The following is a 116,182-nucleotide window of genomic DNA, read 5'->3' as shown; positions in this document are numbered from 1 at the left end:
CACAGCTGGGCACTGGGGGGAAGTGGCCGGTGCCACAAGGGAAACACTACCCTTTCCTCTTGCAGTGTTGCTCCAGCGCCCTCTTCTGACAGCTTCAGAGCCAGGCACAAAGGGCGAATTGAGCTTGTTTAGTTGCCAAGTCGTGTCCAACTCTTGCAACCCCATGGACTGTAGCCCACCAGGCGCCTCTGTCCATGGGATCTCCCAGGCAAGAATGCTGGAATGGGTTGCCATTTCCTTCTCCGGGGGATCTTCCCAACTCAGGGATGGATCCCAGGTCTCTTGTCTCTCCTGCATTGGCAGGCAGATTCTTTTCCACTAGTGCCACTTGGGAAGCCCAATGACCTCATCACCTTCCTCCAAACACTTAGTCCATCACTTATATCCTCAGAATCAGTTAGTGACATTGTCACCATGTAACAAGTTTTGGTCATCAGTCCCTGAGATTCTCCCTCAGGAATAAGTCTACCTCCAATCTGCCTTCCCTTAACACATTTACACTGATCTCTTTGCCACCAGTCTATTCCCTCTCTAGCCCAGATCAGTGGCTCAGATGGTAGAGTCTGCCTGCAATGTGGGAGACCTGGGTTCGATCCCTGGGTCAGGAATATCCCCCTTGAGAATGTAATGGCAACCTCCTCCAGTATTCTTGTCTGGAAAATCCCATGGATGGAGGAGCCTGACAGGCCCCAATCCATGAGGTCACAAAGAGTCGGACACGACTGAGTGACTAACAGACACACACACACACACTTTGCCACCAATCTATTCCCTCTCTAGCCCAAATCCTACATTGCTCCCAGAACGATTTGCTTAAAGTTGATCACAGCATTTTTCTACCCCTTCTTCCTCCAGTCTGGCCCTGCACTGGGCGCTCCTTCCCCTTTTGGCTGCCCAGCATCCCATCCCCTCTTCCATTTGGGGAGAATTCTCCTGTGTATGGTATTGGTGGGAGCCAATTCTTTACCTCCCTCTGCAGAAGTTTAAGAGCAGTGATGTTCCCTCTGCCCTGAGGAGGGCATAGGCATCCCTACCTAGGACTTGAAATCTTGTGACAAAAAGGGAGAACAGTTGAGAAAACTCTGATGGGCAGTGGTGGGGTGAGACCGATGGCAGACACAGGAGTGGTCCCTGGATGGCATCCAGCCCTCTAGCTACGGTCACCCTGCCTGGCCTCCCTTGGTTCTTCCTTTGTCTCCATTCCACAACTTTACCACTTGCCTAGATGTAATTTTACTTAATACCAAGCTCTCTTCATTCTCAGTCTTTCCTGTGTATTATTCCCAGAACAACACAAACAGTCAAAATCTATTTTATTTCCCATTGTACTCCAGTGTATCCAACTTTACTATATGCAAAATTTTTCTTTCCATTCCTCAAATGTTTCTGTTCCCAAGTTCTTTTATACTTTCCTTGGGCTTGACCATATCTTTTCTTTCTTCTTTTTTAAATTGAGGTGTAGCTGATGTACAATGTTACCTAAGTTTCAGGTGTACCACAGTGATTCACAATTTTTAAAGGTTATATTCTTACGTTGTTTCTTACATCTGCAGTATCCTCTACTTAGTCAAGGCCCAGCTTAAGATCCCCTTTCATGACGGCTTTCTTAAAACTTTAGCCTCAGCTCTTTATTTCAACACAAAGGGGGTTAGGATATGCTACCTCCAAATATGCCACTTTGGCGTAAGGGTTCTTTTTGCCAAAGGCAAATGACAATCAACAGATGCAGAAAGAATTCTTCACCCACTTCTTATCTGCCTGAAATCAGGGCATAAATTTCCCATTGTGAAGGTGCTTCGCCTTGAATCATCCTTTGAACCAGAGATGGAGAGTTGACACTGAGATGAGTTTGCATAACCAGACCCTACTACAGTAGTCCTATCCTCCATTAGTTCTTCCATAGATTTCCTGGTTACTTCCTGAAAATGTATCATCTCTGCAAGGACAGATCCTCTCTCCTTTGTTAAAAGAATATATAAGACCTTGAGGATATATATATATACAACCGATTCTTTGATACTCGCTTTTCTGTGAACTGCTGTGCATGTATATATTAATAAAAATTGTGCCTTTTCCCTCATTAATCTGTCTATTGTTCAGTTCAGTTCAGTTCAGTTCAGTCGCTCAGTCGTGTCTGACTCTCTGCGACCCCATGAATTGCAGCACGCCAGGCCTCTCTGTCCATCACCAACTCCCGGAGTCTACCCAAACCCATGTTCATCGAGTCGGTGATGCCATCCAACCATCTCATCCTCTGTCATCCCCTTCTCCTCCCGCCCCCAATCATACCCAGCATTAGGGTCTTTTCCAATGAGTCAACCCTTCGCATGAGGTGGCCAAAGTATTGGAGCTTCAGCTTCAACATCAGACCTTCCAATGAACACCCAGGATTGATCTCTTTTAGGATGGATTGATTGGATCTCCTTGCAGTCCAAGAAACTCTCAAGAGTCTTCTCCAACACCACAGTTCAAAAGCATCAATTCTGCGGCACTCAGCTTTCTTCACCGTCCAACTCTCACATCCATACATGACCACTGGAAAAACCATAGTCTTGACTAGACGGACTTTTGTTGGCAAAGTAATGTCTCTGCTTTTAAACATGCTATCTAGGTTGGCCATAACCTTCCTTCCAAGGAGTAAGCGTCTTTTAATTTCATGGCTGCAGTCACCATCAGCAGTGATTCTGGAGCCCAAAAAAGTAAAGTCTGACACTGTTTCCACTGTTTCCCCATCTATTTCCCATGGAGTGATGGGACCAGATGCCATGATCTTAGTTTTCTGAACGTTGAGCTTTAAGCCAACTTTTTCACTCTCCTCCTTCACCTTCATCAAGAGGCTCTTTAGTTCTTCTTCACTTTCTGCCATAAGGGTGGTGTCATCCGCATATCTGAGGTTATTGATATTTCTCCCGGCAATCTTGATTCCAGCTTGTGTTTCTTCCAGCCCAGCGTTTCTCATGATGTACTCTGCATATAAGTTAAATAAGCAGGGTGACAATATACAGCCTTGACGTACTCCTTTTCCTATTTGGAACCAGTCTGTTGTTCCATGTCCAGTTCTGACTGTTGCTTCCTGACCTGCATACAGGTTTCTCAAGAGACAGGTCAGATGGTCTGGTATTCCCATCTCTTTCAGAATTTTCCACAGTTTATTGTGATCCACACAGTCAAAGGCTTTGGCATAGTCAATAAAGCAGAAATAGATGTTTTTCTGGAACTCTCTTGCTTTTTCGATGATCCAGCGGATATTGGCAATTTGATCTCTGGTTCCTCTGCCTTTTCTAAAACCAGCTTGAACATCTGGAAGTTCACGGTTCACGTATTGCTGAAGCCTGGCTTGGAGAATTTTGAGCATTACTTTACTAGCATGTGAGATGAGTGCAATTGTGCGGTAGTTTGAGCATTCTTTGGCATTGCCTTTCTTTGGGATTGGAACGAAGACTGACCTCTTCCAGTCCTCTGGCCACTGCTGAGTTTTCCAAATTTGCTGGCATATCGAGTGCAGCACTTTCACAGCATCACCTTTGAGGATTTGAAATAGCTCAACTGGAATTCCATCACCTCCACTAGCTTTGTTCGTAGTGATGCTTTCTAAGGCCCACTTGACTTCACATTCCAGGATGTCTGGCTCTAGGTGAGTGACCACACCATCGTGATTATCTGTGTCGTGAAGATCTTTTTTGTACAGTTCTTCTGTGTATTCTTGCCACCTCTTCTTAATATCTTCTGCTTCTGTTAGGTCCATACCATTTCTGTCCTTTATCGAGCCTATCTTTGCGTGAAATGTTCCCTTGGTATCTCTAATTTTCTTGAAGAGGTCTCTAGTCTTTCCCAATCTGTTGTTTTCCTCTATTTGTTTGCACTGATCGCTGAGGAAGGCTTTCTTATCTCTCCTTGCTATTCTTTGGAACTCTGCATTCAGATGAGAATATCTTTCCTTTTCTCCTTTGCTTTTCGCTTCTCTTCTCTTCCCAGCTATCTGTAAGGCCTCCTCAGACAGCCATTTTGCTTTTTTGCATTTCTTTTCCATGGGGATTTTCTTGATCCCTGTCTGCTGTACAATGTCACGAACCTCTGTCCATAGTTCATCAGGCATTCTGTCTATCAGGTCTGGTCCCTTAAATCTATTTTTCACTTCCACTGTATACTCATAAGGGATTTGATCTAGGTCATACCTGAATGGTCTAGTGGTTTTCCCTACTTTCTTCAATTTAAGTCTGAATTTGGCAATAAGCAGTTCATGATCTGAGCCACACTCTGCTCCCGGTCTTGTTTTTGCTGACTGTATAGAGCTTCTCCATCTTTGGCTGCAAAGAATATAATCAATCTGATATCGGTGTTGACCATCTGGTGATGTCCACGTGTAGAGTCTTCTCTTGTGTTGTTGGAATAGGGTGTTTGCTATTACCAGTGCGTTCTCGTGGCAAAACTCTATTAGCCTTTGCCCTGCTTCATTCTGTACTCCAAGGCCAAACCTGCCTGTTACGCCAGGTGTTTCTTGACTTCCTACTTTTGCATTCCAGTCCCCTATAATGAAAAGGACATCTTTTTTGGGTGTTAGTTCTAGAAGGTCTTGTAGGTCTTCATAGAATCGTTCAACTTCAGCTTCTTCGGCGTTACTGGTCGGGGCATAGACTTGGATTACCGTGATATTGTACGGTTTGCCTTGGAAGCGAACAGAGATCATTCTGTCGTTTTTGAGATTGCATCCAAGTACTGCATTTCGGACTCTTCTGTTGACCATGATGGCTACTCCATTTCTTCTAAGGGATTCTTGCCCACAGTAGTAGATATAATGGTCATCTGAGTTAAATTCACCCATTCCAGTCCATCTTAGTTCGCTGATTCCTAGAATGTCAACGTTCACTCTTGCCATCTCCTGTTTGACCACTTCCAGTTTGCCTTGATTCATGGACGTAACATTCCAGGTTCCTATGCAATATTGCTCTTTACAGCATTGGACTTTGCGTCTATCACCAATCACATCCACAGTTGGGTATCGTTTTTGCTTTGGCTCCATCCCATCATTCTTTCTGGAGTTATTTCTCCACTGATCTCCATTAGCATATTGGGCACCTACTGACCTGGGGAGTTCATCTTTCAGTGTCCTATCCTTTTGCCTTTTCATACTGTTCATGGGGTTCTCAAGGCAAGAATACTGAAGTGGTTTGCCATGCCCTTCTCCAGTGGACCACAATCTGTCAGACCTCTCCACCATGACCCATCCGTCTTGGGTGGCCCCACACGGCATGGCTTAGTTTCATTGAGATAGACAAGGCTGTGGTCCGTGTGATCAGATTAGCTAGTTTTCTGTTGTTTTAGTTTTAGTGTGTCTGCCCTCTGATGCCCTCTCGCAACAGTTACCGTCTTACTTGGGTTTCTCTTACCTTGGGCCTTGGGTAATTCCTCTTGTCACCGCCACCGCTGCCGCCGGCCCCAGCCCCCGGCCTGGCCTAGCCCCTCTCTACTGCCGCCCCCGGCCCTCGGCCCCCAGCCCCCGGCCCGGCCTAGGCCCTGTCAGCCGCTGCCCCCGGCCCCCGGCCCTGGCTAGCCCCTGTCGGCCGCCGCCCCCGGCCCCCGGCCCGGCCTAGCCCCTGTCGGCCGCCGCCCCCGGCCCCCGGCCCGGCCTATCCCCTCTCGACCGCCGCCCCCAGCCCCCGGGCCCTGGCCCGGCCTAGCCCCTGTCAGCCGCCGCCCCCGGCCCCCGGCCCGGCCTAGCCCCTGTCGGCCGCCGCCCCCGGCCCCCGGCCCGGCCTAGCCCCTCTCGGTTGCCGCCCCCGGCTCCCGGCCCCCGGCCCGGCCTAGCCTCTGTCGGCCGCCGCCCCCGGCCCCCGGCCCCCGGCCCAGCCTAGCCCCTCTCGGCCGCCGCCCCGGCCCCCGGCCCGGCCTAGCCCCTCTCGGTTGCCGCCCCCGGCCCCCGGCCCCCGGCCCCCGGCCCGGCCTAGCTCCTCTCGGCCACGCTTCTGCGCCGAGCCGTCGCTGTCTATTGTTAGTTTAACTCAAACTCACATACTCCCAGTCACTGAACTTAAGAGAGTAAAGAGAAAGTTTTCCCTCCTCAATAAACACAACACATTCTGTAGATACAACATAATTTCAGTTATTTCTGATCATCCTAAAACATGCCCCCGCCTGCTAACAATTCCCACTGACCCTGCCTCCCTAACAAGCTGCCATTCATATCTCTTTTCCTTTTTTAATCAAGCTTCTTAAATAGAACTAGTACATTGTGTTTTCAAACCACAGAGTCTCTGTTGCCTACATCAACCGACCAAAGAGCTTTCTGAAAAATAGACTTCTTCAGATTCTTTGCCTACTTTTACATTGGGTTATTTATCTTTCTATTATTGACATGTAAGATTTCTCTATATATTCTGGATACAAATCCTTTGTCATATATATAATTTCCAAATATTTTCTCAGAAGAAGATACAGAGCACATGAAAAGATGCTCAAAATCATTAGTCATTAAGGAAATGAAAATCAAATCCACAATATGATACCATTCATACCCACTAAGATGGCTAGAATCAAAAAGACAGACAGGAACAAGTGTGGGTGAGGATGTGGTAAAGTTGAACCCTTATACATTGCTGACGAAAATGTAAAATGTTTCAGGCATTTTGGAAAACAGTTTTGCAATTCCTCAAAATGTTAAACATAGCAGGTTAAACATACAGGTTATAGTTTCCCATGAGGACTACAATTAAACATACATTAAAAAATGTGATCCAGTAATCCCACTTCTAGATATATATCCAAGAGAAATAAAAATGGACATATGTCCACATAAGAACTTGTAAATGAACATTCATAGCAGCATTATTTGTGATGGCCAAAATGTGAAAACAATCTAAATGTCCACTGACTGATGAATAAATAGAAAAAATGTGGTATAGTCATACAATGATATATTATTTGGTAATAAAAAGGAGTGACATATATGATGTGAATGAACGCCAGTCACTAAACATCCTGTCTTGTATGATTCCATTTACATGCAATGCCCAGAAAAGGCAAAATTATAGAGACAGAAAGTTGATCTGTGGTTGCCAGGAGCTAGGAAGGGCAATAGGGAGTGACTGCTAATTGGTATGGAGTTCCTTTTTGGAGGGACAAAATATTCCAAAATTAGATTGTAATTATGGTTATGCCTGCCTGTGTGCTAAGTTGCTTCAGTTGTGTCCGACTCTTTGTGACCCTATGGACTATAGCCCACCAGGCTCCTCTGTCTATGGAGTTCTCCAGACAAGAATCCTGGAGTAGGTTGCCATGCCTTCCTCCAGGGGATCTTCCCTACCCAGGGATTGAACCGACATCTCCTGTGTCTCCTGCATTGGCAAGCAGGTTCTTTACCACTAGCACCACCTGGGAAGTCCAGGTATGGTTATACAACCCTGTTAGTATACCCCAAATCACTGAGCCACCAGGGCAGAGTTTCCCCGGTGGCTCAGATGGTAAAGAATCTGCCTGCAATGCAGGAGACCCCGGTTTGATCCCTGGGTCAGGATGATCCCCTGGAGAAGGGAATGACAATCCACTCTAGTATTCTTGCCTCGAGAATTCCATGGACAGAGGAGCCTCAAGGGCTACAGTCCATGGAGTTGCAAAGAGTCGAACGCAACTGAGTGACTAATACTTTCATTGAGTTATATACTCTAAATGGATGAATTGTGCAGTATGTAAATTATGTTTTCATAAAGCTGTTTAAAAAAGAAAATGATGTCTTAATACTCAGCTCCAAGGGCCTTTTTTAATCCTCTTTTCTCTGAAACTGCAGCGATATGGTTGACAGCACTTCACTTACTGTCTCTTTTTAATAATAGAATAATACAACCAAATTACAAAAATTTTAGAAACTAGAGTGGTGGCAAAATTGGTGTTGAATTTCTCATGGGCATATTATTATAGAAAACTGAACTGAGAATAATTTACTTTTAAGATTAAGTTAAACACTTCAAAATTTACTAAACATTTCCCTATCTTTGGTTGTTTAATAAAAATCTTACTACTTCTTTGAAGAGCCTCTTTGTTAGGTGTATGTGCTTTTTTGCCCAACACTTATTCTGATTATAAATAAGTAATAGTCATTATGAATTTGATAAATATGAGAAAAGTAAAAACCATTTGGTGGTAATGGTTTTATTGTGTATGTTAGTTGCTCAGTTGTGTCCAACACTTTCTGACCCCATGGACTGTAGCCTGCTGGCTCCTCTATCCATGGAATTTTCCAGGCAAAAATACCGGAGTGGGTTGCCATTTCCTTCTCCAGGGGATCTTCCCGACCCTGGGATCAAATCCAGGTCTTCTGCATTACAGGCAGATTCTTTACCCTCTGAGCCACCAGTACTGCACCCTATCAAGCATATGATGTCTTCCAGTTATATTTTTGCAAAATCCCTCATCTGTTATTTTCAGAAACTCATAGTTTCCCAAGTGGGGCTAAAAAATCTATAAAATTTCTGTAAGATACACTATTTCACATAACTTTCAAAATTATCAGCTTCCCTCATAGCTCAGTTGGTAAAGAATCCACCTGCAATGCAGGAGACCCTGGTTCAATTCCTGGGTCAGGAAGATTCCCTGGAGAAGGGATAGGCTACCCACTCCAGTATCCTTGGGCTTCCCTGTGGCTCAGCTGGTAAAGAATCTGCCCGCAATGTGGGAGACCTGGGTTTGATCCCTGGTTTGGGAAGATCCCCTGGAGAAGGGAAAATACTAACCATTCCAGTATTCTGGTCTGGAGAATTCCATGGACTGTATAATCCATGGGTTCCCAAAGAGTCGGACATGACTGAGCCACTTTCACTTTTCAAAATTATCATACATATTTAATCTGTGCACATGGCTTTAAAGAAAAGATACTGTTAAAACAACCTCTTAGAGAGTTTACTGGTGGCCTAATGGTTAGAATTCTGGGCTTTCACTGCCATGGCCTGGGGTTTAGTACCTAGGGAACTGAGATCCTGCAAGCCACATGGCATGGCCATAAAAAACAAACCAAAAAACCCCAACAAACCAAAACAACAACAAAAAACTTATTAGGCAAATTGATTACAAACACATTTCAAAGTTCTACTTCAAGCTTGTCTCTAGGCAGGGTAATTTAAAGGTCCCTCTTCTTGCAGACATTTTGGAGGGAAAAAAGTCCTGTGGATCATTGTTATTAGTCTGGATACAAAGAGTCTCTGAAATCATTAGCTATCTTTAAAGTCTGGTGAAAGGTTATCATCCTCTGCTAAGTCTGATAGCCTTGTAGATGAATTTCTAGGCTTTATGCCCATTAAAGTCAATCAGAAATGGTTATAACTTCCCCAGAGGAGCAGTTAATGACATCAGACTACAAGGCTCAGGTCTGAGACACATTTTTTTTTTTTTTTTCTTCCACAGAACAAAAGGATATACAGAAAAAGCTCCCATTTGGGCTGCTGGCCCTTAGTCCCCCTGCCCAGGAGCAGCCATATGATGTTCCTTGAACTAGGCTTACACTCTGGAGATCTATCTGTATCAGCAGAGCTATGTATCTAAACTGTACAAATATTCTTAAGGGGGGTGTTTGTTGAGCTCATAATCTAGAGTGTATTTTTAAAAAGTCCAGTTCATCTTTAAAGACTAGAGAAAAATCCACTGCCCTTGTCTAGATGAAACCAAATCCCTACCCATCAGTAAACTCTACCTCCCACCTGTAAACTGTCTTTCTTAAATTGCCTGAGAAGCTTATGTTTTGATATTCCATTACCTTGAATTGCATTCTAGTACACATCCAGGTCCTAACTCTCCAGACAGACCAGGGCAAGTCTGGGTAGTCTCTTTACTTTTAGAATTAACAGACTCAATTAATAAGTAAGTAAGTAAGTGTTAGTCGCTCAGTCGTGCCCAACTCTTTGCGACCCCGTGGACTGCAGCCCACCAGGCTCCTCTGTCCATGAGATTTTCCAGGCAAGGATACTGGAATAGGTTGCCATTTCCTTCTCCAGGAGATCTTCCCAACCCAGGGATCGAACCCCAGTCTCCTGCACTGCAGGCAGATTCTTTACCAACTGAGCTGCAAGGGAAGCCCTCAATTGATAAACAAATACACAATGCAATGAATAAGTGAAAGACATAGTCTGGGGGGGGAAAATGTGATGATAAACAGTATAAAGGCTTTTTTAAAAAACATAAAATATTTTCAAAGCTATTATCTCATTTAATACTGACATCACCCTTGGAGGTTGTTATTATCATGTTGCCTTCCTCTGCACTCACTATAATGTGTATGGGGAAAGGGGAGAGATGGATGGCACTTAGGCTAAGGTTATCAAAAAGGAGTGGTTATTGTGATACACAGTTCATTCGTTTACAAACATTTCCTGTGTTCCTCATATGTGCCAGGCTCTCTGGCACACAGATAGTTAAACTTACAGAATCTAGAGACTGAACTCTAGCTCAATCATTTACTATTAGTTCTAGATTTTGGGGTAAGCTACTTCACATTTCCTAGTTTCAGTTTCCTCATTGTAAAATAAGAATAACAATAGTTCTTAACGCTTAGAGTTGCAAAAATTAAAACGTAAAAATAAAGAAAAGTTAATAAATGCTGATAACATTGGCCATTATCATTAACTATAAATGATTAACTACGGACATGGAACAACAGACTGGTTTCAAATAGGAAAAGGAGTACGTCAAGGCTGTATATTGTCACCCTGCTTATTTAACTTCCATGCAGAGTACATCATGAGAAACGCTGGGCTGGAAGAAGCACAAGCTGGAATCAAGATTGACGGGAGAAATATCAATAACCTAAGATATGCAGATGACACCACCCTTATGGCAGAAAATGAAGAGGAACTAAGAAGCCTCCTGATGAAAGTGAAAGAGAAGTGAAAAAGTTGGCTTAAAGCTCAACGTTCAGAAAACTAAGATCATGGCATCTGGTCCCATCACTTCATGGGAAATGGATGGGGAAACAGTGGAAACAGTGTCAGACTTTATTTTTTTGGGCTCCAAAATCACTGCAGATGGTGACTGTAGCCATGAAATTAAAAGATGTTTACTCCTTGGAAGGAAAGTTATGACCAACCTAGACAGCAGATTAAAAAGCAGAGATATTACTTTGCCAACAAAGGTCCCTCTAGTCAAGGCTATGGTTTTTTCAGTAGTCATGTATGGATGTGAGAGTTGGACTGTGAAGAAAGCTGAGCACCGAAGAATTGATGCTTTTGAACTATGGTGTTGGAGAAGACTCTTGAGAGTCCCTTGGACTGCAAGGAGATCCAACCAGTCCATCCTAAAGGAGATCAATCCTGAGTGTTCATTGGAAGGACTGATGTTGAAGCTGAAACTCCAATACTTTGGCCACCTGATATGAAGAGCTGACTCACTGGAAAAGACCCTGATGCTGGGAAGGACTGGGGGCAGGAGGAGAAGGGGATGACAGAGGATAAGATGGCTGGATGGCATCACCGACTCGATGGACATGAGTTTGGGTAAACTCCGGGAGTTGGGGATGGACAGGGAGGCCTGGCGTGCTGCAATTCATGGGGTCGCAAAGAGTCGGACATGACTGAGCGACTGAACTGAACTGAACTGATACATTAACTATAAATCAGTAACTATAAATAATACTCATCTGTGTTCTTTCCAGGTGTTTGGTAAGAGAGACAGGTAAACAGATATTTCTAAAACAATGCAGCAAATATAATATGAGTATGAATATGAATAAGGGAAAGATTGAAGGCAGGAGGAGAAGGGGACGACAGATGAGATGGTTGGATGGCATCACCAACTGGATGGCCATGAGTATGAGCAAGCTCCAGGAGTTGGTGATGGACAGGGAAGCCTGGTGTACTGCAGTCTATGGGGCCACGAAGAGGCGGACAAGACTGAGGGACTGAACTGAACTGATGAATAAGATGGTACTTCAGAAGATAACTCAACAAATTACACCTGGAGGGAATGGGCTTCTTTCAGGTCTGGGCACTGAAGAACGATCAGTACTTTGCTACACAAAGGGCAGGGAAGGAACATTCCAGAGCAGAGGGACAAGTTTGTGTTAGGTATTGAAAGGTAAGGGGAAGTGTATTACTGCAGCTGGAAGAGCTGGTGTGAAAGGAGGGAACACTACCCCAAGCAGGAGATGTAGTCAGCAGTCTGATAGCTCAAACTTTCTCTACTTCTGAAACTACTTGAATTTTAACCTGCAGGTCAGTGGTTTCTAAACCGAGCTGATTGTCAGGAATTTCCAGGGAGCTTTCTTAAAAGATTCCAATAACCCACCTTCAGAAATTCCAACCCATTAGGTGGGGGTGGGGCCCAGGAACACCTTTGAAAAGCCCCCGGGGGTAATTCTGCAGCTTTGAAACAGGGTTTGGGGCAGCTTTCGTGGGGGAAGGGTGATCAAACGGGAGAGTGCAATACCTTTTGTTAGGCAGGCAACTGTGCAGGATATATCTTGACCTCCTTCCTTCAAGTCTTTGCTGAATATTTAAAAAGAAAAAAAAAAATTCAACCCTCCCCACCCTGTCCTTTATACCTAAACACTTACTTCTAACAGTTTACTTACTATAAGTTTGCTGCTGTTTTAGTTGCTAAGTCGTGTGCAACTCTTTTACGACCCCATGGACCCTCTGTCATTGGATTTCCTAAGCAAGAATACTGGAGTGGGTTGCCATTTCCTTCTCCAAGGGATCTTCCCCACCCACGGATCGAACCAACGTCTTCTACATCACTAGGGGGATTCTTTTTTTTTTTTTTTTTTAGTTCTACCAGTTTATTGCTACCAACCCATTTCCCTCCACCCTCATGCACGCGTGCTCAGTCATGTAACCCCATGGACTGCAGCCCACCAGGCTCCTCTGTCCATGGACTTTTCCAGGCAAGAATACTGGAGTGGGTTATTAGGGGGATTCTTTTACCACTGAACCGCCAGGGAAGCCCTACTGGTAGTTTACTTAGTATATTATCTGAATCCATTCATTAGAATGTAAGCTCTACAAAGGCTGTGATTTTTCTCTTATCTTTACTAATCCTCAGATTCTATGGCTGGCGCATAGCAAGTTTTCTGTTTTTGAATGAATGAATCAATCAAGGAGTGGAGTCTTGGCTAGGATGGAGTTTGCTTAAAAAAGAAAACGGAGGCAGCTGGAAGGAGAGGGGCATAGGTTAAAAAAAATACTGTGCTAGGAAGGCTAGTTTTTCCTTGCTTTCAAGTTTCTTTTTGATTTCACTCTCTTGCTTACGGGTACATAATAAACTCAAAATCAGCCGGAACCTCCCACCTGATCTCTTAATCTAGCTATTCCTCCACCAGGTGCCCACGCCTGTGCAGCCCAGAAAACCCGAAGAGCTAACTTCTTCAAGGATGGGCGTCTGCCAGGGTCTGCGCGCGACCTAGGCTCACGCATGCGCATTAGACAGAGTCACCAGCGTGCGCGGGAAGCTGGGCCGCGTCCGATTATGATTGGCTGTCGGGGCGCACTCCCACCCACAGAGTCGCAGTGCTGGATGCTGATTGGGTGTCTCCGCAGAGGCCGGACGCGCTTGGGGGGCGAGGGAGGGGAGGCGGGAAACATCTTAGTGGGTGCGGGGTCTTGCAGTTCTCTCGGGCGGCTGGCGGAGAGGTTTCGAAATGGCGGTGCAGCCGAAGGACACGCTGCAGCTGGAGAGCGCGGCCGAGGTCGGCTTTGTGCGCTTCTTCCAAGGCATGCCGGAGAAGCCGACCACCACAGTGCGCCTTTTTGACCGGGGTGACTTCTACACGGCGCACCGGGAGGACGCGCTGCTGGCCGCCCGCGAAGTGTTCAAGACGCAGGGGGTGGTCAAGTATATGGGGCCGGCAGGTGAGGGCGGGGACGGCGCGGGCTCGGGGCGGAGGGGACCCCGCAGAGTGGGCTCCTCTCAGGAAGTGGAAGGGTGTCGGGCCTGGAGGCCCGGGGGTGGGGACCCTGGTGTCTCATGGGGGCACTGCGCGTGCTCCGGTCCCTGCCCAGGCCGAGAGGGGCGCCACCCGCCCCCTGCGCTGCCTCCACCCTAAGTCCGTCCCTCGGCAGTTGCCCCGGATCAGAACTAATAGCGATCGCTATGTGCCTGGCTTCATGCGAGGCGTTTTCTTTTTTTTTGCAGTACGCGTGGGTGTCTGCTTCTCAGCCCCCGCTTTGGCGCTGTGGATCTCATCACAAACGCTGCCAATCCTCGTTATCACAAATGCCAGTCCAGGATTGAAATTTAGAATGGAAGGGATTTAGGGAGACCGTTTTATGTCACCAACGTGTTTTTACCTGTTGCCCGAGCGTGATTTATATCGCTGTTCAGCGTAGGGACTTATTGTGTCTACAGTTAATAGGCAGTGTTGGTGGTCGGGACCTTGAACTCTGGACCGGATTGCCTCGATTCAAGTCTTACCTCTTAGCAGCTGTATGGCCTTGAGTTAGTCATGGATGTCGGTGACTCTGCTCGGCATTCAGTGCCCTCGGTAACCCATCCCCATTTCTTTAGCATTATCTCTCCCTGGAAAGCTACTACGAACTTCTCACCCTCTTGTGAGTTAGGTGTTCTAAACATCTTGTTTTTTTTTTAATCTTTTATCCCTGGCTCATTTGTGAATGAGCATGCTAGGAGGAGTGAGGAGTTGCAGGTTTTAGACCTGCCTTTGCCATATGCAGATGGGATGTTACTGACGAAAGATGTTTAATTCAGCAGATAGACGTTTATTGAGTGCTACCTTGTCCTGCAGGGTTCTGGACACTGGGAATACATAGATCAAAAGGCAGTATCCCCCACCTGCACAGAGCTCCCTCTAGTGGATGTTTGTGTGCTTAGTCTCTGGATGTGCTAGGCTTTGTCGCTCAGTCGTGTTGGGGACTCTTTGCGACCCCATGGACTGAAGCCCGCCAGTCTCCTCTGTCCATGGGGATTGTCCAGGCAAGAATACTGGAGTGGGTTGCCATGCCCTCCCAGGGATCTTCCCAATCCAGGGATCGAACCCAGGTCTCTCTCATTGCAGGCGGATTCTTTATCCTCTGAGCTACCAGGGAAGCCCCCTTTAGTGGAGAGCAAGGCAGAAATCTAATTCCAGTTGAGGGTATGTGGAGGATGCTGCAGAACAAGTTGCAGAAGAGGCAGAGACAGGATTGCCAAAGACTGTAGCCTACAGAAGAGGCATTACAAGAGAGGCTAAATTTCACTTGAGTCTTGAGAAACCCTGTACCCGTCAGCAGGAACTTTCCCTTTCCTCTCAGTCCTCCCAAACACAGGCAGCCACAAATCTGCTTTCTCTCTCTCTAGAAACATTGGTGTTGAGTGACTTCTTTCACTTAACATTTTCAAGTTTCATCTGTGTTATCAATCCTTCATTACTTTTTATTGCCAAATATTCCAGTTGTATGGATGTACCATACTTCATTTAATCCATTTGTTAGTTGATCCATATTTGTATTATTTTTTGAACCTATATTTTTAATGTCATCTGTATCCATTCTCTCCTTCCCTAGTGTGCCAGTGAAGAGATGAGCCTTTTGCTGTGGTCTGGATCCCATCTCCTCTTCTCACAGATGGCTTTCTGTTGATCATTTCTTCTCTGTCTGGTTCATTCGATTGGCATTTAGTCTTCTTCATATCCTTTTGGCTGCTTTTCTCTGACTCTAAAACATCTAGTGATACATTATTATAATAAAGCCCTGCTAGTTGGGTTAGTACCTAGCTTCAATTTATTGATGAGAAATCCGAGTCCTTAGAAAACAAAGTTCCTTATCCTTTGTCTCTTTTGCTGTCAGAACTCAGCTTAGAAGGCATCTCCTCTTGGAAACCTTTCTTGACTCCCATCTTAAGGCTGCCTGGTTAGCTGCCTCTCTTCTGTGTTCCCTGCCCTAGGACCTTCTCCTTACCAGTCTCTGCCTCTGAATGGTACAGTGCCCACATGTGAGTGAAAGTTGCTCAGTCATGTCCGACTCTTTGCGACCCCATGGACTGTACAGTCCATGGAATTCTCCAAGCCAGAATACTGGATTGGGTAGATCTTCCCAACCCAGGGATTGAACCCAGGTCTCCCGCATTGCAGGTGGTAGCAGACACATCATCAGCTGAAAGAAGATGGGGGTTCCAAGTTATTCTTGAGGCGGAGAATCTTGTACCAACCTGAGGTTTTTCTTCTGTGCCAGATGGCGGCTGGGTAGCTTTCTCTTCCAGCTCCCCTTCAGTTTTTCTTCCTGACTTTCAGACTTAAAGCATACAGCCAAACTCTTCAACAGAAACATAGAGTAACTATACATCTGGTGCTTATCTGTAAACAAGAGTTAAAATGCATTGCCACATCAGTGTGTCACTTGTTTGAGAGAAATAGTGTCTTTGGAGGATAACTGTATCTTTGGAGATGGTTTGACAACCTATCTGGAGATTAGTAATGGAGGAAGTGTGAGAGGCCTTGGGGGGAGGGGAATCACCTCATTTGCCTCTTCATCCACCACTTTTAAGAAATCTGCACTGGGGACTTTTCCTGGTGGTCCAGTGGTTAGAACTCTGTGCTACCACTGCAGAGGACACAGGTTTGATCCCTGGTCAGGCAACTAAGATCCATCATGCTGCTTGATAACAGCCAAAATAAGTCAGTGCTGTTGTGAATGTGTTTTCCTGTTGAGTGTGTCTATAGAAAGACTGAGGATTGCTCTGGATCCCTCCGCCCTTGGCCAGGCAGATAACTTTGATGTGCAAATAGATGTAATAGAGAGTGTTGGGGCTTGTGGATCTGAGAGTGCTTGTTGATGTGTGCGAAGGATTCCAATTCCAAATCAGTGCTGGCCAGACAAGTATGCTGGCACATCCTACTAGGCTGATTTAAGAATTGTTTCTGAATTATGTGCCAGATCAGTGTTTTTTTCCCCCTCCCCAGAATTGTTTTTGCTGAGTTGGACTTTATGTTTTGCCTTCTAAATTAAAGGATGATACAACAGTGTTTGAAACTCATTGCTCTGTTTATTGGAAGTTGTTGACCGATAATTACGGTGGCATTTATAAACATCTCTGGGAGAAATTCCTCTCTAATTTTGTATTGACTGTGGTTCAGTGCTTTCCACGAGCAAACTTTTTTATGATAATATTTCATCATATGAATCATATTCAGTGTAGTGTTAATTGCTCAGTCATGTCCCACTCTTTGCCACCCCATGGACTGTAACCCACCAGGCTCCTCTGTCCATGGAATTCTTCAGGCAGGAATACTGGACTGGTTACCCATTCCCTTCTCCAGGGGAATCTTCCTGACCCAGGCATCAAACCCAGGTCTCCTGCTTTGCAGGCAGATTCTTTACCGTCTGAGCCACCAGGGAAGTCCATAAATAATGTTTCTTATGTATTCAACTGGATGAGCTAATAGGTTGTCCAGTAGTTCTGGTTTGCACGGGACTAAGAGGGCTCCTGGGGTGCTGGACTTTCAGTGCTAAAAGTTGGAGAGCCTTGGGCAAAGTGAGATTAGGTAGTCACCCTATGTGCTAGGCAAAAACAAGAAATAGTTTAAATGGGGCCTACCATTCCACTGAGGTTCTGGTCCTGAGTGAGTCTTAATTGGGAGAAGTGAGACTAGTGCAGCCTGAATAGACCTTAGATCTCATATGCCTCTTGAGAATGTGAGTACAGGCTTTGATGAAGGAATAACATTCAGAGTAGACGTAATTTTCATGCAGCTTGCTTTCTAAATGCAAGGTAAAGAAAGGTAGTCTATTCAAGTCTGTAAAAATGTGGCTGTGTTTTACTTGCTGAGTTGAAAACTGGCAACCTAAATAATGTTTTCTTAAAAGTTTGAATTAATTGCCTATATTTTAAAGATTGGGTGGTTTCTTGAAAACATTCATATTTTGAGCTTCTTTTGAAAATTCTGCATAGTTGAAAACTCTGGGCAAATTAGCCGTGGCTTGAGTCCAGTGGCTGCTCCCTCTGACCTAGTGAGGCTAGCTTTTTCTTTTACCTTGTACTTTCCTCATTTTGTCACAGTTCGCACATTTAAAGTCGTTTGTCATCTGTCATTTGTGTTCTTCCTTTGGCTTTCTCTGCTCATTTGATACCCGCCTGGTCCCTGTACCTGGTCCTGAATTAGATCATAAGAAATGTTCTAGGGAATGACTTTAGAGAGGCAAGATTTGAGCCCGTTTTCAGGGTGTCTGTGACAGCAGGGGTGCTTGTCCACTACTTACGTAACTAGTGAAATGATATTCAAAGTATCAGCTGTGTCTTGCTGTACAGAATAATTGTATTATGTCATTTAATTAATTTTTATTTGTATTTAATATTTGTGTTTGATACAATCTATTGTTAAATTTAGGTTAAGTCTCATAAGATCCTGACTTGTTAGAATAATCTGCACGTATATTCTGTAGTTTTATTTTTGAAATTTATTTGACTGTGCTGGGTCTTAATGGTGAGTTTTATTGCAGTATGAATAGTGTGGAGTTATAGAAAAGAAAAAAAAGCAATGCTTTATATTAGCCTGCGTGTGCGTGCATAGAATGTGTTTGGAAATATATTCTATGAACTGGTAACACTTGGGTGGTAAATTGAATGTGTAGGGGACAGTGGTGAAAAGGAAAGTCTCCTTTTTGATGTACCTTTTGAAACTTCAATTTTTGAACTATGTTACCTAGAACATTTTATTGTAATTAGTAATTTACTTTATGGACCTTCTGAAAAAATTATATAAATACTATTGTATTATTATTATATATATAACTGTTGCAATAGTTATTCAGTTCAGTTCAGTCGGTCAGTTGTGTCCGACTCTTTGCGACCCCATGAACTGCAGCACACCAGGCCTCCCTGTCCATCACCAACTCCCTGAGTCCACCCAAACCCATGTCCATCGAGTCGGTGGTGCCATCCAGCCATCTCATCCTCTGTCGTCCCCTTCTCCTGCCCTCAATCCTTCCCAGCATCAGGGTCTTTTCAAATGAGTCAGCTCTTCGCATGAGGTGGCCAAAGTATTGGAGTTTCAGCTTCAACATCAGTCCTTCCAATGAACACCCAGGACTGATCTCCTTTAGGATGGACTGGTTGGATCTCCTTGCAGTCCAAGGGACTCTCAAGAGTCTTCTCCAACACAACAGTTCAAAAGCATCAATTCTTTGGCGCTCAGCTTTCTTGATAGTCCAACTCTCACATCCATACATGACTACTGGAAAAACCATAGCCTTGACTAGAGGGACCTTTGTTGGCAAATGTCTCTGCTTTTTGATATGCTGTCTAGGTTGGTTATAACTTTCCTTCCATGGAGTAAGTGTCTTTTAATTTCATGGCTGCAGTCACTATCTGCAGTGATTTTAGAGCCCAGTAAAATAAAGTCAGCCACTGTTTCCACTGTTTCCCCATATATAATAAACAATAGTTATTATATAAGACTTTTATCCAAACTTGTTAAAAACAGATGATGAAAAAGGATAAGTAGCATCAGCTGTATATACATTTATTCATTTTTTTAATCTTAATTTCTTATTTTGATATGTAGGTGGCTATATTTATCCACCATTTTATACCCTTCATCTACTAGAATCCCTGGGACATGAAATAGGTGCTTGATAATTTATTGAGTGAATGAATTACTGGGAAAACAACATAGCTTGGGGGGAGGCATTGTGTTAGGTCTTGAACACTTAAGACTTTAAATTCTGAAATCTGTAACCTGTATTTTTAATATTTTTCTTTAGGAGCAAAGACTCTGGAGAGTGTTGTGCTTAGTAAAATGAATTTTGAGTCTTTTGTAAAAGATCTTCTTCTAGTTCGTCAGTACAGAGTTGAAGTTTATAAGAACAGAGCTGGAAATAAGGCCTCCAAGGAGAATGATTGGTATTTGGCATTTAAGGTAATTATCTTCCTTTTAAATTTAGTTGTGTTTTTAAGAATAGAAAAAATAAAAATGCAAGAGAATTCTGTGTTGCTTTAATATTTTAGCCAGGCTGTGATAGTAAAATCCTTTGAGAGACTTTAATATTCTTTAGCATGTGGTTTTTAAAATCACAGTTTAATAACAATTCAGAAATTCAATAAATCCTTATGAGTGTGAGTACTTTGAGCTTTGTCACTGTCACTGAAACCCAAGTAATTAATAGCTTTTATGTAAAGTTGAATGCCAGCATTAAAGAAGATTTGATTTTTTACTGTTGTTGAAGTAATATCACAGAAATTAACATGTTCTGGGAAACTCATTTATACACACTTGTAATGTATTTGGCTCTTTGTGTATTCCTTTCTCTTTCATTAGACTGTAATTTTTTAAAAGTCTGGAACTTTGTTTAATGCTGATCATATTCCTAGGTGTGTCTAGAAGGGCTTGTTGATATGCTTCTACTGCCCTCATGGAGATGATTGTGCTAGCTTGTTTTATTTAAGGACTATATTTTTAGTCTGTAATGTCATGTTTTTGTTCACACAATACATTCTCTCGTAGCTCAGTCAGTAAAGAATCTGCCTGCAATGCTGGAGACCCTGGATCAATTCCTGGGTCAGGAAGATCCCCTGGAGAAGGAAATGGCAACCCACTCCAGTATTCTTGCCTGGAGAAGTCCATGGACAGAGGAGGCTTGCAGGCTACAGTCCATGAGGTTGCAAGAGTAGGACACAACTTAGTGACTAAACCAATAAATGCACATAAATATTGGATAAAGGTTAAAATGTTGGGGAATTGAGATTTATCCTTGCAAGGGAATAAATGTGGTTAGCGGGGGACAATGCTCTGGGCTTGTAGTTGGTGCATCTCATTTCTTTTCTCCTCTGTCCCTCTGGGTGATCTTGGCAAATTTCCCAGCCTTCTCCTGTATCTGTTTCTTTATAAACGTAACATTAGAAGGTTTTCAAGATGTCTTCTGACCTGGAAGGCCTATGAAAGTTTTTGTGTGCATTATTTAAACATGCGATGTTGGTACTGCCCCAAGGATAATATTCTTCAATGTCCCCTCCATGTTGCCTCCCACCACTGCCCCCTGCCTTTGAAAATGTACACATTTCCTGAAGATTACATCTGAGAGAATTTAGCATTCTGTGTTACAGAGTTTCCTCAGAATTTTCAGTGATACTTGATTGAGAAAAGTGGGACTGAGAGTATTATTCCCAGTTGCTCAGGAGTAATGCATCTGCCTGCCAATGCGGGAGAATCGAGTTTGATCCCTGGGTCAGGAAGATCCCCTGGAGGAGGCAATTGCAATCTACTCCAGTACTCTTGCCTGGAAAATCCCATGGACGAGGAGCCTGCTGGACTGTAGTCCATAGTGTCACCAAGAGTTGAACGTGACTAAGCATGAGTGCGCTCACACGCACACACACACATTACGATGGAGTTTCCTCAGAATTTTCATTGCTACTTTACTGAGAAAAGTGGGACTTAAAGTATTATCCTACATCTTGAAAGATTTTAATAAAAAATTGAGGGTACCAAAACATGATGTTTTTCTATCTCACTCTTCACAGAGCTCAATTAGTAACAACACCAAAATGTGGAATCATGAATTTAGGTGATTAACTGTTTTATGAGCTCATCACACCTCACTCCTTGTGTCATCAGAATCCTTTAGATGAATTGTTTTTAACTCCTAGCTTTTAGATCAGGGAAAAAAACATTAACTGTGTATCTTGATCAGGTTAAAACATAGTATCTTCATTCTGACATTTTAAGAAGTTCAGATTTAGGAGCTGCTAAAGTTGATGTATCTTAATTTTTAGCTTATTGATTCTGTGTAAAGTAGTAGTGATATTTAGGGTAGTTGACTTCTATGACTTTTTTTTTTAACTTTCGGCCACACCAAGTGGCATGTGTGATCTTATTTCCCTGACTAGGGGTCAGACTGGTGTCACCCTCAGTGGAAGCTGGGACCACTTGGTCCACTTAACCACTGGACCATCAGGGAAGTCCCTGTGAATGACTTTTTCCTCCTGTGTTCTCAGTAGTATGTTCAGAGCAAGAAGGGACCTTAGTACCATCTAGTTCAGGGATTACCAGTCTTACCATTTTCAAGGACCGTCAAAGACTCAATTTTATTAGCTACTGGTTCACTTTTGAAGGTTTTTTTAAAGATATGCTTCATAACCTGTGTGTAAATCTGAAGCATGTATGTGAAAATATGATGTTTACGTTTGTGAGTGAATCAGTGCTTTTTACATTTGAGTATCAGATAACAGTTTTCCATAACATTTTCTTTTTTGGGGCTGAACTGTGAGGCATTCAGGATCCCTGGCTAGGGGTTGAACTCAAGCCCCCTCTGGTGGAAGCTCAGTCTTAACCACTGGACTACTGGAGAAGTTCCTCCATTTCATTTTTGATCCAGATTTTAAACAATTCATACAGAGTTACAGTATGTTCAGAACCATATTGTGAAAAGATGCTGTTATGATGCTAAAGACATCCAAGAACTGTTGATGGCTACTGGTTGCCTAAGTTTGGCTGTCACTGCTCATTTGTACTATTTCTGACTGTCAGTTTTCATACCATGGTCCATCAGTTGCCCTAGAAATGCCTCATGTTAACACGCAGCTGTCAGCTTCTGATCATGTTGAACTGCTGTAACCCACCAACTTGACACAAGCAGAGCCAAAAGTAAAGAAACTTAACCCTTTAGTTACTGTGTATATTCTTAAAGAGATTTCTAATCTTTTTGAAATATTGAGAATAGGTCAAAGACCCTTTATTTGGAAATCATTGATCTAGAACAATCTGTGTTTTACAAATATATTGATACAGAGTGATGACTATCCAAGGTTAATATTTAAGCTAATAATGCGATATGTGATATAACTATGTGATATAACTACTCAGTGAAAATTCTAATACATGTAACCAATAGGTAGTTTGGCAGAGTGTAGAAATGTAAGCATACCATTGAGAGAGTTATCCCTTTGGGTTCCTCAATGAATGAGTGAGTGTAAACCTCGCTGCCACATTTCAAACTGAAAATCACTTTTGATACTGCTGTTCTTAGATGTGCCCAAGTGTTCTTATGGAAAATTAGGGAGGATACTTTATAGAAGATATGGTAATATTAATTGGAATACATGGTTATAAGTAATTTTTTGTTTGGTAAGAAAATGTTCTGTTAATAAAATTCATCTAGGTTGGGTAATTTTTGTTTGCTAGTGAAATATTAAAGTACACTGAAGAGTTTCTTAAAATTTCTCTTTATTTTTGCTTAGGCCTCTCCAGGTAATCTTTCTCAGTTTGAAGATATTCTCTTTGGTAACAACGATATGTCCACTGCCATTGGTGTTGTGGGTGTTAAAATGTCAACAGTCGATGGTCAAAGACAGGTTGGAGTTGGGTATGTTGACTCCACACAGAGGAAGCTAGGACTGTGTGAGTTCCCCGATAATGATCAGTTCTCCAATCTGGAGGCTCTCCTGATTCAGATTGGACCAAAGGAGTGTGTTATACCAGGAGGGGAGACCGCTGGAGACATGGGAAAACTGAGGCAGGTAAGGGAATGGAGTCTATGATAGAGAATCTAAGGCTAGGAATGCCTCAAGTAACATACTGTTTTATTTAAGACAAAAATTTAAAAGTTGGAACCATTTCAATCTATTTTGACAAAATTTTGTATCTTTATTAGGACTTGCCAGCTCTTCCTTGTTTAAAACTTGTTTTCCTTCAGATCATTTCCCCCTCCCCGCTTCCTCTCTTTCCTTCTGAACTGAATGTCATCTTAAAGGGATCACAGTTAATAAAAGAAGTACTTTCACAGTTGAGGGATGCAGGGTGGGGAAGAGGTGATGTAGGACCTTTAAAAATAAAAAACTATGCCCGTATTTAGCATGGATGTGTCAAATAAGATCCAGTTCCTTAGGATTATTTTTTTTTTTAATAGTTTGAGTGGAACTTTAGCCTGTTTTATTTTTCTGATTCTTTTAACAAATTTCTGATTTTGTTGTTTGTATGGGTGTCTGGTTTATTATTTTAGATTTTTAAGGATTCTTTTCTTCTTATGAGCCTCAAATAGAATAAGAACTACTTGAGAGTTAGCAAATCTGTGATGGGCATTTTTAGCAAAAATAGTATCTAGGCAACTTTCCCCAAGTATCATTCTGTTATTTTTTACTACTGAGACTATTTTTTGAAAGCTTCATGTAAGCCTAATTTTAAACTTCCACAAAAATTTTATTAATAGATTTTTAAAATACATGTTAATACATGTTACCAACGTTTTCTTGCGTGTATTGTTGTGTAACAATATAATGTGGGTTAATAAGCTGTTTGTTAAAATGTTATTACTTTATATTTGTCAGTGGCACAACTTTCTGTATTGCTTTTCTTTTAGTAATTTAAAATATTTCCTGTAAAATAGGTTATTCAGAGAGGAGGAATTTTGATCACAGAAAGAAAAAGAGCTGACTTTTCCACAAAAGATATTTATCAGGACCTCAACCGGTTGTTGAAAGGCAAAAAGGGAGAACAGGTGAACAGTGCTGTGTTGCCAGAAATGGAGAACCAGGTATGTGAATTACAAATATGAATTTATCCCTAAATAGTGACGTTTTAGAAGGCTGCTTCGGTTATCTCTATCTCAAAGCCTAAAATGGATCACTGATTTTTAAGCTTATTTTAATCTGTGATGAAGTTTGTGAAAATGACTAGAAAATGAATGACTAGAAAAATTCAAACATAATCTTAGATATAACTTCATTATATTTACACAACATATATCCTTGGGGTGAGGAAGAGATTATTGTTTTACTGGTTTCACCAGAAAGAGCCTGATTACTGTCAGCTAAGTAAGTGAGGTAGCATAGTTGGTACTATTAAAGTTTTATAATATAGGAGCTGTGAGGTTTTCAGTAAATTACTTCAGCTTCATTATGTCTTAAAGGATTGTTGTGGAGATTAGAAAGTAATAAGGATGGACATAATACACAGTGCATAATAATTGAAAAATAAATGTTACATTTAAACAGTTTGGCTCAAAAATTGGCACTGATTATGTTCAGCGTTAGATATGAATATGCAAACAATGGTTGAAGTTTATCTTCAATTTTTCGAATCTTTGAAGAAAGTATGGTTTGGAGTTATATTTTTATGTAAAATATTAGTAACCTCTTTGAGTGGTTATTTGTAGATCACTGACAAGTAAAATAAAAATTTGTATATTTAAATAAGAGTAAGTTATAGCTACTTATAATTTTCAAAATTGACTTCAAACTAGAATAAACTGAGACTATTATTACTATGATGATTTTGCAGTGATTACTTATCACATAATAGTTTGATCCTTATAAACTAAGTTTATCTGGTTTACTTTATTTATGTGACAAAATGAAAAGCCATTGTGTATGAGTAATAATCCCAGTACAGACATTCCCTGACTTATGGTTCAACTAACAATTTTTTTTTTTTAACTTTACAATAGTGCAGAAGTGATATTTATTCAGTAGAAACTATACTTTGAATTTTGACCTTTTCCTGGACTAGCAATATTTGGTGCAGTTTTCTTGTGATGCTGGGCAGCGAGCAGCAGCTCTCAGTCAGCCGTGGGATCACAAGGGTTTAATAGCCGGTACACTTACAACCATGCTGTACCCGTAGAACCATTCTGTTTTTTGCTTTCAGTACAGTGTTCAATAAATTTTGAGTTACTAAACTATATTGTAAAGTAGGCTTTGTGTTAGATGATTTTGCCCACCTATAGGCTAATGTGTTCTGAGCACATTTAAGGCAGATGAGGCTAAGCTATGATGTTCAGTAGGTTAACTGTATTAAATGCATTTTCCATTTACGATAGGCTTATTGGCATGTAACCTCGTAAGTCAAGGAAAAGCTGTATTAGAGAAAATTACTTTAGTGTTGAAAATTGGAAGACGCTTCCAGGGCTAGTGAGGGCTTCCCAGGTGGCTCAGTGGTAAAGAATCCATTTGCCAATGCAGGAGACTCAGGTTTGATCCCTCGGTTGGGAAGAGCCCCTGGAGGAGGAAAGGGCAACCCACTCCAGTATTCTTGCCAGGATAATCCCATGGCCAGAGGAGCCTGGTGGGCTACAGTCCGTGGGGTTGCAAAGAGTCAGACATGACTAAGCAACTGAGCATGCACACAAGCCTCTTAGGGCTACTAAAAATTGTTACCATCTGTCTCTCACGGTGACATAACAGGAGATTCTTTTATATTTGGCAGAGGCAGATAGATGACTGTGTTATCAATTAGGAAATATATGCACATTCACAATAAATTTGGTACCAAGTATAAGTAGAATTTTCATCGGGCTATCAGTTTAATGTCCTTAGCTTCTTTATGTTATGTTATAGTAGTAATATAGGCAGTTATTTCTTATTTAAATATGCATACAAGGAAGTATATATAAGTATATAACTAAATTTTTATGAATTGTAAGTACCCGCATAACCAGCACCCATGAAACAGAATAGTACCGGGATCATAAGACCCTTTTTATGTTTTCTTCCAGTTGTTAACCTCCTTTAGTACCTCTGACAGTATGAATTAGTTTGATCTATTTTTGTAGTTTATATAAATGGACTCATAAAGATTGTGCTCTTGTGATTTCCTTTATGCAGTATTATGTTTGTGAGATAATCTGTATTGTTGTGTGTTGTGGTGGATTGTTTGTGCTTATATCGAATTGTTGTATGTAGTATTCCACAGTGTGAACGTGCCAGGCTTTACCCTTTTTACTCTTGGTGGACAATAGCATAATTTCTCCTTTTGGCTATTATAAATAGTGTTGCTAGTACAGTAAGTTTTCACTTCCTAAAAATCATTTTCTAGTCTTAAAAAAGGTTTATTTAAACTTTGTCTGATTTTCTTGGTTTGAATTGGGAAAAAATACCAGGAAAAATGATAGTGTTTGAAATTTATTTTCATTACCATTTGTTTTTTTTTTTTTAATCTCTAGAATTCTAGTGATAGCCATCTTTTGTTTTAAAATCTTAATCTTAGGTTGCAGTTTCTTCCTTGTCTGCAGTAATCAAATTTTTAGAACTCTTATCAGATGACTCAAACTTTGGACAGTTTGAACTGACTACTTTTGACTTCAGCCAGTACATGAAATTGGATGTTGCAGCAGTGAGAGCCCTTAACCTTTTCCAGGTAAAAAAAAAAAAATGCATCCGTTAAAAATATTTCTTTTTATATATAGAATATAAGACTTTTAATAAGGAGCTTAAATATTTTGAAATATTATTATACTTAAATAGTTTTGAATTACTGTATTTTCCTAATTGCAAACTATATAAATATAATTTGTCCTGACTTTATGAATAAATTGTGTATTAACAGCAGTTTTAAAAAATTATATTTTAAGAAGTTTTATGTTTAAAACTGCAGTAATTATAAAGTGGTGCTGTTTTGGGGAAAAATATACAGCAGAAAATCAGATTTAATACATTAAAAGTCTGATTTTCAGATAAGGAGCTTTTGTGTACATTTCAATTTAATATTTGAAGAATGTTAAGTTTTGTGTTGTTGTCACAAGTTTGGGGAGTGAAGGGGTTGGTTTTTTTTTTTTTTTCCCCATGAAGCTTGTGGGATTTTAATTCTCCAAGCAAGGATCGAACCCAGGCCTTTGGCAGTGAAAGCTTAGACTCCTGAGCACTGGACTACCAGGGAGTGCCCAATGTTAAGTGTTCTTGTTCCCCAAATTAAGTAGTCCTTTTTCATGGCATAGTGAGGTCACTAATGAGCCTGCCACTTTCCTATTTTATTTTTGTTTACTAGGGTTCTGTTGAAGATACTTCTGGCTCTCAGTCTCTGGCTGCATTGCTGAATAAATGCAAAACCCCTCAAGGACAAAGACTGGTTAACCAGTGGATTAAGCAGCCTCTTATGGACAAGAACAGAATAGAAGAGAGGTATATTAAAAAAAGTGTACACTTTTGTAAACTCTAAGTAACTTCCAGTCACTCCATATGTGCTTATACCACTTATTACAACATGCAATTTTGCACCTTTATTTTCGCATCTAACTGCACAGAAAGTTAATAAAGTAGTAGGATAGTGGTGATTTAGATTGATTAACTTATTTTCTTAATTATGATTTTTTACCTTCGCTATAAAAAGGTAAACTTTTATTAGAGAGGTGGTGTTGGTATAATGTCTCAGAGCATTTGTGCTTTGGAGCTAGTTTACCTTGGTTCATATTGAGCTCTTCCACTTAGGTGCTGTGTTGTATTGGGTATTATTGAACCTCTGCGTGGCAGTGTCTTCCCTTTCAAAATGACAGTAATAACACACCTCCTTCTTAGGGTTGCTATGAGGATTAGATGATTTAATGTATTTAAAGTACTTTAAACAAAGTCTGGCACAAAGGAAGCACTTACTCTTTATTATTCTAGAAAAAATTTAAGGCAGCCTAAACATTTCAGAAAATCTTTAAAACTGAGGAAATAAAAGAAAAAGCGATATAATGCTGCTGCATATAATGTGAGTAGCATTGGAGTATGTTTTATTTTTATCTTTGTTTTAGATATAAGTTTTAAAACTTAAATGAAGTGTAATACACATAAAAGCACAAATCCTGAAGGTGCAGTTTGATGGATTTTCACAAAGTGAATACCTTGCTAACAACACATAAGTCAGGAAACAACATAACTAGCATCCCCAAAACTCTTCCCAGTTATCCTTATAGTTACTGCCTCTCCTCACTTCAAGGGTAATAACTGTCCTTCTAGCCTCATAGATTAATTAGTTTTACCTGTTTTTGAACTGCATATAAGTAAAATAATTTTCTATAGTTCACTCTTAATGTTTGATAGTTTTTTAAAAACACAGTTGTAATCCTAATATAGTTTTGTGTCCTAGTGTTTTCCCACTTGTGCTTATATTATCATAAGCATTTTTTAGTGTTACTGTTTTATGTTCATATTCAGCATTTTTAATAAATTCATAATATTTTATTGACTGGATATACTTTACCTTTTTCAGTAATTAGGTTATTTCAGTGGCCTTATTGTATACCTAACATTTTCGGTTTGGTAAATTAAGATATATTGCCAGAATAGGTAAAAGAGAGTCAATATTTTTATGGATTTGATGTTGTCAAATTGTTCAAGAATTTGTTTAATGCCTACTGAATTCTGATGGTATACAAAAAGCATGATGATCCTTTGACTATATGGGGCTATATATATGCCAGGCAAACATAAAATAGTTGATCAGTATCATAAGACACACCCTGCAGATAATTTACCAAGCTAACATTGATCCGGTGGATTCTAAAGGGTCTTACAATAAAAATAACTCAAGAAGTCAGCAAATTGTGGGTATGTTGATATATCATTGAAAATATGGGAGTTGAAATGCTAAGGTAACTTCCTGAAGCCAGGTTTGTTGGAGAAGAAGAGTGGGATTTAGTAACAAAATAAGAAATAGGAAGGATTGGATATTTGCAAGTAATTAAGGCAGTTTACAGGTTTTTAATTATTTGTGACTAACTACGTTTACATAAGTCAAATGTCAAACGGAACAGAAGGATATACAGTGCTGAGTTTCTTGCTCTTATCTCCTGATTTCCCAGGGCTCCCTTCCTCAGGGCCTCTGCACTGCAGCAGGGACACATTTCTTATAGTACTCTGTGTGAATTGCCAACACTTGCCCTGGGAGCAACGGGTCTTAATCAAATTCTTGAGTATCCTTCCATGGAAAGTCTGTGCCTGAACAAGTAGAAGTTTATATCCATCCTCCCTTATCTTTTTGTTGTTTCTTAAAAGAAATGATAGGTAATTTAATTCCTATGCTCTAGGTCATTGGTTGTGTTTTTAGCTTTGGGCTTGTAGGAACAGAGCCCATGTCAGTGGTCCTCTTCTGGTTTAACAGCTAGAGCGTGCATATATTTGGACCCTTCAAAAACCTGAGACATCACTTACTGTTACCAGAATAACAAGTTATTTAGAAGGCAAGATACCAAAATTAATTTTTTGGCTATAATTAAAGGTTATTTTCATAGGACATAGCAATAATTTCCAAAATCTGATACCCTTACAAGACTGACTAATTAGGAATATGATTTGCCAGAATGGCTTTCTGAGTCAGATCATGATTTGCTTTTCTGCACTTGTAGGATGAGGAAACATTTCTCCTTTCTATCTTGGGGAGAATTTTTTTTTCTGATCAGCAATTAGGAAGGTCTGTGGTTTTCAAGGCCCAATGCTGAAATTCCACAGAGCAGGAAGACAAAGTTATACTCCTTAAGGCAGACTTCTGTTGGGACAGTCTCCTTTTTTTAAATACCCTTTCTCAGTTCCACCTGCTCTGATACATCATGCTTCTAGTTTATGCCTTGCTGGGGTTCTCATTGTCTCCCTCTGTAAGCATTTAAGATTAAGATGGATTATTCTTCAGAGCTGCATATCGAATCAAGCTTTTGTTCTTACTGTCACTGTTTTGTGGTAATTTTCTAGCCGAGAGGTGGTGGAAATCTCTACTCCACCCTTTTAAAACTAAGTGAGGAGTTAAAGTGTGTGGCTGTACAGGGAATTCTGTTAAGGAAAGTAGAGATTTCTCTGTTTTCTATTTTTGCTAGAGCAGACAGAGGAACAGTTGTGACTAGATCTTTGAGTTTGATGGATACACCTATTCCAGAGCTATAGCCCAGTGATAGGTTCAGGAATAACAATGAAAATAGGATTGCTTTTAAGTCATTGTCAGGCTCTTAGGAGGAAGAGAAGACTGGTTGCCTGGGACTTTGCTAAGTATCTCACGTTCATTAGCTGAGAGGTGGTGGAGACTGGCTCCTGTCTGGCCTGACTCCAGAGCCCATGCCTTTTATCGCTGTACTGTATTTCTTGCTGCTATCAATTGTGTTTAATTTGATCCACGTTGAATTTTAACATCAGAAATGAAATGTACTATTTTGGCTTTTAAGTTATACCTGTGGAATCGCTTTATGTGTGATAATGCTCATTTTTCCATTCATTAAAACCTATTTGCACTGGCAATACTTTATAGCTAGCTAATGGCTTAAGTACTTTAATCTCCGGTGAGAATTGATACTACCTTTAAGAAGTGAGTTTCTGGGTATTTCTTCCTTTTGTGCTTTACCTAACAGTCAAATTAGGAATTACAACAAGAATACCGTCTATATTACTATTAAGAATTCTCAGATTTGCACATGGCCCTAGGGCTGTTACCATTAGTTTTAATTTTTTAGGACTTTTTTTGCTGTTTGTCTTTCCATAGATTTATGTGAAGCCTTAATGAATTATCCTTTTGTTGTTGTTGTTAGACTTCTTTAAAGAACATTGAATATATGTTAGCGTATGACATAGTTCACTCATGAAGTTACTGATGATACCATTTGCACATGTTGAATTTGGTATTCTTATTGCCTTCTAGTTTAAAATTATTTTTATATGACATTTAATAGCAGTTTTATTTGAAATATGTCTCCAAGTAAAAGTAGCTCCTATAAATGTAGAAATAGTGGTGGTGCTTATGTGATAGTATATCATGCTTCTTGAGGCAGTGTACTTCCGGGGTTATATTCAGACTTAGACCTACGTTTCTTTCCAGATTATGTTAAGTATCCTTTTGTGCAAGGATGTCTTTAGTTAGTAGTGAGTGTGCTGCGGAAATAGAGGTCTGGAGGTCATACAGTGAGTGCAGTTTCTTTAAAACAGCAAAGCTTTGCTCTGGTCTCAGAGGACAAACAGGAGGACTGTTACTCCACTGCTCTCCCACCACTGTTTTCTCTGCCTCCAAATCAAGTTTAGTGAAACCCCTTATTCTGGTTTCTGGACTGATCTGCTAGTCCCTTTGAATTTTATTTGCCTTCCTATCCAGTCTGTACCACAAAGGCAACCCTTTTCCCAGTGCTTTCATGGGGGACATAGAATTTCTTGTCCCATTGGCCCTTTGTCAAACTGGCCCCTCTTTCTCTATTAAAAGTTGCTGGAGAGGTCACACAGTGCAGATTGGACCCACTGTACCTTTCAAGCTATCTAGCGTTCACTGCTACCTGGTGTTACTTTTGTCACGTGACTTATTACTGTGACCAGTGCAGCATTTTGTATTTTCCATTCAGCTTCTCCTACACTTAAACAGATGATCTCCTCCTTGATTCTTACAGTCTCAAAATGTATCTATATTTTCAGTTTTCTATTCCCTGGTTCTGTCTCACAAGAGGAAATAATACTCTTTCCTTTCCAAAGGCAACATTTCCATTTTGCTTCTGGTTAGTTTTTTTCCTATCCTCTCCTTCAGGTTTCTTCTATTGCGTCCTGTATTCTTCTCCTGTCAAGTCTCTGCTGTTGCTGCTCCACCATTCCTTCCTAAGTATTTTCCTCAAAATCCTATCTCTTTAAATCCCAACTGTTCAGAATATTGGAAAAGACCCTGATGCTGGGAAAGATTTAAGGCAAAAGGAGAAGGGGGCAGCGGAGGATGAGATAAGATAGCTTCAGTGCCTCAATGGACGTGAGTTTGAGCAAACTCTGGGAGATAGTGGAGGTCAAAATGTGGTTCCCCAGCTCCCATGGGAGTTCTCTGCTTTCTTGTATCACATTTTGTTGCATTTTATATCTCATTTGTATTCAGCACTAACTGTAAGAACAGACATGTCCTTCTTCACTAGATTGAATGTTCTTTGAAAGCATGTTCCTCTCTTACACGTTTGGCCTTTTTTTTTTCTTTTTTAATTTTCTCAACCCTACCTTGCAGATTATCTATCTAATGTATCAGATGAGTGATGGTGTCTGCATTAAACCATGTGAAGAACAGATAAAGAAGAGACTCAAAAACTTGTAGTTCTTTAGGTACCAAATTTATTCTCAGTCATATAAATATACTGTTGTGAAATTTCAGCCAATTATTCTTACAGTAAGATCAGAAATTTCGAAATTTTAGAGATGAACTGACCCCCAGAATGATCTTATATTCTAGTCAGTTTGAAAATTAATGTATCCAATTGTGACAGCTGAGTAATTTTGAGTAGGATTGACAGGTATACCTTGTTTTGCCAACAGTAACTTTGGCACTTCTGAAATTGTGATTTGAAAATGGCATTGTCATGGAAACAGTAGAGCAGTCTTTTTAAAAAAAAACCTCTGTTAGCCAGAACATAAACTAATACTATAATTATTTCTAAATGGCTTATTGAATAGACTTGTGAAACTAGCAATTTATTAGACTTTTAATGATACCAGACCAAAGACTGAGGGGACTGTGTATCTTGCCTGTGCTATATGTCTTAGAAGCTTTTTCATTCCCTTGCTGTTTTACTTCTTAATACTCTTACTGGAACTTTATGCTCCTTTTTTTTTTTTTTTTATTGCAGTACAGTTGATTTATGATGTGTTCATTTCTACTGTACAGCAAGGTGATTCAGTTTTATATATCTTTATATTCTTTACCATTATGGTTTATTATCAGATAGTGAATACAGTTCCCTTTGCTATACAGCAAGACCTTGTTTTATATATAATAGCTTACATTTGCTAACACCTCTTCCCCTTGGCCATCACAAGTCAGTTCGCTATATCCATGAGTCTATGTTTGGTAGATAGGTTCATTTGTGTCATACAAGTGATATTATATGGTATTTGTCTTTCTCTTTCTGACTGACTTAGTATGATAATTTCTTAGTTGCATACATGTTGCTGCAAATGGCATTATTTTGTTTTTTTTTATGCCTAAGTAGTAGTCCATTGTGTGTGTGTGTGTGTGTGTACACGTATGTACACACCACATCTTTATCCATTCATCTGTTTGTGGACGTTTAGGTTGCTTCCATGTCCTGGCTATTGTGAATAGTGCTGCTGTGAACATAAGGGTGCATGGGTCTTTTTGAATTATTTAGTTCTGTCTGGGTATATGCCCAGGAATGGGATTGCTGAGTCATGGTAATTCTACTTTTTGTTTTCTGGGGAACCTCCATACTGTTTTCCAAGTGGCTGCACCAACTTGTATCCCCACCAACGGTGTAGAAGGGTTCCCTTTTCTCTCCAGCATTTATTTGTAGACTTTTTAGTGATGGACGTTCTGACCAGTGTGTGAGGTAGTACCTCACTGTAGTTTTGATTTGCATTTCTCTCATAATTAGTGATGTTGAGCATCTTTTCATGTCTCTATTGGCTGGCTGTCTATATGTCTTCTTTGGAGAAATTTCTACTTAGGTCTTCTGCTCATTTTTCGATTGGGTTGTTTGGTTTTTTGTTATTTAGTTGTATGAGGTGTTTGTTAATTTCCAAGCTGTAAATCTTGGAAATTAAGCACTTGTTGGTCACATTGTTTGAAAAGTTTTCACCCAGAGTCTGTGGTTGTCTTTTCATTTTGTTTATGGTTTCCTTTGCCACGCAAAAGTTTGTAAGATTGATTAGGTCCCATTTGTTTATTTTTATTTTTGCTGCCTTGGGAGACTGACCTAAGAAAACATTGGTGGGATTTATGTCAGATAATGTTATTACTTACAGTCTCCTGTAGAAGTTTAATGGTTCATGTCATATATTTGACTCTTTAAGCTATTTTGAGTTTATTTTTGTGTATGGTGCGACAGTGTGTTCTAATTTCATTGATTTACATGCAGCTGTTCAACTTTCCCAGCACCACTTGGTTAGGAGATTTTCTTTTTCCCATTGTATATTCTTGCCTCCTTTGTTGAAGATTTAATTGACCGCAGGTATGTGGGTTTATTTCTAGGCTCTCTATTCTCTGAGGTTTTATGCTCTTGAGCAGTGTTGGTTATTGAAGATTCTGTGATCAGGTTTAGAGGAAACAGTGATATTTCATGGAACAGGAAAGAATCATAGGGAGAGTCTTGATCAGAAATATCTTCTCTATATAGTACTTCCCTGGTTGTTTTGGGGGTTAAAACTCCATGCTTCCACTTCAGGGGGTGCTGACTGGGGATCCCTGGTTGGGGAATTAAGATCCCACAAGTTGTGTGGTGTGGCCAAAAAAATTGAAAAGAAAAAAAAAAAAAGGAAATATCTTCTCCAAGAGTATTCTTATCATTTATGGAGAGTAGCCTAAGGATACGCAAGTTTTAGAAAGAGAAGAGAAAAAGAAACATGAGATAGGTCAGCCAGCCTCAGGTTACTTTCATCCTTTTACTGGTCCCCTTAAACTTCTCTTGCTGTTTTATCAGGAGAACTCAGAAATTTCTTGTGACTTTTGGGACTCACACTTTTTTTTCAAACAGTTCCTGCAGAAGAATCACCTGAGAAACTCATTCATTGCAGTGTCACAGGTGGGCCCCACCTTGGGCCCACCGCCAAGTGATTTTAATGTGTGTGATCTTGGACCAGACTCGGAGAAGCCCGGCTGCTGCTGCTGCTGCGAAGGCGCTTCAGTCGTGTCCGACTCGGTGCGACCCCATAGACGGCAGCCCACCAGGCTCCGCTGTCCCTGGGATTTTCCAGGCAAGAGTACTGGAGTGGGGCGCCATTGCCTTCTCCGGAAGCCCGGCTAGAGCCAGAGAACTAGCTGGGAAGACCTAAGTATGCCTTATTGGACTGTGTGATCCTGTTGCATCCCTTACTCAGTTTTGTTTGTTCTATTTGTTAAAATCTAGAGTACAAACAAGCCAGAGAACTCTTTTCTGGAGCAGTAAGTGCCCGAATTATTCTGTTTGTACATATAGGCTGTGACTGGGTCACAATACAAGTTTGGTAGCAGATCATGTTCCCACTAATTTGGCATTTGCTACAGCGAATATATCTACTACCAATTCCCTCGCCACTGTCTTGACATTCAATCGAGTTTGTTGTTTTTCTCTTTATTTTCATCTTTTAAAAGCTGATTTTTTTTTTTTTTTTTTACCTCAAGATCTTTTAATCCTATGACTCTTAACTGGGGGCTATCCCCCTCCCCCGCCCCGCTGCCTCTGGGACATTTGACAGTGTCTGGAGACTTTTTTGAATTGCTAGTCTGGGAAGAGGGTAGTGGGTAAAATTCAGGGATGCTGTAAAAAAACTGCACAGAATAACAACCCCTCACAACAGAGGGGTTTATCCAGCCTAACTGTCAACATCACCAAGGTTGTGAAGTCTTGCTTTAACATCTGTAGTCATTATATGGCTACTCTAGGAGCAGTGTATTTTTTCCTTTATATGATATGCTAGATGAACATGATGATGATGCGGGAATTGTAAATGTTGATGGAGAGATCAGAAAAAAGAATTAGAAAACTTTTCTTGTTTCTGTGTAATTTGAGGATTAAAGGAAAATGGTTGTTCATCTGATAGTATTCTAAACGTAGGATCATTGGCTGTGCCCATGGCCTACCTTTTGAAGTTTACCTTTCAGCTGTTATTAATACTTCAATACTAGCTACAATATAGTTTTCAAACTGCATATTGTGACCCACTGGTAGGTTGTGAGATTAGTGTAGCAGGTGATAACTAGCATTTTTGAAAAGTTAAATACAAAATAAAAGAGTGCACCACATTTAGTAAGAGTAGGTTTTATCTTGTGACACCTATTTTAATTATATGTTGTCAAGGAGGAAAATTCCTTTTTCCTACTACTCTCCTCTAATTCGTTGGCTGTGACCCCATGAATTAGACTGACAAAAGACAGATTAATAAGAAAACAAACAAGTTTATGCTTACATGTGGGAGCACTCAGGGATGAGTAACTCTAGGGTTAGCTGGAACTTGGGCTTATATAGCATCTTAGCAAAGGAACAATAAATTTTCAAAGAAGTGACAAGACAAAGGAAAAGGACTTTGAGTTTCTAGGGCTACAAACTAGGAAGGTAAATGTATGGGAAGCTAATGGTCAATAAAAGATAGTTGGTAGGGTTACATAGGTTCCTCTGGTGCCATCTCCAGGGTGATAAGGGTCTAAATTTGAGTTTAATTGTTGTCCTTCCTGGTAAAGAAGTGTGGGGGAGGGGCACCTTTGTAAATTCATGTCCTGCTTTTGAGCATATAGGACAGGCAAAGAACTTTCTTTTTGCTTCTTCTCAGTTGTTCTTAACTTAAAATAGTCCTTAAGGACCAAAATAGTCCTTACAGACAGTAGCATGGCATGTTTTGAGGTAGCGTATTTTGCCCACTACAGCATCTGTGCATAGGTGTGCTGGGTCATGATGTAAAAATATATTTCTTGCTGTGGCTTACAGGGAAAAAAATGGAAAGCCACTAACTCCAATAAATTATAAAAGCAATATTAGCTGCATGTTTTATAGTTCTGGAAACTAAGATTTAATTTATTGACTTTGGGAAGCAGTAAACTTAGTTCAGTTTTTAATTAGAAAATTTTGGCTTTGTACTATCATATGGTAATTTTAGAGTGCATTTTGAATTTATAAGACTTTCTGATAAAATATTGGGTTTGGCAGCATTCTTGAATTGTAATTTTGTTTCATTAAAGATCATTGTTTACATGTGCAGTAATGTGTCAATATCAATGGAGTCCCAATAATGAGATTTGGATATTAACTGATTAGAAAGTGCTTATATCAGAGTGTTATGGAACTTTCCATCATCTACAAAAAGCTAACATTTCAGAATAAATTCAGACTTCTTACATAGAGTTTTTGTGTTGAGACACACATCTAGTTGACAAATTTTAATTTCATATTAAAGATTAATTCTGAAGATTAAAATATTAAAGATTAATTCTAATGTAATTTATTAGAATTAAAGAAAATATTAGAGATTAAGTAATATAAAATGAAACCAAAATATTAAAAGATTAATTCTAATATTTATTTTAGGTTAAATTTAGTAGAAGCTTTTGTAGAAGATGCAGAATTGAGACAGAGTTTACAAGAAGATTTACTTCGTCGATTTCCAGATCTTAACCGACTTGCCAAGAAATTTCAAAGACAAGCAGCAAATTTACAAGATTGTTACCGACTCTATCAGGGTATAAATCAACTCCCTAATGTTATTCAGGCTTTGGAAAAATATGAAGGTAAAAAATTATTTTGTTTTTGTTTTCCTTCACTCCAGATATACTTAGCAAATGTGCTGTCCTTTTTAAAGTTGGTTCTGGTAACTCATCTTTAAGTTTTTCTAATGACAGGTTTGTATTGCCCTCTGGCTACATCGCAGAAGCCAGAAGTTGTGAGACAGTTTAGAATTTTTGTTGTTTAGAACTGAATATTAGGATTATGAGGTTTATTAATAGGTCTCTTGCACTAACAGGGGTGGCTAAACAGGATTTGATTGATGAAGAAGATTAACAAGACCCAAAATGACAGTGCTTATGAATGTTTGGTTTGTTACAGGGAAGGGATGCAGTCTGGCAGCCACACTAGAGTAAGGATAATGTGTCAGAGCCAAAAGCTGTCAGAGCAATGGGGCCAGGGAGCTTAGGTTCTGGTACCTATGGAAAGGTCCTTAATGAGGTGCACCTTCTCAGATCAGGGACCACTAATGTAAGGAGAACACCCTGGAACCAGGGAGCTTGAAACAGTTTTGTTGGACTTTTTAATATTTTGCTGGTCTTGTGGATAGTTCCTGTTCTGTAACTAACTTCTACAGCAGAGCCCTCTTGGGGCTTCACTGAGACCAGGTACAAATCATCAATCACAGTGCCACTAAGCTGAATGAACCACCTTGAATCTCCTTGGACTGGTGATTACAAAACAACACAATTAGTATGTTTCATGCCTTGACCAGGGGGCTGCCATGTAGGAACTTTAAGAAAACACCACAGGCTAATTCTAGGCCTGCTGGAATTAACCTTTCCAGTACACCTATGAAAGAAAGTTAAGACAGAAGGTCTTGGTGGTAGTAGTTGAAGTCAGAGGGAAGTTACTAGAATAAAGTAAGCAGAATTGTATAATACTTAATCAGTATAATATTAGTGGATAAAATCAGATTGCTCTTATGAGCATAGTTTTTAATTTGAAGTGAACATAAGTTTCTTTTTTTTTTTTGAAGTGAACATAAGTTTCTACAATGAATGGTAAGTACAAAGGTATATGTCTAATATATAAAGCATTTTAAGTTTCAGAGTTAAAAATCAATATCTCTTAGAACTATTGAAACTTTCAATATTATGTGAAAACTTGTTGAACTTTTCTGGAGGTAGACTTAGAACAAGATGACTGGTACAAAATAAATATAGATTTAACTTAAATTTTGTGATAACTTTTCCTCTTATTTATCAGAATGTTGAAGAATAGCTAACTGCTTGTCTTTTCAGAGTACCATTGTATATAAAGTAATTCTGTTCTAGTCAGGGCTTCTCCTTAGACCAGTGAGGCTTAAATGCTCTTGTATTTAGTGCCACCAAAGTGAAATTAGAGGAGATGGGTCTTTTTTGTTTCACATTTCTTACTGTGGCTTAGTTTCCCTTCTTTTTTTAAAAATTTTAAATTAGTTTATTTATCTATTTTTTAACTTCACAATATTGTATTTGTTTTGCCATACATTGACATGAATCCACCATGGGTGTACATGTGTTCCCCTTCCAGAACCCCCCTCCCCCTCCCTCCCCATCCCATCCCTCCGGGTCATCCTGGTGCACTAGCCCTGTATCATGCATGAACCTGGACAGATACATATGGTATTTAGTTAATCGGTAAAGATAGAGACACAGATAAATAGAACAGTATTAATTTCCCTTCTTGTGCCTCTATTTCCTCACCCTACAAATGAATATCTTCTACTGTTTTGATTTCCTGATTGCGTCCTCTCTGGCTTCATTTCTGCAGGATCAGCTGGAAGTGCCAGGGGATTGACCAGTGTTAGGGGTGTAATCAGGGTGTGATCATGGAGATAGGCTGTCTAAACAATTCACTCTTACCACTTAATATCAGCTGTTTTAAACATTCCTCTCATCTCTTCCTTCATAAGGTAAAAAAGGCGTCCTTGTCCCTGAGTCCTCTTCTTATGCCTGTACTCAGTGAAGTTTCTGAAAGCCTACATTTTCTTCTTCCATTGACTTCACTGGCTTCAGCCCTCCACATAGTACTGAAATGGCATTTGCTGAAACTTCTTGTTGCTCTCGGAGAAGGCAATGGCACCCCACTCCAGTACTCTTGCCTGGAAAATCCCATGGACGGAGGAGCCTGGTAGGGTGCAGTCCATGGGGTTGCTAAGAGTCGGACACGACGGAGCGACTTCACTTTCACTTTTCCCTTTCATGCACTGGAGAAGGAAATGGCAACCCACTCCAATATTCTTGCCTGGAGAATCCCAGGGACGGCGGAACCTGGTGGGCTGCCGTCTGTGGGGTCGCGTAGAATTGGACATGACTGAAGCGACTTAGCAGCAGCAGCAGCAGCTTGTTGCTAAATTCAGTGAACATGGTCTAGTCTTACCTAACCAGGTTTCACTGGTGTGTGTGGTGGTCTTTTTTTCCTCCCAGTTTTATTTAGATATAATTGACACATACCATTGTATAAGTTTAGATCTATAACACAATGATTTGATATGTATATATACTGTGTAAATCACCATAGTAAGTTTAGTTAACATATCACCTCACCTCACATAGTTATTTTTTTTCTTGTGATGAGAACTTTTAAGATGTAATCTCTTAGCAACTTTCATAAATACAATACAGTTTTGCTTTGTTTTTTTAACTCCAGTCACCATGCTGTACATTACATTGCCAGGACTTTTAAATCTTACAACTTGAAATTTGTACCTTTTGACTACCTTCACCCATTTCCTCCCCCAGCTTGTTGGGAGCTGCGTTAGGCATTACTGACAAAATGGAGGCACAGCCCCAACCCCCTCTTCTCTTCATCCCGCAGGCATGGTCCTTGTGATTCTGACTTGTCCTTTCCTTCCTTCGGTTGAGTTGGCTGGAAAGTATGTTAAGGTGCTTATTCTTGCATGAGAAAGCACAAGTGAGTGAAGTCACTCAGTCGCTCAGTCGTGTCCGACTCTTGACCCTATGGACTGTAGCCTACCAGGCTTCTCCATCCATGGGATTTTCCATGCCAGAGTACTGGAGTGGGTTGCCATTTCCTTCTCCAGGGGATCTTCCTGACCCAGGGATCGAACCCAGGTCTCCCACATTGCAAGCAGATGCTTTACCCTCTGAGCCACCAGGGAAGCTCCAGAAAGCACAAAGCCTTCTGCAGTTGCCCAGGAAATAATCCATAAAGTTACATTTGTTCAAGGACCTTTACAAAGAATGTTCCTCCATGAGCACTTAGGCCGCAGCTTGAGGCCATGGGAAACATTGTTATCTGAAACCTGCTTGTAAAGAAAATGTTTATGGCAAAAGTAGTTTGCTGAGTTTAGGATTTAGGAATAATTAAGAATAGTTAGAAGCTAAAAGTTTAAGGAATGTTGTAGTGTTGGCATATTTTACTATAGCTTATAGAAACTAGGAATTTTAGAGTACTAATAGCTAAAAGCCTTTTTAGGAGATAATGAGCTTAAGTTACTAGGGGATAGCAAGATTTAGAAAGATAAGAAATAAACTGAGGAATGTGGTATGCAGCCCAGAGACAAACTTGAGTTACAATGTAATCACAAAGACACTTAAGAGGGAACTCTGAAGGACAACAATGATTTATGGAGACAGTAAATCTGGGTGAGGGGAAACTGAAGATGTCATACCTCTGACCTAATGCTTTTGTAAAAGTATAAAGGAAAACCTGATGCTTAAAATAAACATGCAGCCCAGTGCTTTGAGTGAGAGGCTGCATCCTTCATTCGCCCCTTCATCCCTTCAAGGCGTTTCCCTGGCTGCCGTAGTCCACCAGCTGCCTCTGGCAACCATGAAGTCTGTTCTGTTTTTATGAGTTTGGTCTTATTAGATTTCACATATAAGTGAGATCATACAGCATTTAACTTTCCTGTTTTTTTTTACTTGACATATGCTCTCAAGTTCCATCCATATTGTTGCAGATGACAGGGTATCTTTCTTTACGGTTGAATGATACTCCATTGTATGTATGTATCACATTTTCTTTATCCATTCCTTCGTTGGTAGACACTTAGGTTGTTTCCATGTCTTTGCTATTGTAAATAATGATGCAGTGAATGCGGGAGTGCAGATATTTCTTAAAGATAATGATTTTGTTTTCTTTAAATATATACCTGGAACTGGAATTGCTGAATCCTTCTTTTTTTTTTTGCCTTCCCCTTAAGTGTAGCCACCCCCCAACCCAGTTCTATTTTTGACCCTCTTTTCACTCAGTACCTGAAACTTTAAAGCTGGGATTCTTGAATGCATTCTTGAAAGTATCTTGATATTTCATGCAAAATTTTGTTTTTTTGTTTTTTTAATTAATTTATTTATCTATTTTGTAACTTTACAATATTGTATTGGTTTTGCCCAAAATTTTGTGTATATGTATTTTGAGGGGGAGGGAGGATCTGTAATTTTCATCAGATATTCAAAAGCACATGTAACACCCCCCCCTAGAAAAATGTAAGAAATACTGATTTGCACATTATTTGGGGACTCATGACTCATTCCTTGGCATATGCACAGAAGTTAGAAATTGGACTTGAAAGTGGCTCTCTTTATCAACCTTCCTGCATATGTGTGGCTTAATGTCATTGAGCGACTGAACAACAACAATAAAATGTACTTGAGGGATTTCAACAAGTCAGTTATGAGATCATAACATTATGAAAATTTAATGCTTCATATTGTCAGTTTGTTAACTGATGTCCAGTTAAAATATTTGAAATCACCCAGCATAGAAAGTATTAGAGGAGGAAGATGGTTTCAAGTTTTGTGATGCTAAGAGCTATGCTTTTCTCTTTCTATAATATGGAATGTTGGAGAATTGAGGCATATCCTAGTCACTGAGAGACTAACTGACCTGTCTAGAGTTTATTTTAATTGAAGTATAGTTGATTTACAATATTGTGTTAGTTTCAGATGTACAACATAGTGATTCAATATTTTTATAGATTATACTCCATTTAAATTTATTATGAAATATTGGCTATATTCCTATGCTGTATAAATTATCCTTACAGCTTACTTATTTTACCCATTGTAGTTTGTGCCTCTTAATTTCCTATCCTTCAATTGCCTCTCCCCCTTCTTTCTCCCTGCTGGTTGAGCGGCTGAACAACAGCATATAGAGAACAATGTTCTCTGTATCTGTGAGTCTGTTTCTGTTTTGTTATATTCGTTCTATTTTTTAGATTCTTCCTGTGAGTAATAACGTACAGTAGTTGGCTTTCTCTAACTTCTTTCTTTTTTTGTTGTTAAATATTTGTTTATTTGGCTGCATCAGGTCTTGGTTGCAGTGTACGGGATCTTCGCTGTGTCGAGAGGGCTCTTTTGATGCGGTGCATGGACTCTAGTTGTGGCATGGGGGCTCCAAAGTGCATGGGCTCAGTAGTTGCATCACACGGGCTAGGTTGCTCTGTGGCATGTGGGTTCTTAGTTCTCTGATCATGCTATTTGTCACAGTGGCTACACCAGCTTACATTCCCACAAAACACGTGTTCCCTTTACAGCCTCGCCAACAATTTCTTATTTGTGGTCTTTTTGATGATAGCCATTCTGACAGGTGTGAGGTGATGTCTCATTGTGGTTTTGATTTGCATTTTTCTGGTGATTAGCAGTGTTGAGCATCTTTTCATGTGCCTCTCTTGAGTTTTTTAAAAAACACAGTAGAATGGCATTTTGCAGAGTTCAGTATAGCTTGTTAGCCTTCTGATTTCATGGAGAAAGCCAAAACAGGCTAATTTATGAAGAAAAATCAAATGCGCTGTCTTTAAAAGTAAAATCATTAAAAGTTTTAAAAAGATATATTTGTATATTACTAGAAATTGAGTATGTTCTGCCATCGTGTGATGTTTTAGTTTTGACTAACTCTAGGTTTAATGTTATTTTAATGTTATTCCTGGAAAAAATGAAAATAAACTCAGAGACAGCAGAGGGCAGCAACAGTTTAGAAAGTAGATTTGCACTGAGTGATGAAAGCTCTACTCTAAATTATCTTTCTCCTCTTTAAAAAAGAAAAGGCTATTTTGAAAGTATACTGGGCCTCCGTTATTCCTCGTATCTTTTAAAATTAAAAAGTTGAGGCACACATTTACAACATGGGTGGATCCAGAGATCATCATACTAAATAAAGTCAGAAGAGAAAGTCAAATGCCTTATAATATGATTTATATATGGAATGTGAAGTACGACACAAATGATCGTAGCTATGAAACAGAAACAGACTCATAGACAACAGACTTGTGGTTGCCAGGAGGGAATAGAGGGAGCAAGGGTGAGGGAAAGATCTGGCGTTTGGCGTTAGCAGATGCAAAGTATTATATATTGAATAGATAAAAAACAAGATCCTACTGTACAGTACAGGGAAGTATATTCAGTATCTGTGGTAAACCATAATTCACAGGAATGTGAATAAATATGTGTAACTGAGTCATTTTGTTGTACAACAGAAATTAGCACAACACTGTAAATCAACAATACTTGAATAAAGTTTTTTTTAAAAAGCTGAGGCACAACCTAAAACAGTGGTTTTCTGCATTTGGAGCAAATGTCTGACAGTGCTTAAAACAACTGTAAGTATCAGGATTACTTTGCTGAAGAATTTTATTGTAACAGCTGTCATACTGAGGTATGTAACCCTTCCCCCTGTCCACGTCCAAATTGAAAACCTTACATGTGCTATTTTCCTTCCCCTGGTCTGTACATCCTCCTCAGTGAACCCATAGTAATCTTTTTTTTAGCATGTCTAATCGTGTCATTTCTTTCCTCTTGGTCCTGAACACAGTAATTTGCTTCCTGTAGCCTTCCAGAAGCAGCCCCTATTTCTATGTCTCGCCTGGCTGCTATTGCTCAGTCAGGCTCCCTCATGCTCCCTTACCTCACCACTCTGCTCACCAAATGGTTTCTCCAGGCTCCTCTGCTTACATATTCTTTTCTGCACGTTTTTACTTTGTCTTTTTTGCACTTTACTACCTTGTCTATGTGATGGACCCCACTAATATTAACATTGAGCTCAAACCTCACTCTTTCTATGAAGCCTCCTCTGCCCTCCTCATTTTTCTGGTTTCCATAGCACCTTCTGCTTATCTCCATTGCTTTTTAACCCTAAATGTCATAGTCAGTTCAGTTCAGTTGCTCACTCGTGGTCTGACTCTTGGCGACCCCATGACTGCAATATGCCAGGCCTCCCTGTCCATCACCAACTCCCAGAGTTTACTCGAACTCGTGTCCATTGAGTCAGTGATGCCACCCAACCATCTCATCCTCTGTCATCCCCTTCTCCCACCTTCAATCTTTCCCAGCATCAGGGTCTTTTGCAATGAGTCAGTTCTTCACATCAAGTGGCCAAAGTATTAGAGTTTCAGCTTCAGCATGAGTCCTTCCAATGAATATTCAGGACTGATCTCTTTGCTGTCCACGGGACTCTCAAGAATCTTCTCCAGCTCCACAGTTCAAAAGCAACAATTCTTCAGTGCTCAGCTTTCTTTATAGTCCAACTCTCATATCCATACATGACTACTGGACAAACCATAGCTTTGACTAGATGGACCTTTGTTGGCAAAGTAACATCTCTGTTTTTTAATATGCTCTCTAGGTTGGTCATAGCTTTTCTTCCAAGGAGCAAGCATCTTTAATTTCATGGCTGTAGTCACCATCTGCAGTGATTTTGGAGCCCAAGAAAAATCTCACTGTTTCCATTTTTTCCCCGTCTATTTGCAATGAACTGATGGGACCAGATTCCATGATCTTAGTTTTCTGAATGTTGAGTTTTAAGCCAACTTTTTCACTCCTCTTTCACCTTCATCAAGAGGCTCTTTAGTTCCTCTTCACTTTCTGGCACAAGGGTGGTGTCATCTGTGTATCTGAGGTTATTGATATTTCTCCCGGCAATCTTGATTCCAGCTGGTGCTTCATCCAGCCCAGCATTCCTCATGATGTACTCTACATATAAGTTAAATAAGCAGGGTGACGATACACAGCCTTGACATAATCCTTTCCCAATTTGGAACCAGTCTGTTGTTCCATGTCCAGTTCTAACTGTTGTTTCTTGACCTGCATACAAATTTCTCAGGAGGCATAGTAAGTTAGTTTAATAATAATCCCTCCTTTTAACCTGATTGCTTAGCTTCCTTCTAAATGGGAGATAAGAATATGAAAGTAATTTATTTGGCATTTCTGAAAAGGAATCTGGTTTACTAATGTAGCATTTTTTAAACCTTAGCTTTATATAAAACTATAGTATTAAGATCTGGTTGGTTTTTGTGTTTTGGAGATATTTTCTTTAAATTTGATTTTTATCAATTTTTAAAAGCAAGGTAAACTCTTTGTAGTAATCATTCTACCATCCAGAGGTAATCATTATTAATATTTTGGTAGATGTTGTTTCGTTCTTTAAACAAAATTATAGAAGGTTAGTTCTGTTTAACACTTGCTTTGACAGTGAAGACCTGTTCTAATGTAATTCATGTATTAGGAAATAATTGAGCATAATGTGAATTTTATGTTGCTTATATACATTTTTGTCAATGGGAAACACTGCTACTGCTGCTGCTGCTGAGTCACTTCAGTCGTGTCCGACTTTGTGCGACCCCACAGACGGCAGCCCACCAGGCTCCCCCATCCCTGGGATTCTCCAGGCAAGAACACTGGAGTGGGTTGCCATTTCCTTCTCCAATGCATGAAAGTGAAAAGTGAAAGTGAAGTCGCTCAGTCGTGTCCGACCCTTCGCGAACCCATCGACTGCAGCCTACCAGGCTCCTCTGTCCATAGGATTTTCCAGGCAAGAGTACTGGAGTGGGTTGCCATTTCCTTCTCCACTAGGTGAATGCAAAAAATTGCACCCAGCTGAACTGAGCAGTGTAGGAATACACAAAACGTACACTCATACACACTCCCACCCCTCAGACATCTGTGATCTCATTTATTCGTGTCTGGTGCAGCCTTTTGGAAGTCCATCTCAACAAGCAAACTTTGTCTTTTGTGAGGTAAAATGCATTATTTATTGTAGTATTTATATGGTTCCTATCCATTTAATTTAACATTGTGTAAAACTGTATGATTGTTCCTACCATTAAGAAAAAAATTTTTTAATGAATTTTTTGTTTATTTCTTTAGGAAGTATAGTTGACTTACCCAGTTAGTGTCACAGAAAATCACTTGGTGTGGGGGGAACCTCCACACAGTTGGTGACCAGAAATGAACCAGTGTGTGCAAAGGAGAGGAGGAAGACTCACAGATGGGAAGGAAAACAGGGGGAAAACTGAGTTTTCCTTTACAGTGTAACCTCTTAAAGATTATTTTTTCCTTCCTCTCACACATCAATTCCTATAGCAATTTTCTCATCTTATCTTTTATTAGAGTATAATTTAAATGTCTTCTTTCTTGTCTTCCCATTGCTACTTAGATCACTACCTTGACTATCTTCAGTCTTATCTTCAATGATAAAAGCTTTCACATTCCTGAGTCAATATTCATATTATCTCTGCATTTCTATTCTTTCAATCACCAAAATACACTAACTGATTACCATAATAAAAAGCAAACAATGTTGGTGAGGATGCAGAGAAATTTTCTTGTAGACCTTGTGACTGAAACTATAAATCAGTAAAGCCTTCCTGGAAAAATAACTTACCAATGTATAATATTTGCCATTCAAATGCAGACAAGAAGGCAAAAGTCTAGAGGAATAAAAAAAATTAGCAGAGGTTTTTCTTCTAGATTGGAAGTTGACGTTTTTACATTATTACTTTTATTATTAAAAGAAAAAAAATGCAGAGCCTAGTGCAGAAGTAGTTTCAGGAATTTACTAATAGAAAAACAAAATACCAGAGGTGGGGTGGGGGGAATACCAGAGAGGTACTCAAACCTTTAAGTTTATGCATAATAATTTCCTAGAACTTTAAAATAATAATAGAGGTTAGCTAAATATAATTTATACATTATATAGATTTTAAAATAATAAAAATTAACTTTTAATATTTAAAATATAATATCAAACAGTAGAGGTTAACTTATAGCAACTGACAATTGGTACTATTTTTACTATTGTAAAATTGGTACTATTTTTTTAATTAAGTGTACAATTAGTACATTTTTATCCCACTAATATATTGTTTTGTTTTGTTTTTTTTTATAAATTTATTTATTTTAGTTGGGGGCTAATTACTTTACAATATTGTAATAGTTTTTGCCATACATTGACATGAATCAGCCATGGGTTTACATGTGTTCCCCTTCCTGGACCCCCCACCACCTCCCTCCCCATTAATATATTGTTACACTTTTTCATACAGCCAGTTTTGTTATAATGTGACATATGCATCCCTATGCAAAACTTTAATAAAAACCAGTTTACAGGATAAAAGAGGTCAAGATGCAACACTCAGAAACTTCATCAGTGACACTGTGGTCACCAAATGTGTGGAGGTCCCCCACACACACACTAAGCGACTTCTGTGATACTAACTACAATTAATTACAGTTTAACTCAATCCTGACACTATCCCCTAAAGATAGCATCAGAGCCCACAGGTTAAGGGCTCAATCCCACAAGACGAGTGCCTCCAACCTCTCCATTCAGTCTAAAACCCAGGTATCACATGTGCTTCTGACCAACTGGTCCCAATGACCACCCTTCCCTTGGGGGTTAATTTGCTTGAGCAGCTCACAGAACTCAGGGAAACACTTGGTTATACTTACTGATAAAGGATGGAGATGAACAGCCAAATGAAGAGATATGACAAGTCTGGGAGGGTCCTAAACATAGGCGCTTGTCCTTTGAGGTGGGAGCATGTCATTCTGGTAAAGATATGTTTGCCCACCTGAAAGCCCTTCCCCCCACTTTTGGGATTTGGGAGGTCTCCTCATGTAGCCATGATCAATTATTAACTCCATTTCCAGCAGCTTTCCCCTCCTTGGATGACAGGAGTGGGGGTAGAGCTAAACTTTGCAAACTTCTAATCATAGCTTGGTCTTTCTGGTGAGCAGCCCACCTCAGGTCACCTTATTAGAGTATGAGATGCTCCTATTGTTCTTCTCACTAGGAAATTACAAGGGTTTTAGGAACTCTACCAGGAACCAGGGGCAGAGACCAACATACATTTTCTGTTATCTCACAGAGACTAGCACAATGTAAAGTGATACTCATAACTAATCAGTGAAATCAAAAGAGAAAGTCGGCTTAGGAAAGAAAATGACTGTTTTGTCAAAATGACAGTAGTAATAAAGGGAAACAAGGTATGTTGTCAGAGAAAGTATTACTTGCAAATAAAGGAATGGGGACAGGTAGCTGTGATAGCAAAGGGGATAACATGACCAGAGAATCTGAAAAGTAAGAGAGGGCAAGGGTGATGAGGGAGGGTAAGAGGTCAAAAATGTCTTGTGATAAACCATAATGGAAAAGAATGTGAAAAAAAAGTATATATATGTATAACTGAATCACTTTGCTGTTCAGCAGAAATTAACACAGCATTGTAAATCAATTATACTTCATAAAATAAATTTTAAAAAAACTAATAGAGTGACTGTTGGCAGTGAAGGAATAACAGAGATGCCCTTGTGTTGAAGGCTGTTACTCAGAGTGATTGAATTATTTTGTTTACTATGATTCACTGTGCTTCAATTCTTGGTTTCTTTACTAATTTGGTAATATTTTGACTCCAACCTCATATTTGTGTGAATACTGTAAACTTTAATTAGCAGCATCTTGCCAACCTTTTTTCCACTTACATGAATTTTTAAATCCATTTCATAAATATATTTAAAGGGTGAGATAAAGTAATTGTACTTAATAAAACTTCTAGACTGGAATTAAAAACACAAGAAAATTATGTTAAGTTAGTCATGGGAAGGTGGGCATAGAATAAATTTTTAAATCTTTGTTAGTTGAAACTCATGTCTTTTTATTACCATATACCAAAATATTTACTGGAACAAGAATGCTAATACTAACTTTATTATTATTTTTCTTAATTTATTTAATTTTGGTTTTTTGGCTAATCTTTGTTTCTGTTACACAGGCTTTCTCTAGTTGCTGCGAGTAGGGGCTACTCTTCATTGCCGTGCAATGGGCTTCTCATGCAGTGGCTTCTCTTGTTGCTGAGCACAGGCTCTAGGTATGGAGGCTTCAGTAGTTGTAGCACGTGGGCTCAGTAGTTATGGCACACGGACCTAGTTGCTCCACAGCATGTGGGATCTTCCAGGAACAGAGATTGAACCCATACTCCCTGTGTTGGCAGGTAGGTTCGTATCCACTGGACCACCAGGGAAATCCCTAATACTAACTTTATAATTAATTTAGACTTTAGGTTGGTTTTTCTGGTCTTAAACTATTTTGGAAAGGCTGACTGAGCAGATAACTAACTTAGACCTGAGTTAGTGTCAGGAGGACACGTGTAAAGAAGCACCTCATATGTTATCCAGAACTTCCCTATAGTTCATTTTGATTTTAATGTTACTTACTCATTTAACTTGATTAGAACATCTTAGTGTCTTTTTCTTAATCATTTTGCCAGCCATTTCCAGTTATTTCTTAGTTACATAAAATAAGATGTAAATGATTTGAGAAAGATGTTTACCAGTAATTTTGGTGCAGTTGCAGCCAATTTACCTAGCAGCCTCAACTTCTTGTGGTGGGAAGTTGGGGGCCTGTGGTGTGGTTGGCATCTGCCAGTGGTGGATAAGCCCAGGCAATGCAAGCATAGGTGCTTAAAGGGGCCTGGCAGGTTACAGATAAATGGTGCAGAATGGTGGGCTGATCAGCTGATGAGCTGGGGGAGTCATGGTCTGACTAGAGTGGACCACTGCTAGTCAGACCACTGATTATCACTGAATGGAAATTCTGACTGAGGATTTCCCATAAGGGCCCGTGATTCAGTGTCCACTGTGAATTCTTCTCTCTAAACTCTTCTTTGGTGTTCTCTCTGTAAAATGGCCCCAATCATCTGCCCAGAAGCCTAAGCCTTGGGAATCAGCCTTGACTCCTGGCCCTCTCTCGTAGGCATTCACTCAGTTACCAAGTCCTGTTGGTATCGCATCGTATGTATTCTTCACCTCAGACACCTTTCCATCCCACTGCCAGCTCCCTAGTCCAGGCTATAATCCTTTCTTACCTGAACCACTGTCAGCCTCCTAATGCTTTTGCTGTCTTTTGTCTTAGCGCTCTCTAATCCATTATCTGCTTCAGCCAGCTGTCTTTCTTGATATGTAAATATATTTATATGTAAAAATATAAATGTCGTTAGCCCTTCAGGGGTTTTTCACTGCCTTTAGGATTAGAGTATGAGCTGATTTGAAAGGCCCCTCATAGTTTGTTGCCTCTGCCTATCTCTGTCTTTCCTTTCTCTGCTAGTACTCATTGCCAACGCTTCTTACACTTTTTGACTATGATTCAAAGTAAGATTGGAGAAAAAAATGGCAGCCCACTCCAGTATTCTTGCTTGGGAAATCCCATGGACAGAGGAGCCTGGTGGGCTACAGTCCATGGGGTTGCAAAGAGTTGGACACGACTGAGCAACTAACACTTGCACTTTTCACAGTAAGATATACATTTTAATTTGACTCAACGCACTCCTGTGGGTGTGTCTGTGCACTGTTAAGAAACAAAATTCAACTGAGTAAATTTTAAAGATCTTACTGACTTGACTCAACAATTCAGAAACTGGGCAGGAGATAGAAAAGACCTCTATCTGTGCAAAATGAGAGACTTTCATAGGCAGAAGGGAGCAGAAACAAGAAAGTTAATCTTGGCAAAACAGCTAGCTGGTTATGGTAAGGTTTCTTTCCTTTAGGGGGTTTGTAGGGGCCTATCAAGCACATTATCTAACAGGTGCTGATCAGGTGATTCCCGATTGACTGGCTTAAGATTCCATTTCTGGGAGAGATGAAACTATAATTAAGGTAAGCCTTGATTTGATGATCTGGCACTTAGTATAAGCAACTCCATTTGGGGCTGTTGTCTTGTTTTTAACAACACATAGACACTGTATGCAGTGTCTATAAAAACTGAAATTATTATGTAATAAATAGTATTAACTGAAATAATATGTAAAACTTGAAACAAATACAATGTACTTTGACTTTTTTTTCCTTCGAAAAATACTAAGATTTTTAAATTTTATCTTGGAGAAAGGTCTGCAGTTTGAAAACACAAATTACATTTGTTTTTTGTCTATTCATGTGAACTTGAACATCCTCTGGACCTCACATATATACTGCACAATCATCAGCCTTTTTATGTGCTATTCCTTTAGATTCAGACATTTTCCCCTTCCTGTCTCACTTGGCTTTGTTCTCTTCATCTTTTTGTTTTAATGTACTTTAAACCTTTTTTTAAAAAATAATTTTTTTGCTTTTGGCTGTGCTATGTCTTCGTTGCTGTGGTGGCTTCTTTTCTCTAGTTGTGGCCATGGGGGCTACTCTTCGTTTTGGTGCATGGCTTCTCGACGTGGAGAACGGACTCTAGAATGAGAGGGCTTCAGTAGTGTCGGCTCCCTGGCCTCTAGAGCACAGGCTTGGTAGTTGTGGCACACAGGCTTAGCTGCTCCCTGTCATGTGGGATCCTCCCAGATCAGGGATCAAACCCGTGTATCTCCTGCATTGGCAGGTGGATTCTTGTATCATGAACTGCCAGGGAAGCCCTGTTCTCTTCATCTTAGATTTTCACCTTCACAGTCATTTCTTTGGGTAAGCCGACCTTGTTCCTACCTTTGGATACATGCCTGTCCTGGTTTTGTTTCCAAAACCTTCCTGTATTTCCCTGTTTGTTGTTATGCTTGTCATCCTTTGTAATGAGTTTATCAGGAAAGCACCAACATTTTATTTTGGGGCAATGCGCATGTCAAAGTAGTTTTCATTAGTGTTTTTGCCAATAGAAAATTAACTTTTATCCCACTCACTGGCCATGCCATCTGACTTATGAGATCCTTGTTCCTGGACCAGGGATTGACCCAGGCCCTGGATTCAGTGAAAGCCCTGAGTCCTAACCACTGAAGCACCAGGGAAGTCCCCTGATAATTAACTTCTCTAAATTCACTAAGGATTGTCTCCTTAGTATTTCTCTCAATTAGTGGCGTGAACATAGGCGAGATGGAGAAAAGTCCCAGAACTGGTGTTAATACACCAGTTAAGGTTGATTTAGAAGCTGGCTTGGGTATGATTCCCGAGTACATCTTAACCACTTTCTCTTGATAGAGTCGGAGAAGGCAACGGCACTCCACTCCAGTACTCTTGCCTGGAAAATCCCATGGACAAAGGAGCCTGGTAGGCTACAGTCCATGGGGTCGCTAAGAGTCGGACACGACTGAGCAACTTCACTTTCACTTTTCCCTTTCATGCACTGGAGAAGGAAATGGCAACCTATTCTAGTATTCCTGCCTGGAGAATCCCAGGGATGGCGGAGCCTGGGGAACTGCCATCTATGGGGTCGCACAGAGTCGGACACGACTGAGGCGACTTAGCAGCAGCAGCAGCAGCAGCTTGATAGAGTTAGGAGCTTTCAGTCTGTCCTGAAATTTGTTGTAATTTTTATCATAGTAAATGGTGATGAAATGTTTGATAGAGATTAAATTATGCTTTGTTTGAGTTGTTACAGAAATTGTAAGTACTTAGGCTTATTGACCTAAACATTGCAGCAGTTTCTAAGGCATACAACCACACTCTTCTAAAATTTTTCCTTGTGATGAGAACTCTTAGGATTTACCTACTCCTTAACAGTTTTCATATACATCATATAGCAGTGTTAACTGTAGTCATCAAGCTATACATTATATCCATGCTGTTTAATTATCTTATAACTAGAAGTTTGTGCCTTTGGACCTCCTTCCTCCAGTCCTCCTCTCCTCCCAGCCACAAATCTGATCCCTTTATCTATGCATTATTTTTGTTGTTGTTCTTGTTGTTTTAAGATTTCACAGATAAGTGAGATCATAGAGTATTTGTCTTTTTCTGACTCATTTCACTTAGCATAATGCCCTCAAGGTCCATTCATGTCACAAATGGCAGTATTTCCTTGTTTTGTTTTGTTTTTTTAATGGTAGAATAATAGTTCTATGTGTGTATCTGTATGTGTGTGTATGTATAATCACATTTTCTTTAACCCTTTATCCATTGGCTGATACTTAGGTTGTTTCTATATTTTGGCTATTGTGAATAATGCTGCTACAAACATGGAGGTGCACATATCTTTTCGAATCAGTGTTTTTGTTTTCTTTGGTTATATTCCCAGGAGTGAAATTGCTAGATCATATGGTAGTTCTATTTTTTTTTTATTTTATTTGGCTGCACTGTGTCTTATTTGAGACATGCGGGATCTCATTCCCTGACCAAGGATCGAACCCGGGCCCCACTGCATTAGGAGCTCAGAGTCTTAGCCACTGGACCATGAGGGAAGTCCCATGGTAGTTCTGTTTTTAATTTTTGAGGCTCCTCCATACTGTTTTACATAGTGGCTTCACCAATTTACAATCTCACCAAGAGTGCTAAGAGTGTTCCCTTTTCTATCATCCTTACCAGCATTTGTTATCTCTTGTCTTTTTGATGATGGCCATTCTAATGAACCTGAAGTGTTATCTCATTGTGGTTTTAATTTTCATTTCCCTAATTTTGAGCTTCTCTTCATGTACCTGTTGGCCATTCATATATCTACTTTAGTGAAATGTCTGTTCATGACTTTTGCCCATTTTTAAATTGGATTAATTGGGTTTTCTTTTTGCTATTGAGTTGTGTTAGTTCTTTATCTATTTTGGATATTAACGCCTTATCAGATAAATGGTTTGCAGATATTTTCTGTCCTTCCATAGGTTGCCTTTTCATTTGTTGATGTTTCTTTTATTATGCAGAAGCTTTTTGGTTTGATGTAGTCCCTCTTGTTTATTTTTAATTTTATTACTTGTGCTTTGGGTGTTATTTCCAAAAAGTCATTGCTAAGACCCATGTCAAGGAGTTTCCCCCCATGTTTTCTTTTAGAAGTTTCGTGTTTTCAGGTCTTATCCTGTTTAAGTATTTAATCCATTTTGAGTTAATTTTTGTGAGTGGTGCACTCAAGGGTCTAGTTTCATTCTTTTACGTGTGAATATCCAGTCTCCCCAGGACTGTTTGTTGAAGGCTGTCTTTTCTCCATTGAATATGTAGCTGCATTCTTGAAAATGAAATCTTCAGGGAGTCATAAATGAATCTTTAGGGGCTGACAATGAATCTGGAGTTCTTAGAAACATTATTGAATTTGATTACTTAAGACATTACACATTTTGATACATTTAAGAAGCTAACAATTATTTCCCTGTGTGATCTTTGTTATCCTTGCTAGATGAGTATTGCATGTATCAGAACTAATGACCAGTAACTGATTGCTTCATCAGTCCTTTGCTCCCTTCATAAAGTCATTCATTGAGCAGATGGTTGTCAGTTGCCTGCTTTGTGCTGGGCATTGTTCTGGGAAATACAATGGCAGATATGACAGATAAAGTCTCTCTTTATGGAGGTTCTGTAATTGTGGAAAGAGTAAAGACAGACAAATAAATGAGCAAGAACTTCAAATAGTCATAAGTGCAACAAAGAAAGCATAATATTTTCATATAATAGAATAACTTGGCTAGACCAGGAAGATGCTGGATATAGTGGTTGAAGATGGCCTCTCCATGGAATTGCTGTCTCAGGTAAATCTCAAATGATGACAGAGAGCCGACTGTTAAGATATAGGGAGGTTAGTAGGGGTAGCTAGTATAAGTGCCTACAGCTTGACTTGTTGAAGGAGTGAAGAGAAGCTAGGGTTGTCAACCACAGAGATGGAGAATAAGGGCACTGTTAGGAGGGGAAGCCTTTCTGAGGTTCTTAACATTTTTTATGTGTGGACCCTTTTGACTTCCAATAAAGCCTGTGAACCACTTCTCAGAATACTGTTTTTAAATGCGTAAAATACAACACATAGAGTTAACTAGGAAGCCACTTATATTGAAACACACTTATCAAAATATAAAATATTCTTGAGAAATATGTGCTTTTTATTAATGCATTAAAAAACGTGGTTTGGGTGAAGTTCTACTTCTTTAACTTTGAACTAATGAGTTTAAATGTTACTTAAAGTTATCTAGTTATCTCCAAAAACTAGGATATGAAAATATTTGGAATTTTAGTTGATTACAAAGACAATAATACTATGTGATTTATTACTTATATTAACATTGGAAGGTACTGATAATACTACTGTGATTTATTATTTACATTAACATTGGAAGAAAATGCTTGATTCCAGTTAGAGGTTATAGAAAATGAAGATGAGATTAATTTCTCTTTGTTTATGTACTACCTTGAATTCAAGGATCTGTGGACCTTTGTTTAAGACCCTAGGATAGATCATGTAGAGTTTTTCAGATTGTCGTAGCTAGTTGAAAATGGAGTATATTGAAAAACTCAATGGTGCCCATCAGTTGATGAATGAATAAATAAAATGTGGCATATCCATACAATGGAATATTGTTCCTCAGTCAAAAGGAATGCGGAGAAGGCAGTGGCAACCCACTGCAGTACTCTTGCCTGGAAAATCCCATGGACGGAGGAGCCTGATAGGCTAAAGTCCATGGGGTCACGAAGGGTCGGACACGACCGAGCAACTTCACTTTCAATTTTCACTTTCATGCATTGGAGAAGGAAATGGCAACCCACTCCAGTGTTCTTGCCTGGAGGATCCCAGGGACGGGGGAGCCGTCCATGGGGTGGGCTGCCATCTATGGGGTCGCACAGAGTCGGACACAACTGAAGCGACTTAGCAGCAGCAGCAGCAGCAAAAGGAATGAAGTACTGATGCATGATACAACATGGATGAACCTTGAAAGCATTATGCTAAGTGAAAAAAGGCAGTCACAGTGTAATATCCATTTATATGAAAAGACCAGAAGAAGCAAATCCATAGAGTGGAGTAGTGGTTGCCTAGGCTTGAAGGCGTGGCAGGGGGTTGGAAGAAAATTGTAAGTTATTGCTAATGGATACAGGATTCCTTGTTTCTTTTGAGAGCAGTGACAGTTTGAAAATTGATTGTGGTGGTGATTGCAGAGATCTGAGAATATACTGAAAACCATTGAATTGTATACTTTAAAATGAAGAATTGTTTGGTATAGAATCATATCTCAATAGAGCTGTTATTTTTTAATTAAAACCATAACCAGTTGTAGAGGGGAAACCAGCTGAAATTGCCAACTGGGGCTCAGTACAAATTACAAGTAGGGAAAGGAATTCAAGATGCTAGGGAATTCCTTGGCAGTCCAGTGGTTAGGACTCTGAGCTTTTTACTCTGAGGGCCCAGGTTTGATCCCTGGTCAGGGAACTAATATCTCCCTAGCCACGTGGTGCAGCCAATAGATAGAAAAACCGATAGAGAAGAAGATGTGGTACTTAGACATGGTGGAGTATTACTCAGCCATGAAAAGGAATAAAATAATTCCATTTGCAGTGATATAGATGGACCTAGAGATTGTCATACAGAGTGAAGGAAGTCAGAAAGAGAAAGAAATATTGTATAATATCACTTATATGTTAAAGCTAGAAAAGTGGTACTGGTGAACTTACTTGCAGAGCAGAAGTAGAGTCACAGATGCAGAAAACCAACTTATGGTTATCAAGGAGGAACAGGACAGGGTGGGATGAGTTGGTAGGTTGGGACTGACATATATACACAACTATATTTAGGGTAGATAACTAATGAGAATCTATTATGGCACAGGGAACTCGACTCAGTGCTCTGGGATGCGCTAAATGAGGAGGAAATCCAAAAAAGAGGGGATATATACGTGTGTGTAACTGATTTGTTTTGCTGTACAACAGAAACTAATTTAACATTGTAAAGCAATTATACTCTGATATCTATTAATTAAAAAAGATGCTAGTTAAGGCTTGCAGTATAGGGAGCAAGTGAGCAGAGAGGGGACATTAACTCTGAGAAGAGCTACAGCAAGTGGGCCTGTGTGTGAGGGACTAGAGGACATATTCTGAAGTTTGTACAGGGGTTGCTACAGTGATACTACTTGTGTTTTCTCAGGAAACCTTAACCTTCTTCAAAGTCATGTGGTAGAAAAGAACTTAACAGAAAAAATAGTGATAAGGTAGACCTCAAAATATATGAAAAATTTTAAATGATTGCTAACAAAAGCATTAACAAACTTTAATAAAAACAGAAGCCTATTGTAAAACAACTATACTCCAATAAAAATTAATTAAAACAAAAATAGTAGCCTCCATAAATCTCCATTTCATTTGTACCCAATACCAGCATCAAGTGACTTGAAGCTTTTAAAGTCTGGGACTATTTTTTTCCTCCTTCGAGATGCCCTTCAGAGGCATTTACTTCAAATAAAGGTTAATTTCAACAAAGTTAAATATCTATACCAGGGAATATACAATTCAGTTAGAAAAAAAATTTTTTTTAAACACCAGCAGATGTTTTTGTACTCTTCATCTATATTCAGCCTTTTTACATACCTTAACATAGTGGAAAGTATAATGGTTAAGCCAGCTACTCTGAGGTCGTTATGTATTGTCAAGCTTACTCTTTAATTGTGGGAAAGCTTGCCGTTGATCTCTTCAAAACATTAGTGGTCTGGAGGAGAAATCATTTGTGAATCCGTGCCACCACCATGTTTTGCTGCCATCGTTCCCCTCTTAACCGATCGCATGTGAGCTAATTCAGAGTAAAGAACCAGACATTGTAGCACAACAGACATTATGTGGGCAAAGTGTTGTTTATAGACTGTCTAAATGTTTCACACATGTGTACTATTTTCTAAATATGTCTGGAGACTGTTGTGATTAATAATAATAAATGAATTCTCATAATTGTTTGACTGCCGTCGTAGCCTTTTCATCATCTTCCCAAGAGCTTCCACTACTTCCGTAAAGGCTGGTAACTACTGCTTTGGAGTAAAATGCGATATGCTAGAGATCACTTGCAGAGTTCTTCTAAGGGAATTTATTGGGTATTAGAAAAAAAAATTCTGTGTTACAATCAATAATAATACATGATAACCATTGCTGAGCTTCTATTAAGTCTCAAGTACTATATATATACTAAGTGTTGTGTGTAGTTGTCTTACTCTTTCATCTTCTGGGTAGCTGTTGTTACTACTTCCATTGCAGTAGACAAGGAAAAGGCGGCTTCAGATCACAGAGCCAGTAAGTATGAGAGCAGGGATTGGCTCCCAGATCTCTACTCAGGCCTTTCAAGCTGTAGATTCTGTTGCTTCACTTGCTCCTCCTCCTCCTCACACGGGTCCCCAGCATGTGCTCTTAAACAACATCAAGCAAAGTTCCAGTGTAAATACGTGACTTGATTTAGCCTCTGTTAATTGGAACACTGTATTACTAATGGAAATTAGGTATTTATGAGGTAAGTTAGAGATATTTTAATAACTTTGACTTGGTATTATTAAATCTGCAAGGAAACACAGTTCATTTGGTTGTAATTAATGTCACATTTCTGTATATAATACCACTTATGAAGGAGATGACAGATGTGTGGGGGCTTCCCTTGTGGCTCAGTTGGTAAAGAATCCACCTCCAATGCAGGAGACCTGGGTTCGATCCCTGGGTTGGGAAGATCCCCTGGAGAAGGGAAAGGCTACCCATTCCAGTATTCTGGCCTAGAGAATCCCATGGACTGTATAGTCCATGGGGTCACAAAGAGTCTAACATGACTGAGTGACTTTGACTTACTCACTCACAGACTTGTGGGGGAGGCACTGTTTTATTAGTAGGGAGTTTTGAGTGCCAGACCATCTCCCTTTCCATATGAGTCCTAAACACGTTTGAATTCAGGTATCCTACTAAGTAGTAACTTGAGAGATCTGCTGCACAGTTTGTGGTTTTGGGGATCAAATGCTGCTCATTATCATAATCAGATTTTTATGATTTGTGATTTTGTATTTTTAAAAATAAGACCTACTTACTTACTTTTCTTTTTCTTTTAGGAAAACATCAGGCCTTGTTGCTGGCAGTTTTTGTGACTCCTCTTACTGATCTTCGTTCTGACTTCTCCAAGTTTCAGGAAATGATAGAAACAACTTTAGATATGGATCAGGTATGCAGTATACTCTTTAAAACAGGCAAAAGCAAAGGCACATCAGAAAACTTCTCCAGATTTCTCTTATTAGTGTTGAATTGTAGCACTTGCAGGGTACTTTTGAGACAGTGCATGTAAGAATGATTGATGAGAAAGGGTTTTTAAAATTTATTTTCTTAATAAATATCACTTCAGTGGATAAAAATTAAGAAAGGTTAACAGAGGAAGTGAATATGGGGCATAAGTGCCCTGTTTAAAGGAAATTTCATAAATAAAAGATTTCACATTTGGAAGCTAAGTTTTAATTCCAGGAAAGAAGGAAAGTTATAGTCATTGAAAAGGGACAGGATATTAGAGCTAAATATGGAAAATAAGAGATGTCAGCTTCTCTTGTTTATTTCCACATAGGGAAGGTCTTTGGGGGAGGAGGTTAGAGTGAGTGTATCTCTAGTAGTCATTATATACCGAAAAGTTAACTATGACTCTGCATACTAATACTGTGAAATTTTTCTGCACTGAATTTTCTGTTAAACATGATCATGCAAGGAATACATGCTTCAGTTCAGTTCAGTTCAGTCGCTCAGTCGTGTCCAACTCCTTGGGACCCCATGAACGGCAGCACACCAGGCCTCCCTGTCCATCACCAACTCCTGGAGCTTACTCAAGCTCATGTCCATCAAGTTGGTGATACCATCCAACCATCTCATCCTCTGTCATCCCCTTCTCCTCTTGCCTTCAATCTTTCCCAGCATCACGGTCTTCTCAAATGAGTCACTTCTTCGCATCAGGTGGCCAAAATATTGGAGCTTCAGCATCAGTCCTTCCAATGAATATTCAGGACTAATTTCCTTTAGGATTGACTGGTTCGATCTCCTTGCAGTCCAAGGAACTGCAAGGAGTTTGAACAGCTCAGTTGGTAAAGAATATGTGCTTATATTATTCTTATTAAATTATAGATTCTTTGCATTCTTCTTAATAATTCGATTAACTGGAGTTAACATGTAACATATGTGATGCTGATTTAATTTTTTATTGGATAATTAACTGAGATTTAAAATACTAAACCACATTTACTCTATGCTTTTTAGATTTTAGAAGTGAACGAGAAGGAGTGTGTGTGTATATAGGTATAAATGCTTCTTTTCTGGTAATATTTTGTCAGTAATAGGGCAGTCTTTTCCATTTACTTGTAGGTTAAACAGTTAGAAAACTTGCATCATTTTCATCCTTTGTTTAGGAAGACTTGAGTTTTCGTTCTTGTTTCCTCTGTAATATCACTTTTAGTGGAATGATTTTAGGTACACAATTTTTAGATCATTGGGAGCCTAGCAGTCTGTTTTATGTTTTAACAAGCCCACCAGGAAATTCTGACACGTGCTTAAGTTTGAGACCCACAATATTTTTAATGCATGGAGGTAGTAGCTTAGAAGTTTCCAATAAAGGTGGCCACAAAGGGCAGAATCAACTGTAGTATTTCAGCAGAGCTTTGCCTGACCTCAGGGTTTTTTCAAGTATGGAAACATCTATAATGACACGGAAAAGCTCAATTCTTGCTTTCCCATCTCTCTGTTTTAGTCAGAGTGTTGTTGATCATCAAGATCTACACATTTACTTTCTTTCATTTAAAGGAATGTTTACAAATATCCAACCCTCCCCAATCACAAGTGAGGCCACATCCTTAGCTGTGGGGGAAAAGGGGGATTTTAGGAGCATGTGAGTGTGTGAGACTGTGTGTGTTTGTATATGTGTCTGTGTAGGCATAAATGCTTCTTTTCTGGAATAATTTCTTAGTGACAGGGCAATCTTTTCCATTTATTTGGGGGTTAGTGTTCTTCAGGATAGTTTTCCAGAAAGATTTAAAGTACCAGGATACAAATTTGTAAAGTGCTTTTCTTTATTTGATGTTTTTCTCCTTATAAATGGAACACATAATATTGGAACAAGTGAAACAAAATGATACAGGGAAATACAAAGGCAAAAATTACCATCTTTGATCTTTCTCCTTCCCTCTTTACAGATGAACAGTGTTAATAGCTGGTGTTCTTTCTTCGGCTCCATTATATTTTCCTTATTGTGGATTAAGGATTTTTACTTTGATCTGAAATACTTGACACATACCTGTTAAACTTGAATTTGCTGTGACTGTAAAATAGTAGTCAGTGTCAGTTCTTGAATGATGCTGCCGGAAGAGCATTTAAAGATTTTATAAATGTCTGGAAGGAGTGAGTCAGAAAGGTAAACAGTGCAATAATTGGATATAGACTGGAAAAAGAGAGGTCATTTGTCCTAATTTCATTGCTATCACTTTAGATATGACAAGCCCCAGTTTTTAAATCTGAAGATAGAATATTAAGTAGTTAACTTTGTAGGGGAAGAAAAACTCGTCTTCTTTTAGGTTCACTGTTTGTTGTTGTCATTCAGTCTCTCTGTCGTGTCTGACTCTTTGCAACCCCATGGACTACAGTACCCCGGGCTTCTCTGTCCTTCACCATTTCCCAGAGCTTGCTCAAACTCATGTCCATTGAGTCGGTGATACCACCCAACCATCTTGTCCTCTGTCGTCCCCTTCTTCTCCTGCCTTCAATCTTTCTCAGCATCAGGGTCTTTTCCAATGAGTTGGCTTCACATCAGGTGGCCAAAGTATTGGAACTTCAGCCTCAGCATCAGTCCTTCCAATGAATATTCAGGATTGATTTCCTTTAGGATTGACGGGTTTGATCTCCTTGCAGTCCAAGGGACTATGTCTTCTCCAACACCACAGTTCAGAAATTCAAAAGCATCAATTCTTTGGCGCTCAGCTTTCTTTATAGTCCAACTCTCACATCCATACATAACTACTGGAAAAACCATAGCTTTGACTAGATGGACCTTTGTTGGCAAAGTGTTGTCTCTGCTTTTTAATATGCTGTCTAGGTTAGTCATAACTTTTCTTCCAAGGAGCAAGCGTCTTTTAATTTCATGGCTGCAGTCATCATCTGCAGTGATTTTGGAGCCCCCAAAGATAAAGTTTGTCCTTTTCCAGTCCTGTGGCCACTGCTGAGTTTTCCAAATTTTTGGCATATTGAATGAAGCACTTTAACAGCATCATCTTTTATAATTTGAAATAGCTGGAATTTTATCACCTCCACTAGCTTTGTTTGTAGTGATGCTTCTTTCTAAGGCCCACCAGACTTCTCGTTCCAGGATGTCTGGCTCAAGTGAGTGAAGACACCATCGTGGTTATCTGGGTCATTCAGATCTTTTTTGTATAGTTCTGTGTATCTTGCCACCTGTTCTTAATATCTTCTGCTTCTAAGTCCATACTGTTTCTTTCCTTAATTGTGCCCATCTTTGCGTGAAATGTTCCCTTGGTATCTCTAATTTTCTTGAAGCGATCTCTAGTCTTTCCCATTCTATTGTTTTCCTCTATTTATTTGCATTGTTCACTTAGAAAGGCTTTCTTATCTCTATTTGCTATTCTTTGGGACTCTGCATTCAGATAGATATCTTTCATTTTCTCCTTTGCCTTTTGCTTCTCTTCTTTTCTCAGCTGTTTGTAAGGCCCCCTCAGACAACCATTTTGCCTTTTTGCATTTCTTTTTCTTTGAGATGGTTTTGATCACCATCTCCTGTACAGTGTTACGAACCTCTGTCCATAATTCTTCAGGCACTCTGTCTATCAGATCTAGTCCCTTGAATCTATTTGTCACTTCCACTGGATAATCGATCGTAAAGGATTAGATTTAGGTCATACCTGAATGGTCTGATGGTTTTCCCTACTTTCTTCAATTTAAGTCTGAATTTTGCAATAAGCAGTTCATGATCGAGCCACAGTCAGCTCCTGGTCTTGTTTTTCCTGACTGTATAGAGCTTCTCCATCTTTGGCAGCAAAGAATCAATCTTATTTCAGTATTGACCATTTGGTGATGTCCATGTGTAGAGTTGACTCTTGTGTTGTTGGAAGAGGGTGTTTGCTATGACCAGTGCGTTCTCTTGGCAAAACTCTGTTAGCCTTTGCCCTACTTCATTTTGTACTCCAAGGCCAAACTTGCCTGTTATTCCAGGTATCTCTTGACTTCTTACTTTTGCATTCCAGTCCCCTGTGATGAAAAGGACATCATTTTTTGATATTACTTCTAGAAGGTCTTGTAGGTCTTCATAGGACCGTTCAACTTCAGCTTCTTCAGCATTAGTGGTTGGGGCATAGACTTGGATTACCGTGATATTGAATGGTGTGCCTTGGAAACAAACCAAGATTATTCTGTCAGTTTTGAGATTGCATCCAAGTACTGCAAAACCAGATGAGCAAGAGCACAGATTTTGAGTTCACAGAAAAATATTAATCAAGGAAGCTGTTAGAATTTGGGACTTATATCCTATCTTAATAGGGAAGGGGGAGAGGGAGAAAGGGCACTTAGTGGAAAACAAATGGCTTTTAGGGAAGATGAGTGAGCTCTTTGGAGAACAGATGGAAGAGATGATAGTTTTGACTTCCCCGGTTGTGAAACTCTCTAAGAAAGGACTTAACAGCAATTGAGTTCTTTGGGGGTGCTCTGCTGTTATAGAAATAATGGGGCTCAGAAACAAAGTCTATCTCAGTATGATTTTTATGCACAGTGACATATTGTGGACCCCTTCGACATTAAGTTCTTTGCCAGTAAGATGTGAGTTGTGGATTTCCTTTTTTTTTTCTGAGTAGATTATTTGAGGTTAAACTTAGTATCAATTAGGACTCGTATTTTTTTTGCAGGTAATCTAAACTCAGTACATCTTGGCTTATCTTTTATTCAGAAGCTCAGTGAGCCCATCCAAAGAACCTCATTTCTTGATCTTTTCTATTTTTTTATGATTTAAATTTTAACCTAAGCCTGGTTTTTCTTTTGGCTCTAAGATGGCTACCTACCAGTAGAAGTTCATGCCATATTCCAAGAAAGAGTCCTGCAGTTTGCCTTGATGGGACTATTTAAGCAGTGAGTGTGGCCAGAGAAATAGAATGTGGTGATGTGCCTAAGATAACCAAGGGTACATTTTTTCTCTAGCTGGAGGTACACAAAGTAAGAGCGCTACTGGGAGGGGGGAAGAGGGGAGTAACTGTTGTAAGACCACCAGGAGTGTCTCCTAAGATTCTGCCCTGTAACTGTAGGCTTTCATGTTTTGTAGTATGATATTGTCTTTTAAATAAATAAATCAGATTCCTAGTTAAAACTTGTCTAGAGTCTCTAGGGAGGTGACTTAGTATAATATCTTCTTTATTCTCAGTTACAAACTTTTAAACTTAGCTTGGGTTATAAGGTGACTTCAGCCCTTCACTGTCATTGTGGATATTTGTGATGAGTTTAGGCATTTCAATTACATGACTCAGAACCACTTTAAGAAAACCTCAAGAGAATATCAGTCGTTTTATGTGTGATTTCATATTTTCTAGCTGTGCGCTTAGGAATTCATGTGGTGAGGGGAGCAATCATTTATGTGAATGGTTGGGTTACTTTTTATCTTTTCCTAGGCTTAGCTTTTTATATAGATAAAGTTGTTTTTGTGGCTGCTTTCCATAAATTTTATGGAATGATTTTCTGTTCTTGAAGTAAATGTAGAGCAAAACTATGATAAAGCAGGGTTCAAAAATAACAATGATTTTTCAGAAAAAAGTAAACAATGTTAGTTTATTGGGTGATTCAGTGGGATGTATGAAATTTTTAAACCTTTCTATATGTATCTGGACCATTTTATCTTTGAATCTTAGTTTTCACATATACTCCTTACTGATATTTCATCTACTGTTGGAAAAGTAATGACTTTAGATAAATTTTTACTGAAAATACTGGGACAAAATATTGAAATTGTTTTTAATAAGCCACAGTTGAATAGTCCTGATACAACTATATCATTGTAGAGTATATAGAAGTTATAAAGATACTGCATTTATATGCAGTATACTTTAAAGTTTTTATACTTGGAAATGAAAAAGAAATACAAAAAAGGGAAGTATTCCTATTCTCCCACCTAGAATTAACTGTCAGAACCTATTGGCATTTTTTCTTATAGTTGTACTTTAAAAAACACAGGACTAGGGGATGTCCCTTTTGGTCCAGTGGCTAAGACTCCCTGTTTCCAATGCTGGGGGCGCAGGTTTGATTCCTGGTCAGGGAACTAACATCCCTCATGCCTCATGGCCAAAAAATAAAAATAAAACACTGGTTTTGTAAAACCAATACCTATATAAAGCATTCACACAATGCAGAAAGGTAGAGCGATGGAAGTTAGAAATATCCCCCACATCTATCACCCAGAAATTACTATTATTAAAATTAGTCTGTTCTCAAGTATAAGCAGAATTGAAGGTTTAGAGAACAGATGTTGAGATTTTGCATTTTAGTCCCTTACAATAAAGTACTGTTCTATTCAATATCCTAGTAGTGCCCCCATGGAGACATAGCTAATGGTCTTTTTATGGTTATGTGCAGACAGATGCATAGATAAATTAGAGCAGGAAACTCATACTGTAGATGTAACTTTTAATTTTAAAAGGGTCTAACCTAATGGTTTTCAGTGTAACAACAAAAAAATTACTGGAGGGAATTGTTTAACTTCAGATGAATGATTTTTCACCATAAGAGAGGGAAAATAATCTAAAACATAGGTTAAAGAAACTTAATTTAGAAAAATATGAAAAGATTGAAGTTTCTTTGACAAACATGTTTCAGTTTTGGAGTATTAATTACCTGCTCTGAAAGTTGAGCAGTTAACCACTCACTCATATGTCCTTTACAGCACTCCCTTCATACCTCTTGGTTTTTAATAGTTCTATTTTTGCACTGGCCAGGTCTAATATATGCATATGTCTGTAGCCTTAATTCCAATTTCCAGGCTGTTTAATGTTCATTTTCATTTGTAAATGAATTCAGTGCTCATCATGTTCTTTTACCATGGCTTCTTCATTCCTGGGTTTAAAATGCTTAATTCAACTTTTATTTGGCCAGATTTGTTTTTCAGGTATTTTGTTGTTTGTTTTTTTTTAAAGGTTGATGAATATTATTATAGGCCTTGAATTACTTCATGCTTGATAAACATATCTGTCTTTTAGCTTTATTCTCAAACAAATCTTTCTTATTAAAATTAGTGCTTTCTTAAAACTTCCAGGGTGCATCACTATCTTCTGACATTCAGTACTAATGAAATGTCTGTTACCACTTCTGTAAATATCTGTTACAACTGCCCTCTCCTCCCCACCCACCTCTCCATCCCCACATTTCAGGTGACCTGCTCTTCCTGCCTAGATGTCTGAAAAATTCCTCATTCCTATTCTCTTTTCTTCACCCCTTAACTTTCTCTGCTTTCACCTTCCCCCTTTCCTTTGTCTGGCCTCCCGTGCCTCGACCCCTGTTTGCTTTCTTTTCTCTTCCAACCCCTGTCCGTCCTTCCCCCTCTTTCTGTCCACATCCTTTCTCCTGTTAATTTTTCCATCCACTTTCCTCCTTTTTGAGGTGTTTAAAAATCTTAACATTTAATTAGGAAATACTTGTCATACTAATAGTATGCTCACTACAAAGTCCTGTTTCATACATCCCTCCACAGAATTACATGCTATCCTGGAAAAGTGAATTAGTTCTACATATACGTATATCTGGGAGCCCAGATATACGTATATATAGAACTAATTGACTTTGCTGCACAGCAGAAACTAACACAACACTGTAAATCAACTATATTCCAATACAAACTAAATTAAAATAAACAAATAAATAAATGCTATCCTGGAACTGGTGTTTATTGTTATAATTTTCATGCGTTTCATTACTATAATAGGTACTATTGGTTATTTCTGAACTTTATAAATAATAGTCTTATCAGTATTTTGACTGAAATTGCATTTTATTTAATGAGTAACTTAGGGGAGAATCAACATCATTACAACATTGAGTCTTTCTATCCATGAATATTATATTTTTCCTTTGTTTTCCATTTTTGGAGGGTAATTTACATAAAAATTTTAAAAGCATATTATTCATTGGTATTTAGTACATTTTCATTGTTGTGCAGCCACTACCACTTAGTTCTAAAATATTTCCGATATTACTACCAAAAGAAAACCCATATCCATTAGCAGCTACTCTCTTTTTTCCAGTTTCCTCAGTTGCTGGCAACCACTAACCTACTTTTCATCTCTACTGTCTTGCCAATTCTAGACATTTGTAGATGGAATCAAAACAATGTGTAGCCTTTTGTGACTGGCTTCTTCGATGATCAGTAATATACCATTGTATGGGTATACCACGTTTTGTTTATCTAGTCAGTTGTAGATGGACACGTAGGGATCATTTCCTTTAGGACTGACTGGTTTGACCTCGTTGCTATCCAAGGGACCCTCAAGAATCTTCTCCAGCACCACAGTTCAAAAGCATCAATTCTTTGGGGCTCAGCCTTCTTTATGGTCCAGCTCTCACATCCATACGTGACTACTGGAGAAACCATAGCTTTGACTCTATGGACCTTAGTTGGCAAAGTGTTGTCTCTGCTTTTTAATATGCTGTCTAGGTTTGTCACAGCTTTTCTTCCAAGGAGCAAGCGTCTTTTAATTTCATGGTTGCCGTCACCATCTATAGTGATTTTGGAGCCCAAGAAAATAAAATCTGCCACTGTTTCCACTTTTCCCCCCTTCTATTTTGCCATGAAGTGATGGGACCAGATTCTGTGCTCTTCATTTTTTGAATGTTGAGTTTTTTAAGCCAGTTTTTTTATTTTATTTGTATTTTATTTGTGTATTATTTGTATTTATTTTTACTTTAGTGATACCGCTAGGATCTGATTTTCCTTTCTTTTTTTTAATCTTTTTTCTTGATTTTATTGTACCATTTTGGAGTTCGAAGCCTGGGTTTATTTTGTCCTATTAATATTTCCTGTTGTGTAGTCTAGGGTAGTGGGTGTATGTGTTTCTGGTGCTAAGTGGCTGATGATATGAAAACAACTCATAAAAGTCATTGTGTCATGTTTGTTGGACTACTTCAGTTCCAAGTTAGAACACTTAGTTGGGTAGTATATTTTCTCATCCATTGTTTGGGAGGAGTATAACATTACCAAAGGGCACCCATTTGGGGTGGCCTAAGACTGTTTAGTTAAATTTAGAGTTCAGTCATTACTTTCCCTTGCTTCATTTGGATCTTCTATCCAGATTGGGATTATTAAGTGAGCTTTCTCAGGGTTTTGTTGACTCACCAGTGGATTTCTGGAAGATGGGAATGAGGATAGGAATTCAGCCTGGCTCAGCATCACTTCTCTTAAGTTTTGTTGGAAGAAGGCAGTTCTGTAACACTGTCAATCCACCACTGTAGCATTAATTTTTCCCTTGGAGTTATCATAAGTCTTGGTCCTTGTTTCTAACTCATCTTCATTGTCTATTTAAATAACTGTATAATAGTCTATTGATGTACCATTGTGCAAATATTGTGATGTTCTATTATTTCCAGGCCTTATAACAGATAAATCTGTAGAGATCTTATTCATCCATGTGTTGTTTGCTTCTGTTGCATTATTTCCTTAGATTGAATTTCTAGGAGTAGAGTTGCTATGTCAGAGTATAACAAATATCTCTTGAGTCTTGTCGCATATTGCTTTTTTTGTTTTTTTAAGGTGATAGCAATTTAGATTCTCACCAGAAATGAATGAGTATACTAATTTCACTGTAGCCTCATTAGTATTTGGGAGTAGGTTTCTTTTTCTTAAAAAAAAAAGCTGTAGAATAATATCTTAAGGGTGCTTAAATATTCATGCCTTTTGTTATTATGGAGCTTTAGCGATTTTCTATGACTTTATGACTTTAGTTTACTACTTATTTTCTCATCTGTGAGTTGTATATTTTTATACTTGCCCAGTTAATGACTTGGATGTTTTTCTCAAACATACAAACGAGTGCTTTTTTATAAAAGAAAATGTCAACCTTTACATTTTTATATTTTGCAAAGCTATTTTACAAATCTTTTGCCTTTAAAAAAGTTAGTTTTGTTTGAAATTTAAAATTTTGGTATATAATAAAATCTTTTGTTTTAAATTGAGAAAGTTATTTGATAAATGTTTTATTCTCTTTTTTGCTAGTTTTCTGTAATATTTTATTTCCTCATTCTTGTGTTCAATTTCGGTATGTGAAGAAGGTATGCTCTGATTAAATGGATAGTAATTAGGAGTTAATATCAATCTCACATAACTGATTTTTTTAAAATTTCCTCATTTTAGAAAACGGACTCATATTTCTATATGAAATTAGGTATTTTTAATAGTTCTTATTATATGTGTGGATAGACTTCATTCTTTTTTAAAAAAATAGTCTTTCGTAATTTTGTCTGTTCAAGTTTTAGTCATTTTGTTTTGTTTCAGAAAAGGATTTCAAGAGCTAACTTTCTGAAATTCCTAAGATAGATCCTTGGTTTGGGCAAAAACCATTCTGTTACAGTCTTTAAACATTGTTAGGGAAAAATATAAATAAAAATAATGTATACTGTTAGTGGTAAAAGCATCATTAGCACTAGGCTGTTTCATATGAATAATTTTTTGTGTATCTAGAGGTCTCAGCTCCTAATAAATAGAACTCTTTACATCTGTTCATTAATAAAAACTCATTTACAGTTGTGACTGAATAACTTATAGATAATGAATCATTTCTAACCCTAACTCAAAATATTAGTGAATTTTAAATAAGCGAAGAATTTCATGACTTCCATCTTTATCTATCACTGATAAAATTTGGCTACTCTTTGTTCTGTTTGTAGGTGGAAAACCATGAATTCCTTGTAAAACCTTCATTTGATCCTAACTTGAGTGAATTAAGAGAAATAATGGATGACTTAGAAAAGAAGATGCAGTCAACATTAGTAAGTGCAGCTAGAGATCTAGGTAAGAATGGGTCCTTGAAGGATTGAATAATTCTTTTGTCTACATGGTATCCACACTGGAGCTAGAAGACACAGTTGGTCATGCCACTTCCTTGTTTAAAGTGCTAGCGCCGTTTTCTACTGAATAAAATTACAGTCACATAAAGTTTACATACAGGATTCTTTACATCTGGGGCCTGGCCTCCCCTTCAGATTAATCTCTCTAATCCCAGGATGACCCCACATTCCTGCCAAACAAATCACCCCATGTTGCCCTTGCAACATCTTTTAAGTAAGACCTGTTTTAAATGACACTCCCTCTGTAAGCCTAATTCTATTAGGAATAGTTCATTGATTTGGCTTTGGGGTTCCCAAGCACTTCATTAATATCAACTTTAAAAATTACTTGTTTTAAATTCCCTAGCTTATTCCCTAATTAGTCTCACACTGTTTTGTTCTGTCTTGCTCTGAATTTATAAACCTCTTTGTAATGAGTATCTTTGACTTTTATGTTAAATGAGTAAATCTTAGCATATTAGAAGGCCCCTCAGAGCAGTATCACTCTAGTATATGCCCATGTGTGCTCAGTCATGTCTGACTCTTTACGACCCCATGGACTATAGTCCACCAGGCTTCTCAGTCCATGGAATTTTACAGGCAGAAATAATGGAAGGGGTTGCCATTTCCTTCTCCAGAGGATCTTCCTGACCCAGGGGTCAAACCTGCATCTCTTGAGTCTCTTGCATTGGCAGGCAGATTCTTTACCACTGCGCCACCTGGGAAGCCCCCTGTGTATGCCCATACCAACATATATAAAGGTTTTTAAAAATAGTTTCCATGGAGAGTTCATATATGAATTTGATCCTAGATTTAATCTTTGACTTGAAGGATATTGAAATTTACCCTCCTCATTTTATAGATCTCTCCATGTTCTCTTTATATCTCTCCTCCCTGGTCAAGTGAGATCTGTCTTTAGTTGTTTGCTGTTTCTAGTACCCCATAGTCATGCTTTAGCAAATAAATTTATTTAAGTTTTAAGATACTGTCTCTCTTCTGGTTTGGGGTCTAAAGATCACATTGATGAATGAATTGAGGAGAGGACAAGTGTAAAAATGAAAAAATCCTAGGTGCATAGTCTAGCTGATTGATCATTGCCTTTTTTGTGACGCTCCTTACACTTAACGGAGTACATGGCCTAGTTTTCTAGAGCTTCGTTGTCAATCTCAGAGTCTCACATTTGTCTTTGGAAAGTGTGTTTGTTTTCTTTAATTATACTCAGTATTAGTTCCAGGGAAAGGCTTTGGTTAACTAAAGAACCTTGAGCAGAACTCCTCAAGGGTAACAACCATACCTTACCTACCCTCGTGCCCATGGCGTCTGAAACACTGAGCTACCCGCTGCTGGTGCCCTGCAACCTTGAATGGGTTTACCCAGAATGGCCTCCACATCACAGGCTAACATTAAAAAGGGGATTTAAATATTTTATTTATTTATTTTTTAATATTTTATAGATATCCTTAATTCATGTAGTTTTTTGAGTGAAGTAGGATGTGCATCTTTCCCAGTTGGATGGTCTTAATAATTTCCAGTATGCTGTCATGTAAATAATAAAAGGATATTTTTCACTATTTAGATTTAAGTATTTTAAACACATTTAAAATGGCTGTACATATCTATGACATACTCTTTCTTTTTTTCCTGATCATGAAGGCTTAGATCCTGGCAAACAGATTAAACTGGATTCCAGCACACAGTTTGGCTATTATTTCCGAGTAACATGCAAGGAAGAAAAAGTCCTTCGTAATAATAAAAATTTCAGTACAGTAGATATCCAGAAGAATGGTGTTAAATTCACAAACAGGTTTGTAAGCCTATGTTAAATTAAGTCTTTACTAGTTCCATAAACTATTCTCTGATGACATGTGAATGTTGCATGATAAAGAAGTTTTATTTTATTTATTGTTACAAGGCATAAAATAAGATTGAAGCTTTTTTGTTTTTTTCCTTATGAGAGTTTGGTCAGGCATCCTAACACTACTTGTTGAATAATTCAGCTTTTCGTCATTCACTGAAGTGGCACTTTGGGTTTGTTTTTAAGATTATTCTTTCACGTATCTCTGTTATCCTTTTATCAATATCAAATAGATCATATTAGATTTTTTTGTGTGTTTCCATGTCTGTTAGAGTTAGTTCCCTTCATATCTCTGTTAGTTATTTTCACATGTTTATTTTTTCTAAGAAAACTTTGTTGTTCTGGTATATCAATTGATGTGTCATTTAGTTTAGGGAGATGCTACCAACTTTAATGAGGCCATTCATTAGACTATAAGTTTAAAAAAAAAATCATGTTAACGTTGGGGAAAATCTTAGTAGTTTTTTATGCGTTTTCTCTTGCTGATGTTAGGAAGCTCCTGAGGCAAATTACTTACAAGTGAAAAAGAATTATTTAAAAATAAAGTAACTGGGAGAGTAAGGACATTATCCTTTCTCTTCTGTATTATTTTAGAACTTATGGCCATCCTTACTCCCGCCCTTCTTGGGTATTCTTAGTATTTCCAGTTAGCTTTTGTATATATGCCCCTCTTTTATCCATTTATTTAGTGTTTTTGAGTGTCTGTTATATGCAGACATTATTCTAGGTGTTCAGACAACCTAGTAATGAAAAACAGTGTGTCTGTTTAGTTTGTTTCTCATAACAACTCTCTCAACTCTCTGAAATAAATGGGACAGGTTATAGTTCTTACCTTTAGATGGAGAAACTGAAACTCCAGTTCCCCAGGACTGGACAACTAGTAACAGTAGATACGCAGAGCTAGATCTTCTGTTGCTAGATTTATTAGTTGCTATTTCTTGATCACACTATATCTCTGATTCAAGAAATTTATATGTTATAACTGACCAGTAAGTGATTTGAAGATGATATAACACCCCAAAAGTTCTGTCTTCCCTAAGCCAAAATAGAAATACAAGAAGTTGAACTGAATGACAGCAGTGGTTCCAAAAGTTGTGAAAAGTTCATGTGTTTATTCATTCATTAATTTGTGTCAGCAAATTCAATGCTTGCCATGGGTCTGACTTTGTGATCATATAATTGTCCTTCTTAAAAACCTCTGATGTCTGTCATCAGGAAAAATCTAAAATCTGTACCATAACCTATACAGTCTGATCCCTGCCCACCCCTTTTCTCTCTGGCAGCTCTTCCCTTCACACAGCAATCTCACTTTTAAGGTATCATTGCTTCTCTCTTTTTTCCTTTAATTCCTTCCACTTGCCTGTTTCACAGTAGTCTTTTAGTGCTCCTGTACTGTTCTTGAGCTGTATATGTGAATTATGCCATTGGCTGATTGCATCATGTTCACAGTTACTGCCTTGATTGACTAATATTTTCCTCCTTCTTATAAGTACTCAGCATATTTCTTGAATCTACTGTGAGCCCCTCACCTTGTTTTTTTGTTTTTAACTTAATTCCCTTCCTTTGATACCAGTGAATATTTTTTCTCTGTTCTCATTTTTCTTCTTCATTTTTTGTTTCAACCTATAGTTTTTATTTTCTCTTTAAACCACTCCGTAAGATTGTTTTCAAAACATTTTCCTTACTTTGACAACTTTCAATATGAAAAGACAGTTTCCTACAGTAATGAGAGAAACTGTGGAATGTGTGGTATGTTGTTTTTTAATTGGGGTATAGTTGATTTACAATATTATATTAGTTTCAGCAGTACAGGTGATTTAATATTTTTATAGTTTTGTACTCCATTACAAGTTATTATGAGATAATAGCTCTAATTCCCTGTGCTGTACAATATATCCTTGTTCCTTATCTATTAAAATAGTAATTTCTATTTCTTAATCCTACACCCCTAATTTGTCCCTCCCCTCTTCCCTCTCACCACTGTCATCAATAGTTTGTTTTCTCTATCTGTGAATCTGTTTCTGTTTTGCTATATACATTCATTTGTTTTATTTTTTAGATTCCACATATAAGTGATATCATACAGTATTTGTCTTTCTCTGACTTAATATTCTTTAGATCCATTCATATTTCTGCAAGTGGTTCATTATTTTTAACGGCTGAGTAATATACACACACACACACCACATCTTTATCCATTCATTTGTTGATGGGCAGTTGATTTGCTTCCATATCTTGCGTGTTGTAAATAGTTCAGCTTGTGTGTGTATTTTAAAAGAGAAGATGGCCTCTATCCTAATAGGGATGAAATATTTTGGAAAAGATTACAGATCAGAATTTTACTTAAGGGAATAATTTTTATAGCAAGAATTGTGCCAATGGGCCATTCCAAACAGCATAAATGTTAATACACTGAATTCCAGTCACATCCACCCCTAATGAGTTGCCCATTTTCTACTGACGTTTCCATTTTAATTATTGTTTTGATGCTTTATAGGATAATACTCTGGATATATTTCAGAGATAGTGCACATTACCTCCAGTGGGTGTTTTAATATTTCTAATAATACCATTATCTTGATTTGCAGTAAACTGACTTCTCTCAATGAAGAGTATACCAAAAATAAAACCGAATATGAGGAAGCCCAGAATGCCATTGTTAAAGAAATTGTTAACATTTCTTCAGGTAAATTTAATAGAACCCATATGTTAGATGTTCGGAAAACGACCTGGATTTTGGTAACAGAAATAATATTGGGCTGTTTGAAGAGTGGGTTTTTTGTTGTTTTTTTTAAAGCTGCTGCACACTGTGACTATTGTGTTAAGCTTCCTCTGAAGGAATGCATGCTGTGTTGCATTAGGAAAGTTAACTGGAAGTTGCTCTCGTATTTAGAAAGATGAACTAGTGCAGGCTAAGGAATGGGAATATTCTGTAATATTTTGTAAAACAAAGACAGGCAGAAAAGCACAAATCTTGTAGTTGTAACAAGGAAAAGAAACAGTAGGGACTATAAGGCACTAATACCTTAGATCTAGGGGCTCATGCTGTAGGTTATAGAAATAAGTATCACTGAAAAGCAAATAGAAATTACATAGGCAGCAAGCTTTTTTGAGTTTTGTGTGCCATTTCATAGATTTTCAGAGTCTGTTCTTAAGGACACCTGTTAGAAATGATTGTCTTTTTTTTCCCGGCCATGTTGTGTGGCTTGCGGCATCTTAATTCCTGAACAGGGATTGAACCAAGGCCACAGCAGTTAGAAGTGCTGAATCCCATCCACTGGACTGCCAGGGAGCTCCCAAGATGATTGTCATATAATTGAAAGGACAGCCTGACTTGGCTCTATGATATTGCCCTTAGCATGGAATGAATTTATATAGCACAGGGTAGGTGGCGATGTGTTAAGCTGGAAGTCTTTGCCTGCCATCATATGTGTGTATTGAGCATAACCTTTATTGTGCCTTAAAAAAAACACACCAAAGAATTACCTTAGCCAAGTGATCGAGGTTGGCATCACCAATGACAAATAACATTATATGTATGTGCTTCCTGATGTGATGTCGAGAAAAAGATATATCATCACCTGTGTACGGGCATACCTCGTTGTATTCACAGGTATTGTCTAATTTTGCCTTGTCTTACAAATTGAAGGTTTTTGGCAACTCTCCCTTGTCAGATGATGGTTAGCATTCTTTAGCAATATATAGTGTAAATATAACTTCTATATGCACTGTGAAACCAAAACATTTGTGACTCGCTTTATTGTGATATTCCTTTTATTGCGGTGGTCTGAAAGTGAACCTGCAATATCTCCAAGATAGGCCTGTAGTGTTCCTGACCAAACAAAAAAGTTTAATCTGAGTAGTAACAAGAAGAAAAATGTTGGATACATTTAGATCGTGGGACAAAATTTTTAAGGCCTGCACTCTTTAAAAATGTCAGTGTCAGGACTTCCCCAGTGGTTAAGGCTCCATGCTTCCAGTGCAGGAGGCAAGGGTTCTATCCTTGGTCAGGGAACTAAGATCTCATGTGCCATGCGACTTGGCCAAAACATAACAAACAAAAAGCATGTCAGTTTCATGGAAGCAAAGAAGGAATTGGTAGATTGTGTTCCAGATTAAAGGAGACTTAAAGTGACAGGACAGTCAAAGACATGAAGATGATCCTTGATTGAATCTGGGACTAGGGGTTGGACCTGGGGACTAGCTATAAAGGACACCATTGGGACAAATTGGCAGAGTTTAATATAAGATAATAAGGTATTAGTGTCATACTTCTTGGATATGCATTGTGGTTAAGTAGGAGGATGTCCTCCTACTTGTTCTCAGGATATGCGTACTGAATTACTTAAGAGTAATAAGTCATTTTAAAAGTATAAGCATGTATAATTTTGTAAATTGTTTTACTATTATAGATTTTTATAGTAAATCAGAAAGAAGCAAAACACTTTTAAAGGGTTTTATTATACCTTATATTTGTGTTGAGATGAATGACATCTGTAAAGATTACATTTTTGTTTGGTGTTAATCAGATCATTGTAGCATGGTGATCTTCTTCTAGTTGAATTATGTTCCTTCCTAGACGACACTTGTAAGGACCCTAAAAATACACTGCATAAATTCAAACTGGAAGTCTTCCCCCAAAATAATATTAACTAATATTTGTTAAGTACCTAGTAGGTTAAAGCTGTTAGATTTTAACATTTGAAAAGTGTTTGTATTTGGAGTCACCTTGAAATGAAATCTCTTCTTGGTCTAATATACACATTGTAAACTGTCTTTATTAAAAATATAATAGATCATTTTTCTAATTTTCTATCTTACTCTTAAACCAGAAAAGGTGATGCTGTTAAGAACCAGTTGATGTGAGATACCAAATACAGACTCTTGATTGAGAGGCTTGTTTTCTTTTATTGTAAACCTATTCATGTTAGTATGTTAGAAATTTTTTGAGAATTATATAAGTACTCCATTAATGTTTAAGTAATTCTCAAAGGTTCCTATTGCTGTGTGGTAGGGTAATGAGAACTCTCCCTTTCCCCCTGTTTTATATATTAGGTAAAATAGGAATGAATTTTAAAGTGAAACATTAAGAATTATTTGTATTTGGCCATTTATACATGAATTTTTATTTTCTCACTTTTATGGGGGATAAGGGAATCAAAGATGAATCAGATTTCCTGCCATTTGATTAAGCTCATAATGTATTTTTCTAAAATGAGATGGTGTTCTCTTAAATGTCTCTTAAGGCTTTGGACATGTTGATATCCATGTGATAGTTCCACGTGACCCAGGTGCCTGTTACACCAACCCCTCCAACCTATTAAAATTTTAGAATCTGTTCTAAAAATTTAGACCATTTTTATTGGCTAATCATGCTTTGCCTAGCATGTGTGAGGGACTGTTTAATGTATGTAATAACTTTTAGTTTTACTGCTATAGCAGAGTGGAATCTTGTTGAAAGTGGTTTAAGTGACAATTATTGATCCAAGTTTATGCTAAAATTTAATAGCAAGGCAGGAAAAAACCTCAAGTAACAATCTTGACAGTCACATTATATCTTATTACCTGGTGTTTGCAGGTTTCTTAGGCAATTGTGAAATGCCATCCTGATTTCAGACTCTTAAAATTTAGAAGTGTGCCTCGCCCTGCTTTTCTTTCTTGCAATATGTCATGAAAGTGCTTCCATGAAAACTTTTTCTTATTTTTTTTTAAACGTCTACCTCATTTCTTTATGTAAGCAGCCATGTGCTTTTATATTTTAATGGATTTTGGTAAGGGATTTTTGAAATCCGTTGATAGTAGGGAGAAAAATATGACAAGACATTTTAACCGCTTGTTGAATTTTAGATGTTTCTTTCATGTTTAGTTATAGGAAAAACCTCTGTTAATTTTTTAGAAGTATATAAATTAGGAAATGGATTTTGAATTCACAAATGGAGTTAGGTTGAATTTATTCTTAAAGTTGCTTATCTGTATTTTTCTTATTCCATCTTCCTGTGTACTTTCTCTGTTTTTACATAGGCTATGTAGAACCGATGCAGACACTCAATGATGTGTTAGCTCAGCTGGATGCTGTTGTCAGCTTTGCTCATGTGTCCAATGCAGCACCTGTTCCATATGTACGACCAGTCATTTTGGAGAAAGGACGAGGGAGAATTACACTGAAAGCATCCAGACATGCTTGTGTTGAAGTTCAAGATGAAGTTGCATTTATTCCTAATGATGTTCACTTTGAAAAAGATAAACAGATGTTCCACATCATTACTGGTAAAAACCTTGTTTATGGGCTCTTGGAGAATAGTGTTTCTCCTTGTTTTTGTTGGAGCAGATGTTTATTTTAGGTTGATGTAGAAAATCCTAGTCTTTGATGGTAGAAAAACAATGTTTTTTCATACTAGTTAGTAATATATTAATAATATGTGAGTGAATGAATATATGAATGAACAAGAATGAAACTGCTGTTCAGGGGTTCAGTGCATTTAAAAATAAACATTTCTTCATCCTCAAAGTGCACCTTTGGGTCAGACTTTTCAGTAGTGAGGTCATTGAAGGTCAAGCAGAATTTGCTGCTGGAATGACTTCAGCTTAAGATAGCAGTTCTTTTAAAGACACAATACTATATTCATGTGAAACTAAAACAAAGTGGATTTGTGTGTAGACCAATGTAGCATGTCTCAGACTAAAGCATTTTGAGAGATCTTAACCAGATTCTAGAAAACAAAAGTGTTAGGGTGTGGGAGTGGTAGGAGTCTTTGGGTAAATGTGTTTGGGAAACAGTCAATGATTATATTTTATTCCCCTAATTGGATTTTTGAGTTGTTCATATAACTTAACCCATCATCTCCAGCCTTTTTGGCACCAGGGACCAGTTTCGTGGAAGACGATTTTTCCATGGACCAGGGTGGGGGAAGGGACGGTTTGGGGGTGATTCAAGCCCAATACATTCATGGTACACTTTATTTCTATTGTTACATCAGCTCCACCTCAGATCATCAGGCATTAGTTTCTGGAGGTTGGGGACCCATGGTCTAACCCATTAATTGGTAAATTTCACATTTTCCAAAAGTGGGTCTTGTCCTTGGGTTTTAGTGTGGAGTTTACTCGATTTGAAGGATTTGATCACGCTGATTGATTCTCTAATAGATCCATTATTAATGAATTAATAGTGTTTAGTGAATTAATCAATTAGGCCAGTACTGCTTTCCTGAATGTCATAAAGTTATCCTGCAGGTAGCTTTGTGAGGTGTAGGGCAGTATCTACATGGTCTTCCTAGACCATAGTCAGATTATAGATAAGATATATTTTTCATGGGTCCTTTTGAAGAAGGGCACAGCATAGGTTTGTCTGAACAGAAAATGGCATTGTTTCAGGGACTAGTGTAAGGCAGGAACTTTGTTCATGCCTTTGGGCAGCCTATGGTCTGCTTTTAGTAGGTCATATCACAAGAGAGTCGTCAACGTGCAACTTAGGACTTACAGTCAATTATTATTAGCAAAAATAAGTTAATAATCTTGCTTGTTGATATAATTTGTTTTATAGGTCCCAATATGGGAGGGAAATCAACATATATTCGCCAGACTGGGGTGGTAGTTCTCATGGCCCAGATTGGGTGTTTTGTGCCATGTGAGTGGGCAGAAGTGTCCATTGTGGACTGCATCTTGGCCCGGGTAGGGGCTGGTGACAGTCAGTTGAAAGGAGTCTCCACGTTTATGGCTGAAATGTTAGAAACTGCTTCTATTCTCAGGTGAGTGCAGTTCCCAGTCTCCTGAAAGTAGAAATGGATGTCTCTGTCCTTTGAAACATCTGCAATCTTTTATTTAGTTTAATAGTTTTCCTGTGAGCTTTATGCACTTTATATTGTCTTTTTTTTTAAAAAAAAAAAACTCTTTATTTATTTATTTTTCTGTGTTGGGTCTTAGTTGCCCTGCGGCATGAGGAATCTTCCCATATGAGGGATTGAATCTGCGTCCCCTGCATTGCAAGGTGGATTCCTTACCGCTGGGCAACCAGGGAAGTCCCACTTTATATTATCTTAAAAGGACGATAGTTATGGAAAGCTTCTTTTATTATTTTTTATTTTTTGGCTGTACCATGTGGCATGCGGGATCTTTGTTCCCCAGCCCAGGGTTGAACCCGTGCCCCCTGCGTTGGAAGCACAGTCTTAACCACTGGACCGCCCGGGAAGGCCCGTCCTTGATTTTTCAAGTTATCTTCTTATGGTTTCTAGTAGTTGTTCACCTTATAAGTCTCCCCGCTGCCATGCTTTTGCTTACACTGTTCACACTGCCTGGACAGGTCCTTCCTTGCTGTTTACCAAATCCTTGTCTAATCTTTACATGCCCTTAACAGAAATTCTACTTCTTTGATGACTTTCTTTGTCTCATATGCCTAAGGTCATAAGTGTTTCTTCAGAGTCTTTGACATGCCTGTAGTTTATTAGCTTTTTATTTTAGAGGTTATGAAATCTCTTGTCTTTATTTTATTTTTAGGAGCTTCTTTGAAGACAGGGAGGCTATGCCTTCTGTTTCTTGGAGTCTTCTGAAGTACTCTGCATATAGTAGATCCTTAATAAATTATGTATTGATTATTCTTTGTGGGGAATTATAAAAGCAGTACAGACGTTCAGTATAGTAATTGGTAAAGTTCCCCTTCTTACATTTGGTTAAAGAGAAAAGAAAATGCTGATATATGGTGTTGGCAGGGCTGTAGCAGGCACACAGATTTATGTAACAATCAGCTGTGTATGTGAGAGGGTCACCACACCCTTGTCCCATATTCTTTGGGCATTATTTTTTTAAATCTTAACTGATTTGATTGTCAAGAAATGCTTTATCTGGAAATTCTTAGATTAGAGCTAATGGGATTGGTAATTTAAAAAACACTTATTCACCATTTGTTTCCTTTTATAATTTGTTAACGTTTGTGGCACACTTTTCTCATTGTATTGCCTTAATTTTTTTTTTCTTGCATTACCACATTCTACGTCATGGGAAATTTTCATGTAATTATATGTTTCAGGTCTGCAACCAAAGATTCCTTAATAATCATAGATGAATTGGGAAGAGGAACCTCTACCTATGATGGATTTGGATTAGCGTGGGCTATATCAGAGTACATTGCAACAAAGATTGGTGCTTTTTGCATGTTTGCAACCCATTTTCATGAACTTACAGCCTTGGCCAATCAGATACCAACTGTTAATAATCTACATGTCACAGCACTAACTACTGAAGAGACTTTAACTATGCTTTATCAGGTGAAGAAAGGTGAGCACATTCCACTGGTGTACTGTAAATTCAGTGTTCCTACCCTTGGAATCATTAGTAATTGCTTTATTCTACAGTAGGATGAATTATTGATGTTTTTACAGAACACGTTTACCTCTTTATAGTGTAGGGACTGGGACATGGATACGTTATTTACATTTCTATGTCTCATAATAGAACCATTCATTTTAAAACAGTCACCAAAAGCATGATCTATACTCTTGAACATCACCAGGGATTTTGTACTACCTCTCAGGTCACCATGTTTTCTTGTCAAATTAGCTGTGGTGGTGGTTTAATCACTAAGTTGTGTCCAACTTTTGCAACCCCATGGCCTGTAGCCCGCCAGGCTCCTCTCTCCATGGGATTTCCCAGGAAAGAATGCTGGAGTGGATTGCCATTTCCTACTCCTTTTTATATAAACAGCTTAAAGTTGGGGTTTCCAGAGATCTTGAAATTGTTGGTAGTTACGACTTATTTGTTGGTATTTCAGCCTTTCAGAAAAGTTTGTTGTTAGTGGGTCTGGCAGCTAATCAGATGACTGCATTCATGAGATTAACATACTATAAAGTTTTTATTGCTTTAACATTTCATTAGACATCAGAATAGCTTTTTCAGATGGCTTTTTGATATTCCATGAACGTGTTTTTCCTGTTATCTGTTGGTTGCACAAAAAGGAGGTACTATTTTTAATTCTTTGTTGCTTACGTTTGTAGGAATCCTTTTGAGTTACTGTTTGCATCGTTATTGTTGATAGAGAATAGAGATACTCTTGGTTAGACCTGGCATATAGCATGAAGTTGAGGTTTGGGTTTTAAAAAGTGTTTTGTGTGATAAAGAAATGGGTTCAAAATATTGAAAAGATCAGGTGAAGATAGGAACAGGTTTGTCCTTCACTGTGGATGTTTATCAAACACTTGCTTCCATTTTATTTTTGTTTCTCTAAGTTGTGCAAAATATCCAGCTCCAGAATACTTGGGATGTATACTAGGCCAAAAGAAAATTTACAGTTGAGGCAAAAATGGGAGCTCCATGATAACACTGTTCCAAATGTTAAACATTTGGAAGGAATATCTTAAGTCAGTTTATTTTCTACCTGCAGGGGTGAAGATAACACGCCTAGTCTGTAAACTTACTAGTCTACATTTGGGTCAAAAATTTCGTTGTATGAAGTCTATTTTGAATTAAATGTTGCTCCTAATTAGAGACACTTTATATTTATCTTTTTTTTTCATAGTACTTTAGTTCTTCCCTTTTGAAATAAGAAAACCTCAGAGATATTGTGTTGATTAATTTTTCTTCAGATTCAGTTATTTGTCTAGACCTTTGAGGATTATCTATCAAGCTTTTGCTCTGTTTTTATAATTTTTCCTACTACATTTGTCAAGGATAAAATATAGTGCTGTATGCCAAGTCATAATCACTTTTCATTGGAGGCTTAATTAAAATTCCTTTACGTTACTCTGAAACATTTGGCTAATGCATTTGAAATAATGCAAGATTAAGTTTTCTAATGACAGAGTGAGAAAAATAAATTCCATTTACATAAATTGCCCTCTCTTCCTACTCTCCAAATTTCTTGTAGGTGTCTGTGATCAGAGTTTTGGGATTCATGTTGCTGAGCTTGCTAATTTCCCCAGGCATGTAATAGAGTGCGCTAAACAGAAAGCCCTGGAATTGGAGGAGTTTCAGAATATTGGGAAACCACAGGAATGTGATGGAATGGAACCAGCAGCAAAGAGGTGCTATCTGGAAAGAGAGGTTTGTCCGATTGTTCTTGTAGTTATTTTTTCCCCTGTATGATTCTATTTAATTATTGATCATTCATTATTGGTTTCTACTTACATTTCTTTGCATGGCAAAGAATCCACCTGTATCATTTTGGTTTCACCACTACACACATCTGCACAATCAAAAGATATCATTTCAAGTACCAGATTTCAAAAGTAGGAGGATAGGAATATTAGTTCAGTTCAGTTCAGTTGCTCAGTCGTGTCCGACTCTTTGTGACCCCATGAATCGCAGCACGCCAGGCCTCCCTGTCCATCACCAACTTCCAGAGTTTACCCAAACCCATGACCATTGATTCGGTGACGCCATCCAACCATCTCATCCTCTGTCGTCCCCTTCTCCTCCTGCCCCCAATCCTTCCCAGCATTAGGGTCTTTTCCAACGAGTCAACTCTTCGCATGAGGTGGCCAAAGTATTGGAGTTTCAGCTTCAACATCAGTCCTTCCAATGAACACCCAGGACTGATCTCCTTTAGGATGGACTGGTTGGATCTCCTTGCAGTCCAAGGGACTCTCAAGAGTCTTCTCCAACACCACAGCTCAAAAGCATCGATTCTTCGGCTGTCAGCTTTCTTTATAGTCCAACTCTCACATCCATACATGACCACTGGAAAAACCATAGCCTTGACTAGACGGACCTTTGTTGGCAAAGGAATGTCTCTGCTTTTAAATATGCTATCTAGGTTGGTCATAACCTTCCTTCCAAGGAGTAAGCGTCTTTTAATTTCATGGCTGCAATCACCATCAGCAGTGATTTTGGAGCCCAAAAAAATAAAGTCTGACACTGTTTCCACTGTTTCCCCATCTATTTCCCATGAAGTGGTGGGACCGGATGCCATGATCTCAGTTTTCTGAATGTTGAGCTTTAAGCCAACTTTTTCACTCTCCTCTTTCACCTTCATCAAGAGGCTCTTTAGTTCTTCTTCACTTTCTGCCATAAGGGTGGTGTCATCTGCATATCTGAGGTTATTGTTATTTCTCCCGGCAATCTTGATTCCAGCTTGTGTTTCTTCCAGCCCAGCATTTCTCATGATGTACTCTGCATATAAGTTAAATGAGCAGGGTGACAATATACAGCCTTGACGTACTCCTTTTCCTATTTGGAACCAGTCTGTTGTTCCATGTCCAGTTCTAACTGTTGCTTCCTGACCTGGAATATTAGTGTAGGTTTAAAATATGTAATTCAGATGAGTTATAGAAGTTCACACACATCTTTGATTACCTATAAACAAATAGATCAACTCCAGTTAAATTACGTATTTACTCAAATGCTTATTAGTTGGGATGATAAATAAACACAGTTCCTGCCCTCCAGTTGTTTAGAAACTAGTTGGGGAGGTAGTAATAGTGAACATGTCATAGAGGATGTGACAGGTGTTTACTCAGGGAAGCTCTCTGTGGGCAGGCTTTGCAGTTCTTGTGGGAGAAGTGGATCTTAAGTTGGACCTTCTGAATGGTGGGTGAAATTGAGGTGTTCACACAGAAAGGTATAAGCATTTATTTGCCCAGTGTGTTTTTTAAAAATTAAAGGATTATTATTAACAGTTTTCCATAGTAACAAAAATAAAAGAATCTTAATTTACTTATGGCAGCATTTACTGTGATAATGCATTGTGACAACTTCTTACCACATTGTTAGCTTTTACCCAGTGAAATTTTTGTTCTTATTTGGATAGATGTTACAATAACAGATGATGTGTATGGTTTTTGAACTTAAAAGATAAGGTTTTATCTGTTGTGTCTGTACAAGCAGGAGAAATGTGTTATAACTTGTTAATAGTTTTACCTAGGGAAGATTGCCATCCTGGATGTGAAATGGTCTTGGTATCAGCCCCACAGATAGGATTAGGTAGACTCCTTTATGTAATTGGTTCCAATTAGAACAGAAATCATATACTTTTGATAATGTTAGTTACAATGAATTTTTAAAAAATTCTTAAGCTAAGGGAGACATATAACACAGAATTATCAATGTTACTCAGTCTAGATTTTACTTTATTGGGAGGAAAGGCACTTGTTGTTTAACAGAGATGTGTTTCTTCTTTATCTTTTCATTTGGACGGAGAAGGCAATGGCACCCCACTCCAGTACTCTTGCCTAGAAAATCCCATGGACGGAGGAGCCTGGTAGGCTGCAGTCCATGGGGTCGCTAAGAGTCGGACACGACTGAGCTACTTCACTTTCGCTTTTCCCATTCATGCACTGGAGAAGGAAATGGCAACCCACTCCAGTGTTCTTGCCTGGAGAATCCCAGGGACGGCGGAGCCTGGTGGGCTGACGTCTATGGGGTTGCACAGAGTTGGACACAACTGAAGCAACTTAGCAGCAGCAGTAGCAGTTTCATTTGGATTATCTACCTTTCACCTTTAAGGTATATATGGCCAACTGGCTCCCTCTTAGAAGCAGACTTTAGTTCCGTTTCATATGTAGTGATAAACATTATACCTTTTGCCAGGCACTGTTCTTAGCACTGTGCACATACTAACTATAATTCTCACAACAGCCCTGTTTTGTTCATAATATTATTGTCCCTATTTTATGAATGAGGAATATGTGTTAAGGAATTTGCCCATGGTTTACATAGCAAGTAATAGCCATGTTCTTTAGAATGGCAATAACTAGGCAGTAAAATAAACAAAGAAGAAACATCCCGTGTGTGTGTGTATGATTACTAAATTTTCAGTGATTGTTTATGCCTCACAGTATTTGTAAACCTTGAGTTCTTTTTTCTCCAGAAGGCTAAGTTATGTATCAATTACAAAAGCTGAGGGATTTGGAAACTACTAAAATATTCAGTCCCTTTGTCATTAGCAGCTGAAAATATAGTTATAAATATCCTTTTAATGACTTGCTATGAAGAAATACAGTCAACTGAGGGCTTTGCTATAAATTCTAAATGGTGTGCACTTTAAAGAATGTTGTTTAAATATTGGGTGGTATGTTTTGATTGAAATTGTAATGAACCAAGTCATTACTATTTAATGTGACTTTTAGGAAAGTCATTTTTAAAAGACTAATGAAATGTTCACATGTTTTTTCAGCAAGGTGAAAAAATTATTCAAGAGTTTCTATCCAAGGTAAAGCAAGTGCCCTTTACTGAAATGTCAGAAGAAAGCATCACAAGAAAGTTAAAACAGCTAAAAGCTGAGGTGATCGCAAAGAATAATAGTTTTGTAAATGAAATCATTTCCCGAATAAAGGTAACTGCATGAGTAAATTCCACTAATGGAATGAAGATAGTATTGATAAGCTGTTGTTTGTAATGCTTTTGTATTGTTTTATATTAACCGCTTTTCCATACTGTTGGCAGTTGATGCCCATGGGGTATCAAATTAGTAAAATATTTAGTATACTTTGCGCTCCCTGAGTATATTTTCAAAAATCTTTATTTTGAAAAATGAAAGCTGTAACTGAGGAATACGTAAATGGACATGGGCAATAGTAGACAATATGTTGAATATTATAAATAAAATGGTGTATTAGTTTTTAGAATTTGATATGTGTTGTATTTCTTTGTAATAAGACTTTTACACATTTTTCCATATTTCTGGGTGGTAAGAAACAAGTAGCCTAGAGACTTGTAAAAAAGTAACGGATCTCAAAGCTGGAAGGAACTCATGAAACTCATTTCCAGTGGTTTCCACAGTGTCCATCTGTTGGTAGGAGCCAGGTTGGCTGCTTGCACATTAGCTAAGGAACTTATAAATCCAGAGTCCTGGTGTGATCCTCCATCCCATCTGGCATTCTCCCACCCCCGGTCTGTGATGAGACTTAGAAACCTGGATTTTAACAAAATCTTTCAGATTGAACCCTGATTTAACAGAGAGGTTAATAAGAGTTTAATGGCTGGTCCTGCTGAATGCAGGAAGGACAGCCTTTTTAACAATTGGTGATAGGATGATAGGGTATTCATATAGGAACAAAATGAAATCGGATCTCTAGTCCATATCATATATAAAAATCAACTCCAGTGAATTTCTTCCTAAATGTATATAGCAACACAACCAAGTGTTTTATGTTGTAGTTCTATAGAAAATGATATAGGGAAATATTTTAATGACTATTTGGGAAATATGAAAATGGCTTTGGAAAGGATTTGTTAAGTCAAATACCATCCATTAAGTTTGACACACTTAGCTATATTGAAATTGGGAAATTATTTGCATGAAAAGATATTACAAAGTGAAAAGACTACAGGTGACTATTGAACAACGTAGGGGTTAGGGACAGTGACACCCCCCCAACCCCCGCTGTGCAGTTAAAAATCCACATAAGACTTTACAGTCCCTCTATATCCACAGTTGTGCCTTCATAGATTCAGCCAACTGTGTATCATATGGTATTGCAGTACGTACTGAAAAAAGTCCAAGTATAAACAGACCCACACGGTTCAAATCAGTGTTGTTCAAGGGTCAGCTGTAATCCATAATGGAGAACATATTAGTACCACATAAAATATCAAAGAATTTGTATCCAGAATATATAAAGAACTATAAAAATCACTAAACAGACATGACTCAATACCACCCATTAACAAAAAGACAGCCCAGTTAAAAGGCAAAGGTCTGAATAGATAATTTTCCAAGGATGATATGCAAATGGCCAGTAAGCACATGTTCAGTTCAGTTCAGTTGCTCAGTCGTGTCCAACTCTTTGCGACCCCATGAATCGCAGCACGCCAGGCCTCCTTGTCCATCACCAACTCCCGGAGTTTACCCAAACTCATGTCCATCAAGTTGGTGATGCCATGAAAAGATGCAAAATGTTATCAGGGAAGTACACACTAAAACCGCAGTGAGCTACCACTAGGATAGCTAAAATCAAGCCAGATAAAGATGTGGGGAGATTGGAACTCTCCTGCACTGCTATAAAACGTGTAAAACGGCGTAGTCACTTTTGGAAAACAGTTTTTCCTCTAACAGTTAAACAAGGGTTACCAGATGACCCAGTATCTCCATTTAGGTGTATATCTAAGAAAACATGTCTGCACAAAAACTTGTACACAAATGCTTATAGCAGAGTTATTTATAATAGCTAAAAGGTAGAAAGTATGCAAATGTCCATCAATGGATTAATGAGTGGATATACAAGTAGGATATCCATACGATAGACTATTAATTGACTATAAAAGGGATGAAGGACTGATACATGCTAAAGCTAGGATGAACCTTGGAAACATTAGTGAAGAAGCGAGTCTCAGGAGCCTACATAATAAGTGATTCAGTTCATGTGAAAGTCCGGAGTAGGGAAAGCTATAGAAACAAAAGTATTAATATAGATTAGCATAGAGCTGTGGGGCTGGGAATGGATGGCTAGGGAAGTGACAGCTTAAAGGTAGGGGGTTTCTTTTTGAGATGAAAATATTCTGAATGGTGATGGTTGCATATATCTGTGATTATGTCTAAAAACCATTGAATCATATACTTTAAATGGGTGCATTGTATGATGTCAGTTATATCTCAATAAAATCTTTAAGTTTAAAATTTTGTGTTGAAGTATAGTTGATTTACAGTGTTGTGTTTGTTCCTAGTGTACAGCATAGTGATTCATTATATATATATGGGTTCTATTTTATATTCTTTTCCATTATGACTTATTGCAGGGTATTTAATCTACTTCCCTGTTACATACAGTAGGATCTTATTTGTCAATTTTACATATATTTTACATATAGCAGCTTGTAATTTTCACTCCCTCATCCCCTTTCTCCTTTGATAACCATGTTTGTTTTCTATGTCTGTGAGTCTGTTTCTGTTTTATAAATAAGTTTATTTGTATCATATTTTAGATTTTACATATAAATGATACCGTGGTATTTATCATTGACTTAGTATGATAATCTCTAGGTCCATCCATGTTGCTGCAAATGGCATTATTTCATTCTTTTTATGGCTGAGTAATATTCCATTGTATATATATGTACCACATTTTCTTTATTCGCCTGTTGATGGGATGCAGGTTGCTTCCGTGTCTTGGTTATTGTAAATAGTGCTTCAGTGAACATTTGGGTGCATGTAAGTTTTTGAATTATAGTTTTCTCTGGATATATGCCCAGGAGTGGGATTGCTGGATCATATGGCAAATCTATTTTTAGTTTTTTAAGGAATATCCATACTGTTTTCCATAATGGCTGCACCAGTTTACATTCCCACCAACCCTTTTCTCCAGTAACACTCATTTTAAAAGAAGTTCTGGCACTTTACCCAAGAGGAAATCTAAATGATCCATATACATGAAAAGATCTTCAATCACTAGTCAGAAAAATGAAGATGAAAACTAGTCCAGGTTACACCCTCCAAACTCCACTCTCCTCACTAGACTGATAATCCTTTAAAATGTGACAATACCAGTTATTGATAAGGATGTGGCACAACACTGCTAGTGAGAATAATTATCTAGTTAAGTAGAAAATTTAAATGTGACCCAGCAGTTCTGTTCCTCGGTGTATACTCTGTACAAGAGATGCTTGTACATATTGTGCAGTGATAGGTATACAAGAATGTTTGTGATAGACCCAAACTGGAAATAGCCCAGCTGTGAAAACAAACTACAGCTACACAAAATAAATGGAATCTTTAAAACAGTAAGCAAAAGAAATGACAGATAACAAGTAATACAGTTTTTCTCCCAATCATATGAAGTTGAAAACTATTAATAGATAGAATACTGTTTAATGGTGCACTTAAGGGGGTGAGACTGAAGAAGAGCAAGAATGTGACTGTGTAAGTCAGGAGAGTGGTTGGCGATGCTGATGGGAAGGGGCTTCTAGAGGACTTCTGAGGTGCTACAGTGTTCTGTTTTTTGACCTGAGTGGTGGTTATGCAGGTGCTTGCTTTATGATTATTGCCAAGCTATGCAATTATGTTTTAAGTACTTTATGTTTGATATGAGAACACATGAAAATTTAATACCAATAAGCCCTTTAAAATGTTCATCTTAATTTACCATGCTGTTACTCATCATCTTTGATAATTTTGAGTGAGTTACATCAGTTTTTCTTTTATGGCTATCAAATGCTTGGAGAAAAGCCCGACTTAGAAAAATTTTAGATCTGTCCATTTTTATTGGTCTGCAAAATCATGTGGCTACTTATAAGTGGAGGACTTTTTGATATAATTCAAAAGGCAATTTTTAAATTCCAGTGGAACATTTCATCCCTTGGTTAGCTGTGATCAGGTGTTTTTAGATTGCTGTACAAAAAAGCATGTATAAAATGGAAATCAGCCTATGGTGTTAGTTGTTAGGGCTACAGGAAATGGGGTGAGGGGTGAGGTGTTGATTTTAAGAAAACATGATAAAACATGATAAACAAGCTCTGATAAATCAGGGTGCTTTCATTTTTCTAAAAGAGACTTAATGTTTTAGTTCCAAGATGCTTTTGAAAAATGAAAAACCTCATAATAGACGTGTAGTTTAAGATGTTTCAGACTTAAGCTGTGCTTATTACATGAATATGCTAATGAAGCAACCAGTCTCCTTCCTTTCGGAATGGTAGATGTAAAGCAAAAGATAAACTAATTTCTGACCTGAGAAAAGACAGTTGCATTTTAAAATTCTAATTGCAGTGTGGTTTGGTTTTCTTTCTCCACTCAAACGTGAACTTGGATAATGCCAGAATAAAGCTCAATCTATAAATATTATCCAAGATTTAGAACTCAGCCATACTGTTACCATGAAATCTGTTGGCCACATAACCACATTTCTGAGAAAATACGTGGCTTTTTTACATTTTAAAAAAGTTAGCACTAAGAATCCATCCAAGATGCAATTGTTTTTGTAATTAGACTTTTTCCCTTAAAATACTCTTGAGGGCAAAAACTGTAACAGAACAGAAGAAAGATGTTTTAGGATATATTTAAAGACTAACTTTTTCCCTGTAAAATCTCAGTGTTCCACATACTAAGCACATCCTGTTAGACTTCATGAGTATTAAATATATATTCTATCCTTGGTCTTTCTGCATTTAGCTTTTTTGGGAAGTATGTTTTTACCCACAACATATGGTATGAGCTGCTGATTCAGTACTGAGTGGCTCTTTAAGCTTGGTATATTCTGTCGATTAAGATGGTGTATAGAATAGTCAGAAGGAAAACCAGTGCCTGGTCTGAAATAAGTTAATGTTAATCAGCTTATGGGGAAGAACAAATGAGTAAAGAGAATTTTCATATACAAAGAAAATTTCTATTATTACCTTCCTAGGGTCAGTGTGTTTGGGATAAGGGAATAGGGTGTGGCCAGGGAAGGTGGGTGAAAGCACCCAGAATACTGCACATATTTCTGGCTGCACCTGGTCTTAGTTGCAGCACGTGGGATCTTTAATTGCAGCATGCAAGATCTAGTTCCCTAACCAGGGGTGGAATCCCAGTCTTGTGCATTGTGTGCAGAGTCTTAGCCACTAGACCACCAGGGATGTCCCTAAAACAGTAGTTTTCTGCCTGATGTGTTCATTCCCCACTCCCCTTCCCTTGTTAGAGCTGCTGGTTTCTCTTATATTCTGCTCTGGAATTTACCTATTTGGCCAGCGTTCAGGCATCTGTGAACATTGTGGTAGAGAGCCAGGGTATCCACAGGAAGTAGTCCCTAGCAGAGCATACCTCATTGTAGGTAACAATGCCTCCTGTTCTTTGAGGAGGAAAATGGGGAGCCCTTATCTTGCCTTTGACACAGCAGTTTCCTCGCTGTCCTAGAAGCAACAGTGTGTCATGTGACAGACAACATTCAGAACATGATCCAAATTCAATGTATGTTAGCATATTTTTGCTTCAGCGTGTGGTTTCCCCAAATAGAAGTGCCCACGCACATCTTTGATCCAGCTTTGTGGGCAACTCAGCAGTGGCATGAACACTACAAGGTGTTAGGCGGCTTTCACTGGACCATCACAATCCTATTTCTAGACTTGGTAAATAGAGGGCCAGACTGCTGCTGCCTTGCTTTACTTCAAAGAGGTAAAGAGAAATGATAAACTCCCTAAAAGTGTTAAATTTAGAAAGAAGGATAATTCTGTCTGGACAATTTCTTATTCTAACAAAAGAACAATGTCAGTGAATTTTTCAGTGTTTAAAATCAACCAGTAAATGAAACTGACTATAAGGATTAACATCTGTGTTATCACACGATTACTACTGCATTTATTTCCTAGGATTTTGTTGACACTTATCTGTTATAATTAGCAGTCAGTTTAATTTTATGAATAATCTTGAGATAGTTTAAAACCAAACTAAGTTAAATCTAAGACAATGAACTACTTTCAGTTCAGCCACTGATCTGAAATTTTATGGTGCACTGCCCATCTAGCAAGATGTGGTTTATCAATTTTTTCTTCACATAATGATCAGGACTTTATATTTATTATCAATTCTAATGTGATGTTTTATTGCTAAACATGGTCTGACTTAGCTAAATCCACCATGAAAATGAGTTTCACATTCAATCCTTAATATTACAAAATAGGTGAATGATTGATGCTTAGTCGCTAAGTCGTGTCCAGCTCTTTGCCACCCCATGGACTGTGAACTGCCAGGCTCCTCTGTCCTTGGGATTTCCCAGGCAAGAATCCTGGAGTGGGTTGCCATTTCCTGCTACCGGGATCTTCTCAACCCAGGGATCGAACCCTGGTCTCCTGCATTACAGGCAGATTCTTTACCACTGAGCCACCAGGGCTTTCCATCGATGAATGATTGGGCAATATTAAATACTTTGTGGATATCTGAAGAAGGCAAAGTGCGGTGTTGGGTGCCTCAAAAAACTCATCCTTTTCAGCAGTACTGAAAGATGGGTACTTCTATTACCTTCTTTTCATAGGTGAGAACACTGAGGCTCACAGGTTCAGTGACTTGACCCAGCCACACAGCCAGTGGCAGTGCTGGGATCTGAACCCTAAGCAGCATGTCTCCAAAATCTGGACTGTTTTTCTTTCCCTTTAAAGGCTTAAAATAGTGTTAGGAATCTGAGATGTGCACATGTGATAAATTTAATGACAGACTGCTTCCAAATAGGAAAAGGAATATGTCAAGGCTGTATATTGTCACCTTGCTTATTTAACTTATATGCAGAATACATCTTCCAAAATGCCGGGCTGGATGAAGCACAAGCTGGAATCAAGATTTCCGGGAGGAATATCAGTAACCTCAGACTTGCAGATGACACCACCATTATGGCAGAAAGTGAAGAGGAACTAAAGAGCCTCTTGATGAAAGTGAAAGAGGAGAATGAAAAAGCTGGCTTAAAACTCAACATTCAAAATTCAAAAAATGAAGATCATGGCATCCGGTCCCATCACTTCATTTGGAAAAAATGGAAATAGTGACAGACTTTATTTTCTTGGGCTCCAGAATCACTGCAGATGGTGACTGCAGCCATGAAATTAAAAGACGCTTACTCCTTGGAAGGAAAGCTATGACCAACCTAGACAGCATATTAAAAAGCAGAGACATTACTTTGCCGACAAAGGTCTATCTAGTCAAAGTTACGGTTTTTCCACTAGTCATGTATGGATGTGAGAGTTGGATCATAAAGAAAACTGAGCACCAAAGAAGTGATGCTTTTGAACTGTAGTGTTAGAGAAGACTCTTGAGAGTCCCTTGGGCTGCAAGATCAAACTAGTCAATTGTAAAGGAAATTAACCCTGAATATTCATTGGGAGGGCTGATGCTAAAGCTGAAGCTCCAATACTTTGGCCACCTGATGTGAAGAACTGACTCACTGGAAAACATCCTGATGCTGGGAAAGATTGAAGGCAGGAGGAGAGGATGAGATGGTTGGATGGCATCACTGACTCGATGGACATGAGTTTGAGCAAGATGGTGCTCTGAGAGTTGGTGATGGACAGGGAATCCTGGTGTGCTGCAGTCCATGGGGTTGCAAAGAGTTGGACACGACTGAGCAATTGAACTGAACTGAAAATATTATTTAGTGTCAGAATGAGTGATGTAGGCAGTGAAAATATTATTTAGTGTCAGAATGAGTGATGTAGGCAGCATAGCAGGAGTGAAGGAAAATAGGAGATGTGGTATGGATGTTAGGAAGTACTATTTCTAATTCTCTTGTGGAAGCTGGTTCTACAGAAGGCTTCTTTCTCGGTGCTGTGGACACAGCAAGAGGCATCCATCAGCGTGCACTGCTGTCTATCTGGTTCATGGCAACTTCCTGGGCTGTTCTCTGGGGCTTGATCACCCAAAGGAAACAGCAGTTCAGCAACTGCATTCTTTTACAAGTTCACCCGTCACCAAATGCTGACATCCAGCCAAGGGTTGCATTGAACCCTGTTTGGACACAGGATTAGGTTTAAATGAGAAGAGAGACAGTCACCCAGAAGCTTGCAAAATGAGGAGATGGAATTAAATGTCAGCAGGTTTGGAGCAGGACACCAAATCTCGTGCACTTAGCTATTTTGATCACTTGACTTGGAGGTTGTATATGTTGCGTTGAGCCAGGAATGTTTTATCCAGATTGTGGCGAATAACCCTGAAAATTTGCTCCATTGCTGTGCTCTGAATTCGTGCTTATGGGTAAAGGGCTGGTAAGTGGGTGAAGGGCTAACCTTCACAGGTCAGGATCTAGGTGAGTTAAACTGAGCAGTAGGGGATGCATCAGAAAGCTTGCTTGTGCTGGATTAGCCCCTGATTTGCCACCAAGCTGTGTAACTAGAAACTGCCCCTCTATGGATTTCCCCTCTTCAGTAATTTAATGGGGTTGGGTTGTTACAGGTCTCAAAGGCCACACCTTCAGGGCCAGGCAGGTGCAGAATACAGAGATTAGGAGGGTTAAGGTGAATGCCCCAACCTAAAAACATTGAGAAGTTTAAAACCCTACAGGCCATGAAAATATGTCTGCAGGCCTGATTTGGTCCTAGGGCTGCCAGTTGGTACACTCTGGGTGGCCACTCATGTTTCCTGATTACATGAATAGTTTGTTTCATAGGTGCTGTAAAAGGGTATAAGCCTTGGTTGCACTTGGTCTAAGTGCATCCCGAGAGCCACCCCGAGGTGGTACCCACCCTCCTTTCTCCTCAGAGGGCCATGTCAGTAATCTAGCTCATTCTCTAATCAGCAACAGAGCACTTTTCTGCTTTATTTTGTATTATTAGCACCCAAGTTTCTTTCTTTTTTTTTTTTTTATAAATTTATTTATTTTAGTTGGGGGCTAATTACTTTACAATATTGTAATAGTTTTTGCCATACATTGACATGAATCAGCCATGGGTTTACATGTGTTCCCCTTCCTGGACCCCCCACCCACCTCCCTCCCCATCCCATCCTTCTGGATCATCCCATTGCCCCGGCCCTGAGCCCTTGTCACATGTATCGAACATGGAATGTTGTTCTGTTTCACATATGATAATATACATGTTTCAATGCTATTCTCCCAGAACGTCCCACCCTCACCTTCTCCCTCAGAGTCCATAAAATTGTTCCATGCATCTGTGTCTCTTATTCTGTCTCACATATAGGGTTATCGTTACCATCTTTCAAATTCCATATATATGCATTAGTATACTGTATTGTTGTTTTTCTTTCTGGCTTACTTCACTCTGTATAATGGGCTCCAGTTTCATCCATCTCAGTAGAACCGATTCAAATGTATTTTTTTTAATGGCTGAGTAATATTCCATTGTGTATATGTACCACAGCTTCCTTATCCATTCGTCTGCTGATGGACATCTACGTTGCTTCCATGTCCTGGCTATTGTAAACAGTATTAGCACCCAAGTTTCTTGAGGCTTAGAAATATTCATTAATAACACTTTTCCCTGAAACCTTCCTGGTGGTCCTTTAACTCGAACCAGACATGGAGAGAAAAGGCCCAGTGAATTCCAAGCAGAGAGAGTGGGGTGAGGATGTCAGGTTATCTGAGAAGGGAAAGGCAAGGTAGTCAGGCCAAAGTGGCACTTCCAAGGCTCTTTCAGCTCCATGAGCTTAAGTCTAGGTTTTACGGAGAGTGGGGTTAAGGAGATAAAGCAGGCTGTTTCCTTCAGAATTCACTGTGACTGAAGTAACTTTCAGGATTGAAGCAAACCCAGACAGCAACCAGGTCAAGGACAGGAATCCCCAGAAGGATGGATGCAAGGAAGAAGTGGACCTGTCGTGTTTGAGTGCAGTGAAGCAAGTGTGGGGGTGAATTAATAATAGCTAATATTAATGATAGGGAAACAATTGAGAAGAAAGGGAGTGGGATTATTAACTCCAGAAATATCAAAACTATCATGATAGTACACTGCCTACCTTAACTGAATTTATCTCATTTAGTTATAATAAGTTAAACACCAATAAGTGATTTAAGAAAAAATAAAAAAAAAACCAACACCTATGTTTGGAATGAAGGGTGTTAAGAGAATAAATCTACCACTCTTTCTGTAAGATAATGTATAAAATTGGAAAATAAAGAAATAGCAGAATAAACATGTTAAAAAACATGGCGATAAATGCTGGAGGATGCTAAGAGACCTGAGAGTGACCAGGGCAGCATTGAGGGGAGGGACTATCGTTTTTTATTACAAACCTCATGATGTTACAGTTTGATTTTTTTAAAACTATTTATTGCTTCAATAAAGAAAATCAATATTAAACTGAAAACACAGAAAAAGAAAACTGCCTAAAAGTATATTTAAATTACGATATTATTCATTCGTATGTTGACTTCTTAAGAAAAACCCAATAAACACAATCTCATACTTTTGCCCTAAGTAAACTGCTTTGTAGTGTAAGGTTGACAGGGAAATCTGTCTTATCTTACATCAAGTACTATCTAATATTATAAAATATCTTCGAGCACTCTTAAAATTGTGACTAAAGAGAGTTTACTATTGAAAAAAAAAAACATACCTAGGGCTGGGGAGGCAGAGGGGAAAATGGGCAGTGACTGATTATGGGTACAAGGTTTCCTTGGGGGATGATAAAAATGTTCTAAGATGAGATCATGGTGATAATAAAACACTATAAATATGCTGAATTGTATACTTTAGGCCAACTATGTAGCATGTATGTTTTTTTCTCAAAGCTGTTAAAAAAAATAATAGCTTAAGTAAGATGTAATAATAGCTATGTGTCTGGCTTACTCAGTTTACTCTCAACAAAGTATTAGGTAAATACTATTATTCCATTTTAGAGACAAGGAAGCTGGGGTGTAGGGAAGACAAGTGACTTGCCAAAGATCATCAAACATGAGTATATTAGGATACAAATTATTTTTCTTTCATGTAAAGGAAATCTGGAGGAAGGAAGACTAGGTAAGTTGGCTCCACAAGCATCAGGGACCCTGATTCTTCAAGTTTGTTTCTCCACTGTGCTCAAATTTTCTTCCCAAGATCCCCTCATGGCCCAAGGTGACTGCCGGGGCTCCAGCCAGTGCACCCACATTTCAGTCAGCAGGAGGGAGGACTGTTTTAAGGACGCTCTTCCTTACTTTAAGGAATCCTGGATTGTTATACAGATTGCTTCCACTTACATCTTCTTGGCTAGACTGAGTTATGTGTCCACACTGGGAAAGCCAGGAAATGGAGTCTTTTGGCTGTCCTTCCTACCTCATAAGAGCACTTGGACCAAACTCATTTTGAAAAGTGTGTTTTGGGAATGGCAAGGGATTTTTAATTTGGTGCTTTGGGATGATGATATTTCCTCTGCCCACCACCTTCAAAGCCCCACCTTGTCTAAATGTTAATTTAATACTACTACTGGGCTTCCCAGGTGGTGTTAGTGGTAAAGAACTTGCCTGCCAATGCAAGAGATGCAAGAGACACAAGTTTGATCCTCGGGTCAGGAAGATCCTCTGGAGGAGGGCATGGCAACCCACTCCTATTATTATTTATTTCTTCTCAAAGCATGTCTTGGCTTCTGTTCTTTCTCTTTCCTGAGTAATAGCTTCTTTGGACTCCACTCTGTTCTGTAATCCTGTTTCCACTTGAATCCAACTAAGCTAAAAACTCAGGACCTTGTCTGTCTTGCCCATAGTTCTCAGCACAGCAGGCATAGTGTCTTAGGAAAGACTTGTGCACAGAATGTGATCTTCCTGGAGACAGGGGTCACTGACCCATGGAGCAGGGACTGTAATGGGGCCCAGTGTGGTTGCTTCTCTCTGCGTCATTGTGAAGGCCAGGGGAGCGCTTGAACAGTGGCACAGATGGAGCAAGATGATCCTCCACAGGAGGTGGGGGCACTGACCTCATGGCTGGTTGTTGGCCGAGTTGGCCTGGAGGGTGAGCCTCCTGACTGTCCAGCACCTCTGACATAGAGCTTCTCAATCAGACATTTTCAGACAGCCACTTTGCACAGGGTCAGTAAGTACAATGGAAATGGATGATAAATTTTTATATATTCAGAAATTTTTTCTCTCCTCCCCTCCTCTTGCGATTGACTAACTCATTGGAAATAATGAACCTGAACTGATTTTTGAGCACCAGATCTAAGTGGTAATTACTGTACTTGTACCTTGTTTGCAGACTTTTCAGAGACTGTAATACTTACTAAGATAATCCTTTTCTCTCCTCTCTCCCAGTTTTTCCCTTGGTGTAAGAACTGACAAGCCAGAAAAGTGAGCTGAAGAAAAAGATAGTTTTAATTTTCTAGGAGTTGTGTCCTCTTTCTGAAGGACAGTACTGGAAATGCTACCTTCTTCCCTCTGGGGAAGCAATCATGCTTCAAGGACAGTCACTGGGGGACAGGTTCCAGGGGCAACAAGGCCAGTTCAGGACCTGCAGTCATGGGCCAGACCCCTTCCTTCCAGCAGTCTTGCTGACAGAGGCCCCAGGGTCACCTCCAAGGGTGTTTTGAGGCCATTTCTGCTTTCTTTGGACTTCCCACAGTAGATTTTGTGGCTCTCTTAATGACGCTGTCTTTCAGATCACTGAGAATCAATCCACAGGTATCTCTTGTTTCCTCCAAATGAATCCTCGACTCATTTGTTCTTAGCTGGCTTCACAGGGTTTAATGGAGACCCTTTTTCCGAGTCTCAGAGGTTGGCGAGCAATTCTACCTACCTAGTGAGGGACATGGAGGCTTCATGATCTCCCCTGGAGCTAGTCCCAGGGTGACTCTGGCCTAGATTCTGTGGTCACCAGAGGTTGCAGGTGACAGCTCAGAGAGGGTACCATCTCCTAGGAGACCTGGGGACTCTTACTAGGGTGAAGATGTTCTCTTCTATTGACACATCCCACCTGGGCCCTGGCAGCACAACAGCCAAGTAAGAAAAGGCCCAACCAACCTCCTTGGCCTGCGGCCAAGTTGCTTCTTCTGCACATGGAGCTCTGTTACCCTCTCTGGTTCCTTCCTGGAACTTCCAGATCCCTGCCATCCTGGCCTCATGTTCTCCCCTATAGTCCAGGAAGACTAAGGGCCAAGTTCCTGGAGCACCTTCACCACTTTCAACAGTCTGATGTCAATTCTTCCTTACTTACCCACAAGCATCTTGATCTTTAATATTGTGAAGCCCCACTGTTTCCTGATCTTGGCTTCCCAAGGGCTGGCCTCCTCCTGTCCTTGACCCTTTCCCTACCTTTGGCCAGCCCCCACTTCAGCTACTTCACCAACTCCTGCACAGGTGGCGGCTTAGGCTGTGGGAAGGGTCCCTTTGCCAAGAGAAATTAATTTCATGTAGCTGGGACTGTCCTTGGATAATCAGGACTGCGAGGATCTTCAGACAACTCTGTCAAGTTCAAGCACCTGAGAAAATTAAGGCCACAGGTGGTATAGAGTGGAATTGCCAGGAATGGACATGTTAATAAGCCACCTGTGTGTCCCCATCCCAGGGTGCTGGAGGAGGCTGGACTGGATGTCCTCCAGTGAGCCTTCTGCAAACTCTAATCCACTTCAATGGTGAGATGATACCTGATACATGTTCACCACCCCCTCCGCATCTTTCTTGGCAAAGCCCCTCCATGCAGTTCTGAAGGGGCTGCAGGTCACAGGGCCCATTGTTGTGGCCAGAGCAGTGGGCGAATGAGCCAAGCTTCCCACTGGAGTTTATACACAGATGAGCAGCTCTCCCTCCTTCAAGATTTTACTTTGGGGTGTTGCTCACCTGGACCTGTTTACGGGCATGCCCCTCTCCTCCCTTCATCTTCCCTTGCCCACCCAGCCATCATCACATGGAGCCCAGCAGGAAAATCTGAGTCAACAGAGAGGAGAGCTCTTAGAGAGTGGTGGGGGAAAGGTGCAAAACCAGGCTGACCACGTTGTTAGAGTCCCTGGCCTCCCTCCTCCCTGGAGGCCAGCTCCACCACTGGGCTCTGCGTCACCAAGCCAACCAATTCCCTTTGGCTAAGTTACTTTGAGTGCAGTTTCTGTTGCTTGTGACCAAAGGGTCCCTGGATGATTCATGCACAGATTTCGTTCTGAGCCAGAATGAAAACCCATGCCAACCAACTCCTAATGGGCCTCAAAAGAGACATAGGAGACTCGTGCTTCTGTGAATTATTCAGGCATCCACTATTTAAGGCAACTCTGATGTGAGATGTTTTGCAGCATCCTGAAGACCATAAATCCGGCATTGCATATGTGGATTTGAATAACGTGGAGTTAGATGAGTAACACATGACTGCACCTCTTTCCCAGGCTGTAGTTTCTGACAGAACAGTCGTTTCCCCACTGTTGTATTTGCACAGTCTCCAGCGCATGGCCGCACTAGGCACTCATTTAGAATGAAATGTATTCATGCAAACATCTTTGCTCTGCCTCTGGACCTCAGAATCTTAACCTCACCTTCCACATCTGTAAATTGAGGATAATAATAAGAGAGTTTAGCTAATGTACCTATCTATCTACTAATAATCAGAACTTTTTTACTTTCAGATAAGAGAAAGTCAACCTATACCAGCTTGTACAAAAAGAGTCATCTGAGATTGGAGCTGCCGGAGGCTGGAGCAGTGCCGGCTGGCCACCCTCCCTCCCTCCCTCCTCCCTGCCTTTTTGGGTGTTGATCTAGTCCTCAGGTTCCTTCATGTGACAGGAGGACCCTGCCACCAACAAATAGTAACAGGGTCATCTCCTTGCATCTCTCAGTCCAGAGAAACAAGGGCCTCTCTCTTTCGGGTCCCCATGTAAAGTCCCAGGAAGGATTCCACTCACTTTGATTGAGGCAAAGTCTACCAGCGCAGCCCCCCAGAACCATGTGGCATAGAGCAGGGGTTTTCTAGAGGAAATGAGGGGCAGTACCCTGATGCAAGGAAGTGAGAAAGGGATGCTGGGTTGAGGAAAGTGGCATGTGTCCACATCTTTACAGAGACTTGTGTGATCAAAAGAGGCATGGCTTGGGAGACTGTCATATACAGTGAAGTAAGTCAGAAGGAGAAAAATATACTAGGTCATGTATATGGAATCTGAAAAAATTGGTATAGACAATCTTATTTACAAAGCAGATATAGGCACAGAGAACCAGTGTATGGATACCAAGGGGAAAAGGGCGGGGGGAGTGAACTGGGAGATTGGGATTGACATATATGCACTATTGATACTAAGTATATTAATAGATAACTAGAGAGAATAGACTGTATAGCTCAGGGAACTCAACTCAGTGCTCTGTGGTGACCTAAATAGGAAAGAAATCCAAAAAAGGGGGAGGAATATATGTACACACAACTGATTCACTTTACTATACAGTAGAAACTAACACAACATTGTAACACAACTATATTCCAATTTAAAAGGAGAGAGAGACATGGCACAGCCTCTGGCTCCTAGCAAGCCCTCAGTAAGAGTCAGCTGCTGCTATAATGTCCGCAGAGTGGGGAGGGAGAGGAGGAGAAAGCGGAAGGAACAAGCAGTGAGGTGGCAACTGTGCACATTGCATAGGGGTGGCCAGCCTGTGGCTGAAGGAGCAACATTGCAGCCTTCACCAGTCACCCTGGTCTGGCCTTTTATCTGCTCAGAGAGGTGCCTGGTACCCTCAGAGGCCCGTGAGTGAGCCTTGGCCTCTGAGGAGGAGGGAATCTGTGTGCTGAGACAGAACTGAAATCCCTGAACTCAGGATGGCCAGTTAGGAAAAATAATTCTCCAGTCTGGTAAAGGATGCTGCATGGAGTGTGAAAGGAGGAAAGGTTTCAGGAAATCATTTTCAAGGACCAAGAAGCCACTGAGCCTGGCTTGGTTTCCAAGTGGAAGTCAGCCTCTGTTGACCTCAGCTTGGGTGTCTGGGGGGCCCCGTGCCTCTTGTCCTAGGCTGCAGGGACGCTGCTGAGTGTCTCCCGCAAAGATGAGGGTGGGGGAAGGGAACAAAGACCAATGAGCACCTGGCGAGCGCCACGCACTCTTCACACGTCATCTCATTTAACCTGCAGCAAACGTGTAACCTACGTAGACACAAAAGTGGAGGCTTGGGGAAGGGACATTAGTTGTCCAAGCCACTGAGCTCACAAGTGCTGGTGGTCACCATGCCTCCTGCCCCGTGAGCCAGCTCACGGAGAGGACGGCACCGTCACCAGCAAGCCAGCAGACAGAGGTTGGTAAGGCCCGTGCTTTCCCGACTTACCCGCTAGTAAATGCAGATTCGGAGAGTTGGAGGGCCTTGCTCAAACTCGCAGGACTGGTAAGTGGCAAAGCTGGGTCTTCTGTCTTTAAATCTGCAACACCAAACAACCCCACGGGCGGCGTCGGCAGCATTTACTCAGCAATGTCTTTGCAGGAATCTTAAAAAAATATTTATGTATTTATTTATTTGGCTGCACCAGGTCCTCTTTGTGGCCCTCAGGATCCTCCATCTTCCTTTCAGCATTCAGACTCTTAGTTGCTACTAAGTTGTGTGGGAATCTAGTTCCCTGACCAGGGAACAAACCCAGGCCCCCTGCCTTGGGAGCAAGGAGTCTTAACCATTGGACCACCAGGGAAGTCCCCTTTGCAGGAATTTTCCAATCAAATTTCTGGTGGGTAGTGACCTGCAGAGATTATGGGGTGTTTCATTCATCATGTTGACGGGTCCTTGTTTCTCACTGCAGCAATAAAATTTGTAAGATTTTCCTCTTTCATCAGCTGAGAAATACAGCCCCACACTGTTTATCTGGCACTTTCGTAGGGAGACACTTTCCCCCTAATTCTTCCAGTGGTTGACTAAAGTCTGGACAGAACTCAAGTGGTGGGGAGAGGTTTTTAAGGAGGTGGAGGCTGGCTGCTGATGCTGCAAAGCCCTCACTTAATGGACTCTCGGGCAGACTGCTGTGTAGGGAATGCCTGGCCCGAGGCAGCTGTCTTTAATGTATCCATCATCTCCTCATTTAGCCTATTTTGTTGGTTTCAAATCCCTCTTGGACAGTCCAATTAAAATCTTGGAAGGAATTTGGACTCTGTACATTGTCCTCAGTGGAGCAACTGAGACCTGAACACAGTAAAATGAAAGCTGAGACAAAGCCAGAGCCAGGTTAGGATAATGAGAATCTGAGGCGTCTTCCTTGTGCAGGAGGAAAAAAATGTCCTGATGGTCTCCAATCGTTAGCAAAGAGAAATATTTTATCAAATCAGGCGTAATCCTGGCAATTGCCTTCTATGGGAGCTTGAAAAGAGATCTGGGAGTGTTTAATCTCCCAACACTTTCTCTGTCCTTCTCTGAAGACACTTTTCACTTTCTGCCAAGTTATTTATATCTTGGTCGTAATATTTAATTTTCTCTTCTAGATTGTATATTACTGTATCAACTTCAGTGGACAACTCACAGTGGCTTGTACTCAGAAGGTGTTCAAAAAATGATGTTATATAGATTCATGGATGGGTAGATGAATAGATGGATGGGTAGATGGATAGGTAGATGCATGGAGCAGTGGATGGCTGCATCAATGGATAAGTGGTTGGATGGATGGCCTCTTATAGTTACAAGTTTAAATAGGAAAAGTAGGATTTGAGGATTGATAAAGGGAGGTAAGAAGGGAACTGAGTATCTGTGCTAAATACTGTGTTTGGCACTTTATAGTGTCATTTCACACCAATGCAGTAAGGTAGGTTCGTTTTTCTATTTCAAGATGTTGAAACTGATGCTAATGCTGCTGCTGCTGCTAAGTCGCTTCAGTCGTGTCCGACTCTGTGCGACCCCACAGACGGCAGCCCACCAGGCTCCGCTGTCCCTGGGATTCTCCAGGCAAGAATACCGGAGTGGGCTGCCATTTCCTTCTCCAGTGCATGAAAGGGAAAAGTGAAAGTGAAGTCGCTCAGTCGTGTCCGACTCTTAGCGACCCCATGGACTGTAGCCTACCAGGCTCCTCCATCCGTGGGATTTTCCAGGCAAGAGTACTGGAGTGGGGTGCCATTGCCTTCTCCGAACTGATGCTAATAGAGGTTAAGGAATTCACTTAATGGGAACCTCATCTAGGTCAGTCTGAATAGAAAATGACACCACACTCGAAAGTCAGCCCATTACCAAGTAGACACCAAAAGCTGATTTTTGTGATGTTGTTTGCTCAGACCACTGACTCAGAAAGCTTGAGGATGTGGCTTAAAGTGGAGTAGGCCCGGGCTTGACTGAGGGTCTGCGGTAGGGGCTGAGGGAAGAGCTGCACTGTCCCACCCAAGGGCCTGGGTGTCATATTGCATCAGCCTCAAAAGACTGTGTCCCTCCTTGGTTTGAGAGGAGTCTGAGGATAGATGTGGCCTTGACAGGCATGTCCTGGAATGCTGTTTGCTGAAAAGGGGCGGCCCAGGCCACCTGACCCTGCCTAGCTTGTTCCTTCTCCCCTCCCATGTCCTCCAGCCCTGCCTTCCCCCAGGCAACAGACCACCTCCTTCTCATTATTTATTCCACGGTGTAAAAGCAGAGAGCAGGTGTTGAGTGAATGGACAAGCCTCAGAGGAGGAGTGAGAAGAGGCCTCCTTGCAGGAGCTGCGGGCTGCCTGGCAACAGCCCCAGGCCAGGGTTCACTGGTGTCAGAGGAGCAGAGCTCGGAGGAGATGCGCCAGCAGGGAGCAAGTGGGCAGAGGGGTTTGGGAGCCCAGACTGGATTTGGTTCTGGAGACTGATCGGTGGTGACAGCCCAACATGATTGTGGTTTGGCTCGGAAGCCTACTTCACCTTGGTTGTGGGCCTGTCCTCCCAGAAGCCTGGCCGGCCACCAAAGAGAACAAACACATCAGTCCCCTTAGGTCCCTGTTAGGGGAAGAGAGGGTCTGTGGGGCTGAGATCTGGAGCTGATTCTCTTGGGAGGGGGCATGAAGCCAAGCCCAGCTGTGCTTCCATGCACTTCTGTTTTATTTATTTAGTATTTTTTTTTTGGCTGTGCTGGGTCTTCATTGCTGCACAGGTTTTTCTCTAGTTGTGATGAGCAGGGGCTACTCGTCGAGCATGGGTTCTAGGGCGCACGAGCCTCAGTAGTTGCAGCTCCCGGGCTCTGAGCACAGGCTCAGTAGTTGTGGCACATGGGCTTCACCACTCTGTGGCATGTGGGATCTTCCATCAGGAATGGAATCTGCGTCCCCTGTATTGGCAGGTGGATTCTTTACCACTGAGCCACCAGGGAAGCCCCCAAGCTCCTCTTTCCCTTTTGGCCACTGGCCTCTGCTGGCATGACCCGGGCAGGAGAGGCTGCTTTCCAGTGAAGAATGGGGCCTGGGTGCAGGTGTGTGCAGTGAAGGGTGGACTCAGCAGGCTGGGGTGCTCACACCTGCACTTTCCAAAGGCTTGGCCCTTGAGCTGCTCCTGGGAGATAACCTCTGAGCCCTGGGAAGATCCTGCTGGATAGCAGTGTCTTTGTTTACCCGGGAGCTTGAGCCAGGCTGCATAGTTTAACCTAATAATGTGGTTCAAAGTGATCACCTGGGCCCTGAGCAATGCTGTGTTGGTTTGCTCTCTGGAGAGACTGAAGACTGAGTAGCTAAGATCCGTCTGTGGGTGCTCTCTGCATGCGTGACTGACCCCCATGAAAACCCTGGACACCAAAGCTTGAGTGAGTTGCCCTTGTTGGCAGTACTTTACATGTTGTCACATGTCGTTACTGGGAGAATTAAGTGCTGTTTCTGTGGTTCTGCTGGGAGAGGATGCCTGGGTGCTTGTACCTGGTTTTTCCTGGACTCTGTTCTATGTGCTTTTGTCCTTTACTGATTTATTTGGCTGCACTGGGTCTTAGTCGCAGCCCGTGGGATCTTTAGTTGCGGCATGTGGACTCTAGTTCCCTGACCAGTGATCAAACTGGGGTCCCTTGCATTGGGAGCACAGAGTCTTAGTCCTTTGCTGATTGTAATCTGTATTCTTTCACTGTAATAACCCACTACTGTGAGTATAGTAACTTGTTTGAGTTCTCTGAGTTCTAGTAAGTTACTGATCCAAAGGGTGGTTTGGGGGACCCCTGACAAAAGGTGCCTGGGCCTGAGTCTCATGTTTGTTTCAAAGATCCTACAGCAGGTGCTCTTGCCAACTTTCAGCATCAGGAAGCTGGGAGTGGGGGGAAGTATTGTTTTTCCTTCAAGTGGCACAACTGGTGAAACTGGAGAAGAGATGCCTGAAATCTCAACCCAGAGGCAGCTGCTGATTTGCCTGGGGGTTGCAGGTTTTCTTGAATGTCTCAGGTGGGGTGCTGGTCACTTCATTCTCTGGGAGCAGCAGGTCAGCACTCGTGGCGCTGGGCCCTGATGTGGCCACTGGGGCAGATAGGGGTGGGGATTGAGGATGGAGATGTGGGGAGTAAAGAGATTTTATACTTAACAGTTGTGCTATTTGCAAGGTTTGTCTCTTTTTTATTCTTGCAAAAACCATATGGGATATGGGCTAACATTTTATCGATTGATTGATTGGTTTTCGACTGTATTGGGTAGGTCTTTGTTGCTGCACAGGCTTTTCTCTAGTTGCGGCAAGCAGGGGCTATTCTTTAGTTGTGCTGCACAGGCTTCTCATCGCAGTGACTTCTCGTTGCAGAGCATGGGCTCCAGTGCATATGGTCTACAGTAATTGCAGCACATGGGCTCAGTAGTTGTGGCTCCTGGTTTCTAGAGCACAGGCTCAGTAGTGGCGGTACATAGGCTTAGTTGCTCTGCAGCATGTGGGATCTTCCCAGACCAGGGATCAAACTTGTGTCTCCTGCATTGGCAGGTGGATTCTTTACCACTGAGCCGCCAGGGAAGCCCTATTTTGATTCTTTGACCAAAGAATCAAATGAATCAAAAGAATCAAATGAAAAGGAAAATTCCTTGTTAGGGAGAATAGGGTGAGGCTAGGGGGGCTGGGGAGGGGCAGACCTTCCAAGTTTCTGCAACAAAGATGCTCCCTGGCTATCTAGCCAGGAGAAATCTCCCTCTCACCACCCTCTTGCCCCAAGCTCTGGATGCTCAGGAGAGAATCTGGGGAAGTTGGAACATGGAAGAGGGAGACAGATTGAGAGATTGCTGTGAATGTTGGGGTGTTTGCTTAATAGAATTAGAAGCTGAGCTGGCAGAGACCCTGTCACATAAACATTCAGTCAACACAGGAGACTGAGCATTTGTTAGAAACAAAACAAGGGGTGGCTGGAAATTTGTTTTTAAAGGGAAGGAGTATTAGGGCTTCTATTCAGCTTCTGTTCTCTGCAGCTTGTGTCAACAAGGTTCATCCCTGATGCTCTCCAATGGCCTTTCTGTGGCCTTTGTCTGTTTGTTAGAGCTTGCATCACCTTCTACCAGGAGCCAAGGCTTTCCCTTCCCTCTGCTTCATCAGAATCTTGTCTCCGAGACAGGCTCCACTATCAGTCATTTACACTTTACTGTGAAAGGTTACTGTACTCACTCTCCCAGAGATGTATGCAAAGACTGAACTTTCCTATGAAAGTGGCTATTGCTGTAAAAGACTCCCTCAAGGAGCAAGGAAGGATTTAATTTGAGGTAAAAAGACTGTTAGTGTTAGTCGCTCAGTCGTGTCCAACTCTTTGCAACCCCGTGGACTATAGCCTGCAAGGCTCCTCTGTCCATGGATTTCCCAGGCAAGAATACTGGAGAGGGTTGCCATTTCCTTCTGCAGGGGATCTTCCTGACCCAGGGATTGAACCCAGGTCTCTGACATTGCAGGCAGATTTTTACTGCTTGAGCCACCAGGGAAGACTTTTTCAGTTGCAGGGTCAGTTAACCTAACTTCAGCCCACAGGCAAAGGCAGAAATGATGGGCTCACAGTGGTGAAGAAAGGTTTGGAGGAAGAACTGTAGGCCCCAGGCCTCGAGGAGCACACTGGGCTCAGGCAGGCAACTCGGTCTGCCTCTGCTTCCTTTGCACAGTGGCCTCCCTTCTCCTCCTGTAGGCAGACCCTCCACATGGCCGAGGAAGGGATTGATCACTGGCTGACAGGCCCTTGCATCTAACCCATTCACCTTGCAGCAGGCTGTCCTATACTGCAGAGTCAAGAAGGCTGAAAACGGCACGTCCCCAACTCTCCTGCGGCTACCAGTCTGGATAATGCATGTTAGATGCACTGGTACAGATTTGAGAGGCAGACTGGAGGTGGAGCCCATGCTTCTGCTGTTTTCTGCCTGCAAGTGAGTGTGGTTAATGCAGCTGCAGAGCTGAAGTTTTCATTCCACTTAATTTAAATTCTTACAATTAAAGAGTTGTGTGTGGCTGACGGCTACTGCATTGGACATCACAGCTGTAAAGAAGAGGACAGACCAACAGGATGACCTGGAGCTCATGGAGGTTCTCACAGGGTTAGGGGTGTGTTGAGCTTGCAGCTTTCAGCAGGAAGCCGGCTCATCCTCAGTGGGGCACAGTTCCTTCTTTCCTGCATCCAGATGGCCGGTCCCACTCAGCCCAGTCCATGGACAAAGAACTGGGACAAACTGTCCAAGCTGGGTCGGGGAAACAGCTGAGGTTTGCTAAGGATGGTTCTTGATAGGAATCCCTGTGGCACTTTGACATTTCTCCTCCTGAACCTCAGACTTACAGGCTGAAAGCCAGCCTCTTATTTTGCTGACAATGAAAGGGAACCATAGGAAGGCGAGGAGGTCTGTTCACCACAGGCCAGAGAGACAGAAACCAGAGAGGCGGAAGTGAGCGCTCACAACAGGCATTTGTTGCCTTATGGTTACACCTTTCTTTAGTGATTCCACCAACATCTCTTCTGTGGATGTTTCTCTCAAAGTGGAGTCGGAAAGAGCCACAAATGTACTTTTCTTTGTCCAGACTCCACTTTTTACAATCAAGAAAGCTCTGTGCCGGCTCTAGGCCCAGGGACTGCACACAGGTCCCACCCCTGTCTTCCTACACACGGTTCCTTCTGCCTGGGACACCTCTACCCCTCAGCAGCCAGCTCACTGGGCCCCTCTTGTGCTCAGCTTGGACAGCCTGCCTCTGAGAGGCTCCCCTGACTGCCTGCTGGGCTGGCTGCCTCTCTGTGGGCGCTCCTGGCAGCCCAGACGGCCCACGGATGTGGAATGCTCATCCTGCAGAGCTGCCAGGCCCTCTCTGCTGTTGGCCTCCCACAAGCCTGGAGTAAGGGCTGTGCTGTCTTTGTCACCCTGTCTCTCCAGGCCCTAGCATGGCAAGAGGTTGCTGGCCCAAAACTAAACAAATGAACGGTCCCCTCTGATCTGGGACCAAAACGGGGAAAAGTACCACACTCCCAGGGTTGCTAGGAGATTGAGATAAACACACAAATCCCTTGTCCAAGAGCCTGGCTTGGCAAATATAAGTTCTTTTTTTCTTATCTTCTCATCAGGCTTCCCTGGTAGCTCTGCTGATAAAGAATCTGCTTGCAGTGTGGGAGATCTAGGTTTGATCCCTGGGTTGGGAAGATCCCCTAGAGAAGGGAACAGCTACCCACTCCAGTATTCTGGCCTGGAGAATTCCATGGACTGTATAAGTCCATGAGGTCGCAAAGAGTCTGACATGACTGAGCGCCTCTCTCTTTTCATCAGGAAAACAGAAAGGTAACTGACCATAGAAGGAAGTGTTGGCAATCCGTACAGAATGGCTGGGTGGAGATCTATTGATCAAATGCCATAGGAATCTTAGGCCTTAGAGCTTGAAAAGGAAGGTAAGGACCACTTCATGCAGCTGAAACACCCACCTGAGCTGACTATACAGCTGGGGAAAGAGGCCCAAAGACAGAGGAAAGCTGATGGTTGACCATAGGGCAGGCTCCTCCACTGCAACAGCTAGCTGGTAGGTCTCCGCTGGAAGCAGGGGAATGGGAAGCCTCTTTCAAGAAACAACCACAGGCTACAGTTTTGCAAAGTTGGGTATGATTCCTAGGCAGATCAGGAAATCAATTTAATAGCATTAAAACAAAACAAACCCAAAACAAACCAGAATGGAAAATAGTACACTGCGTATCATGGCAGCTATATGGAAACTTTGGGGCTTGGGGGAGCCAGGGAGTGATTTTGTAGATTGAGGCGGGCAGGGCCTGTACTTGAGTGACCTATCAATTACTTCTCATCTCTAGAGCAAACTGAAGGATAAAGATAACCCGGGGAGGAGGCTGAGGAGGAGAGAGGAAGCCTCAGTGGAATTGGAGATGGTGATTAAAGAGGGGTCAAAAAGGAGAGGTTTGCAAAGGCATCATGGGTAGAAGAAATCATTTGGTTGCAGCCTTCACTCCAATATTCTTGCCTGGAGAATCCCATGGATGGAGGAGCCTGGCGGGCTACACTCCATGGGGTTGCAAAAAGTCAGACATGACTGAGCGGCTGATGCACTTTCTTTCCTAGCTGGCACCACAGAGGGCCTGCTGCAGAAGCCATAGGAGCTCCCTGGTCTGTTACCATGAAATGCTTCTATAACAGTTATATTGTATATGTGGAGCATTTACACTTTTTAGCATTCCAAGCCTCCTAGGAGGTGTGGGGAGGGGTGAGATCATTATCCCGTTTTGCAGATGGGGAGACTGAGGATCTGGGAAAGCTGACTGCCAGATGCAGAATGAGAATCCAGTCTTCCTAGCTTCTGAATGGGTGGCCTTTCCACCGCACCACAATGCGAGCACTCTGTGTTTAGACAAGGTTTAAGATTTAAGACAGAGAAGGCAATGGCAACCCACTCCAGTACTCTTGCATGGAAAATCCCATGGACAGAGGAGCCTTGTAGGCTGCAGTCCATGGGGTCGCTAGGAGTTGGACACGACTGAGTGACTTCACTTTCACTTTTCACTTTCATGCATTGGAGAAGGAAATGGCAACCCACTCCAGTATTCTTGCCTGGAGAATCCCAGGGACGAGGGCGTCTAGTGGGCTGCCGTCTATGGGGTCACACACAGTCGGACACGACTGAAGCGACTTAGCAGCAGCAGCAGCAGCAGCAGCAGCAGGATTTAAGATGTTGGTTGCCCTTCAGAATCACCCGGGCAGCTGCCAAAAAATTCCAAGGCCTGCCTACTTCCATCCTGCAACCACTGAAATCAGAATCGGGGCATGGGGCTGGGGCATCAATATCTTTCAAAGCTCCCTTTGGAAAGCCTAGTGCACAGCCAGAACTGGAAACCTTGGGCACAGTTGGGACTGTCTCCCCAGTGCTGGTTCTTCCACACCCCTACCTTCTTTCTGGGCCTGGCTATCAGGTTCTGCCTTGGTCCATCTGGCCAAGCTGCCTAGGATGTCTGTTGGTGCCCTTAGCTCACATCAATGTCACTGTTGTTTTCCAGAGTAACTCCCCCAGGACGCTGCCACCCAGGCCCAGTCCTCAGAGCCGATGTCTCTTGGGGCCCCCTGAGAGGAGGTGTGATCAGGGAGGTGGAGAGGCAGGCGGCTCTGACAGACAGAAAGCAAACAGCTCAAAGGGGTGGCAGGCTGCATTTTATTCATCGTTAATTTCAACACCCTTCAAACCCTCTCTTGGAGTGCTGCTTGGAAAAATAAATGTATTGTTTAAGAAACCCTGCAGACTGGCCCCGCATGCTCTAAATCCCTCCTAAGAGAACAGGGAGCATAGAAAATGATCTGTAAAGCAAGGGGGGAGCTTCCCTAGGGAAGAGAGGGTGGAAGGGGGGACAGGGTCGGGGGTGGAAGGGGAGGAGGCTGACAGCAAGGGGAAGGGGAGGGTCTTGGGTCAGGTTGGTGCAGAAATCTCACCACTTCAGTGTGGAGACTGGCTGGGTGGGCACGGTGCCTGGAGGTGTCAGAGCTGCTCCAGGGGCCAGAGTCCATGCTGATGGCCCTGTCCTCGGGGTCAGGAGTGCTGTCAGCAGCCCTCTCCCCCTCTCCCCCACCCCACAGAGTAGCAAGCCTTTGGCAGCACATTTTCTAACAACTGTTTCAACAAAGAAATGAGCCCCAGCCAGTGCCTCTTCTGGACTCAGAAGTGCCTCAAGCAGTCTGTCTGAATGTGCTTTCCAGACAGTGAGCACGTGCAATTGTGCTTTTTGTTTGTGAAAAATGTAAAAAGTTACAGTAAGATGGAGCCGTCTGGCCCACGGCTCCTGCTGTGCCAGGTCGCTCCTCACCCACGTGGGAGGGGGCGCGCAGGAAGCAGGGCTCTGCTGGGAGGCCCTTCTGAGGGATAGAGGAGCCTGAGTACATTCAGCAGCTGTTTTCCAGGGTTTGGCTTGGGTTTGGTTGCTGGCTTCTGTGTAAAACACAGATTTGTGCAAAGTGTTCATGAAACTCCCCCAAGACAGGGAGGAATTTTCCAGGCCCTTGCAGATTTCCAGGGAGCTAAAAATGCAAAAATCCTTCTTCTTAAAGTAGCCCAGACCGAGATTATCTTTTTTTTTGCCTTGGGGGAAGGGGCTAGTAGCTCTTTATAAAGCTGACACGTGTGTGTGTGTGTGTGTGCGCGCGCATGTGTGCATGAGGCTGCAGTATGTGACACTCCTGGCAAAAGCCCAGGATTGCCTGGCATTTTCCACAAGCTGAGGGCCTGAGGCTGCCTGAGCCTTCTGCCTCCTCCGCCAGATCCAGACAGAAGCACTGGCTTCAGACAGAGAACACAACGGCCTGACTACTTGGTCTTCTTACTGAACACGGCACCAAGGCGTGCCCTTGCCTGCTCGGCTCTGAGAAGGCCGGGCTCCTGTGTAGGATTCTGGCCTCTGTGTGGCCACAGCTGGGTGACAAGGACTTCTTCAAGCCCATGCTGTCTTTACCAGAGCCTCGCAGCCCCAGCACGAGAGGAGTGAGTGTGGGCCTCAGGTTAGGAAGCAATTCTTGGAGCCTGAGGGCACTGTGAGCTACCAGCTGTGGGTCAGACCGGAGACCCCCAGTGTGGTGGGAGAGGCCACAGCATCTAAGAGAATGGAGCACTTTCTTAGCTGGGGGTTCAGAAACCTGCACCAAATAAGGGGTCCCTAATAATGTCTATAACCCTGAAATGACAGGAGGACCCCATCCCAGCTTGTCAGACAGGTCTAGTTCTCGAAGCTCGCCCTCAAGCAAGATGTCAAACAAGCCCTTTTGCTCTGGGTCTAAGGCTCTGACAATCCTACTGACCTTGCGAGTTTGGCTTTTCCAAGGGAAGCAGCCCCTGACATCTGGGGCACTGAGCCCTTTGGCCTGAGGTGAAAGACAATGTTTATTGAGAAGGGGGGAGTAGACTAAGGGAACATGAACAAAAGTACGTGCATGCCACTGAGCCCTGATCTGCCACTGTACACTAGAGGACCGGTGTTTCTCTGGGAGGTTGCTGAGGAGGAAAGGTCCCTTTCCTGGCTCCCTTGAACGATGCTTTCAATTCCCTCAGAAGTGTGCTCAAGCTGTCTGCAACTGCCTCCTTCCAAAGCCAAAGCACAGGAAAAGAAGTGAAAACAGCTAAGGCTGCAGCATGAGCAACCCAGAAGAGATGTTAGGGAGCAGCGATGACAGAGAAGACGGCCAAGGAAGGTGGTGAGCTTTTCTTCTCTGGAGGCAGATCCTGTTCCCTCCTGTGGGGATGGGATTCTGTACCGTCCTGTTCGTAGTCAGAGGATTGCTGGACACCCTTTCTGGCCTGCCTAGCTCAAGCAGCCTTGATGACTCTGTCTTAAGTCTTCTGTGCTGTTCCTGGGGCTCACCTTTCTGGGTAGGCTGCTGGTTTGCCTGTGGTTAAGTCCTCGTGGTCTAGATATCTCTGTCACAGGGATGTCTGCTTTCTCTCTGGATGGCTCAGATCCCCAAGTTACTTCCCGTTGCCTAGGTGACATCTCTAATTGGATGCCTTTTAATCTTTCCTTCTTTTAAAGGGACAGACCTGAAACTTGATTTCTAGGTCCCATTAGAGCACTCTGCCCTGAAAACGTGTGCCTCTCTGAACATGTGGTCCCTTCAGTGTGATAGCAGCTGTCGCTCAGATGGAGGAAGGGGTGGCCGGGTTGGGAAGGGTGGCTCATGGAGCCAGCCTAACTGATGTCACAGTGCATCCTGGAAGTGTAGCTCTCTGGAAGCCTACCCTTCAGGAATTGGCAAGACTGACTTCTGTCCAGGCCCACTCCTCACTGGCTTCACCCCCAGATTAGGGTCTGTGTTTAAAAGCCACTTCAGATCCAAATTAGAAATGACCCCTCACCACCCAAAAAAGAAATGATCCCAAAGTAGCTGGCGAGTTGCTCAGATCTGAATTTGTCTTTTCCTTCCTGCCATGAACTGGAAGGGGCGAGGGGAGGCTGACATTCAAGCATGACTCTTAATGCTGTGTGTGTTGTTTGAGAGTTCCAGGCACATATGCTTCCTTCATTTCCAAGAAGGGAGATTTCATAGCTTTTGATGCCTCTCAGGCAGCGGGTGTGAGGTGTCCTGGTGCTTTTCTAAGACTTCCTGTCAGAAGTTGTATATATATATTGGTGGGTCACACTGTGTCTGACTAGACTCTGGTATTTGTCCTTGGGATCGTCATCTTTTTAGATGAGAAAATGGGCCCATGGAGGATAGAGGATTGTTCCTTTATAGTCTGAGACCTTCATCTCTTCAATGAAGACTGGGCATCGGGCCTTCCTCCAGGTGGATGACTCCCTGCGAGGCAGAGGGTGAGTCTAGGAGAACCTGTTCTTCAGCTTGAGGATCATCCAGACCAAAACTTGAATCCCAAAACTGCTTCTTCCATCCATCAGCTCTCTCCCTCCGGCTTGCCTCCACTTCCGATACAGACTGTGTGTGTGGAAACAAACACGTTCACCTGAGTATCAGAGAGACCAACAGGGCTCAGAATGGGATGTATCCCAAACACACCACGGGCTCTGGAGTCATGCTCTTTGTTACTTGCAGGATGGCTGCTTTGGTTCCCGGGGCTGCAGGCCCTGGTGCCCACCGGTGCAGCTAGCAGAGCCCTGCTGCAGGGGATGGGAAGCTGGAGGGGGTGCTCTGCACCCCTCAGGCTCTCTACAAGGAGAAAAAAGTTGAGAAAAAAAATCCCCACCAACAAAGAAAAATCTTGTCTGAGAAGACTTAGATGTTCCTGGCTAACAACAAAAAGCATTCCCTTGGGTGATGCTGGTGAAAGGAAGAAGAGTTGAGGGGATTCAGAGATGTGCCCTGAACCACAGAGATCAGCCAGCTGAGGGAGAGCTGGGCTCCTGTAGCCTGAGTGAGCCCTGCAGACCACTCCAGGCTTTCCTTCCCTAAAAAGAGTTGCCCAGCTCCATGTTCTAAGTGGACTAACTCCAGGCTGAGAAAGGCCTCCTAAGCCCCTTACCATGGCAATTCCCAGATCTCTGGGAAATGCCACAGCCCTCAAGTTGGTGCGATGTTTCATCTTATTGCATAATACTACACCATTCTCTGTGTGTAGCGGCTGTTCTATATATAT

General features: G+C 40.5%; 1 protein-coding gene across 4 annotated transcripts; it reads left to right on the top strand.

Moving 5' to 3' along the window:
• Window positions 1-13,541: 13,541 nt before the first annotated feature.
• Window positions 13,542-87,109, top strand: MSH2 (mutS homolog 2). Of its 4 annotated transcripts, none has more exons than XM_081591234.1 (16): window positions 13,542-13,823; window positions 19,668-19,685; window positions 23,210-23,418; window positions 24,285-24,431; window positions 26,882-27,031; window positions 27,659-27,792; window positions 37,599-37,798; window positions 59,719-59,828; window positions 70,547-70,670; window positions 72,359-72,509; window positions 75,149-75,246; window positions 78,582-78,827; window positions 80,101-80,305; window positions 81,580-81,827; window positions 83,413-83,588; window positions 86,659-87,109. In XM_081591234.1, the coding sequence occupies exons 1-16, from the start codon at window positions 13,613-13,615 to the stop codon at window positions 86,827-86,829; spliced, it is 2,598 nt and encodes an 865-aa protein (XP_081447360.1). In that variant the 5' UTR covers window positions 13,542-13,612; the 3' UTR covers window positions 86,830-87,109. The 4 variants fall into 4 exon arrangements, with proteins under 4 accessions (XP_081447360.1, XP_081447358.1, XP_081447359.1 ...); XM_081591232.1 differs by having other exon boundaries at window positions 19,668-19,822; window positions 23,140-23,418; XM_081591235.1 differs by lacking the exon at window positions 13,542-13,823 and adding an exon at window positions 13,961-14,455 and having other exon boundaries at window positions 19,668-19,822; window positions 23,140-23,418.
• The last annotated feature ends 29,073 nt before the right edge of the window (window positions 87,110-116,182 follow it).

Source organism: Giraffa tippelskirchi, chromosome 4 (assembly GCF_054371585.1).
Source record: "Giraffa tippelskirchi isolate mGirTip1 chromosome 4, T2T-mGirTip1v1.2.pri, whole genome shotgun sequence".
Classification (NCBI taxonomy): domain Eukaryota; kingdom Metazoa; phylum Chordata; class Mammalia; order Artiodactyla; family Giraffidae; genus Giraffa; species Giraffa tippelskirchi.
This window is presented reverse-complemented; position numbering and strand designations above follow the sequence as displayed.

What these genes read in the sequence shown, in the direction of transcription:
- MSH2 (XM_081591232.1), top strand. Translation starts at nt 13,613, where the DNA reads ATGGCGGTGCAGCCGAAGGACACGCTGCAGCTGGAGAGCGCGGCCGAG. An exon ending in AAGAACAGAATAGAAGAGAG is followed by an intron (nt 27,793 to 37,598) that starts GTATATTAAAAA and finishes TATTTATTTTAG; the next exon opens with GTTAAATTTAGTAGAAGCTT. An exon ending in CAACTTTAGATATGGATCAG is followed by an intron (nt 59,829 to 70,546) that starts GTATGCAGTATA and finishes TTCTGTTTGTAG; the next exon opens with GTGGAAAACCATGAATTCCT.